This window comes from Podarcis melisellensis, assembly GCF_964234715.1.
Source record: "Podarcis melisellensis genome assembly, chromosome: W".
Classification (NCBI taxonomy): domain Eukaryota; kingdom Metazoa; phylum Chordata; class Lepidosauria; order Squamata; family Lacertidae; genus Podarcis; species Podarcis melisellensis.
In genome coordinates, this window is record NC_138535.1 from 16,527,752 (window position 1) to 16,671,930 (window position 144,179).

General features: G+C 44.6%; 1 long non-coding RNA gene and 1 pseudogene across 2 annotated transcripts; both read left to right on the forward strand.

Annotated features, from left to right (window-relative positions):
• Window positions 1-16,295: 16,295 nt before the first annotated feature.
• On the forward strand, window positions 16,296-86,562 carry LOC309361222 (NALCN channel auxiliary factor 2 pseudogene; annotated as a pseudogene). The gene is made up of 3 exons (XR_014173428.1): window positions 16,296-16,994; window positions 83,254-83,425; window positions 85,955-86,562. The product of XR_014173428.1 is annotated as an NALCN channel auxiliary factor 2 pseudogene (transcript).
• Window positions 86,563-87,514: 952 nt separating this feature from the next.
• On the forward strand, window positions 87,515-109,394 carry LOC309361184. The gene is made up of 4 exons (XR_014164376.1): window positions 87,515-87,899; window positions 103,393-105,504; window positions 105,543-106,055; window positions 109,143-109,394. It is a non-coding gene; the product is annotated as an uncharacterized lncRNA (long non-coding RNA).
• Window positions 109,395-144,179: the final 34,785 nt, after the last annotated feature.

A 144,179-nucleotide genomic window follows, 5' to 3' on the forward strand; every position in this document is an offset into this window, starting at 1 on the left:
TCCTTCACTGGCCGGACTCCTGTGACAGCTTCCATGTCAAGAAGTTACTGGCTGGGTGGCGGCGTGTCATTCCCCCACATCAGGATGGCAGGAAGTCTATCACTATAGACATACTTTATCTAATTTGGAAAAAATTACCAGAGATCTGCTGGTCAAATTTCGAAACACAGCAGCATTCTCCCTAGCCTTTTTCAGTGCCATGCGCATTGGGGAGTGTTTGGCTGGGCCCCTGCAATCAGGGTTGGCAGACAACGACATCAGGTTCTCTGGGCATACGTTGAATGTTAAGATTCGGTCCTCAAAAACTGACCAGTTGCGGAAAGGTGTCACGCTCGCACTGCCCCCAACGGAACAGGCGGGCCCCTGCCCATATCGCGACACACGCCGCTTCTTCAGGGTCCGGCCCCAGTGCAAGGGCCCCTTCTTCATTCACTCAAACACACGCCTGTTGACGTGGTCACAATTCACAGGGGTTTTACGCAAAGCCTTATCTCTTTGCGGTGTTAGTCCCCAGGAATATTCTGGGCACTCATTCCATATCGGGGCTGCTACTTCAGCGGTGATACAGGGTTGGAACCCTGCACACATAAAGACACTGGGGTGCTGGTGCTCAACAGCCTACAAAAGTTACATTCGTCCTTATCACTTGCAATTTAATTGTCTTACAGGTTTGCCCACCATGAAGGTCTGGGTGATAGGCCACAACATTGTCCATTGGGTAGCGGATTATGCACGGTCTCAAAATTGTGGCCATAACCTTAACATCCACCCCAAGGTACGCTTTTATTGGATGGCCCAGCGGGGCATGCGTTGGCGGAGCTTGATGCCCATGCTGTGTAGTGCCACAGCGACCCATGATCCTCCAAGGGTCTTGATTATACATGCAGGGGAGAACGATCTAGTGGAGCAAAAAGGCATTGCCCTTGCCCTTGCTGCAAGGGAAGATTTAAAAAGCCTGCATGCCTTGTAATAATAATTAATAATTAATAATTAATAATTAATAATTAATAATTAATAATTAATAATTAATAATTAATAATTAATAATTAATAATTAATAATTAATAATTAATAATTAATAATTAATAATTAATAATTAATAATTAATAATTAAGTGGTCTCGGCGGCCGCCCCCAGTCACCAGTCTAGCTGCCGCATTCTGGATTAGTTGTAGTTTCCGAGTCACCTTCAAAGGTAGCCCCACGTAGAGCGCATTGCAGTAGTCCAAGCGGGAGATAACTAGAGCATGCACCACTCTGGCGAGACAGTCCGTGGGCAGGTAGGGTTTCAGCCTGCGTACATGGTGGAGTTGGTAGACAGCTGCCCTGGATACAGAATTGACCTGCGCCTCCATGGACAGCTGTGAGTCCAAAATGACTCCCAAGCTGCGCACCTGGTCCTTCAGGGGCACAGTTACCCTATTCAGGGCCAGGGAGTCCTCCACACCAGCCCGGCCCCTGTCCCCCAAAAACAGTACTTCTGTCTTGTCAGGATTCAACTTCAATCCATTAGCCGCCATCCATCCTCCAACCGCCTCCAGGCATGCACACAGGACCTTCACCACCTTCACTGGTTCTGATTTGAAAGAGCGGTAGAGCTGGGTATCATCTGCATATTGATGGACACCCAGTCCAAACCCACTGATGATCTCTCCCAGCGGCTTCATATAGATAAGCATGGGGGAGAGTACGGAACCCTGAGGCACCCCACAAGTGAGGGCCCAAGGATCTGAACACTCATCCCCCACCACCACTTTTTCAACACGGCCCAGGAGGTGTGGGAATGTTCTGGGGTGCAGGAGAGGATATATTGACTAATTATATCCTTATCCAACTTGTGCTAACAAGTTCCCAAAATATCAGCAGAGTTTATAAACATTCCCTTTTAGTTTGCAACGGTAACGTGTGCACAGGTTCGCTAGAACCTCTATAATAATTACTCTGGTAATTTCCCCTTTGATCCCTCTTAAAATACAAGACACTACACAGTCTTTATAAAAGTATAAAAGAGTTTACTCACGTTCTGTTCACAATATGATCCCAGAAGGCACACAGACTTAAAAAGGTAAAATACATTTAGAATCTATCTTGTAGCAAGATAGTCCTTATCTCCTCTCTTGGCTGGGAGCCAAGAGAGCATCCTTAGATGTTCCTCATGGAAGGAAGATGGCAGCGAGAGGCAAGAGAGAGAGGCAAGAGGCAAGAGAGCAAGAGGCAAGAGAGCGAGATGGCTGCCTGCCCTGTGCTTTTATCATTACCTGCACAGGTGAGGCCACACCCACCTCTGGTCACATGCGGAGGAAGTCCGTCCCCAGGAAGTTTACCTGCTTGCTGGACAGACATCCCTCCCCATGTTCTAACATGTACACTCTAGGAATGTTGTCATTGACTGCTCCTGTGTTTTACATCCCACATACCCCTTCTCAGGCAATACAACATACACAAAATATAAACAACTTTATTCAACCACCCAGAGTCCCAGCTTGACACGTAGATTCTGGAAACTCTCTCTTGGTAGGGGTTTCGTCAGGATGTCAGCAGTCATCTCTTGGGTGCTGCAGTAGGATAGCTCCACAAGTCCATCCTGGATCATCTGGCGTATGTAGTGGTATTTAACCCCAATGTGTTTTGTTCTGGCCAGGAACTTCTCACTCTGTGTCAGCTTCAGGCAACTTTGATTGTCCTCCAGCAAGCTGACAGGCCCTTTTCTCACCAACCCAAAGTCCTTTATGAGTTGATCAAGCCAGGCGATCTCTCTGCAGGCTTCTGTTGCTGCAACGTATTCTGATTCTGTGGAAGATAATGCTACACAGCTCTGTTTATAACTGCCCCATGCAACAGGTCCATCACCAAACATGAAAACATGACCACTTGTTGATTTATAATCAGCATTATCCCCAGCCCAATCCGCATCAGTATACCCAACCAACTTAGGGTCTCTGACGGCTGGTAACCTTAATTTACAATTCATGGTACCCTTCAAATATCGCACCACCCTCTTTACACCTGCCCAATCATGCTCAGTGGGAGAATTCACTTTTCTGCTAAGAATCCCCACAGCATTAGCTAAGTCAGGTCTACATGTGGTAACTAAATACAAAAGTTTACCAATCGCCGACCTGTAGTCATTGTTGTCTGGCAACTGCTTCGAATCCTGCTGATTCTTCAGGAAGTCAGTAGCCATCGGTGTAGCAACTGGATGTGCGTCTTGCATCTGCATGTGCTCAATTAGCTCGTGGATCTTCTGTCTTTGGCTGAGAAGAAATGAACCGTCCTCTTCTCTTTCCACCTGGATCCCGAGGTAGTACTGGACATCTCCTAGCTCCTTGACCTCCACCTCTTTGCTAAGGTGTTTTACTATCTGTGTATAGTCTTTCTCACTTGCTGTGGCAATAATCAGGTCATCAACAAATGCTAGAATATATGAGAATTGTCCATTATTTGACTTACTGTACAAGCACTTGTCAGCGTCGCCTTGCTTGTACCCAAGTTGCGTCAGCATTTTATGCAACTTCTGGTTCCAGGCTCTAGCAGCCTGTTTAAGTCCATAAAGTCCTTTCTGGAGTTTGCACACTAAATGCGCCTCATGTGGTTTCACAAAACCTTTGGGCTGTTTCATATAAATTTCTTCTGAAATCTGCCCATGTAGAAAAGCGGTAGCAATGTCTATGTGTTTCACTCTCATTTTCTTGGAGGCTGCAATGCTTAAAAGCATTCTTACACTGCTGTACCTCACGGTTGGTGCAAAAACTTCATCATAGTCTTCACCAAAACGCTGTGAAAATCCCTGTGCTACAAGTCTAGCTTTGTAGCGCTGCACTTCTCCTTCTGACCCCTTCTTAACCTTGAAAACCCATTTACTGCCAATGGCCTTCTTACCGGGAGGCAGCTCAGTGAGTGTCCAGGTCTTGTTCTGATGCAGTGCATCCATCTCCTCCTGCGCGGCCTTCCTCCAGAGACTGGCTTCTGCAGCTGGCATCTCCTGTATCTCTTCCCAAGTGGAAGGTTCCTGTGGAAACGCCGACCCTGCAAAGTAGGACAACCGTAATGGTGGGACACCTTTGTTGGTTCTGGACGAGCGTCTGACCTCTGGTTCTGCAACCGCATCAGCTTCCTCATCCTCCTCCAACGCAGGCATGTCCCCATCTGAGTCCTCATCTTCGTCTCTGGTGCCGCCAGGGTTCTGGTCCTCTGCGTCTTCTAGTGTGTTGCCTGTAGGGGGCGCTGTAACACTCGAAGGCAGATTATTACTTTGTGGGGTCTCAAAAGGGAAATATACAAACTCTTGAGTCCTTTCTGACTCATCTGAAGAATCCACAACAGTGTTCTTAGTGTCTACTTTTCCATATTCATCAAAATAAACCGCATGGTATGCATTTGTCTTACCAGTTTGTAAGTCCATAATTCTGTATCCTTTGCCTCCAGAGGCATATCCCACAAGGATACCTGCTTTTGCCCTGGAGTCAAGCTTGTGTCTGTGTTCTTTGGGCACGTGGAAGTAACACGGACTTCCAAACACACGTATGTGCGAAAGATTGGGAGCTTTCCCATGCCAAAGTTCAAATGGTGTGCGCTCTGCACCTTTAGTTGGCAGTCTATTCTGCAAATAGACCGACGTGTACACTCCTTCGGCCCACAGCTTCTGTGGCAAACATGCATCCTTTAGCATGCACCTTGTCATGTCCATAATGGACCTAAACTTTCTCTCAGCTATGGCATTCTGCTGTGGTGTGTAAGGAATTGTGGTTACGTGTGCAATCCCTTCCTTGGCCAGGAGAGCCTGCGTTTCATTTGAGCAGTACTCACCTCCATTGTCACTCATTAGCACAGCTGGAGCTCTTTGGAATTTATTCTTGACCATGGCAATGTATTCCTGGAGCTTGTCCACTGTCTCACTCTTCTCTTTGAGGAAATATACAACACAAAATCTTGAAAAGTCATCCAGAAATATTAAAATATATCTATTCTTTCCCAGTGAGGGAACATTCATGGGTCCACATATGTCAGTGTGCACTATGTCAAGCACTTTGTTGCTTCTTTGTTCTGCACAGCGTGGAAATGAAGGTTTTACAGCCTTCTCAGTAATACAGCTTATGCACTTTGCTGGAGCTTTGTTGCTCTGCTTTACCTGCAAACCTCTTACAAGATCTCTTTTCTGTAGATCCAGAATGACGTTGGTGTCTCTATGTCCAAGCCTTCTGTGCCATAGGTCCAGATCTGCTTCATCCTTCTGGCTGGAATGTGCCACTTTTGCAGACTGATCCTCTGAAAGATCAAGCTCATATACACCATTGATTAGCTTTGCTTGAGCAAACACTTTGCCATTTCTAGTCACTTTACATTCTCCATTTCCAAATGTGATCTGGAAACCTTTCTTGTCCAAAGTGGACACGCTAATTAAATTGCAGCTCAGCTCTGGAACATACAAAACTCTAGAGATTGTGTTCTCAATGCATTCATTGTTTATATTGCATTTCAGACTCATGGAACCTGCACCTTTTGCTTTAACAATGTTGCCATCTGCAATCTCAATTTCAGATCCTTCTTCATCATTTATCTCATTAAAATAGTCCTTTTTATATGAAAAATGTGAACTGGCACCTGAATCTAAAATCCATTTATTACGTCTATTCTCACGATTCTGGACTGTTAAATTCCTTTCTTGCAGTAGCCATGTGCATTCACATTTCCCCTTCTTTTCTCCTTTTGGCTGAAAGGGGTGGGGTTTCTTTGCTTTAGGAGCCCTGCAATTCTTTGCAATGTGTCCTTCTTTGTTACAATTGAAACAAATCACTTTCTTAGGCATCTCTTTCGACTTTGTAAATTGCCTAGATGCATAACTACTGTCTTTGCTTCTAGCATTTCTCACTGGAGATTCAGCTCTATCTCTGCATTCTTCTTTTAAATAACCAATCAAGTCTTTAAAAGTCAGACCTTGTCTATGATCCATCAAACTTACAAATGCGCTAAAGCGTGGTCCAAGTGATGATAACAAAAATGCTATCTTTGTATCTTCATCAAAAGCTTTGGGAGTCAAATCAATTCTTTGAATAATCTCAGTAAACTTGTTGATGTGCTCTGTGAATTCCTCTTTTGAATTCATCCTCAATCTGGTTAATTTACACACCAAGTTTCTGAAGCAGTTTATGCTAGATTCTCCATACACGCGCTCAATATCTCTTAAGATTTGAGATGCATCATCTGTACTATTTATTAATGATAGCTGCTCATCGCGAAGTCCACTCAAAATTATGTGTCTAGCTTCGCTGTTCATGCGTTTCCAAGCACTTATCTTGGCTAAATCCTCCTCAGACGATCCTGTAGGCTGAGGCTTTAAAGCTTCCAAAATGTGCTTATAATCTAAACATGCTATCAAGCGCTGCTTCCAGTGTATGAAATTGTGTTCATTCAGCACAGGCATTCCTAGCTTTGCATCACTATCAAAAGCTGCTCTAGCCATCTTAAAATCCAAAAATTTGAAACTTCTTCAAAATTTCAAAATTTCTCAAAATTTTAAAATCAAAATCTCAAAAATCTCAAAATAATTCTTCACTGCCTTGGGTCACTGTGAACTCTGAGGGAAGGGGGGGGTTGCTTAATCCCCACTGCACAATGGAACAAAGGGACCATGTGCTTACCAGGAAGTTAACTCAGAAAAATACTACTCAACTCAAAATCACAATCCAAAGCAATCCTTCAAAAATACGCAGAAATATGCAATACTGGGCCCCATAACCCTTTGTGGGAATGTTCTGGGGTGCAGGAGAGGATATATTGACTAATTATATCCTTATCCAACTTGTGCTAACAAGTTCCCAAAATATCAGCAGAGTTTATAAACATTCCCTTTTAGTTTGCAACGGTAACGTGTGCACAGGTTCGCTAGAACCTCTATAATAATTACTCTGGTAATTTCCCCTTTGATCCCTCTTAAAATACAAGACACTACACAGTCTTTATAAAAGTATAAAAGAGTTTACTCACGTTCTGTTCACAATATGATCCCAGAAGGCACACAGACTTAAAAAGGTAAAATACATTTAGAATCTATCTTGTAGCAAGATAGTCCTTATCTCCTCTCTTGGCTGGGAGCCAAGAGAGCATCCTTAGATGTTCCTCATGGAAGGAAGATGGCAGCGAGAGGCAAGAGAGAGAGGCAAGAGGCAAGAGAGCAAGAGGCAAGAGAGCGAGATGGCTGCCTGCCCTGTGCTTTTATCATTACCTGCACAGGTGAGGCCACACCCACCTCTGGTCACATGCGGAGGAAGTCCGTCCCCAGGAAGTTTACCTGCTTGCTGGACAGACATCCCTCCCCATGTTCTAACATGTACACTCTAGGAATGTTGTCATTGACTGCTCCTGTGTTTTACATCCCACAGGAGGAAGGAGCGAAACCACTGTATAACAGTGCTCCCAGCTCCCAGCCCCTCTAGACGGTCCAGAAGGATGTTATGGTCGATTGTATCAAAGGCCGCTGAGAGATCCAGCAGAACTAGGAAACAACTCTCACCTTTGTCCCTAGCTCGCCGGAGATCATCAACCAGTGCGACCAAGGCAGTTTCAGTCCCATGATGAGGCCTGAACCCCGATTGGAAGGGATCCAAATGGTCCACATCCTCCAGGCGTGCCTGGAGTTGTTCAGCAACCACGCGCTCAATCACCTTGCCCAAGAATGGAAGATTTGAGAATGGGCGATAGTTGGCCATACTGGCCGGGTCTAAAGATGGTTTTTTAAGAAGCAGTTTAATGACCGCCTCTTTCAGCGGATCTGGGAATGTTCCGTCACAGAGGGAAGCATTCACCACCCCGCAGAGCCCATTGCCCAGCCCTTCCCGGCTTGCTTTTATTAGCCAGGATGGGCAAGGATCAAGGAGACAGGTGGTTGGTTTCACGCGTCCAAGCAGCCTGTCCACATCCTCGGGGGGTAACGGATTGAAACTGATTCCATGCAACTTGACCAGACAGGGCTCTAGCACTCTCCCGCCCCAGCCCAGCTCCCACGGTGGTGTCTAGCTCCTTCCGAATATGAGTGATTTTATCTGCAAAAAACTTTGCAAAATCGTTGCAGGAGATCTTGGGGTCTTTACAAGGCCCCGGTGGTAACGGTGGTTCCGTTAAATTGCGGACCACCTGAAAGAGTCTCCTGATACTATTTTCTGCAGATGCAATAGAGGCGGTGAAGAAAGTCTTCTTCGCCGTCGCTATCGCCACTTGGTAGGCTCGACGTTGAGCTCTAACCTGTGTCCGGTCAGATTCGGAGTGAGTTTTCTGCCACCGATGCTCTAGCCGTCTCAGAGATTGTTTCATCGCCCTCAGCTCCGAAGAAAACCACGGGGCTGTCCGGGCTCCATGCAATCAGAGAGGGCGCTTTGGAGCCAGACAGTCAATAGCCCTGGTTAACTCTGCATTCCAGCGGGCCACCAGGGAATCAGCTGAAAGACCACCAACATGGGATAAAACATCCCCTACCACTCTCTGGAAACCATTTGGATCCATTAAGTGGCGGGGGCGGACCATCCAAATTGGTCCCACCTCCCTGCAGAGGGGAAGGGTCGCGGAGAAGTCCAGTTGCTCAAGAAGTCCAGGAAGTGATCTGATCATGGCACTTCTTTTGTTTCACTTTTACTTAGTGTCAGATCACCCACGTCACTAGAGGTGAATACCAGGTCTAAGGCTTGTCCATGACTATGAGTTGGGCCCAACTTATTCAGGGACAGCCCCATGGAGGCCATGCTTTCCACGAAGTCCCAAGCATCCCCTTGTAAGGTCTTGTCGGCATGGATGTTAAAATCCCCTAGGACAACCAAACTAGGTGTCTCCAGGAGAATATCCGCCACGACCTGAAGCAGCTCGGACAGGGAATCCTTGGTGCAGCGGGGAGGTTGGTACACCAAAAGGAATCCTGTACTGCCCCTATTGCCAACTTCCAGAACATGCACTCAGAAAACTGGGTCTTCCCAGTAGGAGGCCTGATGCAAGCTAATGATTTCCTAAAAATCACTGCAACCCCCCCTCCCCGCCCACATGACCTGGGTTGCTGTGCGTAAGAGAAACCTGGTGGGCAAGCAGCGGCAAGGACAGGCCCATCTGCTTCCTCCAACCAGGTCTCTGTCACACATGCCAGGTCAAATCCTCCATCCACAATCAGGTCGTGGATGGCAGTGGTTTTATTCATAATTGACCTGGCATTACATAGCAACACCTTCAGGTCATGTGGGTTTCCCCTGTTGATTCCAGTATCCATCCGGTCAAGGACAGACCCGGAGGCAGGGATAGTCCTCAAACGATGACTAAACCTGCCTCCTCGGTAATGACATGGTCTGGTCTTAGCGTAACTCCACCTCCTGCTCATGATCACCGAGATCGGATGTCCCAGTGCTTCCCCCCCTGTGGAACTTGTCCCAGCCATCTTGTTGGCTAGGGCCCCACTCCCAGGCAGCCCTGATCCCGCCCCTTAAAAACAAAACACAAACTATACAGAACCAATAAAACAACAAAAAACAAAAACAGAACAATTATACTAAAATTAATCCCCAATCAAATATCCATCCCACCCACCCACCCACACCCAACAAAGGAAAAAAGGAAAAAAATACAAATTTAAATTGCCGACTGCTTGAGGACATTTTAAAACACATTAACCACTTGGAACAGGGAAGAAATCGCAGAACACTTCCCACACTTCCCCAAAAGTTTGTTCCAAATAAGGGCCTGGGCCACGCCCCCGGGGCCAGTTGGAAAAGGCCCTGGAAGGGAGCAGGCCCTGCAGTCCTCCCCACAGCCGATGGTCCGAGGCCTCACCGCAGCAGGAGTCCCTTTATAGCTGGGAGAGAGGGCCTGGGCCACACCCCCTGGGCCAGTTGGAAAAGGCCCTGGAAGGGAGCAGGCCCTGCAGTCCTCCCCACAGCCGATGGTCTGTACCCATCAATGACCATCGGCTGGTCCAATCTCCTACCCCGTCTTCACTGGAGGGGGGCTTCCAATCCCTCTCTCCTCAATTATGCGGTGAGTAAAATTAACAGGGCCATGCACAACACCATGCGCCAAATTGGTGGGTTCTCTATCCCACATCCCACCATCACATCAGATAGAGTTGACCTATTCCGGGGGGACGGGGTGCACCTGTCCCCACTGGGCAATGACTTCTGGCTCCACAACTTGCGACGAGCCCTTGGGGACTGGATAGATTGCGGGGTTTGATTGGTCCTTGGTTGTGGGACTTGGCGGCGAGGCCCCTTAGGGCCTCGAGTGGTGGTTCTAGGCCTTGGCAAGGTAGCCTTTAGCTACCCATCAAGTTGGGGGGATGCATTCATGCTCCCTCCCCATGCGGCGGCGCTTGCAGGGCCCGTTAAAGGGCAAAACTGGGAGTCCCTGGCCCTAGAGCGGCGGTATGTAGGTCAAACTCCCTGGACGAGGTCAGTGGCAGGGCATGCTGTGTAAGTTTGCGCTTTGCAGTCCCCTCTCACTGGGCCTCAACTGCCTGCATATTCTCAGCCAGGCGGGCTGAGAGGGTTACCTGCCAAGGCCTGTGCCAAGTTTCCCACTTCTGAAGTTCAATAAAGTTGTGGCCAATTTGAACCCATACTCTGGTCTCTTGTGTTATCATTTGGGGAAAGGGGTAGGCACCACAGACAGGGTTTAGCGTGTGTGCCCACAATACTCTGCTAAGCTTTGCATCAGGCGAAAGCACTTCAAAAGTTCACAGGTGTCAGGGGTTCAGGAGCAGAGGCACAGGGGAAGGAGGAAGTGGAGAGCGAAGGGGAACAATCCGAAGGCAGTGTAGGTGAGGATGACAGTGGGACAAGAGATTCCATGAGTCTGTCCAGTGATTCGGAAGATTCCCAGAAGGGGGCACCTATAGCCAGAGCAAGGGGGGCCCCGGGGGGGGGACGCACCAGAAGCAAGGGACCAGCGGTGACTCCCAAAGCAGCAGCTGGAGATCGGGACCAGCTTCCCCACCGGAGCGTAGCGGGGGGGAGGGTCCCACGTGTCAGGGCCGGCTTCCCCTTCAGGGGAAAGAGAAGATGAGTCAGGACTGACCACGCCCCTATCGCTGAGTGAGGGAACAGAGGGGAAGTCAGAGCCAGCTAGCCCCCCCGAAGGGGGAAGCAGTGAAAGGAGCAGCGGAACGGTCAGGAGGAAGGTTACCGGCTGGGCGCGCGCGCCAAGTTCAAATGCACAGGCGCGCGGGACAGCCGGGAGCGCAGACTGGGAGCCAGGTCCTAAAGCACGCCGGAGGGAGGGGGAAGAATCCGCGGACTCAGCATCAGAAGAGTCCAGAAAGGGCAGCACCCCAGCGGGCAGAAGGACCCAGAGGAGAAAGGAGCAAAGGAGGAGGTGGAGCAAGGCTAGGGTCTTGAACTGGTGTCTGGGGGGAGGAGATTCAGACGGAGCTTCAGCGGTCTAGCGTTGAGACGTAGAGCTGCGCGCCGCGGCTTTGGAATCGAAACTGAACCTTAATAAAGACTTTTGTATATAACAAGAACTGGCGTTGGTCCTCTGTGAGCTGGGACCTTGGGCAGCTCTGACAACAGGCTTCAAAGTTTTAACACACTGTTGATTCATGTTAAGCTTGGGGGTCTAAAAAGACCCCTAGATGGTTCTCACATGTACTACTTGCAAGCCAGGTGTCCCTCATGTTATACTAGTGCAATTGGTTATTCCTGCCTGTCAGGGAACTGACATCAGAGCGAGAGGCGGAGGCAGGGCTCCAGAGCGATGCCGGAGAGGGGACCAGCAGGGGGGAAGGAATTCAGTGCAACACCAGTAGAGAAGGGAGGGAGATGGAGGAATTGGAGACTGGTCTCCAAGACCCTGCATCAGAGACTAGTGGAGAGAGCGCTGGCACACCCCTGCCTTCCCCTTACTTGCACAGACGAGTTCCGCACAGGGAAAGTAGGAGGAGACTTGGCGTCAAACAGCTCTTACGCTGGAAAAGGTTCAAGAAACGCCCACTGACAGATTCTGCAAGCGACTGACCGGCCACGGAGTGTGGGCTGGCAGCCAAGGCATGGTGAACCAGGCAGTCGAACACAACTAGCAGGCAACTTACGCACAAGTAACCCCTTACAACCATCACACTGCCTAAGCGCAGAACTTTACGTTTGTCCCTATAGATTTTTTTGGGTTAATTTTGGCCCAGTTCTTCAATATGTTAAGGTCATATTGAATTCTGATTCTTTCTTCTGCAGCATTAGCTACCCCTCCGAGTTTTTGGTGTCATCTGCAAATAGGATGAGCATCCCCTCAATACCTTCAGCCAAGTTGTTTATAAAGATGAATGAATGAATCTTTATTTGTGTCAGCCATTGGCCATAGCAATAAAACAACAATACAATATACAAAGAATACCAATAAAAAGTCAATTATATAAAATACATTTTAGGGTTTTGAATCAATAGCCAAATAGTGGATCTTATTCTGATTGCCCCAGCTAAAAACCTTGCAACCTTTGCTGTCACCTGCTCATCTTGATTTGCCAAGAGAAAGGACAGTGTGGCCGTGGCTGGGCGACCCAGAATGGACAATAAAAGAGGGGCAATAACCTTATTCTTCAAGTCTTTATAAAGAATGCAAGCCAGAAGGGCATGCGCCACCGATTCGGTATTGCCATCTCCACAGGGACATAAGCTTTTTTCATGTGGAATCTGTTGGAATCGTCCCTCGAGTACAACCAAGGGCAATACATTCAATCTTGCAAGAGTAAAAGCGCATCTATATTTTAGAATCGCTAGGTTATGCAGATAGGGTGCCAGAGAGTCGAAATGGGAAGGTGGATCCCCTCAATACCTTCATCCAAGTTGTTTATAAAGATGTTGAACAACAATGGACCCAGGACAGAAACCTGCGGCACCCTACTTGTCACTGGTCACCGTAAGGATTGCATCAAACAATCCTTCCTGTGGAGAGCACTCTGCAGACTAGGGCTGTGAGATAAATTGCCATACCGTTGAAATGACATTGTGGTAAGTCTTTCAACTAGGCCAGGCACGTCCAACTCCCAAGAGACTGCGATCTACTCCCAGTATAAACAAACTGTCAGTGATCTTGCCACTTTTTGGGTGGAGAACCGAGCTGTTGAGCTTTTTTTTAAGGGGAAATGCCAGAAAAAAATCACTCACCAATAAAACCGCCACTAACAAACACACGAAGAGCAAAATCTGATGTCAAATGGCCACCCACTTGACCACCTGTCGATCTCGGTCCACCAGTTGGACATGTCTGAACTAGAAAATATACTGGTGAACAAAAGGAGGAGACTGACAGCTTGGGGGGGGCAGTTCAGCTAAACTGATACTTTGCAGATACTATCATCTCTCCTGCTTTGTTTGCTCTCTCACTCCTCCCTCCCTCACATCCTGATAATGATTATAACCCCTCACACAAACCAGCAAACTCTTTCAGCTTAACTGATATGTTTCTTGCTACTTTCCTTGGCAAGAAGGCAGGCACCCTTTGTTGTCCCTCCCCTTGCTGAAAAATAAGGACATAAATCCTAGGCTGTAACCAATAATCCCTTGCAAGCACACAAACCAACACAGGCCTAACTTCCTGTTCTCTCTCCAAAAACTCAGAGCTCAGCTAATTATGCAGAACCTGCTAATAATCCAGGAGCAACCCCCCATGGCTAGGCAATCAAAGATCCAGCACAAAGCAAACAAAGAACTAAACAAAGAACTGGAAAACACTTCTATCTTTTTTTCCTTGCACCCACCCCCACTGGTGAAAAAAAAGGGAGGATGTATTTTTATTTTCTGGTGGTGTTCACATTGTTGGTTCCCACTAAATAGCTTTCCTCCATATTAAAAAGGAAGGTTTTTTTATTTATTTAAATGAGACTATTTCTTTGCTTGCTTTCCCTCCCTCCCTCCCTTTGATAAAAAGGGAGAGTCTGCTGGGATGGTGTGGTTTTTTTTTGGGGGGGGGAGGAGGGCTTCTGTGTCAGGGGGAAATAGAGGGGAGAAGATTTAACTGGCTGCCTTCTGCTGAAATGGGAGGTTGGGTACTAAGTGAGAATGATGAGGAGGGTGTTTATCGGTAAGTAGTGCAAGCAAATGTGTGTCTACTCACAAGCAAGCCACACTGAATTCAATGGGGCTTACTTCCAGGAAAGTCGAAGTACATTTAGTTGAACTCAGTGGGGCTTATGCATGCACAGATTCCACTTAGACCTCTGAGTGGGGAAGCAGATGCAACTTGACTAGTAAATCACTTGATCTATTCTTAAATTAGTTGATAATATATTAAATATATTATATGGAAATTTATTTAATATTTTAATTAAATCTACTACTTCCTTACATTTTAAAGCCCTCCACCACCACGGGAAGGCGCAGCAAAGACTGCCGTCACCCCTGGGAAGCACAGTGCACCCTCCACCACTGTGACAAGGCCCTCCCCCACCGTGGGAATGCCTGGCAAGACCCTCCATTGCCAGGGATAGGCAAGGTGAGGCCCTCCACCACTACAGGAAGGCATGGTGGGACCTTCTGTCACCACGGGGAGGCATGGTGGGGCCTTCTTCCTCCACAGAGATTCCCGGTGATGCCCTCCACTGTCGCAGATTGGTGCACAAGGCCCTCTGCCACCGCAGGGATGCTCCGTGAGGCCCTCTTCTGCCATGGAGATGCCTGGCAAGACACTCTGCTGCTGCAAGGAAGTGTGATGGGGCACTCAGCTGCCACGGATATATATTGTGATATATCAAGATATTGTGATGTTTAGCTGGTGATATATTGTGATCTTGAAAAGCAGATATTGCCCAGCCCTACTGCAGACAGGGAGCCACCACTGAAAAGGTCCCATTCTCCTGCTTGTAAAAGTAAAATAATTATAATAATTTTAATTATCCCTGAGCAGAGTGCCCAGTTCAAACAAACAGGAGCGCCTGAGCACCTCTGCTGCTTTAGTCTTTAAGAGAGGGGAGACACAGGATGTGATGGGAACCCAGAGAATTATCTAGTACAATCTCCTGCAATGCGGGAACCACAGCAAAATAATCCCTGAGTTCACAGCGAAAGTGCATCACCTTCTGAAGGAGACTGCTCCACTGTCAATTGGCTCTTACCCATACAAAATTCTTCTGAAAGTTTAGTTTGAATCACCTTTCTTGCCATTTAAATAAATTGAAACACAGACTCATAGAATTGTTAGCTTTCCATACTGCGCTCTGTAGATTTTCTTCATGAACGGATTTTCTCTTTTTTCTGTGCATGCAGAAGAAGCACCAATACTAAGTTCATAGTTATGTCTTATGTGTCTTTGAATCGTAGAATTGTAGAGTTGAAAGGGAGCATGAAGCCCAACCCCCTGCAATGCAAAAAATCACAGCTAAAGAACCTCTAACAGGTGGCTGTCCAACGTCTGTTAAAAACCTCCAAGGAAGGAGAGTTCACCACCTTCCGAGGGAGAACGTTCCACTCGAAAGACGGCGACCGTAGAGAGGCGTCCAGGCAAGGCAGCAGTAGCAGCGCGACACCTCCTTGGCCGAGGGCTGTCCGGAGCTGTCCTTTCAGCACCACTGCGGGTACCTCCGTAAGCAGAGCTCATGCACCAGTCGCCGCCCCGGCTCAATTCCGCAAGGTATTCTCAGAAGAAGGTGAGCAACGGGGACAGTGGCAGACCTTGTGACCTCAAATTTTAGCGGCGCAAATTCGGCAGCTATCCCCACCTCCAATTCTACATAATATATGTACAATTGACCGGTGCACCAAACCGGTCGCGTTCCCCTAAATCCGCCTCTGGCGGAGTGTGGGGAGAGTGAGCGAACGAGCAATGAGCAAGCTGCGCCCCATCCTGCGCCAGGCTCCCGCGCCGCTGCGCGGCCGGCCGGGAAAGAAGCCAGCGAAGGCGGAGTGGTCGATTGGGAAGGAGTTGGCCGGCCAGTCCCCGCATAGGCTTAGCGGAGATGGGGAGGTGGTGGAGGAGGAGAGCCGAGCGGTGACAGACGAAGATGAAGAAGAGGACTGCTGCCAGGTGGCTGGCTAGGGGATGCCGACGCCCCGGTGCCGGCCATGGTGAAGGGTTTCCCGGCGCTGGCAACACAGCATCATGCACTGCTCGGTGGGAGCCCATAGCAGCAGCAGCCCAGCGGCAGCAGCAGCAGCAGCAGGGAGAGGCTGGGGGCACCATCGGGGCGGGGATCGGCGGTGGACAGGGGGCGCCGCTGCCGCCCGTCTCCTTGTGTCCGAAGATGCTTCTGCCGCCGCCGCCCGTCGTCGCCGAGCCACCATGCTGCTGCGGAGGAGGAGGAGGCCGGTGACATTGCCGGGAGGGGGCGCGAAGAGGAGTCAGGAGGAGGAGGAGCCCCTCCCTCGCCCCCCCTTCCAAAAATATGACCGGCGGCACCGCCTTCCAGAGCCGTCGCCCCCGTGCCTCCTCCAGCCCGCCCGACAAGCCTTGCGCCGACTCTGAGCGGGCCCAGAAATGGCGCCTGTTGCTGGCCTTGTTCCTTTTCTTCACCGTCCTTCTTTCTGACAGCCTCTGGCTCTGCGCCGTCGCCGCTGGGGCCCAGCTCGGAGCCCAATATAGGAGCGTCTCCTGGCCAGAAGTCGCGGTAATGGGCAGCGACGATGGTCAGGCCCGGACGGCTCGGCCCTGTCTGGACTTGAGTTCGGCCTGCAGCCCACGGCACCTCCTGCAAGGACCGCCCGGGGTCGCCTTCCCGGCAGCGCGTGTGGAGGCCTCACCGTCGCAGCTGGCCTTTCTGGAGAGGCACTTCCGGGTCCTGCGGCTCCAGTTCTGCGAGGCCTACACCGTCTGGGACCTGCTTCTGGGCATGGACGACCCGGAGAGCCTGGACTGCAGTCTCCGGAGCCTGCTGGCTGACGTGGCGGCGGGCGGCGCGCGGCGCGGGGAGGCCTGCAGCGGCTGCCTCGAGGCCTACCAGAGGCTGGACCAACACGCTCAGGAAAAATACTATGAGTTCGAAGAGCTGCTGGAGAAGTACCTGCAGGCTAAGGACTACTCTGTGTGCTCCTGCCTAAGGGACTGTAAGGTATGGTTATTATCACTATCACTATTACTACTATTAATTGCCATTATATCCCACCTTTCTTCCAAGGAGCTCAATGTGGTGTACATACTTCTCATTTAATTCTTACAACAGTCCTCTTAGGTAGGCTAGGCTGAGAGGGTGTAATGACTGACCATCCAAGGTTACAAGCAGTGAGCTTCATGGCCAAGTGGGGATTCAAATCCAGGTCTCCTTAGTCTGCCACTCTTAACCATTACACTACACAAGTGACTTGTTTTCCCTCGTGTTTGCTTGCTCACACCTGCACACCTTGCTCATTTAGAGTACCACGTGGTACTCATTTGGAGTAAACTGCTCTGTAACATAGCTGAAATCTAGGTACAGAATCATAGAACTGTAAAGTTGCAAGTGTCACCTAGTCCAGTCCTCTGCAATGCAGGTGGAAGCACAGCAGGAAAATTGGTTTTATAAAAGGAGGGAAAGCAGAGGACAGCCTCATATCTCCCCACCCTGAACAGGCAATGAATTGTTGGGCAGGGTGGGTGGGGAGTTGCCATGGAGCCTATGATGGAGAAAGGCTACTAGCCACAATGGCTATGCTCTGCCTCCACAGTTGGATGAAGTGATGCTTCTGCATACTAGTTGCTGGAAACTAGCTCTCAAAGTTCACTTGTCCTCTGGAGCACATTGTTACACTGTGGAACTTACTCCCACAGGAGGCAATGATGGCCACCAACTTGGATGGCTTTAAAAGCAGATTAGACAAATTCATGGAAGAGAGGGCTATGGACCATTGGCCTGATTCTGCAACCTTTTGGATGAGGTGTGTGACTCATAATCAGAAGAGCCCTGCTGGATCACTCTTTTAAATTTCCTATTATAGGTTTCAAAATTCTGTTACTTACAAAAAATGATGCCTGTTGCGCTCATATCATGTAGCTTGGTGGGAATTTGTCTACTTCATGAGGTCTAGGAACCTGCTAAATTTCAAACCAACCTGATAAAAACTGAGATAAGTACAGCAAGTTGGAAAGTGCTCCCCTTTGTCTTTGATGGAAGATTCAAACAGTGTTAGAAACTCAGATATTTATTTATTTATTTCCATTTTTTTAAAAATCATTTTATAACACAAATAAACAAAACAAACAGGAAAACAAACAATACAAACAATACAGATTCTTGTCTTATCCTTATTTTTTCTAAACATCATAATTTCTAACCATTTTTTTATCACACTTGCTTTAACCATAAAAATCTTCACATTTTATCACTTGCAAATAATACTATTTTAAAATACACTATCTTCTACTTCTAACCCTACAGCTTAAATCCACTTCCAAAGCTATTCTAAGATTTAAATAATAACATGTTTTTTCAAATATTCCTTAAACTTCTTCCAATCTGCTTCCACTGTCTCCTCTCTCTGGTCTCGGAGTCTCCCAGTCAGTTTGGCAAGTTCCATATAGTCCATCATCTTCATCTGCCATTCTTCTATAGTTGGTAAGTCTTGTTTCTTCCAATTCTTCGCTAGCAATATTCTCGCAGCTGTTGTGGCATACAGAAAAAAAGTAACATCCTTTTTTGGGATTTCACCCCCCACTATACCAAGTAAAAAGTCTTCTGGTTTTTTAATAAATGTGTTTTTCAACATTTTCTTCAGTTCATTATAAATCCTTTCCCAGAAGTCTTTTACCTTGGGGCACGTCCACCACATGTGGTAAAAGGTTCCTCCTTTTTCTTTACATTTCCAGCATTTATTATGATGAGTATGATACATTTTTGCTAACTTCACTGGTGTGTTTTTTTTATAATAATATTTTATTAGGTTTTCACAATAAAAGAAATTCCAAGCCAGCGAACAGAAAAAAGAAAAAACACAAGAAAAATATATGAACATAAAAGCACAAAAGTACAAAATTACAAAATACAAAAATACAAACATTAAACATAAAAAGGAAAAATAAAAAAGCACATAAAAAAAGAACAAAAATCCCTCTTTTTTGATTTCTCATCTTTAGTTAACTTATTTTCCTGATTTCCTCACGCCTCCCTTTTTTGTATCCCTTTTAATAATTGGTTCAGCAAATTCATATCCTATTAATTTATCTATTATCAATCCAATCTTACATTTTACCTTGTTGCTAGAACCCCTTCAATTCATTTCAATGTCATCAACTTTCAGATATTTTACAATGTTTCTGTAAATAAGTTTTAAACTTACTCCAGTCTTCTTCCACTGACTCTTCTCCCTGGTCACTGGTGTTAAATACCATCTATACATCATTTTCATCAAATTTTCTCTTAATACATTACAAGCTGTAAATTTGATTCTGTTTTCCCACAATTTCTCCCAATCCACCATCATGATATTGTGCCCCACATCCCTGGCCCATTCAATCATTACAGATTTCACTTGTTCATCTTTCGTATGCCATCCCAGCAATAAATTGTACATCTTAGATAGGTTTTTTGTTTTTATATCTAATAATTCCATTTCCAGTTTGGATTTCTCTGCTTGAAAACCAATTTACTTATCCATTTTAAAGACTTCACTTATCTGGATGTACTGGAACCAATCATCTAATTTATCTTTTCAATCTTTCATAGGATTTTAATCTAAATTGGTCCCCTACTTCCATCAGAATATCATTATACTTCAACCACATATCTTTCATATTCAACCTTTTATGGGTCTTAGCTTTCAATTGTGATATCCACCCTGGGTGTTTTCCTTTTTAGCAAATCCCTATATTTTATCCAAACATTGTACAAAGATTTTCTAATTATATGATTTTTAAATCCTTTGTGAGCTTTTATCTTCTCATACCATAAATATGCATGCCAACCAAATACATTATCAAAACCTGCCAAGTCCAAAATGTCTGTATCTTCCAGTAAAAACCATTATTTCAGTCAGCAAAAGGCTGCAGCTTCAAAGTAAATCCTTAAATCTGGCAGGGAGAAACCCCCTCTCTCTTTCACATCTGTTAATAATTTAAACTTGATTCTGGGTTTCCCCCCTGCCAGATAAATTTAGATAATACCTGTCAGAGCCACCCGTTGGTCCCAGCTCACAAGAGACCCAAGTCCAATCCAGTTTATTTACAAAAGTCTTTATTGAAGATCATTGCTCCTCTTACATTCCATCTCCGTGGCTCCACGTCTGTAACGTTAGACCGCTGAAGTCCCCTCTGAATCCGTACCGCCCCTACACCAGTTTAAGAGGCTTGTGCTGGACCACCTCTTCCTCTCCTTCCTTTTCCGCAGGGTCTTTCTGCCCCCCTGGGTTCCCCCCCGCCGGGACTCGCCCGAGGCTGAATCCTCTGACGCCTCTGCCCCCCTCCTTCGCGCTTTGGGGCCGGGCTCCTCCCCAGGGCTCTCCTCACTTCCGCGCGCCTCCACATTTGAACTTGGCACGCGTACGTTGCTCCTGACCTTTCTCTCGACCGCTACACTGCTCCCGGTGCTACTCTCCGCCCCTTCTGGCAGAGCGTCCTGCTCCGATCTCCTCCCCCTGTCTCCTTCTTGCTCTGCTCCCTCTGACACACTGGTAACTCCACCCCCTTCACTCCGTTCCGGCTGAGAAGCCGGCTCCGGTGTCCAACTCCCACTGGGGGTTCTCCCTTCGCTCCCCTGCTCCTGACTGCTTCCCCCTTGGCCTCCCCTTGGTCTGACCAGGGGGGCCCCCTTTTGGGAGTCCTCTGACTCACTGGACAGACTCATGGACGACCTTTGGTCATCGTCATCCTCCTCGTCATCTCTCTGGGATTCTTCCCCCTCGCTCTCTGTCTCCTCCATCTGCTCTTCTCTCCCTGAAACCCTGACAATACCTTTTGACATTCCTTAAAAAAATTCAACTTCTAAATGATAGGAAGTACTTAGAACAAAAATAACAACTTAGGCAATACATTCATCTTTATTGCAGAAATTCGGCCCAACAAAGATAATTTCAACCTTGTCCATATATCCAAATCTCTTTTGATATCTTTCCATAACTTTTCGTAGTTGTCTTTGTACAAATTCAGTTTTTTTGCAGTCATACTTACACCCAGATATTTCACCTTTTTCACAAACTTCAGCCCTGTGGTTTCCTCTAAATTAAGTTTTTCATGTATTGTCAATTTTTTTTCTAAAACTTTGGTTTTATTCTTATTCAATTTGAAACCTGCAACTTGTCCGAACTCTTGAATCATCTTCAGCGCTTTAATTGCACTGATCTCGGGGTCCTGTAAAGTCAATACCAAATCATCAGCAAAGGCTTTTAACTTACATTGTTTAGTTCCAACTACTATACCTTTAACTTCCTCATCTTTCCTTATCATATTCAGCAGCACCTCTAGGGCAGAAATAAAAAGCAGTGGGGAGAGTGGGCACCCTTGCCTGGTTCCCTTCTCAGAAACTCAGATATTTAAGCTACTCGCCAAATGACTCCTTAATCCTGAGTTACTGGTACAACAACGGAATGTCTAGTCTCTGTTTTTATTTTATTTTTTGCAAGATTTGTTGTTGTTTAGTCGTGTCGGACTCTTCGTGACCCCATGGACCAGAGCACGCCAGGCACGCCTGTCTTCCACTGCCTCCCGCAGTTTGGTCAAACTCATGTTTGTAGCTTCAAGAACACTGTCCAACCATCTCGTCCTCTGTCGTCCCCTTCTCCTTGTGCCCTCCATCTTTCCCAACATCAGGGTCTTTTCCAGGGAGTCTTCTCTTCTCATGAGGTGGCCAAAGTATTGGAGCCTCAGCCTCACGATCTGTCCTTCCAGTGAGCACTCAGGGCTGATTTCCTTCAGAATGGATAGGTTTGATCTTCTTGCAGTCCATGGGACTCTCCTCCAGCACCATAATTCAAAAGCATCAATTCTTCAGCAATCAGCCTTCTTTATGGTCCAGCTCTCACTTCCATACATCACTACTGGGAAAACCATAGCTTTAACTATACGGACCTTTGTTGGCAACGTGATGTCTCCGCTTTTTAAGATTCTGTCTAGGTTTGTCATTGCTTTTCTCCCAAGAAGCAGGCGTCTTTTAATTTGTGACTGCTGTCACCATCTGCAGTGATCACGGAGCCCAAGAAAGTAAAATCTCTCACTGCCTCCATTTCTTCCCCTTCTATTTGCCAGGAGGTGATGGGCCCAGTGGCCATGATCTTTGTTTTTTTTGATGTTGAGCTTCAGACCATATTTTGTGCTCTCCTCTTTCATCCTCATTAAAAGGTTCTTTAATTCCTCCTCACTTTCTGCCATCAAGGTTGTGTCATCTGCATATCTGAGGTTGTTGATATTTCTTCCAGCGATCTTAATTCTGGCTTGGGATTCAGCCAGCCCAGCCTTTCGCGTGATGAATTCTGCATATAAGTTAAATAAGCAGGGAGACAATATACAGCCTTGTTGTACTCCTTTCCCAATTTTGAACCAATCTGTTGTTCCATATCCAGTTCTAACTGTAGCTTCTTGTCCCAAATAGAGATTTCTCAGGAGACAGATGAGGTGATCAGGCATTCCCATTTCTTTAAGAACTTGCCATAATTTGCTGTGGTAAACAGAGTCAAAGGCTTTTGCATAGTCAATGAAGCAGAAGTAGATGTCTTTCTGGAACTCTCTAGCTTTCTCCATAATCCAGCGCATGTTTGCAATTTGGTCTCTGGTTCCTCTGCCCCTTCGAAATCCAGCTTGCACTTCTGGGAGTTCTCAGTCCACATACTGCTTAAGGCTTCCTTGTAGAATTTTAAGCATAACCTTGCTAGCATGTGAAATGGGTGCAATTGTGCAGTAGTTGGAGCATTCTTTGGCACTGCCCTTCTTTGGGATTGGGATGTAGACTGATCTTCTCCAATCCTCTGGCCACTGCTGAGTTTTCCAAATTTGCTGGCATATTGAGTGTAGCACCTTAACAGCATCATCTTTTAAAATTTTAAATAGTTCAGCTGGAATATCATCACTTCCACTGGCCTTGTTATTAGCAGTGCTTTCTAAGGCCCATTTGACTTCACTCTCCAGGATGTCTGGCTCAAGGTCAGAAACCACACTACCTGGGGTGTATGAGACATCTGTATGTTTCTGGTATAATTCCTCTGTGTATTCTTGCCACCTCTTCTTGATGTCTTCTGCTTCTGTTAGGTCCTTTCCACTTTTGTTCTTTATTATGGTAATCTTTGTACGAAATGTTCCTTTCTTATCTCCAATTTTCTTGAACAGATCTCTGGTTTTCCCAATTCTATTGTTTTCCTCTATTTCTTTGCATTGCTCGTTTAAGAAGGCCCTCTTGTCTCTCCTTGCTATTTTTTGGAAATCTGCATTCAGTTTCCTGTATCTTTCACTATCTCCCTCGCATTTTGCTTGCCTTCTCTCCCCCGCTATTTGTATGGCCTCGTTGGACAGCCACTTTGCTTTCTTGCATTTCCTTTTCATTGGGATGGTTTTTGTTGCTGCCTTCTGTATAATGTTACGAGCCTCCATCCATAGTTCTTCAGGCACTCTGTCCACCAAATCTAAATCCTTAAACCTGTTCCTCACTTCCACTGTGTATTCATAAGCGATTTGATTTAGATTGTATCTTACCGGCCCAGTAGTTTTTCCTACTTCCTTCAGTTTAAGCTTGAATTTTGCTATAAGAAGCTGATGATCTGAGCCACAGTCAGCTCCGGGTCTTCTTTTTGATGACTGTATAGAGCTTCTCCATCTTTGGCTGCAGAGAATATAATCAATCTGGTGATGTCCATGTGTAGAGTCATCTTTCGTGTTGTTGGAAAAGCGTGTTTGTGATGACCAGCTTGTTCTCTTGGCAGAACTCTATTAGCCTTTGCCCTGCTTCATTTTGAACACCAAGGCCAAACTTGCCAGTTGTTCCTTTTATCTCTTGATTCCCTACTTTAGCATTCCAATCCCCTATAATGAGAAGAACATCCTTCTTTGGTGTCATTTCTAGAAGGTGTTGTAAGTCTTCACAGAATTGGTCAATTTCAGTTTCTTCAGCACCAGTAGTTGGTGCATAAATGTGGATTACTGTGATGTTAAAAGGTCTGCCTTGGATTCGTATCAAGATCATTCTATCATTTTTGAGATTGCATCCCAGTACACCTTTCACCACTCTTTTGTTGACTATGAGGGCCACTCCATTTCTTTTACGGGATTCTTGCCCACAGTAGTAGATATGATGGTCATCTGAACTGAATTCGCCCATTCCCATCTGTCAGGGGTTCAGGAGCAGAGGCACAGGAAAGGGAGGAAACGGAGAGCGAGGGGGAGGAATCCGAAGGAAATGTAAGCGATGACAGTGGTCCGAGGTCTCTGAGTCCTTCCAGCGAATCGGAAGACTCACAGAAAGGGGCTCCCAGGGTCAGAGCAAGGGGGACACCCCAGGAAGAAGGGGCCAGAGGGGACTCAGAGAGCAGCAGCTGGAAATCGGGACCAGCTTCCCCACCAAAGAGCAGTAGGGGGGAGGAGTCCCAGGTATCGGGATCAGGCTGCTCACCGCCAGCGGGAGGAGATGAGTCAGGATTGGCCACGCCTCCATCGGAGAGCAAGGAAACGGTCGAGAGGAAAGTTGGAAGCTGGGCGCGCGCGCCAAGTTCAAATGTACAGGTGAGCGGCACAGTGGGTAGCCCGGATAGGGAGCCAGGTCCTAAAGCCCGCCGAAAGGAGGGACATGAGTCAGGGGGGTCAGCGTCAGAAGAGTCCAGGAAGGAGGAGACACCGGGGGGGCAGAAGGACCCGGAGGAGAAAGGAGCAACGGAAAAGGTGGAGTAAGGCTAGGGTCTTAAACTGGTGTACAGGGGGTGGAGACTCAGACAGGGCTTCGCCGATCTAGTGTCTAGACGTAGGGCTGCACGCTGCGGCTTGTAAATGGAAACTGAACCTCAATAAAGACTTTTGTACATTACTACCGGCTAGCGTTGGTCCTCTGTGAGCTGGGACCTGGAGGCAGCTCTGACACCATCCATTTTAGTTCACTTCACTGATGCCCAGGATGTCAATATTTAATCTTGACATCTCATTTTTGACCACATCCAACTTACCAAGGTTCATGGTTCTTACATTCCAGGTTCCTATGCAAAAATTTTTTTTACAGCATTGGACTTTCCATTCACTTCCAGGCATACCCGCAACTGAGCGACCTTTCGGCTTTGGCCCAGCCGCTTCATCAGCTCTGAATCTACTTGTACTTGTCCTCCGCTCTTCCTCAGTAGCATGTTGGACACCTTCCGACCTGAGGGGCTCATCTTCCAACGTCATAAGTTTTATATGCCTGTTGTCTTTGTCCGTGGAGTTTTCTTGGGAGGGATACTGGAATGGCTTGCCGGTTCATGCTCCAGGTGGATCACGTTTGGTCAAAACTCTCCACTATGACCTGTCCATCTTGGGTGGCCCTGCACAGCATAACTCATAGCTTCTCTGAGTTATTCAAGCCCCTTCGCCACGGCAAGGCAGTGATCCATGAAGGGGTTTGCAAGATTACAAAGCCAAAAGAAGTGTATATTGTCACAATTTACAATTCAGTCACACATTTTACCAATCACAGTAACCTTTTTAAAAAAATGAACTAATACACAATTCACATCAGTGACACATTTTTAATATCACATTTTAAATAGCAATTGTTAATTGGACACCAAAAACATAAATGGGGCTCAGCCTTAGCAATAACGGCCATCATAAGCATTGTTATAGACTAGGGGGACCCCCTAAACCTTAGAAATTAATAAATGCTAGAATTTTGATTATTTGGGATGTGAAGGGAGAAATATAAGCTGCAGAGGAATTCCTGGGCTAGCTTATGCAAAAAGACCTGGCTAAGCTAGGGCCATGAATGAACAATAAAGGGTCATTGAGGGACATTAGCAGTGTAAAAGAACTATCCTTCCTCCTTGCCCTGAGGTGTGAACAGAGACTGGGTTTGGAAGGTTGCCGGGTAACTGGGTGTGAGGTGACAGGAAAACAGAGGTTTGCCTTTCTCTTTCTTTTTTTTAATGGCTGTTTTGCTGAATTAGGAAGCCTCTCATTACCGCTTTACTCGCGTCCCACACAGTATCCAAACTAGTTTCTTTATGTAAGTTCCAGTCAAAATATTCCTTTACTGTCTCTCTCGCTTTCTCTACTATTTTTGGGTTCTCAAACAATGTATCATTCATCCTGCATCTAAAAGAGGATTGATCTTTACCTTTTAATTCCAAATAGATTGGAATCTATTTGGAAAACAGAGGTTTGAGCAAGGGTTGCTGGAAGGAGGAAGGTCTGGGATCCATCATTGGACAGGCTGACTACAGAGCTGGCTTGGAGAGATGCTTTTGACTCTAGGGCTGCACTGCTGTGGGGAACAAGCCCTTCTTGAAATGACCATGCTGTAAAATCTCTCTACTCTTCCGAACATATGATCATCATCATTTCTTCATACTGCCACATCATTTCTTATTTAGAGTCCAGTTGACATCCTTCACTTGCTGTTAAACCATTCTTCCAGCTGGCCTCTTTTTCCATCTTACAAACAGCACCTCTGTTACATCTTATAAATAAGTAAACCATTTCACGTTTGTAGTCCTTCATATACATTGTTGTTCTGGTCCTGGTGTGCTGGGAGAGTTCATTACTATCTTCCATTGTTCAGTTTTTTGAAGTGTTTATTTGGATGGTACAAGGTCACATTCCATTCCTCCCGCTGTTTACCAACTAGCGTACGAGCTGCGGCCATAAACAACTCACAGAATGCATATCCAATCTCCACCATTAAAATTCTGCGTTGGAGTTCTTCCTCAGCACACAGTTAAAAACAATATATTTTCTCAAATTCAGCCTTTTTGCCAGATCTGTTCGGCAGCAGTTAATTCTTTTTTCATTGCACCAACAGCACTCCTAGTCCAGTCCAGGAATAATTTTAAATAAAGTCCATTCAGCCTCGGTCAAGGAGGGAGGGCATAGTAAAACTTTGTTAAATTCCTTGTTGAGCATAAATCAAAACCCTCCTCCCTCTTCTGAAGTAACAAACAGAATAACATAGCAGCGGCCACACACGTCTCTTACATTTTGCAGGGGGTGACAAGAAGAATGGAGATAATTTGAAAACCATATGAAAGCACAAAGCACCATGTCCTCCCCCTTCCTTTCCCGGCTGTTGTAAGGATTTTCTCTTTTTTTATATAATATTTTTAATTGGTTTTTACATATATTTCCATACATATCATAGTATACGAAAGTAAATAAAACATTTGGCTCCCCAAGCCTGTGACTCCCCCCCTTCCTGATTGATAGCTTTCAAACCTATTCTCTGGATACTGCATTTTCCTATATTTCTTATTACTATTAAATCATAATCTTGTGTAAATACTAAATTAACTATAATGAATAGTAACTGATAGTTTTAACCTTACAAAACATCTTGTAACCCTACTAGCGATGTTCATTGTTTACAATTGTCTTTCAAGTATAACAAAAAATTGTTCCAGTCTTTCAGAAAAGTCTGATCCTGCTGGTTCTGGATTTTTCCCGTCAGTTTTCCCAATTCGGCATAGTCCAATAATTTCATCTGCCACTCTTCTTTCGTTGGTAAATCTTCTTGTGATGGCCTGGGAATCTGATTCAGAGGCTGAACCTGAGGAATCCCAGTCTGCACAGGAGTCCCCGCTCCCAGGGCCGGCTGAACTGGAGCAGGGCCTTGGATCTGAAGCGCCTGCACCTGTGCCGGATCCTCAGGAGCAGGCACCAGGTGATTCCACTCTAGCTCCAGAGGTGATTAAGGACACAGTGCCTACAGGTGCGCCTCTCCCGGCCCTGCCAGAGGAAGGTGAGTCTCCCCCTGAGTCCAGTAACTCCCCAGCCTCTCCTGAACTGCAGAGGCTTAGGGCAGAGAGGCGGAGGGAACTGGTTTTTCCCAGGAGGAGTGCTCGCCTTAAGGCCAAGAGAGGCGGGTCTCCTGGGGGCCGGGACCGCCCCTGGCCTCAGAGAAGATAAAGGCCAGTCAGCCCAGTCCCAGGTTGTGGGAGCAACGTCGTTGAGTACTTGCTCCTGCCCGGACCCAGACCTGACCCTCCAGTGTTCCTGTCCCCGCCCGGCTTCCTGCTTCGGACATCGGCCCGCTCCTTGTGAACTGTTTCCAGGCTAGTGACCCAGGACCGGACTTTGACTACGCCAACGGTAACCTTCCCCCTGGGACCAGCACACTTCTTGTTTTCATCTTTGGACTAGTAACATTCGCGCTGCAGTTGTTGGATATAGAAACAAAGTTTTATCCTGTTTATGTATTTCTCTACCTACTATACCTAGCAGGAAGGCTTCTGTTTTTTTTTGTAAACGTATATTTCAACATTTTAAAAAGTTCATTATATATCATTTCCCTGAAGACCTTCACTTCCTTACAAACTCACCGCATACTGTATGGTAAGTGGTACCTTCTTTTTCTTTACATTTCCAAAATCTATTTGTTCAATACATTTTTGCTAATTTCACTGGTGTTAAATACCATCTATAAATCATTTTCATTATACAGTGATACCTCAGGTTAAGTACTTAATTCATTCCGGAGGTCCGTACTTAACCTGAAATTGTTCTTAACCTGAAGCACCACTTTTGCTAATGGGGCCTCCTGCTGCCGCTGCGCCGGCGGAGTACGATTTCTGTTCTCATCCTGAAACAAAGTTCTTAACCTGAAGCACTATTTCTGGGTTAGCGGAGTCTGTTACCTGAAGCGTATGTAACCTGAGGTACCACTGTATTTTCTTTAAGCGAACTGCATGTGGTAAAGTTTATTCCATCTTTCCACATTCTTACCCAATCTTCTAACTGTATATTATAACCAATTTCCTTTGCCCAATGTATCATTATAGATTTTACTTCAATTTTCGTATGCCATTCCAAAAGTAACTTATACATTTTTGACAATATTTTAACCTTGTTGCTTAATAGATTTATTTCAAACCTGGATCTTATAAATTCAAATCCATTTTTCTTTTTATCTTATTTAAATACTTCATTTATTTGACGGTAATGTAACCAATCATTTACCAACTCTTTTATTTCCTTTCTTTTTTTCACAATAATTTTTATTAGTTTTCAATTACAATAATCCAATGGTAGCCTCATTAACAATGTCAAATTATAATAAAATTACTAATCCCAATCATTCAAATGCCAAATTATATAATTTAGGCGGCCTCCTGTATGCTAGAATTGATGCTTTGATGCGTTACTTTGTTTCTGCGTTTCAAAATTTTATTCATCTCAAGTACATTCCAGTCAAAATAGTTATCCCTTATACAACTGCAGTATTAATGACAACCATTTATCTCGACACATTAAATGATTTATAAACACAAAGGTGAAGCATTCCTTATTCTTCCTGTGTGTGACAATTATTCTGTCTGTTGTGTTCCTTCCTGTCCTTGTAAAATGTTATGTCTGTCTATTCCCAGCCGTTGCTGCTCTCCATCATGACTTGGGTGGAGCTAATATCCCATTATTGTTTCAGATGTTCTTGATTGCTCCGTCCCATTCATTGTTTTACAACTTCAACAGCAATTGCAAAAATCACACTGTTCCAATAGATATCCTGTTTTCACCATTGTTTTTTCTCAGCTTGGGAAGGAGAGTGATTAAACACACTTCAAATAAGCTCAGTAATAAACCTTCCTTGGCAAGCATGCAGATTCCTTTCATCCCTCCGTTCAGCCGATATATTTCCAATTAAGTTAAATTCCAAGTCATTTTAGCATTATTCAATTCAGTCCACTAATGATAGAGAATAGAGAAGAGTCAGCTCTAAGTTTCCCTCTTGCAAAATAGAGCTTTCCTCCCTCTTTCCTCCCCCCACAATTTTTACACACACAGTTCCATTTGGTGTTATTTTCCATAGCTACTATCCAGCTTCACCTATACATATATACATAATTTAAACTAACATTTCAAGGAGAGTTACCAAATTATAACTCTAGAGAAATATATATATATATCAAAAAGCTGTAGGCTCCCCCCCCATATTTAACACCGAATGAAGTCTTTCAAGTTGAAACCTTAACAGCCTTTCAGTTGATTAAGTTCCACAGTTTATGATCTCATCTCTTCTAGCGCATGCCTGTAAATTAGTCCAAATTAAACTCTAATTAACAGGAGAACCTCTGCTTCTTAATGGTGGTGTAGGAGGGTTATCAGCAGGCAAAGTGCTTTTGCATTCAGTGCCTCCCAGCCTCCCGCATTCCATGCCAGAGTGAGAGCCAGGTACCTACAGTAGATGAACTGCTTCAGCCTATCCCCCCCCCCCCCTCCTTGGGGGAAACTTGTAAGGATAATTACCCTGAATCATCCTTGTTTATCCTTCACTAACGATCTCCTGCTGTCATGGGAGCTGCATCCATTAAGGCAGACTAGAACTGGAAGCCTGTTGTAAGGATTCTCAAGCTTCAAAGAAAACATTCAGATACCCTCAAAGAGACAAGCCCAGTCCTTTCGGCAGCTGATTGATTGCAGCCCATTTATTGCAGTCTATTAGCATATGTCGGTCCAGGAGCACCTCTTGATTAATGCCAATTGTCCAAATTATGGAGGAACTAACCACAAATCATGCTGGAGACAGAGACTAGTCCATGGCAAGGACACGCTCCCAGGTCGCACCCACTCTGTCTTTCAAGTTGGCAGACACGGACTTGAGTGGCACAGCGGAATGCAGTGAGCTCCTCAGAACCCACTGGGGAACATTGCCAGGATTTTTGCCTCATAAATCCTAGCTTTCCCCTGCCTGAACCTTGGGCAGTGAGGAACAACCATCATTGACTCGTGACGTAGCCAGAAACCCACCTGGCATAAATTATTGAGGGGGCACAACATAATGTACATGACCTCACGCTGCATCAGGCAGCTCAGTTTGGAGCGAGGGGAAGGGAGACGCAGGCAGGTCTCCACCACAAAATGGCTGTCCGTGGTGGTGGCGGCAACTCCACCTGCTGCAAACCACACACTTCACACAAAGCACACATGCAAAGCCAGTTCGTTGCCCCATGTACTGCGGCACTGGAGCCCCTTTCTGCTTCTCGGTGGGCAGGGCAGGCAGCAGACGCTTTTATTCTGGAGGCTTGTTCTCCCTCCAGCTCTTCACAAATACAATTGTAGCTGCAGCTGCAGCTGCAGCTGCAGCTCCTCCTCTCCTTTCCTCTCTCCTTTTCTCCCCCCCCCCCCCCCCCGTTTGTCCTGTCCTGTTTGTGGCTGGAGCAATCAAGCAGCTGCCACTTCCTGCCCTTGGGTCATATCTTTACAGTCAGAGAAAAGGAGCAAATTGGTTAGTTTACTCTCTCCCCCTTTAAGGAAAGGTCCCCCCTTTAAAAATTTCACCTCACTTTACCCTAACCCTATATTGGTCCTTAGTATCTGCATTTCTGTAAAAAAAGCCAAACCTGGCTAGGCGAGGTAAAAAAAAAAGGAGAAATGCTGGTGAAGTTTACTGTTTTAGGATTAATTCAGTGGCAGTAAAATAGCAAGACTGAGGTGACCATTCTAATACCATTTCCCTAGGAATGGGCCTTCCAGCCTTTGCCTTCTCAAAACCAGACAGGCTCCCAAAGCCATCCCTCCTTCGGAAAGCAGTGCCAGGGCTCCCTTAGCATCCAGGAGCTGTAGCACCGGCTTGCTTCCTCAAAACCAGACAGGCTTTGGGAAGGTGGCAAAGGTGTTTGCACAGAAGGGGCCCAGAGCAAGGCTTGGATGGCTTAAGGTGGTTCTGGGGATTGTGCAACAACCCATATGTATCTCTTTCCTTATCTAGGCATGCTAACTCATGAAAGAGCGAGAGAGTGAGTTACCCCATTGCATCATATGTTAGACTTGGGGTAGCGCAGGAGGTGGTTATCTTTCTTTGTACAGATCAGCACTTTATTTAAGTATTAACTGTAGATTACAATTTTTTTAAAGCTAATGAGTTTGGCAGAACTGCCATACTATTTACATTTATTTTTTATTTATTTAGTTGTACTGTATTTATATTGTAAATAACCCCTATTTGCATAAAATAGAAAATATACATTTAAATTATCATTAAGAAGCCAGAAGGTAAAATCAAATAGAACTAAAAGTATCAAAATATTAATAATCAGCTGTTAAAACATACATATTTAAGAAACACATATTAAATACATTGAGGCCTGCATAGCAGGGGGTTGGACTAGATGACCCTTAGGGTCTCTTCCAACCAAAATGCAAAACTGCACATGCTCCATGTATTTGAAGAGAGAGGAGAGCTTTATGGCAGAGTTCTGCCTTGCATGCAGAAGGTCCCAGGTAGGTTTGATTCATGGCACCATATTGGTCTCCTTTTTGTGCCATTTTAAAGTTTGTGACAAACACTGGAGCATTGCAACTTCCTATGCTCCTGTGTTCACATCCATTAAACATCTATACTGGAACCACCATCTCATTCATAAAATTGATGTTCTATATCTTGCTTGAACTCCAAAGAGCTCAGGGTGGCCTCTGTAGTTTCCCCCTGTCCTGTTATCCTCCCAACAACCCTGTGAAGTAGGTTCGTCTGAGAGTGAGTGAGTGGCCCAAGATCTCTTTGGAAGCTCTATGGTTGAGTGAGGATTTGGTTTCTGGTTTCCCTGATTGCTGCAGAACTGCAGTTCTTTGTGCATTTCAGGGGGCTGAACTAGATGACCGCTAGAGCCCCTTCCAACTGTACAGTTCTATGATTCTACATTTTCTGGGTCTCTAAAAGACTGGCCATTGATGGGGATGTTACAATGTGGAAAGAGGGGTGTTCTTTTTTAAAAGCAAAAATCTTGAAATTCCACTCCAAATCTATAATTCATTATACAAATTCTTACAAGTTCAGTCCACCTATACCAAACCAAAAACATTGTGTTCTCTTGTTATTGAATGGAAGCTATTTATCTGCCCTCTTTTCCTCCTCTGTTCTTTGCTCAGTCACTCCATTTTGAATTTTCCTTTCAAAACAACCATGCCTGTTTTGAGAAAACTTCACAGATTTAGGAACTGGAGCGCAATCATTTGATCTCTTTGCTGTTCCTCCATACTCCAAGCACTTCTCATTTGCACAGCCCTGGTTTCTCTCCCTGACTATTAATATTCTTGATTAATAACAGTGAAATGCTCAAATTTTAGTTTTTGTGACTGCTGCCAATACTGACTTCGCAGTGATAATGAAAACAGCTACATTATAATGGAATGTCTGTCCTTTTCCCATTCTCTTCATTATATACCGTGGCTCGCTTTAAAGCAGCAAAGTGGACAGGAGCCACCCACTTTGTTGTTTTAAATAGTTTAGTACAACATTTGAGTCAGAATCCCCCCCCCCCCCCGTTTTCCTGCTCTAATAACTTGATGCGTCTTTTGGTCAGGTGCATCCTATGAAGCGAAAAATACGGTAAATCATTGCTATTCCCATTGAGGAGGAGAACCTTTAAGCAGATGTTGGATGGCTAGCTGCCATGGATGCTTTAGTTGAGATTCCTGCATTGCAGAGGGTTGGAGTAGATGACCCTTGGGGGTCCTCTCCAATGCTATGATTCTATGTATACAACCTTGAGATTCCTGGAAGATAAAAGTGATATATAAATGTAATAAATAAAAAAATAATGGCCCCAACTTGGTGGAACGCTCTGTCACAAGAGACTAGGGCCCTGCGGGACTTGATATCTTTCCGCAGGGCCTGCAAGACAGAGCTGTTCCGCCTGGCCTTTGGTTTGGACTCAGTCTGACCCTTATGTTTCCCTCCCCTTATGGTCTTGATCTATCGGCTACTTTTAAAATGAGGCTGCATTTAAAATTGCATTTTAACCTGTATTTTAAATTGGTCCCCCCCCCCCAATTATGTTTTTACTGTGATTTTATTGGTGTTAGCCGCCCTGAGCCCGGCTCTGGCCGGGGAGGGCAGAGTATAAATAATTTATTATTATTATTATTGATTATTATTATTATTATTACAGAGGGACTAAAGTGCTTGGGGAAGGGAAATTTCATCTTTTGAACCACAAATCATTTGGAAGGATACAGTCAGACAGCCTACCTGGGTGGGGTGGGTCAGAGCCTGAAGGAGGGGAGCTGCTGAGGACCATATGGGCATGTTTACAACAGCCACATGTGACAGAGCCTGCCAGCCAGTGTGCATAGCACCCTCAGCCTCAGCCCTTCCTCATGTACTTGAACACTCTCAACACAAGCCTTCAAGCTAGTGATTTTACACTGAAGATAAGACTCAGGCAGTGATTTAAAAATTATGCTTCTGGCAAGCTGAGTAGAAGGTGGTAGCCTCACTAACATCTCAACACTGGAGACATTTCTGGAGGCCATTGACAAAGCTTTGATACCAGAAGTAAAACATTACATCACTGAGCACCTGTGTGATTTAACGACTAGCTTCAGAGATTACATCCCTGCAACAAATCCTGAAAACTCATGTATAAGGAATCCTTTTGAATGTGGTGATGTACAACTAACTATCTGCGGAAGAGCAAGATGCGCTTGTTGACGTGACTTGTGATGGTTCATTGAAATCATTTTTCAAAGAATGTAGACTGTACCAATTCTGGTTGAAGGTTTTTGCTGATTATAAGTTAGGTGAAAAAGCTTTGAAACATGTACTTCCTTTGTTTTCCACATATATTTGTGAACAAATGTTTTCAACATCTTGTTATATCAACATCTTGCCCAGAGTGGTTGGGAAAACCCAGCCAGACAGGTGGGGTGTGTATGTATATATACATGTTGCTGCTGCTGCTGCTGTTGTTAGTAGTATTACTAATGAGGTTTAGTAGCTGCTAGACATGTCATAATTTGCTCACTTGTAGTATACATTAATTTAATTAAATTTGTGTCCACTGCAACTAAATCTTTATTTTTGCATGTTAATATCACAAAATTTATGGTCTGCTTTTTTTAGTACATATACGTAAAATCCTTTGCTTATTAGTGTTGGCTATTTGCAGTTTAGTAGTGCTGCAGATAGCTTACTGGGGAGACCATGCATTAAGAAGGGACTCAAAAGTAACTTAAACAAGGTTTTAATAACAAAAACAAAAACTCCTTATACACTAAATACATCAACAACAAACCAGACCCAACCACCAACCCATCCCCCAGGGTAATGAGAGAGCTAGGTGCTGCTCCTTATATACTATACCCAATTGCTGACACAACTTGATTAACACAACTCAGCAGCACCTGCTATGTTTCACAGCTGTAAGACTGGGTCTGGTTATTTGCCCTGGCCCTGGCCCTTAAAGACATACACAACTTGTGAAGCAATAATGAACCTTCACATTTTAAAGTGACCATTCAACATTTAGGGGCTACCCCACATTTTCTTCAAAAAAATGTTTTGTACAGCTAACTGCCATAGAATTATCAAAATTTTTGAAAGTAGGGGGTGGCTTGGCTTTTGAAAAATAGTGGTTGTCCTCCTAGCAAGTAGTTGTCTTGGCTAGTAGCAACCACTAGGCAAGGGGAAAGACTTTGCTTATTAGGGATGCAGCACATAGTGGATCTCAGTGGATGGAAGACTGACAACCTATTGAGTGAAGTGTTAAGGAAAATTCTGTGTGCGAGGATGCTCTGCAGCCCAGCTCATCAGGGTGCAAGCCCCCGTGGGTCTATGTGGTCAGCAAAGAAGGAAGTACCAGCCAAGAAATGGAGCAAATCAGCAGTCAGTAGACCTCAATCTTTATTGTTGCGCAGGTTCCCCCCCACACAGGGTAAGAACCTTCCTTCCCTTCCCATAATACCTTTCCAGAAGCATCATCGATACATCATTGATAAATCACCAACATGTCACAGGGAGGGAGGGGATATTGTTGTGGGATGTGAAACACAAGAGCAGTCAAGTACAACATCCTAGAGTGGACATAAAAGGGGGTGTCTGGACCAGCCAGCCAGAACTCCCTGTTTCTCCTAGGCTGGGACAGACTTCCTCTGCATGTGACTAGAGGTGGGCATGACCTCACCTGCCCAGGTAACAAAAGAGTAGGACTGGTCAGCCATCTCTCTCTCTGACCACATTTGTCGAAGAAGCAACATCTGCTTACCCTAAGATGCTCTCTTGGCTTGTAGCCAAGAGAGGACAAAGACGCTGTCTCCTTATGGGATAGATTCCAGGTGTATATTACTTTTGTAACTTAAGTCTGTTAGGGTGTGAAACCTAAGACGCTGGCAAGTTAGCAATGTCATGTGACTTTAAGTAGTCAAGCTCGTTAAGTTGCTCAGTATATAAAGAGTGTTTGTTTTCTCTGCCTGCGGGGCGTGAAGCAAAAATGTCTGAAAGCTCCGGAGGTGTTTCTGTTATCTTTCTGCAATAAACCTGTCTTCGGAAAGACAGGCTTCCCTGTGTCGCTATTTCTTTGCTGCTGAGACTCTGAAGCTTGTACTGCAACAAGAATCTCTGCACTGGACTTAATTAATGCTCTGCAATGAGAACTGTTGCTGGTTGCACAGCGGAAGCGTTTACTGGACCAGTATACAGACTCTCTTAGGTTATGGATCCTTCTACGTTTCTACAGCTGTATTGTGTGCAGAGAAAGTGAAAGCAGCTTTCGGATGAGAGAAGACCGGCTTGGTCGTAAATCCAGCTCTTAAAGGAACTGAGAGGCTGCAGAAAGTTGAGAAAGCTGCGTAAGTGAAGATTTACAGCTTCATTAGCTGCAAAAGGCTAGCTTGACCTCCCGTTGTGGTTTTGTTTTGTTAATAAAAACAGAGGACGGTGGTAGGTTGCTAGTGAAGAGACGGCGGGAAAAAAGTTTAAAAGGCTTCAGAGGAGGCTGGAGGCATCTGAAAAGTGAGTAAAACAAATCCCAAGGGGAAAGAGAAGCAAGAGCACACAGAGGGAGTAGCAGCAGACCCCAAGAATGGCAGTGGAAAATTTCCAGGTTCCCTTTACAAAGTTGAATTCTGCTAATTACGTGCAGTGGTCTAAGAGGGCTCAAGTCTGGTTGGAAGCCAAAGAAGTGTGGGCTGACTATGTCCAGAGGCGAAAGCCGTTTGTGGCTGTTGCAGCAGATGCCACAGCAGAGCAACAGGCTGCTGCACATGCTCAGAACAGGGAACATGATAAAATGGACACTAAAACTAGATGCATGTTGATGGTATCGATAGACGATTCCCAATTACCTCATGTGGAAAATTTAAGGTCTGCATTTGAAATTTGGGAAGCTCTTAGGCGAATTCACCATAGAGCCACGCCCGGAGAGAAGGTGAACATTATACGTGCTTTGTATGAGTTGAAACTGAAGCCAGGGGATAGTGTGGTTGAACACACGTCACAGATGACTGAGTATTTCAACCGACTGTCATCTCTAGGTGTGAATTTTCGTGAAAATATTAAAGTTTATACTCTGCTTAGCAGCCTGCATGCAGGGTTTGAAAATTTAGTACTAACTTTACAAGTTTTGCCAGAGGACCAGCTGAATATGAATTATGTGACTGGTAGATTGTGTGAGCAAGAATATCAACATCATCGAAAACGTATTGATAATTCAAATACCCCAAGGGTTGGATGTTCAGATAATTCCCAGCGTGGGGGAACTAGCAGGCAGAGCTGTAAGGAAGCCTCACAAGTGTCTGCTATGGCCAGCAAGTCATGTTTTCGATGTGGCAGCAGGTTTCATTTGATAGCAAAGTGTCCAGAAAAGCAACAGGAATTTCAACAGTCCAAGGCCAGTTTCCGGAGCTACAGGGGAAGACGATGTGAGAACTACAAGAATCAACGATCCAGAGGGGGAGCAGGTGCTGATAAGGGACTATCTGCAATGGCAGCGCAACAGAGTCCTAAAAGGAGCCAACAAACCTTGAAGTGGATAATTGACAGTGGAGCAAGTCACAGTTTAGTTCCAGCAACATCTAGTGGCAGCTTGATGAATTGCAAGACATTGCCAGTTGCAAAAACTGTGACTATAGCAGACAATAGTAAACGAGAAATGAACCTTAAAGGCACAATTTATGTTAATTGTTTGCAAACTAACCTTCCTGTTTTTGTTCTTCCAGGAATGAAGAATGGACTTTTGAGTGTGTCATGCCTGGTAAAAAGTGGTTTTAAGGTTGAGTTTGAAAATGATGTGTGCACCATTTTGAAACAGGGGAAGAAGCTAGTTAAAATTCCCTGTGAGGATGGGCTTTTTGTTTTGAAGAGCAGTTAGCAGCAGGTAGATGTTCAACAGGTGAAGCGCAAGCTAAGTGTGTAAATAAGGCTCCTCATACAGGTTGTGCACATCTACTACACAGAAGGTTAGCTCATATATGCTTTAAGTATGTAAGCAAGATGCCAGATTTAGCTGAGGAGTGTAACATTAAACCCTGTCCAAATTTTCTGGATTGTTGTGCTTGTAAACATGCTAAGGTTAAGACATGTAACTATCCTAGATCTGATAGAGTAAGCAAGAAACCCTTTGAACTTGTGCACACAGACGTGTGTGGCCCTATGCCAGTCAAATCGCTTGGAGGTGCGAGATTTATGCAAATTTTGGTGGATGATTTTTCAAGGGCTAGTTGGGTTTTCTTTCTGAAAGAAAAATCACAACCAGCTTCCATCCTGATGGATTGGATTGAAGAAGTTGAATGTAAATTTGACACCAGGGTGCGTAAAATACAATCAGATCATGGTGGGGAATATGTGAACCACACGCTGGAAACGTGGTTAAAAAGGAAAGGTATAGTTCATAGACTTGCCAATCCCTATTCACCACAGGAGAATGCAGTTGCCGAAAGAAAATTTCGAACATTACAGGAAGCAATTGCTGCTTTGCTGTTTGATTCTGGACTTCCACAGTGTTTTTGGGCTGAGGCTGCACTGTATGCGAATTATACTTTTAACAGAGTGTACAATAGCACAGTAGGCAACACTCCTTTGTTGTTGTTTAGTCGTTCAGTCGTGTCCGACTCTTCGTGACCCCATGGACCAGAGAACGCCAGGCACCTCTGTCCTCTACTGCCTCCCGCAGTTTGGTCAAACTCATGCTGGTAGCCTCGAAAACACTATCCAACCATCTCGTCCTCTGTCGCCCCCTTCTCCTTGTGCCCTCCATCTTTCCCAACATCAGGGTCTTCTCCAGGGAGTCTTCTCTTCTCATGAGGTGGCCAAAGTACTGGAGCCTCAGCTTCACAATCTGTCCTTCCAGTGAGCACTCAGGGTTGATTTCCTTCAGTATGGAGAGGTTTGATCTTCTTGCAGTCCATGGGACTCTCAAGAGTCTCCTCCAGCACCATAATTCAAAAGCATCAATTCTTCGGCGATCAGCCTTCTTTATGGTCCAGCTCTCACTTCCATACATTACTACTGGGAAAACCATAGCTTTAACTATACGAACCTTTGTTGGCAAGGTGATGTCTCTACTTCTCAAGATGCTGTCTAGGCCTGTCATTGCCCTTCTCCCAAGAAGCAGGCGTCTTTTAATTTCGTGGCTGCTGTCACCATCTGCAGTGATCATGGAGCCCAAGAAAGTAAAATCTCTCACTACCTCCATTTCTTCCCCTTCTATTTGCCAGGAGGTGATGGGACCAGTGGCCATGCTCTTCGTTTTTTTGATGTTGAGTTTCAGACCATATTTTGCGCTCTCCTCTTTCACCCTCATTAAAAGGTTCTTTAATTCCTCCTCATTTTCTGCCATCAAGGTTGTGTCATCTGCATATCTGAGGTTGTTGATATTTCTTCCGGCGATCTTAATTCCGGCTGGGGATTCATCCAACCCAGCCTTTCGCATGATGAATTCTGCATATAAGTTAAATAAGCAGGGAGACAAAATACAGCCTTGTCGTACTCCTTTCCCAATTTTGAACCAATCAGTTGTTCCATATCCAGTTCTAACTGTAGCTTCTTGTCCCACATAGAGATTTCTCAGGAGACAGATGAGGTGATCTGGCACTCCCATTTCTTTAAGAACTTGCCATAGTTTGCCGTGGTTGACACAGTCAAAGGCTTTTGCATAGTCAATGAAGCAGAAGTAGATGTCTTTCTGGAACTCTCTAGCTTTCTCCATAATCCAGCGCATGTTTGCAATTTGGTCTCTGGTTCCTCTGCCTCTTCTAAATCCAGCTTGCACTTCTGGGAGTTCTCGGTCCACATACTGCTTGAGCCTTCCTTGTAGAATTTTAAGCATAACCTTGCTAGCGTGTGAACACTCCTTACTTTATGCTATTTGGGAAAAAAACAGAAATTGATCATCTAAGAGTTTTTGGATGTCGTGCTTATGTGCTGGTGCCTAGGGCACAACGTAGGAAAGGCGATCCTAGATCTAAAGAAATGTTTTTCTGTGGTTATCAAGCAAACACAAAAGGTTGGAGATTTGTGAATGTAGAAGGCAATCAAACGAAAATCACAATCAGCAGAAGTGCGGAATTTTGTGAACAGGATGGTTGGAATAAAATTCATGGAAATCCTGACATACTATTTGATGTGGTGAACAGTAACAATGAAACTCAGGCCCCAGGGCAGGTATTAGTTCCAGAACAGGCTGAGGAATTTGAGTCTGAGGACGAGGGTCAGAAATCGTTTAGTTCACCCAAGTCTGTAAAGTCAGAATCTTCTAGCTCTAAAAGTTCACCTGTACAGCAAGAGAGACGTGTAAAGTCAGAATCAGAAAGTTCTTCAACTACTAGTGACAAACAGGTGACGACTAGTGATTCTGGGTCAGAGGGGGAAACTGAAGGAACATCACAGGAACTGTTAAGGCATTCCAAGCGTACCAACAAAGGTAAACCTCCTGAAAGGTACCAAGCTATTAGTGTTTGGGCTGGTTTGGCAAATTGCGAACCTGAAGGTTTTGAGGAGGTTGAGCAATTACCCCAGGAGGAGGCCAGTAGGTGGCGTGAGGCCATGCAAAAAGAGTTGAATTCTATGAAAGAACTGGGTGTGTTTTCCATCACCAAACTGCCAGAAGGTACCAAGGCAGTAAGTTGTAGGTGGGTGTACAGGATAAAGACAACAGCGATGGGGAAACCAGAGTACAAAGCAAGGCTTGTAGCTCGAAGTTTTACACAAAGAAAGGGGTTACATTATTCCGAAGTCTATGCACCCACTTCAAGGAGTGAAACCCTACAGGCACTATTAGCAGTTGCTGCTCAGAAAGGGTTCAAAGTGAATCAATTTGATGTCTCTACAGCTTATCTTCATTCAGACTTGGCTGAAGAGCTCTATATGGAGCTACCGCCAGGATTGAAAGTTGGTAAATCAAATCAGGTATGGAAACTACATAAATCTATTTATGGACTCAAGCAATCTGCTCATAATTGGAATGAGTGTTTGAATGACGTTTTGGTAGGCATTGGTTTTAGCAGGAGCAAGGCTGACAATTGCTTATATTTCAGAGGTTCAGGAGATGCTCAAGAATCTTTGCTTGTTTATGTAGATGACCTGATTTATACCTCAAAGACACAAGAACAAGTAAAAAAACTAGCCAAAGAGTTAAATAAACACTTCAAAGTTAAGAATCTTGGTGATGTGAAGGTCTATCTTGGTGTTCAGATAGATAGGACCAAAAATGGCAGTTTTCTACTGAATCAAAAAGGCAAGATATTGCAAATGTTGAAAAAGTTTGGCATGACGGAGTGTGCAGGTGTTAGAACACCAATGGAAATGGGTTTTGTAAAAGACAATGAGTTCAAGGATAGTGCTGAATTCAAGCGTGCTGAAATCTTTCAGTCAGCACTGGGAAGCTTACTTCATCTTTCGCAATGGAGTAGACCAGACATTGCTTACGCTGTTAACTTACTCAGCAGAGAAGCTTCAAAACCTAGTGTAAATGCATGGAAAGGAATTCAAAGAGTGTTAAGATATTTACAATACACCAAAGATTTTTGCCTTGAATTATCTTCTGAAGGACAAGCACAGATTACTTGTGGGATGTGATTGTTGTGGGATGTGAAACACAAGAGCAGTCAAGTACAACATCCTAGAGTGGACATAAAAGGGGGTGTCTGGACCAGCCAGCCAGAACTTCCTGTTTCTCCTAGGCTGGGACAGACTTCCTCTGCATGTGACTAGAGGTGGGCATGACCTCACCTGCCCAGGTAACAAAAGAGCAGGACTGGTCAGCCATCTCTCTCTCTCTCTCTCTGACCACATTTGTCGAAGAAGCAACATCTGCTTACCCTAAGATGCTCTCTTGGCTTGTAGCCAAGAGAGGACAAAGAAGCTGTCTCCTTATGGGATAGATTCCAGGTGTATATTACTTTTGTAACTTAAGTCTGCCTTCTGGGATCCATTTGTGAACAGAATGTATGAGTAAACTCTTTTTATACTTTTATAGAAGATTGTGTCGTGTCTATCTTTTTATGAGGGACTAAAGGGGAAATTACCAACAAAATTTATTTTAGAGGCTTTAGCGAGCGTGAGCAAATGCATCCGCTGTGCAAGCTTTTAAAAAAGGGAATGTTACTCTGCTAAATTGTAGAACTTGTTAACACAAGTTGGAAAGGATATAATCAAACAATATATCCTCTCCTGCATCCCTAAACATTCCCACAATTGTGAGGTTGCATGAGTTCCTCAACTTGCCTGTTATCAGATTCAGTTCCAGACACCTCTTAAGTACCCATCACCCATAGAACAATAAAGCTATCTATACATATCCTTGCCCTTCGGGGCTTCTCGAGAATGGGCCTTGTGAACATCTGGTTGTCCATTGTTACTCTCTTTCCACCTCCCTGGGGAGGGTGTTGTATATGTGCCTCGGGGATTATGGTGGGAGGGGGCATCCAGGTTGTGTTCGTGACCTCACGCTTGGAGGATTATAGAGGAAAGTGATGTCCAAGTCCGCCATTCTCGTAGGAGTAAAATGCTGTTGGAATGGGGAGAATCGGTTATGGCATTGATTTTATATAGTTTTCCAAAGGTTAGCACTCTTCCAGTCAGCGCTGTCAAGTCCAAAAGGATACATTTTTGACACTTCTTGTTACAATGTAACACTTTAAGGCAATTGAAACTAGGATGGATACATTTGATAGACTTGCCCCATTATCTGCACAGCAGGAGGGTGTTCAGTCAACCCTGCAAAGACTGAGCGGAGGGTTTTGCAGCAATTCCCTGCTGGTTACCTACTTTGCACAATTGAGGTCACTGTTTGATAATACCCGATTGGCTAGCTGTCAAATTTTAAAGCTCCCTATTGATTGATATTTAGGTAATTCACAAATACAGAGTTCATTCATAAAACAGTAATATTGTCTCTTCATTTATACACATGGAGTTTGTATTTCAACGGTTGATTCTTGTAAACATACAATTTTATTGCTATGGTGTAGTGTAGTGCTTATGCGACTGTGAGCGAAGGTAGTTAGGCTTATCCCTGGTTTTGAGGAGGAAGGGGAAAACTGTTTCCGTGTAGTGGCCCCCACCTTCATTTCCGTAACAGAAGAAAGCCTTTATTTTTCGCTCTATAGGACGTATTTTTCGCTCTATAGGACGCACCCGGCCATAGGACGCACCTCGTTTTAGAGGGAGAGAACAAGAAAAAAAAATTCCCCCCTCTCTGCTCAGCGCCCCTTCAGCGAAGCAGCAGGAGAAACAGAGCCCCTTCCATTTCTCCTCCCGCTTCGCTGAAGGGGCGCTGCGCAGCTCTCCCTCTCTGCTGAAGCCAGGAGAGTCTTGCTCTCCCAGCTTCAGCAAAAGGAAACCAAAGCGTCCAGAGCACAGCAGGACCTCCCGCTGCGCTCCGGAGGCTTCAGGTGGCTATCCCTTGTATAAATTGTATAGATGGTATAAATGGTTTGCTGTGTTGTGATGTTAACATAGGGAATGATGGAAAGGTTGGAGAGACATGTGATGCTATGTCTGATAACCATTTTTTCATGCAGGGTGTATGCATGGATCTTCCAGATTGCTGATGTCTGACATGAAGATGATCAGGTGTACCAAAGATGTTTAGGACAAAGCAAAAGGGGAAGGCAATATGGGTATCTTACAGAAGCACCCTATTGGTGATGATGAATCTGAAACAGATTCAGTATCAGATGAAGGTTCTGATAGGGACAGTGCCAAGGAACCAACGGATGGGTCTGACATGTGGATGGAAACGTCACAAGACAGGAAGCATAGATTCTTCCTGGGGTATGGAAAAGGCTTGTACAGATGCCTGATACCAAGGTGAGTTCCACTGACACAGCTGGTACAGATTTGGCTGTAGCTAGTAGCTCGACGCAGGTCTTGGAACCCGAAGTCTTGAAAGGGGTACAAGGTTTGTCCTCAAAGGACGGGAAACCATGTCCAGAGGCTGTAAGGGTAGACACTGTTTCCTCAGAGAGGAACAGAGCTACAGCTCTAGTCCCATGGAAGGAGGGTAACCAAATGTTCTAGATGTTAAGGCCCAAGGCTAGTCCAGTTGCAGGTAGTTCCAAGGGTGGAACGGGTGATACAGGGGTATACTATGTGTATGACATCTGTATGTTTGTTGCAGTTACACTGATGACTACAACACGGTACACAAATCGGGGGAGGATGTTAGGATTCATTCCCTGTCTTGCAGTCATGGGATTGTTTTTATCACATGACAGTGTATGTTTTCATTCCACATTGTGGGAAGTGATGGAGACAGGATGTTTTTATTACTGTGTTTCCGTGATGTAGGATTTTTGTCCTTTTGTTCTTTCTCTTTGCTGTCTGATGCTGAAGAGGCAGGAGCTGAGTCAAGTGTGTATATGTAAATAAACGTAGTATAGCCAAAAGCTGCACTGCTGAGTCTGTCACACTAACTGCTAACACTTTTGAATCTCCCAAACAGCAGACCAGGAGGGAGAGAACATGCCAGTCGGGCATGTGTCTCTGTCGGACCCCTACTCATGTGTAGGACCTCCTGACAGCGGTCACCTTTTGGCTCCCCTAGCCACAGGTGAGACGATAGTGCAGTTCTCCTTGATCCACTTCAGAACAGCTGGCTCGGCATACAGGTTATAATAATAATAATTTATTATTTATATCCCGCCCATATGGCTGGGTTTCCCCAGCCACTCTGGGCAGCTCCCAATCGAATATTAAAAACACAATACAGCATTGAACATTAAAAACTTCCCTATACAGGGTTGCCTTCAGATGTCTTTTAAAAGTAGGATAGTTGCTTATTTCCTAGACATCTGATGGGAAGGCATTCCACAGGGCAGGTGCCACTACCGAGAAGGCCCTCTGTCTGGTTCCCTGTAGCTTTGCTTCTCGCAGTGAGGAAACCGCCAGAAGGCCCTTGGCGTTGGATCTCAGTGTTCGGGCTGAACAGTGGGGGTAGAGACGCTCCTTCAGGTATACTGGGCCAAGGCCATTTAGGACTTTAAAGGTCAGCACCAACACTTTGAATTGTGCTTGGTTGGAAATGTACTGGGAGCCAATGCAGGTCTCTCAGGACCTGTGTTAAATGGTCCCGGTGGCCACTCCCAGTCACCAGTCTAGCTGCTGCATTCTGGATTAATTGCAGTTTCCAAGTCACCTTCAAAGGTGACCATGTAGAGCACATTGCAGTAGTCCAAATGGGAGATAACTAGAGGATGCACCACTCTGGCGATACAGTCAGCAGGCAGGTAGGGTCTCAGCCTGCATACCAGATGGAGCTGGTAGACAGCTGCCCTGGACACAGAATTGACCTGCACCTCCATGGACAGCTGTGAGTCCAAAATCACTCCCATCCTGCACACCTGGTCCTTCAGGGGCACAGTTACCCCATTCAGGACCAGGGAGTCCTCCACAAGAGCCCACCCTCCTGTCCCCCAAGAACAGTACTTCTGTCTTGAGGATTCAACCTCAATCCCTTAGCCGCCATCCATCCTTCAACCACCTCCAGACACTCACACAGGACCTTCACTGCCCTTACTGGTTCTGATTTAAGAACAAGGTAGATCTGAGTACCATCCACATATTGATGAACACCCAGCCCAAACCCTCTGATGATATCTCCCAGTGGCTTCATGTAGAAGCATGGGGAGAGGACGGAACCTTGAGGTACCCCACAAGTGAGAGCCCAGGGGTCTAAATCCTCATCCCCGAACACCACTTTCTGGACACGGCCCAGGAGAAAGGAGTGGAAGCACTGTATAACAGTGCCCCCAGCTCCCAGCCCCTCTAGGCGGTCCAGAAGGATCTTATGGTCAGTGGTATCAAAGGCCGCTGAGAGATCCAGCAGAACTAGGAAACAGGTCTCACCTTTGTCCGTAGCCCGCCGGAGATCATCGACCAGAGGGACACATTCACCACCCCGCAGAGCCCATCGCCCAGCCCTTTCCGGCTTGCTTTTATTAGCCAGGATAATGTCAAGGAGACAGGTGGTTGGTTTCACTCGTCCAAGCAGCCTGTCCACATTCTTGGAGGTAACAGGACTCCCGCACTCTCCCGCCCCAGCTCTGCTCCCATGGTGGAGTCTCCCTCCTTCTGAATCTGAGCGACTTTATCTGCAAAAACCTTTGCAAAAGCATTGCAGGAGAACTTGGGGTCCCTACCATGCCCCGGTGACGAAGGTGGTTCCAGTAGATTGCAAACCACCTGAAAGAGTCTCCTGCTGCTGTTTTCTGCAGATTCAATAGAGGCGGTGAAGAAGGTCCTCTTCGCCATTGCCACTTGGTAGGCTCGACGTTGAGCCCCTACCCATGTCCAGTCCGATTCAGAATGAGTTTTCCGGCACCGGTGCTCTAGCCATCTCAACATTGCCAACAGCTCCAGGGAAAACCACGGGGCTGTCCGGGCTCCATGCAATCAGAGAGGGCACTTCGGAGCCAGACAGTCAATAGCCCTGGTTAACCCCACATTCCAACGTGACACCAGAGAATCAGCTGAAAGGCCACCAACACGGGATAAAACATCCCCTACCGCTCTCTGGAAACCATCCGAATTGGTCCCACCTCCCTGCAGAGGGGAAGGGTCGCAGAGAAGTCCAGTTGCACCAGGAAGTGATCTGACCATGGCACTTCTTTTGTTTCACTTTTACTTAGTGTCAGATCACCAGCATCCATAGAGGTGAACACCAGGTCTAAGGCATGTCCGCGATTTTGAGTTGGGCCAAACTTATTCAGGGACAGCCCCATGGAGGCCATGCTTTCCACAAAGTCCCAAGCAGCCCCTTGTAAGGTCGTGTCGGCATGGATGTTAAAACCCCCCAGGACAACCAAACTAGGTGTCTCCAGGAGCATATCCGCCACAACCTGAAGCAGCTCGGGCAGGGAATCCTTGGTGCAGCGGGGAGGTCGGTTGTCAGGAATCCAGCCTCCAGCTCGACCACACAGGGAGCGTAGTTCAGTAGAAAGGATGATTTATTGACCAAGTACACAGATAACGCAGGACGGCATTAACACAGCTGCCGCCCTCATGAATTATGATGACTCTTCTGCCGAGTCCCTCCCCTTCCCCCAATTTAAATGGAACTTCTGACCCTTACGTTTCTGCTTCCGCATCCTATCACACACACTCCCCCAGCGGTGACTCTGTGGGCTCATTGGATCACCTCCAATTTCTTCCTGAGAAGACAGGCTGTCAATCTTCTCTTACTCACCTTTCTCTTCCTGCCTACTTCCCTCTCTGAAAGGTGGCTAGGCTGGCTCATTCATGACATTGGTACACCAAAAGGAATCCTGTGCTGCCCTTATTGCCCAACTTCCAGAACATTCACTCAGAAAACTGGGTCTTCCCAATGGGACACCTGGTGCAAACTAATGACTTCCTAGAAATCACTGCAACCCTCCTCCCCGCCCACATGACCTGGGTTGCTGTATGTAAGAGAAACCTGGTGGACAAGCAGCAGCAAGGACAGGCCCATCTGCTTCATCCAACCAGGTCTCTGTCACACATGCCAGGTCAAATCTTCCATCCACAATCAGGTCGTGGATGGCCGTGGTTTTATTCATCATTGACCTGGCATTGCACAGCAACACTTTCAGGTCATGTGGGTTTCCCTTGCTGATTCCAGTATCCATCTGGTCAGGACCAGACCTGGAGGCAGGGATAGTCCTCAAACAACGACTAAGCCTGCCTCCTCGGTAATGACATGGTCTGATCTTAGCGTAGCTCCTCCTCCTGCCCGTGATCACTGAGATTGGGTGTCCTGGTGTTTCTGCCCCTGTGGAACCTGCCCCAGCCATTCTGTTGGCTGAGACCCACTCCCAGGCAGCCCTGATCCCGCCCCTTAAAAAGCAAAATACAAACTATACAATAACCTAACAAAGCAAGTAAAAGTAAAAACAAAGCAAGAAACAATTATGCTAAAATTAAACTAATCCCCACCCCAACTAAACATTTGTCCCACCCCAAACAGAAAGAAAATAATAAAATAAAATAAATAATAAAAAGCCGCCATTTGAGGCGCAACAAATTAACGCTTTTAAAACACTTAAAAACATTTTCGCCACTTGCTGCAGAGAGCTGCTCAGCGTACGTGTGGGCCCTGCCCCCTAGGCCTGATGGAATTGGCTTGCAGGAGGGAGACGTCTTCCTAAACACTCAAAGCAGTCGAAGCAGCAGCAGTTGTTGACGGGGATGTCAAAGAAGCCCTGGGCCAGGAATAATAATAATAATCATAATAATAATTTATTTATTATGGGGGTTTCCCCAGCCACTTTGGGCAGTTCCCTATTATTATTATTATTATTATTATTATTATTAGGCATCTGATAAAAGCAGTTGAAAAACGTCAAAAAAAGCAGACCAACAGACAGCCTCATAATAACATAGTCAACGTAATAATACCATATTGACCCAAATACAAGCCTCACTTTTTCCCCAAATTCCGATCGTGAAAATTTAAAGTGCAGCTTATTTTCAGGCCAATACGGTAGTATATCTGAAGAAGTGTGCATGCACACGAAGGCTCATACCAATAACAAACTTAGTTGGTCTCTAAGGTGCTACTGGAAGGAATCTTTTTTATAGTATTATTATTAGGCATCTGATGAAAGCAGTTGAAAGCATCATAAAAAGCACACCACTATAAAGCCTGCACTATAAAGATTGCCACCCCACGTGAAATTTGGGGATTTGCGTCCACAAGAAGCGATTTCAAACAGTCTTCCTTAGATGTGATGGTGGACGGGATCAAGAGGAGGAGCTTAGTTCTTATTGGCTCATAAATAGGGCAGTAGAAAAAGAAATGTATGAAGTCCTCTACTTCATTCATTGTGCATGGACATAGACGCTGAGTAATAGGGGTCTTAGAATAAATCCCCTGCAAGAAGGCCGTGGGTATAGAATGGAAACGGGCCATGGTAAACGCTCTTCTCAAATTGGGCTCCGTCAGGTCTATCAAGTAGTTGGCAAGTGATCTTACCACTTTCACTTTAGGGAGCCACATGGAGAGGCGAGCTGTGGTGGACTGTGCCCGGTCCATGGCCTCGTCTCTTGTAAGAATCCAGGCCCGGATTTTATGTTGGTCCCAAGATGACAGCGTGTCAAGATCTGGGAGGGAGTAGCGTGCAGTAATAATCTCCATAGCCTTGGACCATTTGTTGCTATGAGAACAAGTTAAAAAGGCTTGCCTGGCTAGTAGGGAATCTGGGGCTTTGATTAATTTACAATAAAATCTAATAATTCTAATGTGGGCTCTCGCTACAATGGAGGGGAGGCCCAGTTCTGTTCTTAACTGTGCAGCAACCGAGCCCTTGGGGAGACCCAGTAACTTTCGTGCAAAAGAGTTTTGTAGAATCTCGAGCCGTTGTAGTGTTTTTAAATTCCACCCCCAGATTTCAACCCCATACAGTAACATCGGGAGGACTTTGCTGATAAATGCTTTTCTGATTGGTGGAACCAACTGGCCGCCTTTTGCATAGAAGAAGGCTTTGATGGTTCTACGGGCAGCCAGGATGGTCATATTTAGGTGAGCTGACCAGCTAAGCCCATGCTGAAAAGTGATACCCAGATACTTGAATGCTGAACAATATTCAATAGAGTGGCCCTCAAAATTCCAAAATTGCTTCCGAGTTTTCGTGCCGAAAGTAAGAATTTTGGTTTTGGCGAAATTGATTTTGAGGGAGTTGGTATCACAATATGTCATGAGCCCTCTGAGCATGTTGTTTAAGCCCTGCTTGGTTAAAGACAGTATCACCATGTCGTCCGCATAGAGTAATATGGGGATCTTGAGCTGTTGTAAAGAGGGGGCAGATTGGTTTAGGGCCTTCATGGTTGTAATGATGTCATTGATGTAAAAATTAAATAAAAAAGGGACCAGGAGGCATCTCTGTTTGACCCCTTTATTCAGAGGGAAAGAATCAGAAAGAGCTCCCAGAGGGCCAAATTTTACTCTGGCTGATATGTCATTGTGAATTTCCATAAGAAGGTGGAGGAGTCTCTTGTCTATGTTGGTGTAACTAAGCTTCTGCCATAGCCTATCTCTAGGGATGGAGTCAAAAGCGGAGGTCAGGTCCACAAAGGCCGCATGTAGTTTGCAGTTGAACCTGTTTAGGTATTTATCAATCAGGGTAAATAGAACAAGACATTGGCCAGATGTACTATGACGTTTACAGAAGCCAGCCTGTTCCGGGTGGAATAACTTTGTTTCTTCTGCCCACTCGATTAATTTCTCTAGCAAAAATCTAGAGTAAACCTTGTATGATATATCCAGCAGGCTGATGGGTCAATAGTTACGCGGATCTTGTGGGTCCCCCTTTTTATGTATTGGGATGACTATGCTCTGTTTCTAGTTAGGTGGAGTCTTAAGAGTAGCATTAATAGTGGTAAAGAGAGATGCTAAAATAGGGGCCCACCACGTCTGGTTCGATAAAAATACCTCAGGTGGTATCATATCCTCCCCCGGGGATTTATCTCCTGAAAGCATGCTGATTAGTTGTAAACATCTCTCTGGGGAAACTGGTTCCCAGGTGGGCAAGGCAGATGCTGGAAGAAGAGAGACTACATTTACTTTGGGATCTGGGGCGGAGTACATCTGAGCAAAATGAGAGTGCCAAGTGGCTGCTGTGATGTTATTAACGATGAATGAGTGGGGTCTTAAACCTGCATTAATTAAATTCCAGAATTTCTTGTCGTCACGGGTTTTAATGGCCACTGACAGCGCCGTCCAGCATTCTTTCGCAAAGAGCAATTTCTTATGTTGAAGCAGCTTCTTGTAGAATGAACGAAATTGGGCTAACTCCCTGATTTTGCTCTGGGTGCTGTCTGATTTCATATCAGACTGGAGAAATCTAAGCCAACTTCTGCACTGTTTGCATTCTTGGTCGAACCAAGTTTGATTCTTCCAGGTTAGAATCGCACGGGGAGGTTTCGTGAGTGAAGGAAGCAAGTAGGCTAGAATTTGCTGGAAAGTTGAGAAATGATTCACATTCATTGTTAACAGCTGAGCTTTCAAGGCTAGGATCTCAGGCGAATTTAGGAGGACTTTTATGTCTTGCTCCAGGTAGGTATCCCACTTCTTACGTCCGGGGGCTAAGATCAGAGGGTCCTGGAGGTGGAGTGAGCTGGGAAGCCCCAGCTGTGTGTGGAGGAAGGAGATGGCGATTGGAAGGTGGTCACTTTCGGTTCTGTTGAACACATTGAAACAATATGCCTTATCATTAAGTGCCGAGGAGGACCAGATGTAGTCTATAACGCTTGCCCCTCTCGATCCTAGAAACGTATAGAATCCCCCGGACCAGTCTTTGGGTGTGCCATGCAAGCTGTGCAGCCCGCAGTTTATGGTAAACTCCATTAGTATGATGCCAGCCCTATTGATGGTCTTATCATATTAATTCCACGTAGGAAACCACTCCTCTTCTATGAATAATTGCGACTTATGGGTGAAAGAGCTTAAATCTGCTCCGATTCTGGCATTAAAGTCCCCCATTATAAGGATCTCTGACTTTGGAAATTCAGCCACAGATTTATTGAGGATAAATCTTAAATCCTCCCAAAGCTGATTTGAATGAGAAGGGGAGGAGGTAGATGGATTATACAAGTTTACACATATGAAGTCCCCAACCGGGCTGTTAGTGATGTGTAAAGTTTGAATGGAATTACTCTCTAACCAAAAGAGAGGAGAGATATTAAGTTGAAGCTCCTGCAAAACAAATGTTACCAGGCCACCACTAGGGCGCCCATACAAATGTGTTTTGGTCGCAGGAATCACGAAGGCATCATAGCCCAGTAGGGATGGGAGGGGGGTGACGATTCTAGGCACCAGGTCTCTTGTATACCCATAATCTGGAATTTCGCTAAAAACTCTTTCATATCCCCGCCATCCTGTTTGGACGTCCATCCCGCCACATTCCAGGATAGGACATTAAAGCAGTTTGAAGAGGGACTATGTGCTAGTCAGTTACTCTGGTTGCTGGTGGGAGAGGCATTGCCAAGGGTCTGAGACAGCGCCAGGCGTGATATTGCCGAAGGTATCGAAGGGGTGGTAATTTGATTGATGTGGCCAGCAGGGTCCTCAATAAGACCTGAGCTGTCTCTTTGTGCAGTGGGTTCCTTAACGTTTATGTATTGGCTTGAAGAGGTTGCGGGTAAATAAGGTTCTACCAAAAGAGGTTGACTGGCAGAGGACGAGGATGTACAGTCATCTGACTGGGCCGCACTGATTGAAGACTCCAGGTCAGGCATAGAAGAATAGGACAATGACAGATTTCCAAGATGAGGGGTGTTTGGCGCATTGCTCTTTAAGACGGAGGGCGAGGTAGTTGATTGCAGATCTATTAGGAAAGGTGAAGGGGGACTGCATTGCGATGGTGTATGAGGAGCTTCCGCCAGGCAGACTGCCATATCATCCGTTATTGGAGTCCCAGTATTTGGGAGGGATTTCTGGGGTGTTAGCCCCTTCATGACTGCGTTACTTTGATTTAGTAGGTTACTATGACCAGATTTTGAAGAAATTTTTTCTTGAAGTACATGTGTAAGTTGCTGCTTGAGTATATCGATGGTTTACAAGCTATAAGGAACACCATTTCAGATAAAACCACAGCGGACTTTGCCACCAAACTCTGCCAATTTGTCCTTACCCACAACAACTTCAAATTCGGTGATGACCTGTTCCTTCAGATCAGCGGCACAGCAATGGGCACCCGCATGGCCCCACAATATGCCAACATCTTCATGGCAGATTTAGAACAACGTTTCCTAAACTTCTACCCACTCAAACCTCTCTTGTACCTGCAACACATTGATGATATTTTTATCATCTGGACACATGGTCAACAGACCCTGGACACCTTCCACCAGAAATTCAATGATTTTCACCCCACAATCAACCTAACAATGAATCAATCTATGCAAGAAATACATTTTTTGGACACTACTATAAAAATACAGGATGGGCGCATAGACACCACCTTATACCGTAAACCAACTGACCGACAAACATATCTACATGCCTCTAGCTACCATCCCAAACATACCAAACAGTCCATTGTATATAGCCAGGCACTACGTTACAGCCGCATCTGTTCCAATTCTACAGACAGAGACTCTCACCTAAGGGATCTACAGCAAACCTTTTTAGAACTAAAATACCCAGCAGATGAAGTTAGACAACAGATCAACAGAGCCAGACTGATACCCAGAGAGAACTTGCTGCAAGACAGACCCAAAAAAGAAAATAACAGAACACCTCTAGTCATCACATACAGCTCCCAAGTTAAAACAGTACAACGCATCATCAGAGATCTACAACCTCTCCTGGACAATGACAGTTCTCTTTCTCAAGCTCTAGCTCTGGGAGGAAGACCTTTCATTGCCTACAGACAGCCACCCAATCTTAAACAACTCCTAACCCACAATAATACTACAACCAGACCTTACACGGACACTGGCACCAGAGCCTGCAATAAACCCAGATGCCAACTTTGCTGCCACATACACCCGGACAACACCGTTACTGGCCCCAACAACATCACACATACCATCTCAGGACTATTTAATTGCTCATCGTCTAACATTGTGTATGCCATCAAATGCCAACAGTGTCCTTCAGCTCTCTATATTGGACAAACAGGCCAGACCTTACGCCAAAGAATAAACGGACATAAATCGGACATCAGGAATCACAAAACAGAGAAACCAGTAGGAGAACACTTCAATCTCCCAGGACATTCTATACAAGATCTCAAAGTAGCTGTTTTACTACAAAGGAATTTCAGAAATAGACTGGAAAGAGAAGCTGCTGAATTGCAACTTATCACCAAACTTAAAACCATGGAGAGACCTGGTCTGAACAAAGACATTGGATTCTTATCTCATTATACATGACAAAGCCATTTCACCTTCTCACCCCTTGCTTTTTCCTGTAAGACCCATTGCAGTCGTTAAGAGTCGTCAACAGGCTCATCACAGCTATCTGCCAATCACCCATTCCCACCACCCTTCTGAGTAATACCCCTCCCCACCTTCTCACTATATAGAAGGGTCAGGAAACTTCTGTTTCAGTGTATCTGAAGAAGTGTGCATGCACACGAAAGCTCATACCAAGAACTAACTTAGTTGGTCTTTAAGGTGCTACTGGAAGGAATTTTTTTTGTTTTGACTATGGCAGACCAACACGGCTACCTATCTGTAAAAGGAAAGGGAGTTCATGATGGCTGGGAGTTTGTTAAGAGGGAGATAGTAAAAGCACAACTTCAGGCAATACCAATGAGACGGAAACATGGAAGGTGCCTAAAGAAGCCAGGGTGGCTATCTAAAGAACTTTTAACTGAGTTAAGATTAAAAAAGGATGTGTACAAAAAATGGAGAAGGGGGGAAACCACCAAAGAGGAATTCAAACAAATAGCCAGCACATGCAGACACAGTCAGAAAAGCTAAAGCACAGAATGAACTCAGGCTTGCTAGAGAGGTTAAAAGCAACAAAAAAGGCTTTTATGGGTATGTTTGTAGCAAAAGGAAGAACAAAGAAACAGTGGGGTCACTCAGAGGAGAAGATGGTCAAATGCAAACAGGGGACACAGAAAGGGCTGAACTCCTCAATGCCTTCTTTGCCTCAGTCTTCTCCGATAAAGAAAACAATGCCCGACCTGAAGAATTTGGAGCAAATGATTCAGCAGAGGAAACACAGCCCAGAATAACTAAGTACAAGAATACTTGGCTAGTCTAGATGTATTCAAGTCTCCAGGGCCAGATGAACTGCATCCAAGAGTATTAAAAGAACTGGCAGATGTGATCTCAGAACCACTGGCAGTCATCTTTGAGAATTCCTGGAGAACAGGCGAAGTCCCGGCAGACTGGAGGAGGGCAAATGTTGCCCCTATTTTCAAAAAGGGGAAAAGAGAGGACCCAAATAATTACCGCCCAGTCAGTCTGACATCAACACCAGGGAAGATTCTGGAGCAGATCATTAAGCAAACAGTCTGTGAGCACCTAGAAAGGAATGCTGTGATCACCAATAGTCAGCATGGATTTCTGAAAAATAAGTCATGTCAGACTAACCTGATCTCGTTTTTTGACAGAATTACAAGCCTGGTAGATGAAGGGAACGCAGTGGATGTAGCCTACCTTGATTTCAGCAAGGCATTTGACAAGGTGCCCCATGATATTCTTGTAAAGAAGCTGGTAAAATGCGGTCTTGACTATGCTACCACTCAGTGGATTTGTAATTGGCTGACTGACCGAACCCAAAGGGTGCTCATCAATGGTTCCTCTTCATCCTGGAGAAGAGTGACTAGTGGGGTGCCACAGGGTTCTGTCTTGGGCCCAACGACTTGGATGATGGACTCAAGGGCATCCTGATCAAATTTGCAGATGACACCAAACTGGGAGGGGTGGCTAACACCCCAGAGGACAGGATCACACTTCAAAATGACCTTGACAGATTAGAGAACTGGGCCAAAACAAACAAGATGAATTTTAACAGGGAGAAATGTAAAGTATTGCACTTGGGCAAAAAAAATGAGAGGCACAAATACAAGATGGGTGACACCTGGCTTGAGAGCAGTACATGTGAAAAGGATCTAGGAGTCTTGGTTGACCACAAACTTGACATGAGCCAACAGTGTGACGTGGCAGCTAAAACAGCCAATGCAATTCTGGGCTGCATCAATAGGAGTATAGCATCTAGATCAAGGGAAGTAATAGTGCCACTGTATCATGCTCTGGTCATTTTTTTTAATAATAATAATATTTATTAAAGATTTTCTTAATACAATAGAAAAAACATACAAAGTAACATATAATTTTTCAATATCCACATTTCCTTCACTTCATTGGACTTCCTCACAGCTCTCGTTCCTGCGTTCCAAATTTCCAAGCTTTACCCAGCAATTTATTACCTTGTTTCAATTCTTATATTATAATTTTCCAATATTGTATCCCTAATTTTAGATAATTTAGACCCCGACCTTAAAAGCTTAATTTTAACATAATATTTATCCAAAATTTATCTTTTCGTGTACTTACATTTATCTTCATATTCCTTTTAACTACCTTATTGGTGCCATATTGTTGCTAATCTTACATCTTTCTTAACATTCATACAATTTACAGTATTTTTGTAAATAGTCCTTAAATTTCTTCCAATCCTCCTCCACAACCTCTTCTCCCAGGTCTCGGATTCTGCCAGTCATTTCCGCCAGTTCCATATAGTCTATCAGTTGCATCTGCCATTCTTCCAGTGTGGGCAAATCTTGGGTTTTCCAGTGTTTGGCGACAAGTATCCTTGCTGCTGTTGTTGCATACATAAAAAATGTTCGGTCTTTCTTTAACACCCTCTGGCCGACAATGCCTAAAAGAAGGAAATTTTTTTGTTGTTGTTGTGTCCCCCTAGAGGAAGTTTGAAATTGTTACAACAACTGGCCAGGGGAATTTTCCACTTCAAAACAAACTCTGGCCTTGGGCTCCAGTTAAAGTGTTATGGCAGATGGAAAAGAAAAAATAGACTTGCTTCAAGAAAAAACAACAAGGTCTGGTAAATCGTGGCAGCAGCGAAGAGCATCAGCATCTGGCCCTTCTGCACCACCAGGGGCAGCATCTGTTCAACTTAAGTCAAAAGGAATGGTATCTGAAGATGTTTTAGCTCTGGCATTAGGCAAAATCAATGAATCTTTGGAAAAATTAAGTAAACAAGTAGCTGAAGCATCAACTAAAATTGATCAAAACACTACAAGCATTAATAATTTGGGACAGAAGGTGAATACTAATACAGAAACTATTGAGAAATTGCTACAGGAATCTACTTTGACCCGAAAGACAGCTGAAGAAGCAAAGGAAAAAGCAGAAGATACCACCGATATGTAGGCAACTCGAGGACCATAGGTCAATGTTGTCTATGATTGAATTGAAGGAAAAACAAACAAACTTGAGGATCAGGGCCGTACCTGAACTTGAGAAAGACAACCTAAGTGACTTTCTTATGCAGGAATTTGCAGACTTTTGGAACCTAGATTCAGAGAATCAAGACTTTAAGATAGTAAGTGCTTTTAGGCTTGGAAGGGGGGGGAGAACAGGGTGAGAGATTGTTTGATCACCCTCCGAACAAAAGAGGAGAGAGATAAAATCTTGAGTCTGCATTTTCAGAAGACCTTGGAAATACATCAATCAAGAGTGGAGATATTTAAAGACATCCCGAAATACCTTCTGGATCTTAGGTCCAACTACGGAGATCTGGTTGCCCTGCTGAGAAGTAATAGAATTGTCTTCAGGTGGGAATTTCCCCAAGGCCTATCCTTTAGCTTTAAAGGAAGAAAGATAAAAATAAGATCAGTGGACGATAAAGAAAGATTTTTGAAAGATCACGGAGAAGACCTGCAGAAAGAATCTGGAGAAGAGCCAAGAGCACTAAAAACAGGAATACTAGACATAGCAACACTACCTTTTGGATTGGACAACTCAGAGAAAGTGATACCACCGACAGAACAAGAACAAACACTGGGTGCAGTTGGAGGAAAAGCAAAGTAACTACATCATGGCTCTGCAACTATTAAGTTGGAACATTAATGGTTTTAACTCCCCACAGAAAAGGGAAAAAAGTCTTTCATTTATTAAAAAAGGAACAATTGGACTTGATTTGTTTACAGGAAACACATGTGATAAGGCTACACAGAAAAGTATTGATTAATAAAAGATTGGGTCAAGAGTTTATCTCATCTTATCTCATTTGGCTATTGGCTGTCCAGCTGGCATAGGCTTCCCGACCATTACCTCTTTCAGTGCCTCTGGCGGGATGACTTTGTTAATCCGTGGGTAGGAAAAATCCATGCCAAACTTCTGAGCATTGGAATTTCCGCAGCGGACTCCTTAAAGATGAACCTACGCTCAGCCAAAAGCCTTATCGAGCAAAGATTAGCAGACATTGAAAATCAACACAACCTCTCCAGGGGTGGGGGTGTCTGCTCCCCCAGGTATCACGGAATAACCCCACCACTTGGCCTTCCATCATACATGTCATCTCTTTCATCTGTACCACACCAACTTGCATTTATTCGTGCAAGGTTCAATGTTTTTCCATCGAACCTGCTGAGCCACAGATTTTCCAAGGGTTTGGTGTCTCCGCTATGCGAGTGTGACGGGAAAACAGTTGAATCTCTTCCACATATAATGTTCAACTGTCCCCTACATAGCATAGCCAGGACTAAATTCCTGGGTCCTGCTTCACTGCGCTTGGTTGGCAGGCCTGTTGAGTCACATGCCGCACTGCTTTTGTAGGATACAGATCCTTCTGTAACTCTGCAGGTGGCGAGATTCCTGAATGCGGTTATCTCACACACAAAAACCACCAAAAAACAACAACAACACCAAAACTAATCGGACAGTTATGATGAGAGTGCATGACGGATCTCATCTCCAGTTTTCCTTTTTCTGTGAACCGTCCCTTGGATCTTTCCGGGCCCCAAGCTGTATTTGTCACTGCTCAATGACCCACCCTTGCATCGTGGTGTTCACCTTCTGTTGTTAGATATATTGGTTTTTATGCTTCTGTGCTTTTATGTTCGTACATACTTTATGGGCTAATAGCCGTATAAATAAAGAATTGAATATCTCATCGGACAAAGTTAAAAAAAGAGTAGTGATTTATGCAAAAGAGAGCCTATCACCAAAATTTATCTTCAAAGATGATCAAGGAAGATTTGTGGCAATTGAAATTCAAACACAAGGAGAGAAATTTTTGATAGTAGGAGTTTATGCACCAAATGAGGGGAAATCTGAATTCTTTAAAAAGTTGCATGAGACCTTGTTGGACTAGCTGGACTATAATATCATCATGATGGGAGATATGAATGGAGTGGTATCTACAAATATGGACAAGGCACAGAGACAGGTAGTTACCAAGGACGGCAGACTACCAAAAACCTTTTTTGAGATGACTGACAATATGGACTTAGTTGACATTTGGAGAACAAAGAACCCCTTGGGTAGAGAGGGAACTTTCTTCTCTGAAGCCAAAATGACATGGACAAGAATTGACCAAATTTGGATAACTAGAGGACTGGCTCCAAAGACTAGAAAAGTGGAAATTTGTCCTAAAACTTGCTCCGACCATAATGCTGTGAAAATGGAGATGAAACTAACACCAACTGGCTCCTTCAGATGGAGGCTGAATGACACCTTGTTTAGAGACGAAGAGGTTACCAAGAAGGCCCAAAAAACTTTGAGAGGTTATTTTGAGATAAATATGAATACTACCGTTGAAAAAAGAGTAATCTGGGACGCAAGTAAAGAGGTTATGAGGGGGTTTCTTATTCAACAGAATGCAATAAAGAGGAGAACTCAAAATGAGAAAAAAGATAAAATTTTGGAGAAAATAAAAGAAGGTGAGAAGAAACTGAGAGCGAAACCAAAATCACAAGAGATTCTGAGAGAAATAAAGCTACATCAAGTTCAATATATGAAAATGATGAATGAGGAATTTGATTGATTTTCTTAATACAATAAAGAAAAAACAAACAAAATAACATATACTTTAACAATAATCATACTTTCTTCACTTCTTTGGACTTCCTCACATCTCTCGTTCCTGCGTTTCAAATTTTCAAACTTTACCCAGCAATTTATCACCTTATTTCAATTCTATCTTATAATTTTCCAATATTGTATCCCTAATTTTTGATAATTTAACCCAAACCTTAAAAACTTAATTTTAACATAATATTTATCCACAATTTATCTTTTCTCATATTTACATTTATCTTCATCTTCCTTTTAACTAGCTTGTTGGTGCCCTATTGTTGATAATCTTACGTCTCTCTTAACATTCATACAATTTACAATATTTTTGTAAATAGTCCTTAAATTTCTTCCAGTCCTCCTCCACAGCCTCTTCTCCCAGGTCTCGGATTCTGCCAGTCATTTCTGCTAACTCCATGTAGTCTATCAGTTGCATCTGCCATTCTTCCAGCGTGGGCAAATCTTGGGTTTTCCAGTGCTTGGCGACAAGTATCCTTGCTGCTGTTGTTGCATACATAAAAAATGTTTGGTCCTTCTTTAACACCCTCTGGCCGACGATGCCCAAAAGAAAAGCCTCTGGTTTCTTAGGGAAGGTATACTTAAATACCTTTTTCAACTCATTATATATCATTTCCCAGAAAGCCTTAAATCTAGGGCAGGTCCACCAGAGGTGAAAGAACGTTCCTTCAGTTTCTTTACATTTCCAACATTTATTATCAGACAAATGGTATATTTTTGCAAGCTTGACTGGGGTCATGTACCACCTATATATCATTTTCATAATATTTTCTTTCAAGGCATTACATGCCGTGAATTTCAAACCGGTGGTCCATAACCTTTCCCAGTCAGCAAACATGATATTGTACCCAATGTCCTGTGCCCATTTTATCATAGCCGATTTGACCATTTCATCTTGTGTGTTCCATTTTAGCAGCAAATTGTACATTCTTGACAATACCTTAGCCTTAGGTTCTAACAATTCCGTTTCTAGCTTTGATTTTTCCACCTGAAATCCTATCTTTTTATCCAACTTGAAAACTTCTTTAATCTGAGCATAATGTAACCAATCTCGCACTTTATCTTTTAATTTCTCTAAACTCTGCAACCTCCAATTATCTCCATCTTTTTCTATTATTTCCCAATATTTCGGCCAATTGGCCTCCATATTGAGTCTTTTCCAGGCCTTAGCTTCCATTGGTGATAACCACCTTGGGGTCTTATTTTCCAATAAGTCTTTATATTTTATCCAGACATTAAACACTGCTTTCCTGACAATATGGTTCTTGAAAGCCTTATGACTTTTAACCTTGTCGTACCACAAATATGCATGCCATCCAAAAGCATTGTTAAAACCTTCCAGATCCAAAACCTCAGTGTTTTCCAGAAGCAGCCAGTCTTTCAACCAGCAGAAAGCTGCTGATTCATAGTACAACTTTAAGTCTGGCAGGGCAAAGCCCCCTCTTTCTTTAGCATCAGTTAGTATCTTAAACTTAATTCTGGGCTTTTTGCCCTGCCAGACAAATTTGGAGATATCTCTTTGCCACCTCCCAAAACACTCCATTTTGTCCACAATCTGTAAAGTCTGGAACAAAAACGGCATTTTTGGCAAAACATTCATCTTTATAGCGGCAATTCTTCCTGACAAGGAAAGTTTCAATCTTGACCAAACTTCTAAATTCCTTTTAATTTCAGACCAGCATTTTTCATAATTGTCCTTAAATAGACTCATATTCTTCGCTGTTATGTTTACCCCTAGGTATCTTACTTTTTTAACCACGTTTAACTCTGCCTCTTTCTGAAACCTTTCTGATTCTAAAGGTGTCAATTTTTTTCCCAATACCTTGGTTTTCTGCTTGTTAAGTATAAATCCCGCCACCTGACCAAACTCTTGACTCAATTGTAATACCCTTTTCGTACTAGACTCTGGCTCCTGTAAGGTCAAACCTAGGTCATCTGCAGAGACAAAAGACATTTGAATCGGCTAATAAATGAGGGAAATTGTTAGCCTGGCAAATGAAAAATAGACAAAAACTTAATACCATTACAAATTTGGAAGTGGAAGGAAAGAATATACAGAATCCAGTGGAGATTAGAAAATGTTTCCAGAGATACTTTAAACAATTATATACACAAGGGCCACAGAAAGAGATTGATATAGATCAATTTTTAAAAACAAATGGACTACAAAAAAATCTCTCAAGAAAATAAGTTAATGTTGAACTAGAAAATAACGGAACAGGAGGTAGAAGGTGCTATCCAGAATATGCAACTGGGTAAATCTCCATGGCCGGACGGTTTAACTTCAAGATATTATAGATCTTTGAAAGAGTGGATAATTCAACCACTAAAGGAAGTTTGTAATGGAATTTTGGAGGGGGGAAAAGCACCAGAGTCGTGGAAGAAAGCTTACATTGCACTTATATCGAAAATTGAGTCTGAGAAGACACAACTTAAGAAGTACTGCCCCATATCTCTGCTTAATGTGGATTACAAAATCTTTGCAGATATTTTGGCTAAAAGATTAAAAAAAAGTACTAGTGGAAGAGATACATAAAGACCAAGCAAGCTTTCTCCCGGGCAGACACTTGTCTGACAACACGAGGAATATAATTAATATTTTAGAAAAATTACCGTACAAGTGAACATTAATACTAAAGCAGTTTTGATATTTGTGGATGCAGAGAAAGCCTTTGACAACATTTCTTGGAGTTTTATGAAGAAGAATCTACAGGGGATGGGGGTAGGTCAAGGCTTTCAAAATGGTATAGGTGCAATTTATTCAGAACAAAAGGCTAAACTAATTGTTAACAATGTGGTGATGGAGGAATTTAAGATAGAGAAATGGACACAACAAGGTTGCCCAATTTCCCCATTGCTCTTTATCTCGGTCCTGGAGGTTCTCCTAAATATGATCAGAAGGGACCAACTGGTCAAAGGTGTACAAGTCGGAGCCAAACAGTACAAATTGAAAGCATTTGCAGACGATCTAGTACTGACATTACAGGAGCCAGAATCTAGTACTAAAAGAGTATTGGAATTGATTCAAGAATTTGGTCAGGTTGCAGGATTTAAGTTGAATAAGTTAAAAACTAAAGTTCTAGAGAAAAATCTAACACCGATTGAGAAAGAGAGGTTTCAGACGGAGACAGGTTTAATATTGGTTAAGAAAGTAAAATACCTGGGGGTTAATATGACCGCTAAGAACTTGAATTTATTTAAAGATAACTATGAAAAATGTTGGTCAGAAGTGAAAAAGGATTTAGAAATATGGTCAAATTTGAAGCTTTCCTTGCTAGGCCGTATTGCTGCTATAAAAATGAACGTATTGCCAAGAATGTTGTTTTTGTTTCAATCATTGCAAATTTTGGACAAAATGGACTGTTTCAAGAAGTGGCAGAGAGATATTTCTAGATTTGTCTGGCAGGGCAAGAAACCCAGAATAAAATTTAAAATACTAACTGATGCAAAAGAAAGAGGTGGATTTTGTGAGGAGAATCAGAACTTACAGGGTTAAACAGTTCTGTGTGACGTCTCACATTCTGAGGCGTGGTTATGTTCACATACGGAAATCTTCCTTTGTGTGAGTTTCCCTTTCGTTTTTGGCTGAGAGACGAAAAGGATGTCTGCTCTCTCGCCGGGCTGATTTATGATGTTTTTCTTCTCATTAAAGACTGTTGGTGATTAGCAACTTCCGGGTTAGCGCCATCGTCTAATGGCGGATTCCCTCCGAGCTCCGGAGGGAATCGGCTCAGTGGGGGTTGGGTCCTGCCGTGGCGGCGACACGGGGACCCTTAGAAACCACAGGTGTGGAAGCCTGTGGACTTGGTGACTCGGCGGGCACCATTTGCGCCCCCCCCGACCAGTGAAGGAGCCTTTTTAAAGGCTATGGAACTGGGGACGGGGAGCGGCGTGGTGCTGAGAGTCGACTGCTTCCCCTACTGAGTGCAGCCGCATGTCATGGTCGGAGAGCGCTGACTTCTTCCTTTGAACATTTGGATCAAAAGTAAAAGCCTGTGAGTAATATGGAATTTGGATTTACAAAAGAAAGATTTTTTTTCGTTTGAATTCGGCACGATCGGGGAAAACGCAAAGAGGAAGTCCGTCTCCCCACCTTGTAAATAATTGGAAGCAAGGACTAAATAACCAAGGTCGAAAGATCTCTTTCTTATTGGATAAAGTTATTAATTGCACGGATTGATACTATAAGTAATTGTGCTGGAGGATAAGAGCTAACTTTGTGAGCTAAAGGACCACCCCCCCCCCCCGGGACCCGGGAGTGATCCACGAGAGGAGCCTGCTGAGGAGACATAGAAGATTTTGACAGCTGTCAAATTAGCTGTCAAAGTCAGAAAAAATAGAGAACTTTGTTTCTGATGTTCTTGCTGGTTACATTAGATACAATATAGTTACAAATCGCTGAAAATAAAGAAGAATTGAAACAAATTAACTTGACTTTTGGGTTGGAAGTGAAAGAAATACTGAATAACCAGAATCCCTCTAGTGGGGGTTCAGGGAAATTACAAAAATGGAAATAGGTCGAAAAATACTAGCTGACCTGGATGAGGTTTTTTTTCTCGTGAGAAAGTTGCGTAAGTTGCAAGAGCAAGGTCATGTTTTGTCTACAAGTGCCATAACTTTGAAGCCAACAATAAAGGAATCTACTGAGTTGGAAAAGGACTCGATGTACAAAACCCAGGCAGCTGAACAAGAAAAGAAACTTGAGAAAATTGAGGAAGTGGAGAAAGAGATATATGTTGAACAGGAGGAGCAGGAAGGAGGGGCTGCAATGCTGCAGAAGGCAAAGGAGAGCCGGAGGCCTGTCAAGATGGACATAAAAGAAAATAAGGACTGGATGATAAAAACTGGGTTTGAATTGGAAAATGAGGAATGGAAAGATCTCCTTTTGTGGAGATCTGAAGATCTATGGACTATAAATCTGATCAAGGTGGAAGTTGGAGCCTTTGGGCTATTTGGACTTAAAAGGATTGAGAAACAAGACTTGAGCTCCACCTTTAAATATGGAGGTCTGGCTGGAAGGAACATGGACATTATAGGGATAGTGCCCCTCCGAGACTTGGTGTTTAATATAAAGGACTTTCAAAGAAACCGGCAGAGAGGGACTGAGAGAGATTTAAGGGCCTCAGACGTGAGGTTGCCAGGCTGATAATAGATGGACTAATGGACAACGGTTTGGGGATCGAAACCGGGGAAGGGAGAGTGGGGTTTGGAAATCCAAAGGGTGTACAAAAATATTTTGATTTCTTCTATCTTTCTTTCTTTTTGTGTTGTTATTAGTATTAAAATGGGGAATCCGTGGAAGGGAAACTGGGTCGATCTTAGAAAAAGTCTTTAAGTATAATGATTGATGTATATAAGCTAAAAGTTGATATATAAATTGAATTAAATATAACAACAAACTAAGGTTAAAAATTTAGGGATAAGAACTTGTTGAACAAATTTTTGGACATGGAATACAAGAAGGGGAGGCGAGGGGAAGTTGTGGAAAAAAGGTATTGAAAATATGGATTGCAAATGTTGAATTTTTCTTTTTCTCTTTTTTTTTGTTTTACTTTTTTGTTTTTATGTACTATTTGAAATTCTAATAAATATCATTTAAAAAAAAAGACTGTTGGAGATTAGCAAGAAGCTGCGTCCAGTCTGATTTATTATCCACACACAAAGGCAACAGTTTCTCCCGCTGCAAACTCTGCTAAACGACTTTGCAAAGAGAGCTGAGGGGAGCTCAAGTTTTTCTATCGGCACAGACGTCCGATCGGCGCAGCAGAAGCGTGCCGGACGCCATCTTATCTTCACAGGTTATGGAAGCTAGCCAAGCTTTGGAAGCTGTTGCCACGTCGTGTCTGTGTGTGTGGGAGAAGCCAGTTAGAGCTCCTGCCTAACGTTTGAGGCAGCGAAGCTCGCTGGGGAGGATCTCATCTTCAGGACCGGGTGCCAAGAGGAGCTGCTGTTACGTGAGTAGGCTCAGCCCCGGGGGAGAAGATGGCAGATGGCCAGGAGTCATACTCCGTCCCTTTCGAAAAATTAAATGGAAAAAATTGGGAGGAGTGGTCCAGGAAGCTGAAGGCCTGGCTGGTAGCCAAGGGTCTGTGGGAGGCAGTCCAAGGGCTCCCACAGCAAGCTGCAGCCGGAGCTGCAGCAGCAGATGTTGCAGCTGCCCAAGCCTCACAGAGGAGAAACCAGAAAGCCCTGGGAGCTATAGCGCTCAGTTTGGAGGGCTCACAGCTACCGTTGGTGGAGGGTCTTGACAGTGCCCAAGCTGTTTGGCAGGAGCTGGAGAGGGTTTGCCGAGAAACCACAGCGGAAGCCCAAAGCCACGTCCCCAGATGCAGTACAGCCTCAAGGAGAGCTGCTGGCAAGGTTGGGGGGGCAGAGAAGACCAAAGGCAAGTTTGCAAAGTTTTCCACTGGTCGCTTGTGTGACGAACAGGAACGCCGTCTCAGAGAGGGCCGAGCTGGCGCAGAGAGCCCTGCCGGTTGCAGGGGGGGGCAGGCCAGCAGAAGGCACAGTTCAGGCTTTTTCCACTCCTCGTTGTTTTGTCTGCGCGTCTGTTGACCATTTACGTCGATCTTGTCCGCGGAGAGCCAGAGAGGCCGGGCAGGATGTCTCCAAGGTCGCTTCCCATGGCAGCCAGCCAGGTTTCCATGGCAGCCAGTCTAGGAGAGTAGGCCAGCGTGGGAATGTGAAGGGAGGATGTGACAGAGGAAGTGAGAAGGACGGTTCTTATCACCTAGCTGCCTCCATGGCAATGCTGAGGGACAACTCCAGTGAGGGCAGCATGCTGCGTTGGGTCATCGACTCAGGAGCCAGCCATCACCTGATGTGGAACTGCAGGGCTGTTTCAATTGGGAAAACAGTCACTCTTCCTGATGGCTCACAGAGACAATTAACCACTGTTGGCAATGTGTTTGTTTCTTTTTTACAGGCAGAGCTGGAGGTCTACGTTGTGCCAGAAATGCATTGTTGTCTTTTATCTGTATCTGCTCTTGTAAAGGAGGGTTATAAGGTTTGCTTTGCAAATGATGTCTGTTCTATTTCCAGGGGTGGGAAACAACTGGTCAAAGTTGCATGTCAGAACAACCTCTTTGTTCTGGAGACACCTCTGGAGGGTAAGGGGGATGCTGAGACAGCACAGGCGAAGTGTGCTAACGTTCCCACACATGATTCGTGTGCTCACTTGTGGCACAGGAGAATGTCGCATAGCTGTTGGAAATATATCCAGAAGTTGCCCGAATGCACTGAAGGTTGCAAAATGAAAGCATGTGATAAATTCCTGGATTGTAGGGCATGCAAAAGAGCAAAGGTAAAAAGGTGCAGTTATCCCAGATCGGAAAGGGTAACCACAAGGCCTTTTGAGGTTGTGCATACAGACCTTTGTGGTCCCATGCCAGTGCCGAGTCTGGGCGAGGCCAGGTTTGTGCTTACGCTGACAGATGATTTTTCTAGGACCGGCTGGGTTTTCTCGCTGAAACGGAAAAGCGAGGCGGCACAACTGATCAAAGACTGGGTTGCGGAGGTGGAACTAGTTTTCCACCAAGGTGCAGAGTTTTCAGAGTGACCGAGGCGGAGAGTTCACCGGGTCTGCTCTGCAGAATTTCTTCCGCCAGAAGGGAATACGTCACAGGTTGACGGTTGCTTCTTCTCCTCAGGAGAATGGTGTAGCAGAGCGCAGGAACAGAACGCTAGCTGAGGCAGCTGACGCTCTACTGTTTGACTCTGGTTTGCCTCAGAGCTTTTGGGCCGAAGCTTGGAAGGTGGCCAACTTCACTTTGAACAGGTCCTATAGCTCTGTTGTAGGAGACACACCTTATTTTCTACTGCACCGGAAGAAGCCTAAGGTGCATTTCTTCCGTGTGTTTGGTTGCGAAGCTTGGGTGCTTGTGCCAAAGGCTCAACGCAAGAAAGGTGACCCGAGGTCCCGGAAAATGATCTTTTGTGGGTACGAGCCTGCGACGAAAGGGTGGAGGTTTGCCTATCCAGAAGGTGATCAGTCCAGGATTCTAGTCAGCAGAAGTGCTGAATTCTGTGAACAGAGTGGTTGGTCAAGGATCCATCCGAATCCTGACGTTCTCTCAGAGTGTCTGTTTGACTCTGATGAGGAGGGAGAGTTAGAAGCTGAACCTGTTGATGAGGACCAGGTCTCTGACCAGGGTCAAGAACAGGGAGGGGCATCTCCACAGGTTGTTAAAAGAGAGCCCAAGAGTGAGCCTTCGTCTCCCGTTAGAAAAGTGCAAAAGGCCCGAAGACGCAGTAAGTCAGAGGGGGAGTCTTTTGAGGACAAGGACACACTTGCTGGCCCCAGTGGGTCAGAGGGAGCACCTGAGACAGTGCTCAGACGTTCCGCACGCACCACAAAGGGGGTACCACCTGAGAGATTTGAGGTCACCAGTGTGTGGGTTGGTTTAGCGCAGTGCGAACCTGAGAGTTTTGAGGAGGTTCAACAGTTGCCTGAAGCAGATGCCAGGAAGTGGCAAGATGCAATGGGAAAGGAGTTGAACTCAATGAGGTCTGTAGATGTGTGCTCGACCACGAAGCTGCCAGAGGGCAAGCAGGCTGGTGCACAGACAGATAGACAGGTGCAAGGTTTTGCCAAAGAGCTTGGTAAGAAGTTTAAGCTCAAAAACCTTGGTCCCGTTCAGGTTAATCTAGGCGGTAGGATAGACAGGTCTGAGAACGGGAGTTTCTTGCTCAGTCAGAAAGGCAAGATTGAGCAGGTGCTTGAGAAGTTCCGAATGTCTGACTGTGCAGGGGTCAGAACGCCCATGGAGACCAACTTCGTGAAGGACAGTCAGCTTGGGGAGCGTTCTGAGTTCCAAAACCCTGGGGTGTTTCAGTCAGCGCTAGGGAGTCTGTTGTATCTCTCTCAGTGGAGCAGACCAGACATAGCGTTTGCTGTGAATCTGCTCAGCAGGGAGGCTACAAAGCCCAGTGTGAATGCCTGGCAAGGCATCAAGAGAGTGTTGAGGTATTTGCAGGATACCAAAGAGTTTTGCCTCACGTTGTCAGCTGAAGGTGACGCACGGCTTACGTGCTGGAGTGACAGCGATTCGGCATCTCTTGGAGACAGGAAGTCTGTGTCTGGGCTGGTGGTAAAGTTCGGGGAATCCCTGGTTGGGTGGAAGTCCCGGAAGCAAAGTCTTATTGCACTTTCTTCCACTGAGGCTGAGTTCAGTGCGTTGTCAGATTTGTGCAGAGAGTTGGAGTTCTACCGGTGATTGATCCAAGAGATATGTGGGGATTGTTACTTGCCCATAACTGTTTGGGGTGAGTTGTACTCACAGTTCCTCTCAGGATGCGAGACGAGAGGGGGTGTGAGGAGAATCAGAACTTACAGGGTTAAACAGTTCTGTGTGACGTCTCACATTCTGAGGCGTGGTTATGTTCACATACGGGAATCTTCCTTTGTGTGAGTTTCCCTTTCGTTTTTGGCTGAGAGACGAAAAGGATGTCTGCTCTCTCGCCGGGCTGATTTATGATCTTATATTTCTTATATTTATTTACGGCTATTAGCCCATAAAATATGTACAAACATAAAAGCACAGAAGCATAAAAACCAATACATCGAACGACAGAAGAGGAACACCACGATGCAAGAGTGGGACATTGAGCAGTGACAAATAACAGCTTGGGGCCCGGAAAGATCCGAGGGACGGTTCACAGAGAAAGGAGAACTGGAGACGAGATTTATGATGTTTTTCTTCTCATTAAAAGACTGTTGGAGATTAGCAAGAAGCTGCGTCCAGTCTGATTTATTATCCACACACAAAGGCAACAGTTTCTCCCGCTGCAAACTCTGCTAAACGACTTTGCAAAGAGAGCTGAGGGGAGCTCAAGTTTTTCTATCGGTACAGACGTCTGATCGGCGCAGCAGAAGCGTGTCGGACGCCATCTTATCTTCACAGATTTGCCCTGCCAGACCTTAAACTTTATTATGAATCAGCAGCATTTTGCTGGCTGAAAGAATGGCTGCTTCTTGAGAACACAGACATTTTGGATTTAGAAGGTTTCAATAATGTATTTGGGTGGCATGCATATTTGTGGTATGACAAGGTCAAAGCACATAAAGCATTTAAAAACCATATTGTCAGGAAAGCATTGTTCAATGTCTGGATAAGATATAAAGACTTACTTGAAAATAAAACCCCAAGGTGGCTATCACCGATGGAAACGAAGGCTCAGAAAAAGCTCAATATGGAGGCCAAATGGCCGAAATATTGGGAGATTTTGGAACAAGAAGGAGATAAATTGAAATTGCAGAGCTTTGAGAAACTAAAAGATAAAGTGAGAGATTGGCTTCATTATTATCAAATAAGGGAGGCTTATAATCTAGACAAGAAAATTGGCTTCCAGGTGGAAAAATCAAAATTGGAAACAGAACTGTTAGATCCCAAAACTAAGCTATTATCAAGAATGTATAACTTGCTGTTGAAATGGAATACTCAGGATGAAACGGTTAAATCTGCTATGATAAAATGGGCACAAGATGTTGGACATAACATTATGTTGGCTGACTGGGAACAGTTATGGACCACAGGTATGAAATTTATGGCATGTAATGCCTTAAGAGAGAATATTATGAAAATGACCTCTTCTGGACCTCTTCTGAAAGCCGGCGGGGGGCAAAAGTCTTTGTCCCCCCTGCCTGCCTTCCCGGGAGAGCGGAGAAACGGGAGAGCGGAGAAAAAAAGGACCTCTTCTGAAGGCGGGCGGGGGGCAAAAGTCTTTGCTCCCCCCCGCCTGCCTTCAAAAGACGTCCGGGAGCATTTTAAAATCGCCCCGGGACAGCGGAGGAATTCTCCGCTGTCCCGGGGTGATTTAAAAGCCCCCGGGAAGGCAGGCAGGGGGGACAAAGACTTTTGCCCCCCGCCCGCCTTCAGAAGAGGTCCTGGAGAATTCCTCCGCTGTCCCGGGGCGATTTTAAAATGCTCCCGGACGGCTTTTGAAGGCAGGCGGGGGGGAGCAAAGACCCAGCAAAGCAGTCCTGGACCTCTTCTGAAGGCGGGCGGGGGGCAAAAGTCTTTGCTCCCCCCCGCCTGCCTTCAAAAGCCATCCGGGATAGCAGGAAGCGCTTCCCTGCTATCCCGGACTGCTTTAAAAATGCTGGCGGTGGGGAGCAAAGCCGTTCGGCCCCCGCCGGCCTTCCTGGACCTCTTCTGAAGGCCGGAGGGGGGGGGAGGCTTTGCTCCGCACCGCTAGCATTTAAAAGAGGTCCCCGGAGATTTCCCTATGGGCTTTCTTCTTGCGAAGCAAGCCCATAGGGAAATTCGTTTTGCGAAGCGCCTCCAAAACGGAAAACCCTTTCGTCTAGCGGGTTTTTCGTCTTGCGAGGCGTTCGTCTTGCGGGGTACCACTGTAACATCTTTGGCAACACGCTCATCTTTACCGTGGATATTCTTCCCCAAAATGATAATTTCATTCTGCCCCACACCTCCAGATCCTTTTTTATTCCCTTCCAAACCGGAATATAATTATTTTGATACAAATCAATATTCTTGGATGATAACCAAATTCCCAAGTATTTTACCTTTTTCACCACCTCTATCTCCGTTTGCTGCTGCATTATTTCAAACTTAGTTTGTTCCATATTTTTCACAATCATTTTGGTCTTTCTCTTATTCAGTCTAAATCCAGCTACCTTTCCAAATTGTTCCATCTCCTCCAATACGTCTTTTACACTTTCTATTGGTTCTTCCATAGACATTACCAAATCATCGGCAAAAGCTTTAACTTTATACTCATTTTGACCAACTGTCACCCCTTTTATTTGTTTGTTTTGTCTAATTGCATTTAAAAAGACTTCCAGAACCGTTATAAATAACAATGGCGAAAGTGGGCAACCTTGTCTTGTTCCTTTAGATATTTTTATATCTTCAGTAATAACATTGTTAACTATCAGTTTAGCTCTCTGTTCTGTGTAGATTGCCTTTATACCATTGAAAAACTCTTTCCCCACCTCCATATATTCTAAATTTTTCAACATAAACTCCCATATAATATTGTCAAAGGCCTTTTCAGCGTCCACAAACATTAAAATTGCTTGTTTATCATTCCTAGCAGTCAGATATTCTAAGACATTAATTATATTTCTTATATTATCTTTCATTTGTCTGCCTGGTAGGAAACCTGCTTGATCCTTATGTATAAGTCTTGTTAGTATCCTTTTCAATCTCTTCTCTAAAATTCCCGCAAATATCTTGTAGTCCGTATTAATAGTGAAATAGGCCTATAGTTTTTAATTTGAGTTAAATCCGAATCCTGGTTGGGTATCAGTGTAATATATGCTTCTTTCCACGTATCTGGAATGTCTCTTTCTTTTAAAATGTTATTCATGACTTCCATCAAAGGGATCATCAACACGTCTTTCATTTCTTTATAATAACTTGATGTAAATCCATCAGGTCCCGGAGCTTTCCCTCTCTTCAACTCTTTTATCACCTCTTTTATTTCCTCTCTTTCTATTGGGGCGTTCAGCTGGTCTTTTTGGTCTGTCGGGGTCTTCTGCACCATTTTGTCTCTTAAATATCTTTCTATTTTCTTCATATTATTCCTTTCTTTATTTCTATATAGTTGCCTATAAAAGTCCAAGAATTCTTTCCTAATTTCTTTCAGATTAGCTGCCTCTTCACCATTTATCCTAATTTTATTGATTGTGCTCTGCTCCTTTCTCTTTTTAAGTTGCCACGCAAGCCATTTTCCTGATTTGTTTGCAAACTCAAAAGTTTTTCTGCCTTAACCTTTTAATATTCCATTCGACTTCTTTATTTATTATCATTGCAAATTGAGTTTGGAGAATCTTGATTTCCTGCTTGATCTTCAAATTGTTTGGCTTCTTAATCAGTTTTTGCTCATTGTCCATAATCTGCCTTAGAATTTCTTTTTTCCTTTTTTCCTTGTTTTTATTCTTCAATGAGTTCTGCTGGATAAAAAATCCTCTCATAACTGCTTTGCTTGCTGTCAGGGAACTGCCATCGGAGAGTCAGGTGGTGGAAGGGCTCAAGGAGGCTAGGAGACCCTCAGATGCTGAGGAAGGAACCAGCAGGGGGAGAGGGAGAGTTCCTGCAGAAACTCAGGCGGAGGAATGGCTCCAAGATGCTTCCAGTGAGAACAGCGGGGAGGGCTCAGGACCTCCACTGGGGACGCCTACTCCGCGCAGGAAACTGTCACGCAGAGAATCCAGATGGAGAGTTTCCGTTAAGGAACTCTTATGTTGGCGTAAATTCCGGAAGCGCCCACTGACGGATTCTGCCAGCGATTGAGGTAGCCATGCACCCATGGCTCCGCGGACTGGGAGAGTTTAGAAACTGATTTGCAGAGCCTGGAGGGCTTAAACGCTTACGCACGAGTAGCCCCCCTAATCCCATAACACTTGCGTCCCAAACTATATTCATCTTAGTACCTTTGTTGATGTTATCCATAAAGTATTCGGATATTTTCTTTTGTGCTTTTTCAACAACCTTCTGATCATCCAACAAGTAGTCATTCATTCTCCATCTAAAAGTTCTTTCTTCAAAACCTTTTAACTCCATTTTTATTGGATTGTGATCTGAGATTACTTTGGCTTGTATTTCGATTTGTTGGATTCTTGGAGTCAATTCGTTCGATACCCATATTTGAGCTATTCTTGACATTGACTGATTTGGTTCTGAATAGTACGTAAATTGTTTCTCCAATGGGTGTCTAAGTCTCCAAATATCAATCAGATTACAATTCTTTGTCATCGTGAAAAATGTCTTAGGCAGTTTCCCTTCTTTATTCTTTACGTCCCTTAGTCTGTCCATTTCCAATGATACCACGCCATTCATGTCTCCCATTATTATAATTTTCTGATCCATATGTTCAAATAGTTTTTCCTCCAATACTTTATAAAAATCAGTCTTATTTCCATTTGGTGCATAGATCCCGGCAATTATTAATTTTTCGCCTTGCCATTTGATTTGAACTGCTATGATTCTTCCTTCCTCATCTTTAAATATTTGGTGAAATTCAATTTTGTTTTTGATATATAAGACAACTCCCCTTTTTTTCTCTTTATCCGAAGATATAAATTCATTCCCAAGTCTTTTGTTGATCAGAATTTTCCTGTGTTTTTTTGCCACATGAGTTTCTTGCAAACATATAATGTCCAGATTTTTCTTTTTTAAAAAATGTTCAATTTTATTCCGTTTCCTCTTATCATTCATTCCATTAATATTCCAATTCCATAATTTTAACGCCATGATACCTTCCAATTAAATAAATTTAGTTTATTTCCTTATAATCTGTCTACCTCTTCTTCCTCTTCCTCTACTTCTTCTTCCGATTTCTTTCCATTCTGTTCATCTTCCTCTCCTGATTCAGACTCCTCCTTGGATCCTGCTCCTCCCTCTGCTCCCTTGGTCTCTTCTTCTCCCACCTGTAATTCCTTGTATCTTCTCGTAAATTTCCCTATTTCCTCTGGGCTTGTCAATCTTCTTTTCTTGCCTTTATAGAAGAACGAGACTCCCTCCGGAAATTCCCATCTGAAGTCAATCTTATTTTTCTTGAGGATCTGCACCAATGGTTTATATGGGTCTCTTCGTTTCAACAGCCTTATTGGTATATCTTTAAAGATGATTATGTAATTCCCGTCTATATATAACCTTTTCTCTCTATTTCTCTGTAAAATCAAATTTCTCATCTCTCTGTCCTTGAAAGTAATCAAACAGTCTCCAGGAAATTTCTTTGCCTTACTTGTCCTTACTTTCATTCTGAATGCATTCTGTACTGTTTTGGCTCTTCTTCCTCTGGCATCTCCAACCACTGCGCAATTTCCGTTGTCAGTCTCTCTCCTATATTCTCATTCTGTGCTTCCGGCACTGATCTCAGCCTCAAGTTCACTTCCCTCTGTCTCAGTTCATTCATAGCAATCGAGTCTTTTATTTCTTCCTGTGTTTTGTTTATTTCCACCATCTCACTCTTCATCCTTTCTTCCTCCCGTTTCATCTCTCTCATTTCTGATTTTGTCCTCTTCAACCCCTCATCCACTCTTTTAGATACCTCTTTTATCTGCCCTTTCAGTTCATTAACTGTCTCATCATTTTTTCTGTCCATTTTTCCAATTTTATTATCCACCTGTTCTAATTTTGTCTCCAGATTTTTCTCACTTTGTTTTATCTCTGCAAACATTTTCAATATTTCCATTCTAAATTCCGTTTCTTGCTTTGAAGTTCTCCTATCTGTTGACGTCCCCCCCCCCTGCCCCTTTTTTCGGCAGGTGTGACATTTCTTTCCCAAAATATCCCAATATATCCAATCAAAACAATAACAAAAAAATTTCTCCTATTAATTATTTGGTTCAGAGTTAACAAATATTACTTAAACAATTTCACAATATAACATCCTAATGTTATAGGGCAATGTGGAGGGATTAATAAAAGTAATGATTTTTGTAAAAGGAAATACTTCCACAGCTGAACGTTGTAGAATAACCAATGTTCTGTGCCAAAGTTTAATTAGCTCCTAGACTTCTTGCCCCCACTCGGGCTAATCCTCAAATAAGACAAGAAAAAGGAGAACCAAAAATAGTTTGCATAGAGAACTTGAATTGTAATCCAAATTGTAATCCAGATAATTGAGTTGTAATCCAAATTGTAATCCAGATTGTAATCCAAATTGTAATCCAAGAAACTCAAATTATAATCCGACTGTACTTTCCAACCATGGTTATTTCCTGAAAGAGGCAGAAAAAATAATTAAAAAAAAATAAAAATAAAAAATACCAAAATGGCAAGAGTATTTAAACTGTATAAATTCTATTTAATAATCCAAGAGGTTTTATAGAGGAATATAACTGTCAGAGAGGATGAGGTGTTATGATTTATAATTCCGAACAGGACATTCCATAGGAAATAAGGCGAAAGAAACAATTCAGGGAGAAGGAGGCCCAGCAGGAAGCAGATATTCCTCCAGTCCAAAATTATACCATTAACAAAGGAAAATTCTGAAAAACAAGTTGTAATGTCTCATTCCATCCACTAGGAAACTCCAATCCACTTTAATAACTTTTTAAATAAGGAATTGCCAAATAACCAAAGTTAATTTAAAATTAGCTTTTCCAATATAAAAAACCAAAAAAAGAAAAAAAAGAATATGACCAAAATCCACACAAAAAAAAGATGTGGGGAAATAGATTAGTTCTTCTTTCTCTGCCACTATACCCTTTTTGTTGAGTTAAAATGGAGTCGGAAGCTCTTCTTCTGGCGTAACAGTTTAATCTTGAAAGTACAAGTGGGAAGACAGTTCAGTCCTTGTATATCCTCAGTTACATCTAAGACCTCTATTTTGTCTCAATAGTTACCTTCTGTTCCCCCTTGACGTTTCACCTCTTCTCAAAAGTAGTTACTTTTAAACTTTTAACTTAGTTTCAAACAGTCTCTAATAGTTAGGGAGAAACGGAAACAATAGCCGCTAGCGGCACTCACTTTCGTTTTCTGGCTCTGCTTACGGTGCTGCGTCTGTGCTGATTTCAGATGACAGCTGAACTCGAAATCTTCTCCTTTTTTAATTCGGAACTTCCCTTAATACTTTTCAATCCAATTTTAGAGGTTTCAAGTCCGAATTTCTTAGTTTCAAGAGCGGAGCGCTGTTCCTTTCAAGCTCAGGGCTTCGCTATTCAGCCGTAGCAATGGCTTCCCGATAGCCTGCTATCCCGTTCCGCCGCACTCTTCACCTCTTTTTCAGAGGCTACCTGACGGCCGGATGGGCAGCTTTTAGGCACTGCCGGGAACCTGAACCTCTGGATACCCACCAGAGGCTTAACAGGGGGGGGTTTCGCCCTAAAACCCCCCTTTTGCGGCCGAAATAGCCAGGGTTTCTCTCCCAGAGAGATCCCTCGCTTGTATCGGGCTCGTGCTCCACCGGAAGTCCCCCTTACTGTCCATTCCATCTAGTCCATCAACCTGGTAATCTTATGTCCGAGGCTCTTAAGTCTTTTCCATGTCCCTTCTGCAGATCTTCTTGTTTGTACTTGCACTTTACCTTGTCTTTTGTTGATCTCTTTCTTAATTTCTTTCCTTTCTCATTGAGGAGTAGGTCTCGGGGATGTTCCAACTCGAAAATATCTCCGTCTCTCCTCAGCAGATCGGCCCATTCCCCACAGTCCCATTCCCCACAGTCAACAGTGTAATCCAGAAGATATTTAAAGGCATGTTTCAAAGCCCCTCCAAACTTAAGGGCCCCCACAACTCCAGACCCCCCCTGGCCCACTCCAAATTCAGCCTTCAACAACAACGGCTTATGCTCCTGTAGGGCCTCGGGCCTCTCCATTTCTGTTACTTGAAGTTCAACAGCAGCCGCCTCCATTATCATCTGCGTTTGCACTTGCTCTGTCAAAACAGGTTCCTGGGTTGGCTCCTGGATGGTTTCTGTATAAATATTCGCTGTTTGTCCAAAGTTTTTGACTGCAACAGTAATCAAATCCAACTTCTCATGCATCTGCTCCAACAAAGCGCTTGTCTTGCAAAAAGCAAGCACCAAAACTTCTTCCAAACACATTTTTATTAAAGGTCACAGTCTGGTCCCACAATCCTAATCTCCACAGCTGTAAAGTCCCCAGATCAACTCCAGCAACAATTTAACAAGCTCCCTCTAGAGGAGACAAATTCTATTTGTAGCCATCTTTTGAAAACAGGTCCAACAAAAGAAAATTACTTTCATTTTTCGGATTTTTTGTTTCTTTTAAATGCAAAAGGCAACATTGGAATCAATTTGTTTCTCTTCTTTAACTATCTGTCAAAAGATGTTCCATTCACAGTCAGTGAACTTCACCAAAAATCTCTGTCTCTGACACCCCGTTCCCAGGTTTGAGACGGTGGAAATTTATCTTTCTTTACTCTCTCTCCTGCAGGCTTGAACAGTCAAAATTCCCCCTCTTTACTCCTGCTTCCAAGAGGGGTTTAGATGGTTAAAACAGGAGGAATTTTAAACCTTTATGTACAACTTTCCAGACTTTAGCTTGCACAATTTTTGCTTCAGACTATTTACAAAAGCGGAAGGCGGACTTCCTGTTTAGGACCTTCCCGCTTGAGTGCCAAATTAAAATGTTTCGTAGCCCAATTTTCCGTTCTACTCACAGGTACTTGTTTAGAGTCCAATTGTCCACAGGAAAAAGTCAGCGCTCTCCGGCAACGGCTGTGCGGCTTCACTCCGTAAAAATAGCGGTCGATTCAAAACACCGCGCCGCTCACCCCGCGTCGCTTCGGATCCCCGAAAAAGGGGTTTCCTTGCGTGTAGGGGGGCGCTCCTGGTGTCAGCCGAATCCCACGTTCCCAGACTTCCTCCGCCTGGGATTTTTAAAGGGTCTCCGCCTTTGCCGCGGCGGCAAGACCCGATTTTCGCGGAGCGGGTTCCTCTGGATCAGAGGAATTCCGCCATTGCCGATGGCGCAGACCCAGAAGTCCTGGAATGGAGTTTTTCCAAGCGTCAGAAGCTGCTGAGTGCCCAAAGTTAAATCGGCAAAATTATGAGACTTGGGCAAGTTGCTGTGAGAGCTTGCTGCGACAGTTTGGAGTGTGGCATACTGTGCGTGAAGCCCCTCCAGTTCCTCTGACAGATAGATGGAGGGCCCAACATTCAAGGGCCATAGACCTAATAGTCTTATCTGTCTCTCTGGAGGATATTGCCACGCTGGCTGGCAACACGACTGCACGTCAGATGTGGAATGCTTTGAAAGTTGCCCATCTGCCAGTCATCCCAGCCCAGAGTTTGACTGCATCAGAGGTCCTGGCTGTTTCCCAGAATGAGAGTGTTTGCAGGGATGCTGAGGGCACCGGTTGCAAGCTGCAGGGGGAGCTGATGGTGATGTCATCGCAGGCAGCATTCCAGCCTCCAGGGGGAGCCAAGGAGTCGGCAGCTGAGAGCTCTGTTTCTCATGGGAGCCAAGGTCATCCTCACAGATACCGGAAGGCCAGAGGTAAACAGAGACAGATGCCTGCAGATGGCCCGAAGCGGGGGGGGGGGGTGGAAAGCCCAAGCCAGTGAAAAACAAGGCTTTGTTTGCTGGCACAGCTTCACCAAAGGCTAAAGGCAAGTTTGATGGCCAGGAGCAGGGGGGCAAGAAGCAGGAGCCCAAGCCAGTGGGAAACAAGGTTCTGTTAGCTGGCACTGCTGCTCCAAAGGCCAAAGCCAGTTTTATTGTTGACTCTGGAGCTACTCGCCATTTATCAAAGGATCGAAACCTATTTATCTCCTTCACACCTCAAGATGGAGAGATCCAACAGGCTGATGGAAAGACGTCACAGGAGTCGGGAATGTGAGACTGGCAAGTCTGCACACAACCATCAGAGATGTACTTTATGTTCCAGGTGCTGCAGACAATTTGCTCAGTGTCCCACAGCTGACTGGGCGTGGCTTTGAGATTTCCTTCAAGAGGAGCGTCTGTGTCATCAGGAAAGGCAAAGAGGACATTTTGCATGCAAAGTTTATAGATGGTTTATTCTGTATAACTTATGATGACAATGCTATTATGTCTAATGTTGATTCTTGTTGTGTTGCACAAACTAACAAAGTTCTTCATGCAGGGTGCATTCATGAAGCACATCGAAGATTTTGTCACATGTCTTGGCAGGCGCTGGCCAAGATGCCTGAGTTGGTTGAGTGTTTGAACATCAAACCCTGTAAGTTTCACATGAAATGTGTATCTTGTGCAGAGAACAAGGTGAAGGTTGCTCCAAAAGGCAAGGAGTCTAGCAGGCAGGCTTCCAAACCCTACCAGCTAGTCCATGCAGACCTGGTTGGTCCACTTGCGCCCTCTTTGGATGGAGCAAGGTACTTCATGGTTTTAATTGATTCTTTTTCCAGGTACATTCATGTGTTTATGCTCGAGCAGAAATCGCAAGCGTTTCCTAGGTTCAAGGCATTCTGTGCTTGGTTGGAGAATGTTCACGGTAAACGTATCGGCCGTCTCTTTACTGATCGGGGCGGGGAATTCACTTCTTAGCAGTTTGAAGCTTTCCTGACTGAGAAGGGAATCCAGCATGACTTGTCAACGCCTAGATCGCCATGGATGAATGAACCAAACTTTGCTTCAAGGCCTAAAAACCTTGTTGCATGATGCCAATCTCCCTGAGAAGTTTTGGGGGGAGGCTCTGTCAACATTTGTTTATACCTTTAATCGCAGACTGTCATCACCTATTGGTTGTACTCCCTATGAGAAGATGTTTGGTAAGAAACCTAACGTCAAGCACATGAGAATCTTTGGTTCTGACATGTGGGTACACACCCCACAGAGCAACAAGCTTGGGAAGCGTGGGGCACATGGTTTGTTCATGGGGTACGAAAAAGGTGCATACAGGGTATGGATGACTGACTCTAAGTCCATTAAGTTCACAAAGAGTGTTGAGTACAATCCTAAGTGGGGGGGGGGATGTGGGAATTTTCCAGAGTTACCCAGAGGAGGATGAAGGTGATGTGAAAAAGGCAGATGGTGTTGAGGCAAAAGAGGAAGCTGAGGATGATGATCAGAGTTCAGATTCCAGTTGAGTGGGCGGCGCTGCTGCTGGTGTCAGCGACAGTGATGACACAGCAGACTACAAGAGCGCAAAGACCTCAGTCAGACCATCTGATGCGTCTGACAATGAACTGGAAGAACCACTGTTCACCATTGGTCACTTTTCTCCTAAGAAGGAGGAGATGAGTCCAGAAGACTTGCGTCTAGTACGCAGATCTGAAAGGGCGACGAAAGGCAGACCTCCAAAGAGATTTGCTGATGAGTTTGCTAAGATGGCAACTGCTGTTCTTAGTAGCTCAGAGAAGGTGTGGGAACCTTCAAGCTTCAAAGAGGTTCAGGAGTTAACCTCTAAAGATGCTGAGCCTTGGCTTAATGCCATGAAGGCTGAAGTTGATTCCTTGAACAGGAACAAAACTTGGGAGCTGGTACCGGTATTCCCAGGAATGAGACTGGTTGGCAGCAAATGGGTCTTCAAGGCCAAGACAGACCAGAATTGCAAGGTTGTCAGACACAAAGCCAGATTGGTTGCCAGAGGGTTTTCACAGGTACCAGGACAGAATTACCACGAGACCTACTCTCCCACCATCAAGTATGAGAGCATTCGGCTGATGCTCAAGATTGCTGCAGAGGAGAAACTGCATGTTTCCCATCATGACATTAATACAGCTTTTTTGTACGGGGTTTTGGGGGAGGAGCTATTTATGCTTCCACCTGACGGGGTGCAGATACAGAAGGGAATGGTCTGTAAACTGCGGAAATCCTTATATGATCTCAAGCAGAGTGCCAGGTGTTGGAACACAAAACTCACTGAGACATTGCTTTCTCTAGGTTTTCACCAGCGCAAAGCTGATGCATGTGTGTTTGTCAAGGAGGAGGGGCAAAACAAACTGTATTGTTTATGTTTTGTTGTTGATCTTCTGATGTTTTGGAAGAATCAGGCTTTTTACCAAAGCACCCTAGCTCAACTGACGGAGCACTATGACATGAAGGATCTTGGTGAGGTATCCAACTATCTTTCTCTGCAGGTGGAGAGGGACCAAGCAGGTAATTTTCTGGTACACCAAACACAGAAAATTGCTGACGTATTAACCAGGTTGAATTTGGTTGATGCAAACCCAGCAGACACACCGATGGTGACAGGTTACCAGGTAGATAGTACTACTGAAGCGTTTTCTGACACTACGCTGTACAGATGCATTCTAGGCAAGCTGAATTTCATTGCTAGATGCTCAAGACCTGACATAGCTGTAATCACTAACCTGCTTAGCGGACATGCTAACAATCCTACTGTTCAGGATTGGAAAGCTCTGAAGCGCATAGCCCGCTATTTGAAAGGGACTATGCACTACAGGCTGAGGTTCACCAGTCAGAAGGCTGGAGGTCTTGAAATCTTTGCAGATGCTAGTTTTGGAAGTGACACCACGGATGGTACAAGCACTTCTGGAGTATGCTACATGTACAACCACTGTCTGTTTGACTGGCTGTGCAAGAAGCAGACGACAGTAAACCTAAGTTCCTGTGAAGCAGAACTCAATGCTCTGTCATTTTCACTCATGGATTGTGAATGGTTGATGCAACTGTTTAAGGACATCGGGGTTTCTGTGAAATGTCCTATACAAGTGTATCAAGACAATAGATCCTGTTTGGCTTTACTGAACTCAGAGAGTTGCAAGCAAAGAACCAAGTACTTGCAGATTAAGCTACATCGTGCAAGAGAGTGTATTCAGAAAGGACTCATTCAGGTGTCCTATATGGCAGGAAGTGAAATCCCTGCTGACCTGTTGTCTAAGGTTGTTAACGGAGAACAACTTAAGGTTTACGTACAGAAGTCGCAATTGGGTTGAACCACAGGTACTACAGGTTACACGGAAAGGGGGAGGATGTTAGGATATTTCCGTTCCACCTTAAAAGGGAGCAGGCTTTGTGAGTCACAGAGTCTGCGTATTTCCTGTTCACAGGAAGTTTATGTTTTCTATTGCTTTCGTTTTTCTCTCTCTGTGCCTGAACACGCAAGCAGACAGTCATGTTCTTTCCTTTGTTCTGACCAACGCTGAATAAACTTCTAAATAATGCTCTCCTGCGTGCATCTTTCGCTGTACGAATTCTGCTGATAGAGTGTGCATCAGCTCTGGAATTTTACAAGCTATTTTCTGGAGCTCGTGTCGCTAATTGCTGATACTGTATCTACGGGAGATCGATGGATCGTCCGGAGGCGACGTGGGGGCCATGATGGCTGATATCTCCCTGGCAGTATTCCAACACTTACAACAAAAAACAACAGTGGGAATACAGTCTCAGGAATGCTGAAAAAACAAAATTATAGCTGCATCCCCCAATTTAGTCTTTGCAAAGCTGTAGGGAACTAAGGAGGGGAGCCCAGGTGGTTCAACAGGCAAGGAAAAGCAGCCCCAGAGTTGACCACTGGTTCCCAGGCACCCTAGTGCCAGAGAGACCCTGAGGAAAACAGGGAAGGGCCCCTGTTAGTGTGGATGGCCAGGGAGAGCTAAGTGAGGAAACAAGTGCAAAAAAGAAATAGCAGGGGCGGTGGAGGAGGGTGTCTGCAATGTGGCAGAGGAAAGGGGGCATTGGTTCAATAGGCAGATGCAACAGGACTGGTGCTTCCAGGGCGCCATTGAAAAAGACAAAAAGCTTGATGTTGCATAATGGCTCTTCAGGGGGGAGTCATGTGGGTTAGTGGCGGGTTCATGGCTGCTGTGGCTTCTACTGCCTGCTGGTAGAAGGGAGGGAGGAGAAGGAAGTGAAGGGAAAGGAGAGGGAGCAGGCAGCGGCACACTTATTGTTGAGAAACAGGCACCACTCACACCACCTGCCTGCCAGCTTGCTTACTCTTCTGAGCTGCTCGCTGGGCAAGCAGGAGAGAGGAGGGGAGGCCAGGGCTGCCCGCGGCTCTCCTGACAATCCTTCAAGACTCTCCAAGGAGCCACTGCTCACCAGTTGAAAATCACTGTTGTACAGCATTTCTCTCTATTCCTACCTTGACAGCATGCAAGTCTGTTCCCTGTTGAGTTCACATGGATCCCTGTTACCTGACACCCTCTCCTTCCTCCTCCCTTCTTGCAGGCTGTCTACAAGGCTTGGCTGTGCTCTGAGTACTTCAATGTGACCCAACTGCAGTGCCAGCACCGGATCCCATGCAAGCAATACTGCCTGGAGGTACAAACAAAGTGTCCCTTCGTCTTGCCTGACAACGACGAACTGATCTATGGAGGACTGCCTGGCTTCATCTGCACAGGTAAGGCTTAGAATTGTAGAGTTGGAAGAGACACCCAAGGGTCATCTAGTCCAACCCACTGCAATGCAGGAATCTCAACTAAAGCATCCATCCAAAGTCTGTTTAAAAACCTCCAATGATGGAGAGTCTACCACCTTCTGAGGTGGTATGTACCCCAAAAGCAGAGGCGTAGGAAGGTCAGGTGGTACGTGGTGCGCAAAATTTCTTGTCACCCCCCCCCCATTTTTATTTTTTTTTTGCCTGCAAAAATGGTTTTACATTATTTCATAATTTCTTACAAAGGAATGTGGATTCTGGGCCTCAGATAATAAGTAGGCAACTATGGGAAGATACTTAAATCTACAGGATGGATTGTGTTTTGGCTTGTGTTATTTAATTTATATTTATTGTTTATTTATTTAATAAAATCTATTTTAAAAAACCTGCAAAGTGGTTTACCAAAACAAAAAACGATAAAACACCACAGCAGTAAAATCAAGAAAAATTGGCTGCATGCAGGGGGTGAGGCAAAGGTAAGGCAAGGCCTAATCTACTGGGCCTAGTCTCATTTTCTTCACATAGGCTGACTTTCCATGACCCGGGAAGCCCAGCGGAGGGTAGGGCAGTAGGGTGGTTCATAAAAACCTTTTTTAAAAAAAATCTGCTTCAAAGGTCTTATTTTACTAAACTAGGGATTATATAGCTATATCTGAAATTTCATGCATATCAGTTAATATATTGACCCTGCTCCACTGAATTGAAATTTCAGGCTTCACGACATAGGAAAACGTCAAGTAAACAGCTCTTTTCATGGAGGAGGGTCAAGATATTAACTGATATGCATGAAATTTTATAAATTAGCTATATAATCCCCCCCCACGCCCCTGCCCAAGAGACAACCCAAAATGTTTTATTAACATAATTAACAACCCAAAAGTGCTATAGCAGGGTATTAAATTGTCTCATATCCAGAGGAATCAAACAATAAATACTGTAAATTGTAAGAGGAAGAAATGGTGAGACACAGCAATATAAGTCAAGACATCCGGGAAAGGTCATAGAACAAATACTTCAGCAGTTGGTCTGTGAGCACTTAGGAAAGGAAGCTCTGATTTCTAAGACCCGGCTGTTTGACAGTGGAACAGTCTCCCTCGAGAGGTTGTGGACTCTCCTTCCTTGGAGGTTTTTAAGCAGAGGTTGGATGGCCATCTGTCATGAATGCTTTAGCTGAGTTTCCTGCATTGCAGGGGGTTGGACTAGATGACCCTTGGATCCCTTCCAACTCTATGATTCTATGATACAGCCAAATGCAGATTTTTAAAGGTTTCCATTGCTGGGCTCTTGAAATCCTAGCAGTGTAAGGAGTCAGACTAGATGACCCTTGGAGTCCCTTAGAATTTTACAGTTCTCTGTTTCTATTATTCTAGCTGCAGCTAACAACAGTGTCAAAAGCTCTGGAGTGACAGGTTTTCGTGTTGTTCATCCACATATTCAATAATTATAGTTGTGGGGAAGCCTGAACAGGTGATTTACTTATTTTAGGTATTCCTTGATATACTTGGGATCAGAATTAATGAAATGCGAGGACATTTCCACCAAAGATGGAGGAATGTCCCTTGAAACCCACAGTCCCACCAGCAGTCATGTGCTGACTGATGTAATATGGGACATCTTCATAGGTGTGTTATGCCATCTATGCAGATCTTTGAGGGAATGTTCTCTCACATATGATGGAATCAATTTATATGGCTTATATGACCACAGTGATTTCCTTTCAGATTTCTCTATTTGGACATTTATCTCCTTCTCCCAATAACATTTAAGGGCCACAAATAGACCAGTGGCAAACTCCAAAAACTGTGTAAATAATGGAGACCAGTTATTTGCCTCGGTGTCCATGATTCAGTTCAGTAGGTTTAACTAGGCCTGCCTAGTTGAAGGTCCTCTGCCCCATAACAGCATGCCCTTAGAAGGGGTGGGGAAGCTATTTGTGTGTATCCAGCACCTCCTAGTGTTCTGGTACATGCCAACCCTTTTCTGGTCTGTCTCTTGATTTTCAGAATATGAGGAAACCACGTCAGCCAACCCTGGGTTCTGCTGCTGCTGCTGCTGGTAGCTAGTGCCAGGTTGGTCCAAAATAAGTCATCTGTTCTCTGTGATTTGATCACAGAGGTGGACTCTCGTTCCTTGGAGGTTTTTCAACTGAAGTTGAATGACCACCTTTCAGGGATTTCTTAGCTGTGATTTGTGTATTGTAGGGGGTTTGACTAAATGATCCAGAGGACCTTCCAACTCTACAATTTTGATTAAGAGTTCAAGTTCATCTTGTTGATTTCCCATGTTCTGTGCATTAGTATAGAACCAACAGAAGCCACCAATCATTCCCTCTGGTTGCTTCCTTCTTCCTTTTCCCTGCCCATTAGCGGATTCCTCTAATTCTACCCTGGTTTCATGTACATCAGTGAACTCTCCTGAAGGTAGCACTTAGCAGATCTGACACCACTTCTCCCCCCCCCCCCACCTCCTCCTTTCTTGTTGTCCTTTTGCCAGGGTTGCTGGAGAGCAATCTGCCTGAACAGGAAGCCAAGTGCTGCGACATGCTGTGGGACTCATGCAACCACCACCCAGACGACAGCTGCAATACATCAGCCAAATCCATCGAGTCAGAGTCATTCCATGACCAACTCCGTGACATCCCCCATCACCACCACCACGTTCACCAGCAGCGGCAGCAGCACTACAACCTCTACTACCACCACACCCAGTACCAGCACCAGCACCATCCATCCCTGCTGCCTGTGTCTGCGGGCTCCCACCTCAGCAGCGGCAAGATCCGGTTTTGCGTCCTGGTTCTAATGATCCTCCACACCATGGTGTCCTTCTCAAGCGTGCCCAGCAGCACGGGGCTGAGCCTGGGGGCCCTCCCTGCCATGGACGAGACCCTCACAAGGGACGGGGGACCCTCATTTGCAATGCAGGGAAAAAGCAACTGCCAGCTCTTTTTCACCAGTGGGGGGAAAGGGGCTGGGTGCATAAATGCTCTTCCTCCAGTGGCAGGAGGTGACACAGGATTGGGGGTGATGCACACAGACCCACCCCCATGCAGACCCCCCTCCCACCCCCCAGAGCACCTCATCACAGGGACTGCCCTGCTATGAGAGAGTCTCTGAAGCATGTGAGGCTGTGGGAACAGCTTCTGGGGAAGGAATATTTCAACAGCATGCTTCAGGCTGGGTCTCTGAAGAAAAAGTTTAAATCAGCATCAGGCTTCAGTTAAAAATGGTTCAGTCACCAGCAGGCCTCAGGCTCTAAGGCTCTGGTGAAGGCTTCAGTTGGCAGCAGGCCTCAGTCCGGGCCTCTTGAGAAAATGGTTCGGTTAGCAGCAGGCCTCAGCCTGATGGCCTTTGGCCTCAAAACAGCTCAGAGGCAGAGGGAAAGCCCACAGGAGCAGCTCTAAGAGAAGTGTCTTCTGAGGAAAGGCAAACACAAACACCCCAGCTCCATTGAGGGCTGCTTCTTCTCCCCCCCCCCCATGTGCCTTGTTTATAGGGCCACAGGGGTCTCTTCTCCATACCAGAAATGGCTTGATAGAAATCTGTTACGGATTCCCCGCCCCCCTATCATCTTCTCAGCCCAGCCCAAAACTATAATCATGAGGGTGTGATGACCTCCTTCCGCCGCCCACCCACCCAAGTTCAAGGCTCCTCCATCAGTCACTAACTCCTGAGCAGCCTTTGTGTGCTCTTGGTTGAACATCTGTCATTGGTTGGTCCTTCAGCATTGCAGAGTGTTGGGCTACATGACCCTTTGGGTCCTTTCCAACTCTACAATTTATGATTTTGCAAGTTGTATTCTCTTGCTCCTTGAAGGGCTTAAGCTGAGAACACACCTGCATCATCCTTGTCCTCTGGGACATGCCACAAACAGCAGGTCCACTCCTGCTCCTCCCTATTCCCTGCCCCACCCCGAGGTCCTGTCCCTGGTTAACACTCCAATATTTTGAATTGCTTTGGCCATAATTGGGAATTTCCTCATAATTCAGCTTCAAAAGAAGAGTTTCATTGGCAGAGCTGCAGCTGGGGGGGCGGACCATTAGTGTCTGGTCTTGTTCAGTCCAGAAAGAGACGTACTTACCTTTCTGAACCTGGAGTTTCTCCTTGTTATTTGAATTTCCCCATTTTTAAAATATATATTTATTAGCACTGGTCCCCTAAACCAGAGGTTTTCAACCTCTCTGAGTTCACGACTCCCTTGACCAACTGCATACTTTCTGTGGCACCCCTGTGGGGCCCAGGAGCCCATCTATGTCACCCCTTGCCTGCAGAACTGGCAGCCTCTCACCCTTTTTGAAACACCCTCCCCTGGGGGATGTTCCCTCAGCCTCCTCTCCTCCCCCGTCTCCTTGGGAGTCCTCCAGGCTGCTGCTGCCACTGCCCTGGTCTCTGAGCTGCCCCCTCTGCCCCAAAGAGAGATTCCTACTCACACTGCTGTAATGGTTATAGGGGTTGCTCGTGCGTAAGTTGCCGCCACTCCTGGCTAGGTGGCCTGGTTAAACCTTTTCTGTCTGGACAGCCCTTCACTTCATGGCTGTTTCAGTCGCTAGCAGAATCAGTCAGTGGGCGTTTCTTGAACCTCTTCCAGCAAAGAAGTTCTTTGACGCCAAGTCTCCGCCTACTCTCCCTGCGCGGAAGTCTTCTGCACAGGGTGGGTGTGGGCAGCGGAGGACCCGTGCTCTTCCCGCTGGTCTCCGGCGAGGAGTCCTGGAGCCCCTCGCTGATTCCCCCATTTGCCCCCCTTTATCCCTGGTGTTACGCTGATTTCCTTCCCCAGCCGATGAGCTGCCTCTCTTCCTGCTGGGCCCTTCTCCAGCATCGCTTGGGAGCCTTGCCTCCACCTCTGGCTCCGATGGCAGTTCCCTGACATCCACCTCCCCCCCAGGACCCCCTCCACCCCTGGCCCGACCTTTTGATCCAACTTAGTCCCTTTCCTCGGCCGACGATGTGGGGAATCCCCGGAAGGAGCTGTCACCATCCTCTGAGGATTCAAAACCCGCTTCCCACCCGCTCCGATCTCTTCCCGCGGGGTGGGCCTCTCAGTCTGATTCTTCACCCTCTGACGCCTCTCCTCCCTCCTCTTCGGAGGCAGGAAAACCCATAAAATCCTCTTCATCGTCTGTGGTTCCAAATTGCTCCTCCCAGAATCTCGCTAGTGGTTTTGGTTTATCTGGGAACAGGCTGTGGAACTCCTCCACAAGATACCTGTCATTGATTGCCTCCGTGGGAACCCACGTGTTTTCTGACCTGGCTTCTCTCTCCCAAGCTACCAAGTACTCCACCTGGCGCCCTCACCACCTGGAATCGAGTATTTCCGTGGCTTGGTTGTGGTGTTCCCTCTCCTCTACCTGCGGGTGTGTGATGACTTCTCCCTCCCGCCCCGGGAATTCCCGCCCCTCCCTGTACGGTGAGAGTAGGGACCTATGGAACACCGGGTGTATCTTCATGCTGTCAGGCAACTTGAGTTTGAATGCCACGGGGTTCACCTGCTGTGTTACCTCAAAAGGTCCCAGCCGCCTTGGCTGCAACTTCTTGCACCCTCCCTTAAAGGGTAACCCTTGGGTTGACAACCACACCCGGTCTCCCACCCGTATGGTCTCCCCTTCCCGACGGTGCTTGTTTGCCTGCCTCTTGTAAATTTCCTTGGCCCGTTCCAAGTTCATCTTAAGTTGCTGGTGCAAGGCCTCCATTTCTTCCACAAACTGCTCTGCCGCAGGTACGCTCCACCCTTCCTCCCCACTCCCCGGGAAGGCCCTGGGGTGACACTCATAATTGGCCATGAACGGGCTCATTCCCGTGGACACATGTTCAGCGTTATTGTACGCAAATTCAGCCAGCGCTAGTTTCTCTACCCAATCGTTCTGTCTCCTGCTGACGTAGCAGCGTAGGTATTGCTGGAGTATACTGTTCGCTCTTTCTGCTTGCCCGTTGGTTTCTGGGTGTCTCACCGTCGAGAAGCCCTCCTCGACCTGCAGCAAGCTCATGAGCTTCCTCCAGAACCGGGAAGTAAATTGTTTCCCGCGATCTGAGATGACCCTTGAGGGAGCCCCATACAGCCTGAAAATGTGATCCACAAACAACCTGGCTGTTTCCTCTGCCATCACCGCATGTGAGCAAGCTATGAAATGGCACATTTTTGTCAGTAGATCGACTACTACCATGTCTGCTGTCTTCCCCCTTGACTTGGGCAAATCTGTCATAAAATCGATGGACACCACCTCCCAGGGTCTTCCCGGCGTGGGTAAGGGTTCCAGTAACCCTACGGGGGCAGCCCTCTCCCCCTTTGCCCTCTGGCAGCGGTCGCACCCCCGTACATCTTCCCTTACCCTTGGCCACCAGAACTGCCTGGTGACAAGCAACATGGTTTTGTGTTGACCAAAGTGCCCGCTGTTGGGTTGTCGTGGAGTTGTTTGAGTACCCTTCCCCTCAAGGTCTCCCCTGGTACGTACAGCGCCCCCTTATAGTACAGTAGCCCTTCCTTTTCCTCAAACCCTCCATGGTTTCCCCTTCCGTCCCGGAGTTCCCTGATTTTAGTTTGAGCGAATTTGTCGTTTCTAGTAAGCCCGGCCAGTTCTCGTTTCCCAACCAACACTCCCCCACACACCCATCGGTTCTCAGGGAACACATGTCTGACTTCCGGCGGTCCCTCTCCTTCCATGTACTCCGGCTTCTGGGAGAGAGCATCTGCTCTTACGTTTTCCTCTCCCGGCACGTACCGGATCTTGAAGGAAAACTTGGAGAACTCCTGTGCCCATCGAATCTGTCTCTGGTTGAGTACTCGCGCAGTCCTCCAGTATTCCAAGTTCTTGTGATCCGTACACACCTGGATCTTGTGCTGCGCCCCTATTAGCAGATATCTCCATCGTTGAAATGCTGCATAAATTGCAAGCAGTTCGCGGTCATACACCGTGTAGTTTTGCTCCGACTTGCTCAGCTTCCTCGAGAAAAAGGCGCACGGCCACCAGCTCTGCTGGGCCCCTGGCTGCAACACTACCGTTCCGATGGCTCGGTCTGACGCGTCGGTCTCCAGCCTCATGGGCTTCTGCAGATCCACGTGCAGGAGCTGCTCTTCCGAAGCGAACGCCTTCTTCAGTCTTTCAAAGGATTGCTGGGCCCTTTCTGTCCAGACGAACTTCTTTTTGCTACTGAGACAATCTGTGATGGGCGCTGTCAAGTGGGTGAAGTTCTTGATGAACTTCCTGTAGAAGTTGCTGAACCCTAGGAACCTCTGCAGGGACGCAGGTGGCGCTGTGGGTTAAAGCCTCAGCGCCTAGGACTTGCCGATCGAAAGGTCGGCGGTTCGAATCCCTGCGGCGGGGTGCGCTCCCGCTGCTCGGTCCCAGCGCCTGCCAACCTAGCAGTTCGAAAGCACCTCCGGGTGCAAGTAGATAAATAGGGACCGCTTACCAGCGGGAAGGTAAACGGCGTTTCCGTGTGCGGCTCTGGCTCGCCAGAGCAGCGATGTCACGCTGGCCACGTGACCCGGAAGTGTCTCCGGACAGCGCTGGCCCCTGGCCTCTTAAGTGAGATGGGCGCACAACCCCAGAGTCTGTCAAGACTGGCCCGTACGGGCAGGGGTACCTTTACCTTTACCTTTAGGAACCTCTGCACGACCTTCCGGGTTTTGGGGGCCTTCCATTCCAGCACTGCCTGCACATTGCTGGGGTCCATAGCTAGGCCCTTCTCTGACAACTTGTACCCCAGAAACTCAACCTCTCTTGCGTGAAATTGGCATTTTTCCAGCTTGACCCACAACTGGTGCTTCTGCAGTCTCTTTAGCACTTCCCTGACGTCTCTGACATGTTGCTTCTCATTGTCAGAATAGATTAAGACGTCATCCAAAAAGGCTACGCAGTTCTTGTACAGCAAGGACCCCAACATGTGGTGCATGGATGCTTGAAAGCAGGTGGAGCCCGACTGTAATCCAAATGGCATAACTAAGTACTCAAAGTGCCCCAGGGGGGTGAACATGGTGGTTTTCCATTCATCCCCCTCCCTCATCCTAATCAAATTGTACACCCCCGGAGGTCCAGCTTAGTAAAGATTTTCCCCTGCCTCACCCATGTTAAAATGTCGTCAATCCTGGGCATTGGGAAGGTCATGGGTTCTGATACAAGGTTCAAGGCCCTGAAATCTACGACTAATCTAGGCTGATTAGTATCCTTTTTGTCCACAAAGAACACCGGACTGCCCCCCCACCGCCTTTAATTCTCTTATGAAACCTCTTTTCAGGTTCTTGTCAATAAATTCCCACAACTCCTGCATTTCCCGGTCAGACATGGCATACAGCTTACCCACCGGCAGCTGAGCCCCTGGGAGTAAGTTGATTTGGCAGTCAAAGGGCCTATGGGGGGGTAGTCTATCCGCCTCCTTCTCGCTGAAGACCTCCTGCAGGTCAGCATATTGTGGTGGCACCTCCCCTTTTGGCTCCACAGCCATCCCAGCCACCCTGGCCACGGTCATTCTTGGGTCCCCCCCCCCCGACAGTGTTCCAAGCAGTAAGCTGACCCAAAGGTGACCGACCGCTGATGCCATGCCACTACTGGATCATGTAGTGCCAGCCAGCTCATCCCTAATATTATTGGGGGTCCTGCCAGTGTGGCTACGTGATAGGCAATGGTCTCCTTGTGCCTGGAAACCCTCATTCTCATTGGTGGGGTCTGGTGCGTCACTTCCCCTCCCAGAAGTTCCCTGCCATCGATGGTGGTCACTTGCAAGGGGAAATCTAGGGGCAGCAGGTGGAGTTGGTGCTCTAGAGCAAAGTCCTTGCTGAAGAAATTGCAGGAGCTGCCTGAATCCAGCAGCCCCTCCACCTTGACTGGGTGCCCATTCGGGAGTTCTAGCACCACTTCTATGGCTATAGCTGCCTTGGGAGTGTCTGGCTGGGGCACTTCTATTGGTTGCTGGCTTGGCTGCTGTCCCCGCTGATTGGCAGCCAAGTGTTGGCGTTTCCCTGTGCCTGCCCCTTTCCCCCCTCCTCCACACAGCCAGCAGCTCCCACCATCCCTTGCCATGCCTTTCTTTGAGGGCAGAGCAGACCTCTTGGAACTTTGAAGTGCCAGGCATAGCTCTAATGGCTTTAGCCCAAACGTAGCAGAGTTTTCCTGCACAGCGAAGAAGCTAGTTGAGGTGGAATGACTAGTCAGCTAGACTCAGAATAACTATTTACAGGATTTATTAAAAGGAAAAATAAAACCAGCAGAGTTTCTGCATACAAAGCAAAGCAAAATAAATCCTTTCTTTCTCTCTCTCTACACAGCACTCCTAACACACCCACTCTAACAAACTGTGCTAGCATTCCTAGATAACAGGGTTGAGTGCTGGTCGTTAACCAATCAGAGTAAGTAGTTTCTAGGTCAAGCAGACCTTGGCTTTCTGCCAAGAGCAAATTGACACGGCCTTGAGTTAATTGTGTGAAGCCAGAATCTGTAAGTTTCCATGAGAATCAATTAACAGAAACTGAACACCCCCTCACAGATTCTGCTGGACAATTAACATCAAATAACACCTATGTAGGAGATTATTTTTCCAGCAAACCTAAACCCTTGCACATTTGCTTGTTCTTTATCTTTGCCAATGGTTTAGTTAATACATCTGCTACATTTTCTTCACTTGATACATAAGTACATGTGATTATATTGTCTTGTACACAGCAACGTACATTTTGGTATTTTACAGAGATATGTTTGGAACGTGATTTGAAACCCTCTGTTTTACTTAAGGTTATACAAGCCTGATTATCAATGTAAACTCGTACTGGTTCACCACAATTTACATTAAAATCTGCTAACAAATGCTTGAAATAAATCACCTCGTTGCACAATTCACTCAATGTGGCATACTCGGATTCCGTTGATGACACACTTACAACGTCTTGCTTGCGTGACCGCCAGCTGATTAAAGCTCCACTGACCATTATGACTAGTCCTGTGACAGATTTTCTATCTGGCAAATTTTCCCAGTCACTATCACAGTAGCAACTCAACGTTTCATCCTCTGAAGAATTTAATTGTAACATATAGCCAATTGTCTGTTTGAGGTATCTCAGAACTTGTTTTACCCCTTTCCAGGCATTTAGTGTGGGTTTTGAGACCAATCTACTTAATATGCCTACTGCGTAGCTAATATCAGGTCTGGACCACTGTGCTAGATACAATAAACTTCCAATTACAGAATGATATACATCAGGATGTTCAAATTCAGGACTCTCATCTGTATGAAGTGTTTTTATGAATAATAATAATAATAATAATAATAATAATAATAATAATAATAATAATAATTTATTATTTATACCCCGCCCATCTGGCTGAGTTTCCCCAGCCACTGGATCCATAGGCACCACTGCCCCTTTGCAATCCTGCATCCTGTATGTAGTCAGTAGTTGTTTAACTTTGTTCTGCTGACTAATTAGGCAGCTGCCATCTTGGGCCCAGCACACTTCCAACCCTAGATATGTCCTAACCGGGCCTAAGTCTTTCATTTTGAACTTACTGGACAATTGCTTGGCAAACCTTTTAGTTTGTTTATCTGTTTTGCAAGCATACAATACATCATCTACATAAATCAGACAAAACTCTTGATCACTGCCTGTACCACGTACATAAACACAATTGTCAGCTGTACTCTGCTTGAAACTAAATGACACTAAGGCCTCATGGAAACATTTGTTCCAAGATCTTGCAGCCTGTTTGAGACCATATAGAGCTTTGTTTAATTTCAACACTCTATTGGAACCTGTCTCATAACCAGGCGGTTCGGCTAGATACAGGTCTTCTGATATTGATGCATGTAAATATGCAGTCTGGATATCAAAATGGTTTAACAGGAGTTTTCTCTTTGCTCCAAGCGTTAGAATCAGCCTTACACTGTCCCCCTTAGCAGTAGGGGAAAAAGTCTCGTCATAATCTTTTCCAGGCCTCTGAGAGTATCCTTGAGCCACTAAACGAGCTTTGTATTTGTACTCTCCTGTTACCAGTGGTTTAAGTTTGTACACCCACCTGCAGCCTACAATCTTTGCCCCCTCAGGCGCTGCTACTGGTGTAAAGACCTTGTGCTCATTCAGAGAGGACATCTCTTCCTCCATTGCCTGTTTCCAGAGCTCTGCCTCCTCTTTTGGTAACTTTAACACCTCCTGAAAACTCTTGGGCTCTGCAATTACACTAAACACATTTGCAGTATCTGGAGAAAAACGCACCGGAGGCACTCCTTTGTTTTGTCTTTTAGATCTTCTGGGAGAAAATTTTTCTTCTGACCCACTTTCCTCCTCAGAACTACGACCTCTCTTTTGCTGCTTAGCAACTGGTCTCTGGCTAATTCCACTTTCTTGAGAGCTCTTATCTGAACTTTCCTCCCCCTCAGACTCTGATTCTCTATGTTTACCTTCAGAGTCATGAAGCTCCTGGGAAGGTTCAAACCAAACCTCAGTATTGGCATGTAGTCTCTCCCAGCCACTATGTTCACAAAAACTGGCATTCCTGGAGATCACAATGCCATTTGTCCCTTCAGCAAAGCGGAAACCTTTTCCCAGCTCCTGATAACCCACAAACACTAACTGTTTGGTCTTAGGATCTCCCTTCCTTCTCATTTGTTTTGGAATTAATACCCAGGCTTTTGATCCAAACACATGCAAATGGTCAATTTTGGGTTTTTTCTGAAACAATTTAAAGTACGGAGTTGTACCTATTGTTTGATGAAAGAGCCTATTTTGGAGATAACACGCGGTGAGCATGCTCTCCCCCCAATAAGACATGGGCAAATCAGCATCATCAAGCATGGCAAACATCATATTTTGTAAAGATCTGTTTTTTCGCTCTGCAACGCCATTCTCCTCTGGGGAAAAAGCGTTCGTTTTTCTATGCCCAATGCCACGCTTTTGTAACCAATCTCTAAAAGCATTTGACATAAATTCGCCACCTCTGTCCGTCTGAATCCTTCTGAGTTTAATGGACAGAAATCTTTCCACAGATGCCACCCAGCCTTTAAACTTAGTGAATACGTCACCCTTATTCTTCATGGGAAAAACCCAAGAGTAACGTGTGGCGTCATCCACAATTGTTAATGAAAAACGCGATCCACCCCTGCTTACAGCAAATGGACCAATTACGTCCATGTGAACCAGCTGTAGCGGTGACTCACTAACTCTATCACTTCTGGGGTAAGAGACTCTGTGGGTTTTAACCTTTTTACAAACATTACAATCAAGGTACTTGTTACAACTCTTTAAATTACCCCCATCAGCCAATTCAGACATTTTTAGTACACTTTTCCAGCAAGCATGCCCCATTTTCCTATGCAATAAGTGCACACAGTTGTCATGTATAGCTTTGTTATTCACTGCAGGCTGAGATTTACTGACTACTGCTGCAACTTGAGATCCTGCTTTAAGCCAAAACAAGCCTCCCTCTGACTTAGCAGTGCCTAAAATCTCACCAGCCTTCTTAATAATGCAACTGTCTCCTTCAAAATACACTTTAAACCCAGCTTTTAGCAAACAATCTACAGACATCAGATTGCTCCTTAATGAAGGCACACAAAGTACATTTTGCAGGCATTCACGAAGACAAGGAACAAAAACTGCACCCCCTGAAATCACTTCGGAAGTACTTCTGTCTGCTAGAGCCACCTGGCTGCGCTGTGCTGAGTTCTTGGAAACAAACAATTCATCTGAATTTACGATGTGCCGAGAAGCTCCCGAATCGACCACCCAGACAGCTTGTTTCTCATCAGCAATCTTGACCTCGGGGGTCACCAGCTGAGCCGACTGTTTCCGTTTGAAGAATTTCTTTTTTCGCTGCTGCTGCTGCTGATCTCGTCTCTGCTCCTGCACTGGCCACTGAGACTTGACCAACTCCGGACATTGTCGTTTTAGATGCGCTGAAGACCCACATCGGAAACAACGCCTAACAGCAAACGCTGACTCCTCACCGGTACGCTGCTTTTGCTTCACCTCTGGCACGGCATGAGAACTCCTTCCAAACCGCCTGCCTGTAGAAGCCTCTGCAGCAAACGACCTTTCTTGCCTCTTCTGCCATTCTTCAATCAAACGCCCAGTAACGTAACTGACTGATAAATCACGCTCCTTTATGCCTTCTAGAGACAAAACTAAGTTATCCCAGCTTTCTGGGAGAGAACTCAAAATAATAGCCACCTTCTCCTGCTGGTCTAACGCACAGTCTCTTTCCTGTAGCTCAGTAAACTTTAACTGTAAACTGTGTAGGTGTTCCTGCATTGTAACCCCAGGCTTTAACATTGCCTTGTACAATGCCTTGCGAATGAACAGCTTGGAAACCGCTGTCTCACGCACATGGAGTTCTTTAAGTGCTTGCCACACACCTCTAGCTGTCTTGATTCCCCTCACATACGGCAACTGGGAATCTTCCAGCCCCAAGACAATTGTGGCCCTTGCTCTTTGGTCTTTATCGAGGTCTTCATCATCAGGCTTCGCAGGAAACTTACTCACCACTTGCCAGAGACGATCCCTCTGCAGCACTGCCTGCATGCGTTCCAACCACAGCAAGTAATTGGAGTCATTCAGACGCTCAAAAGCCATCTGAACTGGTTGTGAGGCCATCTTGAGAGCGATGTCCCTGGAACCCGGAACCAGCTACTCACGACCACCGAGAGAGAAAACAGGAACCACAGCAACCCAGCACTAGCACGCTGCAGCTGTTGTCCTTGTGTCCACTGCGTCACCAGTTCACAGCAGTCAGGAACCAGCCAGTGTCCATCTGCTGCACCAACAGGAACAACAACTTCTGGAACTACTGGAACCAACACCTTTGATGCTGACACCACCACAACTCAGGCTGGCAGCACAATACCCATAACCTCTTGGAACTTTGAAGTGCCAGGCATAGCTCTAATGGCTTTAGCCCAAACGTAGCAGAGTTTTCCTGCACAGCGAAGAAGCTAGTTGAGGTGGAATGACTAGTCAGCTAGACTCAGAATAACTATTTACAGGATTTATTAAAAGGAAAAATAAAACCAGCAGAGTTTCTGCATGCAAAGCAAAATAAATCCTTTCTTTCCCTCTCTCTACACAGCACTCCTAACTCCTAACACACCCACTACACAAACTGTGCTAGCATTCCTAGATAACAGAGTTGAGTGCTGGTCGTTAACCAATCAGAGTAAGTAGTTTCTAGGTCAAGCAGACCTTGGCTTTCTGCCAAGAGCAAATTGACACGGCCTTGAGTTAATTGTGTGAAGCCAGAATCTGTAAGTTTCCATGAGAATCAATTAACAGAAACTGAACAAATGAATTAAATGTCCTGGCAAAATGTCCTGGCCGTTGGCAGAGGAAACACTTCTTGGTGGTTTTCCAATCCTTTCCCTCCCTCTTGCGACCTTCACTGGAGTTTGAAACCTCTCGCGCGCGCGCCATCTATTTCCATTGGCTCAGCCGTCTGGGAAGGCTGCCTCGGTATTTCAGGAATGCGGTAGTCATGGCAACGTTCCCCTCTCCCTTCGCGCTTCTCCTGAGCCCGCGCTTCCTGGCGTACTCCTATCGCAAGCACAGCCTTGGTCAGCCCATCGACTGCGGGCGGGGCGCGCGGGAAAGCTCATCCTTCACCGGTGGGGACAACCCCTCCTCAAACAACATTTGAATGGTTACAGATAGGTAGCCGTGTTGGTCTGCCATGGTGAAAACAAAAAAAATTCCTTCCAGTAGCACCTTAGAGACCAACTAAGTTAGTTCTTGGTATGAGCTTTCGTGTGCATGCACACTTCTTCTGAAGAAGTGTGCATGCACACGAAAGCTCATACCAAGAACTAACTTAGTTGGTCTCTAAGGTGCTACTGGAAGGAATTTTTTTTGTTTTGAACATTTGAATGGGTTCAGAGTCCAGATCCCACCCGAGCTGGTGGATCAACATCGCAAAGCGCGACCAGTAGTCTCTAACTGATTGGCTCCCCTGCTTGCACCCCATCAATTCCCGTCGAGTCACATTTTGCTCCACTTCACTGGAATACATTGCATCCATCGCCTGATAGAATTTCCTAAGGTCCTTCAAGGCAGCATTTTGCGTCGCCATTAGGGGCCTGATCCATTCCCAGGCCCCATCCTGTAGATGCCCGACAATTTAGGCCACCCTTACCCCATCATCAGCAAAGTCATTATGCTGCAGTTCCAAAGCGTACTCTTATTTCCGTTCGGAACGCGTTATAGTCCTGGGGCTTCCCCCCAAACTTGTGTACCAGTCCCGGTACCTTCCTTGCGACGGGGGTGGGTCTGACCTGTGCATCCTGAGCCCGTCTTTCATCCAGCCGCGCCGTCAGGAGAGCCACATGCTGTTCCAAATCTCGGTTCCTCTCCACCAGATTTTGCACTCCAGCTGCTTGCTCCGTTCCTCCGGCTTCTCCGGTTTGGCTCATTATGCCGCCTGCCTGTCGCTGCGCACAAGCAACGTCAGTGACTGACGGATTGCTGTAATGGTTATAGGGGTTGCTCGTGTGTAAGTTGCCGCCGCTCCTGGCTAGGTTACCTGGTTAAACCCTTTCTGTCTGGACAGCCCTTCACTTCGTGGCTGTTTCAGTCACTGGCAGAATCCGTCAGTGGGCGTTTCTTGAACCTCTTCCAGCAAAGAAGTTCTTTTTTTTTCAAAATTCTTTTTATTGATTCATTCCATGATAAAAATAGAGACTAAGACACAGTTAAACAAAAAAGAATACTACACAAACAAACAGCAATAGAAAAAAAGGAAGAAAAGAAAAAGAAAAAGATACACAAAATTATAATTTTCACGTCAACAGTGTTACATAACCTTCCCTTTCGAGACTTCCTTTAGCTTGTCCGTAAATCATTCGAAGTAATGATTAAGGTTACACATTTCTTGGCTTATATTGTCATTATACCTTTCTCTATCTCCTATTTTCTTTACACAATAACTCATAGTCTTTCACAGTGCGTCTCTGAATCCCTTTAGCGTTGTTTGTCCCTCACTAATAGATTCCAGATAATCTACATACTTTCCCCAATCCTTGATGAACTTTTGGTCTCTTATATACCTGACTTTTCCTGTGAGTTTATCCAATTCCGCGTAGTCTAACAACTTTGATCTCCACTCCTCCACCGTTGGTATTTCCTGCTGTTTCCACATCTGGGCTAACACTACCCTTGCTGCTGTAACTGCATAATATACTAATCTACAATCTTCCTTTTTTATCTCGTGCCCTAATATCCCTAATAGGAAAATTTCTGATTTCTTTGTGAACGTATATTTTAGGATCTTCTTTAATTCAATGTATATTTTTTCCCAAAACTGTTTCACTTTTCTACACTCCCACCACATGTGGTAAAAGGAGCCCTCTTTATCTTTACATTTCCAGCACTTGTTGTCCACCTTATACATTTTCGATAGTTTCATAGGTGTTAAATACCACCTGTAGAACATCTTCATGACATTTTCCTTTATCGTTATGCATGCCGTAAAATTTAACCCATCCTTCCAAAGTTTTTCCCAATCCTCAAATAGTATACTATGACCTACATCCTTTGCCCAGCGGATCATCACCGATTTGACTTCCTCATCCCCTAAGTTCCAGTCTAGCAGCATCCTATACATTTTAGATATAATTTTCTCTTCGTTATTTATAATCTCCATCTGAAATTTGGAATCTTTATCTGCATAACCTCTTTCTTTAATATCTTTTCTAAACATCTGATTCACCTGAAAGTGATGTAGCCAATCATAAACATGCTCCTTAACTTGCTCGTATGGTTTTACCTTCCATTTCCCATCTTCTTTAATTAATAACTGACTGTATGTTGCCCAATTGCTTCTCATATTAATAGTCTTTACACTCATTACTTCAAGAGGTGATAGCCAATGTGGTGTTTTCAATTCCAACAGATTTTTATATTTTTCCCATATTTCAATTAGTGGCCCTCTAAAAATATGATTTTCAAATCCCTTGTGTACTTTTCTTTTGTTCTGCCATAAGTAGGCGTGCCAGCCGAATCTATTATCGAAGCCCTCCAAGTCGAGTAGCTCCCTATTCACCAACTTTACCCAATCTTTTATCCAACAGAGGCAAACTGCCTCGTAATATAATTTCAAATCTGGCAGGGCAAAACCCCCCCTTTCCTTTATATCTGTTAATAATTTGAACTGAATTCTAGGTTTTTTGCCCTGCCAGATATATCTTGAAAGTACTCTTTGCCACTCTTTAAAGATTCGGCTCCCCTTGATTATAGGGATAGTCTGGAATAGAAACATCAGCCTTGGTAGAACGTTCATCTTAATTGTATTGATCCTTCCCCAGAATGACAGTTTCAACCCTTCCCATATTTCCAAATCCTTTCTTATTTCCCTCCACGTCGGCTCGTAGTTATTTTTGAATAAGTCTATATTTTTAGGTGTTAGCCAAATGCCGAGATATTTCACTTTTTTGACCACCTCTATCTGCGATTGATGTTGAATTGTTTCTATTGTCTTTGGGTCCACATTTTTACCTATCATTTTCGTTTTCGTCTTATTTAATTTAAACCCTGCAACCTCTCCAAACTGATCTATTTCCTTTAATATTTCTTCTGTTGCAGTTGTTGGTTCTTCTGTCATTATTACTACGTCATCCGCAAAGGCTCTAATCTTATACACATTCTGTCCGATTAACACTCCTTTTATTTTTCCATTTTGTCTTATAGAATTCAAAAGGACTTCTAATACTGTTATAAACAATAGCGGAGAGAGTGGACAACCCTGTCTTGTTCCTTTCTGTATCTTTATCTCTTCTGTCACAGTGTTATTTATGATCAATTTAGCTTTCTGCTCTGTGTATATTGCTTTTACCCCATTAAAAAAGTCGTTACCCACATCCATATGTTCTAAATTTTTCAGCATGAAGTCCCATATCACATTGTCGAATGCCTTCTCGGCATCCACAAACATCATTATAACTTGTTTATCAATCCTAACAGATAGGTATTCTAGCATGTTGATTATGTTTCTTGTGTTGTCTCTCATCTGCCGACTTGGCAGAAATCCCGCCTGGTCCTTATGAATAATTTCTGATAACAACCTCTTCAACCTTCTTGCAAGGATTCCTGCAAATATTTTATAATCTGTATTTAGCAGTGAGATTGGTCTATAATTTTTAACTTGGGTTGGGTCTGCATCCTGTTTGGGGATGAACGTGATGTATGCCTCCTTCCAAGTCTCTGGGATTTCTCCTTTCCTTAAAATATTGTTCATAGTCTCTTTCAGAGGTCCCACCAAAATCGATTTCATCTCTTTGTAATAGCCTGCGGTGAATCCATCAGGGCCTGGAGCTTTCCCCCTCTTTAAATTTTTAATTACTTCCTTTATCTCCTCATTTCCATTTGGAGTATTCAGTCGTTGTTTTTCCTCTGTTGAGATTTTCTGCACCCTTTTATCCTTCAGAAATCTCTCTATCCTCCTTAAACTAATTCTCTCTTTATTATTATACAAACTTCTATAGTAGTTGAGGAACTCCCTCCTAATTCCTTTTGGGTCAGTTCTTTCTTCCCTCCCCACTATTATTTTACTTATTGTGCTCTGTTCCTTCCTTTTTTTTAATTTGCCAAGCAAGCCATTTGCCTGATTTATTCGAGAATTATTTTTTTTGTCTTAGTTTTTTGATGTTCCACTCCACCTCTCTATTTATTATTGTGGCAAATTGGGCTTGTAGAATCTTTATTCTTTCTTTTGCTTTCTGACAGTTAGGTTTCTGAGATAATTTTTGTTTGTTTACCATTATCTGCTTTAGAATTTCTTCTTTACCTTTCTCGCTATTCTTGTTTTTAATTACATTCTGTTGAATAAAATATCCTCTTATTACTGCCTTGCTTGCGTCCCATACTACATTAGCTTTTGTTCCTTTATCACAGTTGTCCGCAAAGTAATGCATCAATTTTTTCTGTGCATTTTCGACAATTTTCTGATCGTCCAGGAGATAATCTTTCAATCTCCATCTGAAAGTTCTTGTCTCTAAGCTTTCCAATTCCAACTCTATCGGACTATGGTCCGAGATTACTTTCGGTCTTATTTCTATTAATTTAGCTCTTGGACATAATTCACTTGAAATCCATATCTGATCTATACGTGACATCGACTGGTTTGGTTCGGAGTGAAAGGTGAATTGTTTATCTAGTGGATGTCTGAGGCGCCAAATATCTATCAAATTGCAGTTTTCCACCATTGAGAAGAAGGATTTTGGTAGTTTTCCTTCTTTACTTGCTCCTTCCCTAAGTCTATCCACTTCTAGCGAAACCACCCCATTCATATCACCCATTAAAATAATTTTCTGGTCCACATATTCAAATATTTTCTCTTCTAATTTTTTAAAGAATTCAGTCTTATTGCCATTTGGGGCGTATACCCCGACTACCACCAGATTTTCTCCTTGCCAATTAATACGGACCCCTATCATCCTCCCCTCCTCGTCTTTAAATATTGTTTTGGCTTCAATCTTATTTTTAATATACAATACCACCCCTCTTTTCTTTTCCCTATCTGAAGATTCAAATTCGTTTCCCAATCTCTTATTAATTAATACTTTTTTATGCCTTCAAGCTACATGCGTTTCTTGAAGACAGATAATGTCCAAGTTTTTCTTTTTCAGATATTGCTCGATTTTATTCCTCTTTTTTCCCGTTCATCCCATTAATATTCCAACAAAGAAGTTCTTTGACGCCAAGTCTCCGCCTACTCTCCCTGCGCGGAAGTCTTCTGCACAGGGTGGGTGTGGGCAGCAGAGGACCCGTGCTCTCCCCGCTGGTCTCAGGCGAGGAGTCCTGGAGCCCCCTCGCCGATTCCCCCATCTGCCCCCCCTTTATCCCTGTTGTTACGCTGATTTCCTTCCCCAGCCGATGAGCTGCCTCTCTTCCTGCTGGGCCCTTCTCCAGCATCGCTTGGGAGCCTTGCCACCGCCTCTGGCTCCGATGGCAGTTCCCTGACAACTGCCTCACAGGGGCCTGGGAAGAGGATGCCCCCAGTCTTAGTGGCCTAGTGGAGACTGGCAAAAGTGAATGTGAGACAAGCACCTTACCTTGGGAGGCAGCAGTGACAGCAGTGGGCACTGCCAGGCCTGCATGGTGAAAAGGCTCCCCTTCAGCACTGGACACTAAGCTCCCAGGCAGATCTTGCACACATCAAGCACAAGGAAGGCCAGTGCAGCACCTGCCTGCCTGGCCTCCCACTTGTCTGTTCATTCCCAACAACAAGTGCTGGCAAACTGGCTGGCTGGGCTTCCTCACCTGCTTGCTTGCTTACTCTGAGGCCACCTCAGCTCCTGGTACCCAGCACCCCCTGGCCAGCCCCAGAGGCACCATTTGCCTGCGGAGCTTGTAGCCAGAGCTGTTGCAACAAATAGCTGTGAAAGACTTTGGGAGGCAGAGATGCGAGAGGGCATCAGAGAAGGGAAGGAAGGAAAGAGAGATGGAGGCCAGTGTTGCCCACAGCCCCCCTGACCATCATTCAAGGCACCCCATAGTGCCATGGCACACTGGTTGAAAACCACTGCCCTAAACAGTTTCCTTTCCTTGCCCATGTCAGTTTATAAGATTGCATAGCCGTCCTATTTTTCTCCCTAGCCCACTGGGGATATTCCAAAGGCCCTCTTTTATGTATATCACCTGAGTGTTGCTGGGAGACACAGATGAATCTTAGAAATCATAGAACTGTAGAGTTGGAAGTGACTCCCAAGGTCTGACCCCCTGCAATGCAGGAATCACAGCTAAATAATCATTGGCAGACAACTGTTTGGTCTCTGTTTAAAAACCTGCAATAAATGAGAGTCCAACACCTTCCAAGGGAGTCCATTCCACTGCTGAACAGCTCTTACTATGCGAAACCTTTTCCTAATATCTCCTTTCTTGCAATTTGAATCCATTGAGTCGGGTCCTCTCCTCTGGAGCAGCAGAAGACAAGCTTGCTCAAACTTCCATAGGACACCCCTTCAGATATTTGAAGATGGCTACGATATCACCTCTCAGCCTCCTCTTCTCCATTCTAAACATCCCAAACTCCCTCAACTGTTCCTCATAAGGCTTGGTTTCCAGACCCCTCATCATCTTGGTCTCTCTCCTCGGCACACGTTCCAGCTTGTCAATAGCCTTAAATTATGACACCCAGAACTGGACACAGTACTCTAGGTGTTGTCTCACCAAGACAGAATAGTGCAGGACTATTACTTCCCTTGATCTGAACACTAGACATCTGTTGATGCAGCCTAGGATTGCATTAGGCTTTTTTGCTGCTGCATCACACTGTTGCCTCACGTTAACTTTGCAGTCTACTAAGACACCTGGATCCTTTCCACATGTACACAGTTCATGTTTCTTTTAAGGAACTCGTCTGACTCACAGATAATCCCTCAGCCCCAGGAGGAGGAAGGTGATCATTGTGGTCTTGTAGAGACACGATGAGCCTCTCTGTCCATCCAGCCCAGAATTGACCATGCTGATGGGCAGAAACTTTCCAGGGACCCAAGAGAAAGAAAGCTTTCCCCAGCCCTGATTATTATTTGTTTGTTGGTTTATTTATCTATACCTCACCTTTTTCTCAGGTTGGGACTCAAGGTGTCTTACACAGATCAAAATCACACAGATAAAATTAAACTAAAAACATATCAAAGATAATTGTTAAAAAGTAGTTCAACTTGAATAAAATTAAAACAATATGTTAAACACCACAAATCTATTAAAATACAGATAAAAACAGCACAGTAGTATTGAAAGCCCTTTCCTTTTAAAAAACCAAAAAAACCAGTCCGTCCCCAAATGCCTGTTGGAATATATCAGTCTTTACCTGCTGACAGAAGGACAGTAAAGAGGGGAGCCAATCTGGTTTCTTTGGGAAGGGAGTTCTAATGTTGTCTGGGAGCAGCCACCACCCTGTCCCATGTCCCCACCAAGCAAGACTTTGAGGATGCTGGAGTAGAGGGAACAGCCTCCCCAGAAGATCTCAGATAGGGTTGTCATATGTCCGGAATTTCCTGGACATATCCGGAATACCACAGTCAGAAGCACTTTCCAGGCAGAAATCGGCCATCCCCAGTGGTTCACCTCTCGCAGGGCATCCTGTCAACAGCCCGGCCCTTCATGCTTAGCAGCCGAGAAGGCCCAAGAGGCAGAGGTTTGGTTCCAGGCTGAATGGTGGCAGCCTTAAGTAGACAGGAGGGATTTCAGACTAGGGTTGCCATACATCCCAAAAAACAGCTCCACAACTTACGTGTCCAGATTTTCACCTTCTGAAATATGGCAACCTAATCTCAGAGCCTGGGCAGGCTCATATGGGAGGATAGAGTCCTTCAGATAGCTTGGTCCTATGTCTGATCTGAGATGCTGAGGTTAGACCCCTGGGGCTCTCTGGATGCAAAAGTAGGTTTTTCATTACCGCTCCCCTAAAGGGGCATCAGTAAGCAATAGAAGGAAGAGTGTGGACTTTAAGAACTGCTGGTGCCTACAGGAGTCCCACAACACTTTAGGCCAGTTTGCCACAGGCTTCCCCAAAAGAAGATCCAAGAACTGAAGTTCTGTGAAATGAGAGGGAATCCTCTGTGGTAGCTCCCAGAGTTTGAGCTCCTCCTGGGGAGGATATCAAGCACCTCCACCCACATGTGCCTGCCTCATAGTCTCATGAAGATGGCAGGGATATTCAATTCAAAATCCTTTATTAGGCATAGCACACCACACATACAAATCATAATACATTATAATATAAAATAATAATACAACGAAACATCATCAGCTACCATTAACAACCACTAAGTCTCCTTATCATGGCCCATTCTTTCTTCATGGACAGCTCTTAGAAATTCGGCCGCTAGTAAAGTAATTTGATCGTCGCTGTCCGCCAGCATGTCCTGAACAGTTGGTTGGATGAAAGTCTGTTTATTGAATTTTAGGGCCTCATACAATTGTATTCTGGCATAACTGCCAAAATCACAGGAGAAGAATATATGTTCTAGAGTATCTAGTTCCTTTTTACTGCATTTACAGAGACGCTCTGATTCTGGGATAGCTAAATATCTTCCTCTCACTACCGCCGAGGGAAACATGTTAAATCTGGCCAACATAAACAGCCTACATAATTCATGTTTCTTCAGAGTTGTCATGTATCCCTTTTGAAAATCTCTACACAAAGGGAGATTTAAGTGGATAGGAGAGCAGGTGCTATGCTTTGCAACTTCAAGCATGGCGAGAAGACTTTTTTCTGTGAAGGTCTTCCTAATAATTTCCCATGTATCTTTGGGATCAGAGATTTCAAAATCAATTAGATTGAGCCCTATAGAATCTAGTTTTCTCTTACATATCAAAGAAAGATTGTAAATTGCATTATCGCTTAAAAGATCGTAAAGTAGAGAATTGGGGGATAAGGCTCTATAATGGAGGAAGATCCAATATTTCAAGGTTCTCAGCCATGCTCTTACTGATAAAGGCAGTATTCCCAGCTCACAACATATTGTTTCATATTTTACTGAGTTTGCAAGTCCTAATAATGACCTCAAAAGGGAAGCGTGAAATTTATCCAACCTCTTGAGGCTGCCTGAAATCCACACTGGTGTGCCATATAAAAGTTGGGCACAAAGTTTCATATCAATCACTTGCAATACAGCAGGGATGAATCTGTTTCCTACTGGAGAAAAAAAATAGGATTTTATATGGTGAGCAGTCACTTTGGCCTTAGCTATAGCAGCACATATATGTGTATTCCAATTCATATTATTTTTAAATGTAATTCCCAGATAATTGAAGTGCTTAACTTCCTGTATTAGATGTCCATTAATTATACAGCCTTTTGGGTTCCTTCTCATTCTGAATTGCATAATCTTTGTCTTATCATAATTAATTTTGAGATTATTAAGAGAGCAGTAGTTTGAAAAACTCTTGAATAATTTTTTTAAACCCAAAACAGAGAGTGAAATAATTACAGCATCATCTGCATAAAGTAGTAAAGAGAGTGGGCAATTGTTTAAATAAGGAGTATGAGTGGTTGCGTTTTGAAGGAATATTGGTAGGTCAGATAAAAAAAGATTGAATAGGGTGGGGGCCAAGATACAGCCTTGCCTAACTCCTCGATTGTTCAGAATAGGACCTGCCAGTCTACCATCTTTTGATACTTTAACATATATTTGGTTATTAGAATGTAAACTTTGAATCAGTGTAAGTAAATATGGGTCAATACCAAGGTGTTCTAGTTTAGTCCATAGTTTGTTGTGGTCGACCGAATCAAAGGCACTTTTTAAATCCACAAATGCCACAAAGAGTTTCCGCTTATTTCTCATGACATATTTATCCACAAGATGACTTAACACTAGACACTGGTCAAGAGTTGACGAGCCTGCCTTAAAACCAGCCTGCTCTTTGCCAGGTAGGCCTTTTGTCAGCATCCATTCTTCCAATTTAATAAGCAGAGATTTGGCATAGATTTTGCTTATGCATGGTAACAAACTTATAGGTCTGTAATTCTCTTGGCAATTCCTATCACCTTTTTTGAAGATCGGAACCACTATCGAGTTGTTCCACGACTTAGGTACACGGGCCGAGTGATAGATAGAATTAAAAAGGGGTACAAGTTTAATGGCCCACCATTCTATATCTACTCTCAACAGATCTATTGGGATGCCATCCATACCAGGTGATTTCCCTTGCTTAAACGAAAGGATTATCCTTTTCATCTCCTCAACAGTAATTTGAAATTGTGTGGTTTTTGCCAGAGAAACTTTAAAATTTTCCTTTTAATAAACTTTGTGATCATAAAAAACAGCAGTAAAATGTGAAATCCAAGCCTCATCACTTATATTAGGGAACTCTGTAGTATCTATTATTGAGAGAAGTGACCAAAAAGTTTTAGTATCTTTAATTTCTAATGCAGTGACAATTTTAGACCATTTAGCTAGTGCAAACTCAGATTTTTTTTCCAGGAGCATGTTTTTAAAAACATTTTTCATTTCAAAATAAGTCTTCCAGAGTCCTTGAGAGTTGGTAATATAGGCTTCTTTTAGACAAGTTCTAAGTTCTTTCTTATAGTTAATACAATCTTTATCAAACCAATTAAACTTATTTAAAGGTTTATTGCTGGACTGAGGGTCTAAAAAAGAAGAAAATAGTTCCAGGATAGTGTTGTAGTAACAATCATTATCCTCCAAGGGCATCAAATTTTGGTTAGCCACAGGTTCCAGAGGAACTGGGTTATTTTCAAATACTGCTAATAGATCCTCCCTATTTTTATCACTTATATAAATTCTTTTGGCATAAATAGTCTTACCAATACTAATAGGAGGTCTAATATCATTATTTCTAGGAATCCTGTACATCTCTAAAACTATTGGGAAATGGTCGCTCTCTGAGCGAGGTACAACTGTAAAAGAGGCTATTTCATTTAACATTTCAACGGAAACTAGAGAATAGTCGATTACGCTCCTGCCCCTTTTGGAGCTAAAAGTAAAATTTCCCGGAATATCTGGCCAAATTGAGCCATTCAAAAATGAAAGATTCAATTCTAAGGCCAATTGTAAAAGTTTTCCTCCCGCTTTATTAATAGTGGTGTCCTTAGAGTTCCTCCCTATTTTCAATGGAAGTGGGTCATCTTCAGCTAGATTTGAGCCATAGCGTTTATAGAGAGCTGTATTGTCTGATCCAATTCGAGCATTAGTGTCTCCCATTACAATCAGGGGAATATCTGGAGATTTACTACGTATTAAATACAACTCTTCAGAGACTATATTGATGGCAGGGATATCATATCCCAAGGCTCAGGCACAGTGCAAAAAAAAGATTTCTCCCCATAAATATTTTGGAGATATTTTTTGTCTTTTACACCAAGCTGTGAGGTTAGGGGTGCAATTGGCCATCTTTTGGCTGCTTTAACTATGATTCCTGCATTGCATTTGTGGAATGCTCTCCCCAGGGAGGTTCTCCTGGTGCCTTCATTACATATCTTTAGGTGCCAAGTGAAAACATTCCTTCCAGGCCTGTTTTTATACTGTAAACTGCCCTGTGATTTTCCGATGGAGGACAGTATATATTTTTTTAAAAAAAATTCCACAGGTTTAGACTAGATGGCCCTTGGAGTCCCTTTCAACTCTATAATTCTATGAAACCCAACTTTCTATTAAACCTGCTTATTCAATACCAAAACACCTTTAAACCCCCATCTGTTTTGGCCTCCAGAAGTTGTGCCTGTTCATTTGATGGTTGGAAACACAAAGCCAGAATGATTTTGCCTTCCAAGAAGGATGAGGCCATGCCCCCAAGTCCAGGCTGGCTTTATGCAGTACCCTTCTGTCAGGGCTGGCAGCCCTGACACCTTCAATCCAAAAACACCGCACTACCACCCCAACAGCGCTGGCAGTACTCTAATTTAGTCTTTAAAATATTGAATGGATTCATGTTAAATGTTGTTTTACAATGCTGATTTTATTTTTTTTAATTTTTTAATGATTAATTTGAACACACTTTGAGGACCTTTGTGGTAGACAGGTGCCCCCAGCATATTGAACTGCCTGCCTCTTTTTGTGGCTCCACCAAGTGAGATCCAGTGAGGTCAGGGAGCTTGTGGAGGTGGGCAGGGCTTTTTCCAGCTGGAACTCAATGGAATTGAGTTCCGGCACCTCTTGGATGGGCACCATTGTCATTAGAAGAAAACAAGGGAGGCGTTCATGGTGAGTTCTGGCATTTCTTTTTCTAGAAAAATAGCACTGGCAGTGGGGATGCTGTGATTTGGAGACCCAGGCCTGGTTGCTGAACCCTTCCCAAGTGCTTGTGGACACCAAGACCAGGCCTGCTGTGAAAAAAGTCAATAATAATAATAGCTATTATTATTATTATTATTATTATTATTATTATTATTATTATTATTATTATTATTATTATTACTACTACTACTACTACTATTACTACTACAATACATGGTGTTGAGGTTTAAAAGCTAAAAGTCTTGTTGCTGAAGTCAACTTTTAAAAACCTTTCTGCTCCCACTGCCTCATTTCTGTTTCAGTTCCTTCTCTCTCTGAGCTTCTTCACACTTTTGCTCACCCCATGTTTTGATTATATCGTGTGCCAGTTTTGATCGTACCATGTGCCAATTGGATTTTCACAAAGTACAGGCACAGAACAATGAGAAAAGTTCTTGGACCCAAGGGAATTTATCAGGATGCAATACAATCAACATACTGGTTGAGGAAAAGTGTGGATGAGCCCTTAAGCAAAATTGCACTCCAGGTTTTCTGCACGGATGATAAGATCCAGTATGGCGTGTTGGATCGGATTTCCACAAGGTGCAGCCATGGAAGAACAAGAAAAGTCAGACCCAAGAAGAATCAATCGATACACGATACAGTCAAAATATGGGTTGAAGGAGATTGCAGATGAGCTCACTGTCATAATAAAGTGGCTTGTGTCTTCGGAAGCAGGCGTTGGTTTTCTTATGCCACTTGACACACTGTGCTTCACCTTTAGAACTTTTTTGCACTAGTTCTTATTACATTTATTTTCCAAAAATGGTTTGGGAGTTGGCAGGGTGGGGTGGGATGGGGAGGTGAGGAAAGGAGAGATTGGGAAGGGGGGGGGGTCCATACAACAAAACGATGCTATAATTCAGTTGTATTGAAACTATTATATTACTCTGTGTTTTCAATAGTCTCTGTACCTGTAATGCTTTCAGTTCCATTGTATTTGGATCAGGGATTTTCTCTGGTCCTTGTTTAACACAGTACATAAATAAAATGTTAAGAATTGATTATAACTTTTCCTTCCAGTGCAATATTTCAGCTTCACAGATTCCATTTCCGCTACCATAGATCCATCAGAGGACAAAGGCAATTAATTTCCAATTTCCTATAAGGCTGATCTTCAACTGGTGGGTTGGGACACAATAGTGAATGACCCTTGAGGTCCCTTCCAACCCTACAATTCTGTGATTCTAAAGACAACCTAGGCAGGGAAACCATCCAAGCCACTCTTCAACCCAGCAGGCTGAGCCAGGTGTACCGCACTGCATTTCTCCAAAAGCTGGGCACTTGGCAATCAGTTGCTCTACTGGAGCAGAGGTGGGGCTGAGTTTGCACAGTAAGGCCCCAGCATGCCTCATGGTGGTGTCTTGGCTGACTTTGTATGCAGACATGCGCCCACCCTCACCTGATCTTTATCATTTCTGTCATCTGATGTTCTGTAGCTGATGTTTAGTTGGTCTGTTCTACTCGACTAATTAGAGTTATCGAGTTGCTGATACTATAAGCAGAACAATAGGCTGGGAAAGAATAACATCAATTGCCATCAATAGAGGCTAGTATGAGGCTTGGGATTGCTACCGTGGAGGGGCGAGGGAGGTATGGCGGTGGGGGCAGATGTCATTGGCGAAGGGGATCGAGATACGGATATGCTTGTACCCCTTCCAATCTGCGCCCCATCCCGAGGGACGAGGGTAGGGTGAGCAAGGATTACTCACCTCTGTCACTGGTGCTGTACAATGCCAGGTCTGTAGGCAACAAAACCACCACCCTGCAAGATTTCTTTACCTCGCAGGGGGTCGACCTGGCTTGTGTGACGGAGACCTGGGTGCGCGAAGGGGAAACGGTTACCTTACGAGAGATGGCGTCTCTGGGTTTCTCCATCCTCCACCAGTCACGGACTGTGGGCCGGGGGGAGGGGTGGCATTATTAATCCGGGAAGATTGTTCTTTCAGGGCTCTACCATTGCCATCGATCCCCAGCATTGAATATGTTGGCCTAGTGTGGGGCTCCGAGGAGAGCTTGGCTGTCTGGCTGGTGTACCAGCCACCTAGCGCACCAGCAGCCACCCTGTCAGGCCTACTGGAGGCGGTGTGGACCTTGGAGTTCCCTAATCTATTGGTATTGGGGGACTTCAACATCCATGCTGATGCCACTCCCTCCTCACAGGCTCTGGACCTGGTGTCTTCCATGGCAACACTAGGGCTCTCCCAGTTTGTTTTGGGCCCCACACATCAAGCAGGCCACACGATGGATTTGATCCTTGGCGTAGGTATAGATGTGGTCATGTCTCCTTCGATGAAGGTGCCATGATCTGATCACTACGCTCTGAAAGCCAGGATTGACTCCCCCCCCCCCCCACTTAGGTGGCGAGCCAATTTGGGCTCGCCCGCAGAGGCTGATGGACCCTGATAGATTCCGTCAAGCCTTGCAGGACCTTGCTCCCCCTGGCGACTCATTGACTGAGCTTGTTGAGGGCTGGAATATCCAGCTCCTGGCAGCCATCGATGAGACCACACCTAAGCGCTCTCTGCGACCCCGCAGAAACCGGGCTCCCTGGTTTACCGAGGAGCTCCGGAAAATGAAGCGGGACCTCAGACGGCTAGAGCGAGTATGGCGGAGTGCCTGTGACGGAGCCTCAAGAACATCTTATAGGGTTTTTATAAAAACCTACGAGATGGCAGTGAAGGCCTCTAAGAAGCCTCACTTCTCGGCCTCCATTGCATCCGCTAGCTCTTGCCTGGCGCAATTATTTAGTATACTTAGGTCTTTAATGTCCCCTGAGGGACAGCCAAATTTAAATAACAATTTGACACACAGCTGTGAGGCATTTGCGAGCTTTTTTGCGGAGAAGGTCCTGTTGCTCCGCCATGACCTCCCTGCCAATTTGGATACAATAACGGAACTGGAGGCCCCTCGACTGTCCTCAGGTCCAGTATTGGACCACTTTGACCGGGTATCCCCAGCCGATGTGGACAGACTCCTCCGAGCTGGAAAGCCCACCACCTGTCCTCTTTACCCGTGCCTGTCTTGGCTGATTAGAGCGTGTCCAGACGAGGTGCGGGCCCCCCTAGGGGATATCATCACTTTGTCCCTTGGCACCGGGACATTCCCAGGGGAACTGAAGGAGGCAGTGGTGCGCCCGCTCTTAAAGAAAACATCATTAGATCCTTTAGATCTATCCAATTACCGCCCGGTTTCGAATCTTCCGTTCCTGGGTAAGGTGATTGAGAAAGCGGTTGCTGAACAGCTTGGTGGGTTTCTGGATGAAACATCGGCTCTGGATCCATTCCAGTCCGGCTTCCGCGCTGGTCATGGGACCGAGACGGCTCTGGTCGCCCTAACAGATTATCTCCGCAGGCAGCTGGATCGAGGCGGGTCGGGGCTGCTGATTCTTCTAGACCTATCAGCGGCCTTCGACATGGTCGATCACGAACTCCTGGACCACCGCCTTGCCGACGTGGGGATCCAGGGCACAGTCCTTCAATGGCTGCGCTCGTTTCTCTCTGGCCGGGGACAGAAAACGCTTGGGGCGGGGAATTGTCATCACGTCACTCCTTGGTGTGTGGAGTGCCTCAGGGTGCAATACTCTCCCTGATGCTTTTCAACATCTTTATGCGCCCCTTCGCCCAGCTTGTCCGGAGTTTTGGGCTGGGTTGCCATCAGTATGCTGATGACACCCAACTCTATCTGTTGATGGATGGCCATCCTGACTCGGCCCCAGACACACTGATCAGATGTTTGGAAGCTGTGGCTGGATGGTTACGTGGGAGCCGGTTGTAGTTAAATCCTTCAAAGACAGAGGTCCTTTGGCTGGATTGGGACGATATGGGATTGAGGGGGCAACTCCCATCTCTTGTGGGGGTGCAATTAGTGCCAGCACCATCCGTTAAGAGTTTGGGTGTAATCTTCAACACCTCCCTTTCCATGGAGGCGCAGATTGCAGCTATAACAAAGGCGGCATTTTTTCATCTCTGCCAAGCTAAGCAGTTGGCTCCTTACCTCTCTTGCCCTGACCTAGCCACTGTGATCCATGTGACAGTCCCCTCCAGGATTTGACATCTTTCTGCAGGGCCTGCAAGACAGAGCTGTTCCTCCAGGCCTTTGGTCGGGGTTCAGTCCGATTCTTTTCTTTCTGTATAAGAACAAGCATTAAAGAGGCCTTCTAGCCCGCTCACAGGTCCTTTATAAGACCAGTGGTAACATTTGGCTCTGGAGAATATTAACCACTCTCAATTTTACCCGTGGACTGCCATCTGTCCATATTTTAATTTGATCTGAACTAATTCTAAGATGTATTTTAACTAATTGATTGCCTGTTTTTTGTTCTTATGTTCTTTGTATACTGTCTTAGTTTCATGATGTTAGCCACCCTGAGCCCGGCTCCAGCCGGGGAGGGCAGGGTACAAATAAAAAATTTAAATTTTTATTTTACAAATAAAAATAAAGTGCAAGCTAAGATGAATCAAATTCTAGAGAAAGTGCAAAGTAATGATGAAAAGATAAAGCAACATAATCTGAAAATTGAGCAATGGGAGCTGAGAATGATTGCTATCCAAGACCGGGAGTGCAGGGTTACCATCCGCTTGCATGGCTTTGTGGAAGCATCAGATGAGAACCCCAAAACTCTTCGTGAGAATATTATGAGGTTGCTGAAAGAGATAGTTCCTGAAGCTCAATGGGAAGAAGTGGACATAGAGCGGATTCACAGTCACTTATAAAAGTACCTTGAGATATAGTCATGAGATTTGCAAGTTATTATAAGAAAGTCATTTTTATGAAAGCAACAAGACAGATCTCTGACCAGCTGATGTAAAAATCAGTACCAATTCAAGTATTCAATGACTTATGCCTGGAAATTATAAGGTGGAGAAGGAGCGTGAAGTCCTGCACTGCAATATTGAAAAATGCTGGAATTACTTATAGCTGGGGCTACCCAGTAACTCTGAATTTTCAGTGGGCAAGAAAATGGTACAAAATAACATCTTTGTAGCAGGAGATGGACCTACTGCAGGAAATGAAGCTGGAACCACAAAGAGACGAGAAGCAAGAAGAGGAACCGGGGGTGGCAGGAGACAAAAAAATGAATAACAAAGACTGAAAGCAAAGGGTGAACTAAATTATATCAGAGTGAAGACATAACAAATATAATGGGAGAAGTTCTGCTGTGGCTCCATGATCGGAGGAGCCTCTCTCTCTCCCCCCCCCCCCACCTCATTGAGAGCATTTTTAAATTGTAGATTTCATGTGCCTAATGAATGGAATATCATTCCTTAATACCTATAGGTATTTTAAGGTCTTTTTTGCCATTTGAATTCCGTCCTTTTCCTAGAGAACACCATAATCTTCGTTTTATCATAATTAATTTGTAATGTTTCCTTTTTGCAATAACTCTCCAAAGCTCTCAACAAATGCCTCAAGCCCACGCTTGTCAAAGACAAAAGTACTACATCGTCTGCATATAAGAAAATTTGCAGGGGTTTATTTGACAAACTCCCCTTGGAGATAACAAGATGCATGTTAAAGGATGCATCCCTGCCACAGAAGCTGTGGGGAGATGCAGCAAACACAGCAGCGTATCTCCAGAATAGACTGCCAACCAAGGGAGCTAAACGCACACCTTTTGAACTTTGGCATGGGAGAGTTCCCAACCTGTCACACATAGTGTGTATGGAAGTCTGTGTTACTACCACATCCCCAAAGAACATAGACACAAGCTTGAATTCAGTATTGTTATGTTCTTATCATTTTAACATCATCTTTGTAAATTCTGTATTCGTGTTGTTAATTTTAAGTGTTTACTCAAATCCTGCTAGTGAGTTCATTTCTTTACATTGTTTCTGTAGATGCAACATAAATGGCTCCCAGTCTTTACACCCAGAGTTTGACACTTGTGAGACAGTGTGGTGTAGTGGTTAGGGTGTTAGACTAGGGGCTCAGCTATACAGCTGCAAATAAAACATTTTAAATGTGTTGTAGAGTGCAATATACAAATGTGACACTAGATGACGATGATGAGCTATGGCAAATTCAATATATTTTTCAAAATGTCTTTTTTAAAACAAAAAAAAAAGCATTTTCACAGCATTTCTTATATGTGTGTAGATTCCACCTAGGACCTGAGAGACTAGGGTTCATATCGCTACTCAGCTATGAGCACCCACCCACCAGTGATTGTCCTTTCCTCCTAAGGCAGGTATAGGCAAACACCAGCCCTCCAGATGTTTGGGACTACAATTCCCATCATGCCTAGCTAACAGGACCAGTGGTCAGGGATGATGGGAATTGTAGTACCAAACATCTGGAGGGCCAGAGTTTGCCTATGCCTGTCCTAAGGTTTTGTGAGCAATTTACTGTGTTCTCCATGTGTTGTGCAGTGGTGTTGCACACACAAGCATACACACACAGTGTTAGAGTACTGTTGATGCAAATCAGAAAGCCTTTTCTGCTTTGCAAAGCCCTGAGAGCAACAACAGGCACTCTTAGGCAGAGATTATGTATTTGCGGTCTTCTCAGTCATAACCATAGCTGTCAACCTTCCCTTTTTTGTGGGAAATTCCCCTATTTCAGTGCCATTTCCAGCTGCTATCCCGGATTGTTAGATATCCCGTAGACTGTCCCTGGAACAGGTGAGGCTGCTGATCCCTTATTTTCAAATCCGAAAGTTAACAGCTATGCTGCTGATCCCTTATTTTCAAATCTGAAAGTTAACAGCTATGCTGCTGATCCCTTATTTTCAAATCTGAAAGTTGACAGCTATGGTCATAACACTAGAACTCAGGGACATTCAATGAAGCTGAATGTTGGAAGATTCAGGACAGACAAAAAAATGTACCTTTTCACTGTAGCTTTCCATTAAGAACAAGAGTGCACTGTCCACCAAGCACTAATATTTATCCTCCATGCTTGTGGAGGCCTAAGATCATTCCTCCATTCTTTCAGACAGAGGAAGTCTTCCTTTTTGAGTCTAAAAGTCTAGCTCCTTACTGTGGCTTTACAATGTTTACATTAAGCAATATAAGAGAAAATTTTACTTGCAGTGGGCTGCATGAGAGACTGTAGACATATGAAATATGCAAAAAATAAAATAAAAAATGCAATAGTTTGCAGAATTCACAGAGAACCAAATAATGTACTTCTCTGTCAGTTCTGCAAACTATTGCATATTCCCCCCCTCCCACTATATCAGGGTATCTTTGCCAATTTGAATACAACATCTCATGAATATTGCTAAATAGTTTTATGATAGTGGTGAGCCCTCTGACAGTGATTGGTGAACTGCTGTGATACTATAGAGTGTTCATATATGTTTCAGTTGAAGCTCTCAACAATAGGTTTCCAAAGTTTTCAGCTTCAGGGAGGGAAGTGAATCAGCAATTTGGTGGAGGAGAGGGGGCCCTCACCCAGTCCCACAGCCAGATCCAAGGTATGATTATTTTCCACCTAGTCATTTTCACACTTTGGCAACCTATTTGCAAAAAATAACAATTCCAATATACAGATATACTGCCTTCAGTTGTACATGAGGGTCGGTTTCAAAAAATTCCACTGGAAAAACAGTTATGTCCCTGTGGAGATGGCAGTATTGAGTCAGTGGCTCATGTGCTTCTGGCTTGCGCTCTTTATAAAGATTTGAGGAGTGAGGTCATTACCCCTCTATCACTGTCCATGCTGGGTCACTCAACCATTGATACTGTGTCCTTTCTTTTAGTAGAACAAGATGATCAGGTGACAGCAAAAACTGCAAAGTTTTTAGTGGGGGCAATTAGAATAAGATCTGTTATTTGATTATTGATGTAAACCCCCAAAATGTATTTTCTATAGTTAGTTTTTTACCTCTCTCTTCAGTACATTCTATTTTATTTTATTGCTATGGCTAGTGGGTGATGCAAATAAAGATTCTATCATCTATCTATATCTATCTATCTATCTATCTATCTATCTATCTATCTATCTATCATCTATCTATCTCACAGCCAGAAGGGTTTGTGTGGGCTAAATACAAAATGCTTAGCAGGAAAAGATAGCAGGATTTTAAGGAAAATAAGGAGTGCAGAAGTCTGACACAAGGTTGTTGCAGGAAGAGAGAAGGGCAAGCCATGAGCTGAAAAACAGTTTAGCAGGTGCAAATAAAGGGATATAGAGGAGCAGAGACAGCAGAGACCCAAAAATACAGTTAAAATGACACCTAGGGCAATTGAAGTTACACAACAACTCTTTCCACCACATTGGTTCACAACTGATTTTATCCAGAAACTTGAACATTAAGAGAGAGCCTGTATGGTAGAAGTAGTTAATGTGTCACACTAGAATTGGGGAGTCTTTGGTTCAAATTCTCACTTAGTCATAAAGCTTGCTGGGTGACCCTCAACCAAACACTATCTCTCCTCAGTGGTTTCAAATTTCAACAGCACTTTCTGTGACGCCAAAATTCAGCATACTCCCCCACTCTGGCTCTCGTCTTCCATTCTAAGTCATTGTCGCTGCACCCCCTGCAGCGCCCAGTGTGGGTGACTCAGTTGCAATCCACTGAATCTGCCTCTGCTCCCAGACTTACATATAAGGTTCTTGTGTGAGGATAAAAAGCAGGAGAGCATCTTAGAAGAACAATGGGATAAAATGACAGCCAGACAGTCGATATTGCTTGAGATGGCTTTCCCAAAACATTTTAATTGAAAGGACTGCTCAGCTTTGGCCACTAGAAACCTGTCAGCATTTACATCAGACATGGGGAATTGTTGGCCCTCCAGATGTTGAGGAGCTACAAAGATGGCCAATGGCCAGGGATGATGGGAGAGGTAGATCAGCAACATCTGTAGGGGACAGAGTTTCCCCACAAATGATTTACATATACGGAGCAGGCTTATGGGTGTGATTGCAATCATTTTTCATGAAATGAATGATTTAGTGGGTGGGGAAATGAATTTTAGGAGCAGTGTGTATTAAGAGAAAAGACCCTTTTCAACCAAGCTGAGCAAGATCATGTGTGTTAGACCTATTTTATTTCACACTTGGAAAGAAATGAGACAATAGTAGTTTAACACTTTCTAAAGTAAAATCATTATAGTATAGTATGTTTTTCAGACTAGAAGATGCAGCCTTAACTCAGCCTTAACAATATGTAAAACTCACCATTAAAAGGTTTCTGCATGGGAGAAGCAACTAAAGGTCTTTGAAAAAGAAATGCATCTGATGCCCTGATTAAAATGAACTGTATTTTTATATGAGCAGTACTCTTTTCACTAGGAATTCAGGACCTGTCTTCTTTAGGGTGTGTATGGGTGCAGAGAGGGGAGAAAACAGGAACTTGGTTCCTGACGGGGCAATTCAACATCATGCTAAGACAAAATGTCAAGGCATTTTGGCTTGCCAGGGGGAATGACACACCCGTTACTACCCCACATCCTGTTCCAGGGGTTCTCCCACTTACCTCACAAGCCAATTTTGGGGGTGTGCTGGGGGAGGAGAAAGAGAAAAGCACCATTGCACAAGCATTGCTCAGGGCTTCCGCTGACAGGGCACATTAGCTGAATCCCACCCTCAGTCTTCACGTTCAGGAACCGAGCCAATTTTAGCACCTGCTCGTTAATTGTTTCAGATCAATGAGTGCAACATTTGTCTCAGGTCAAAGACAAGCAGAAATGGTCAATATAGACAACTCAGTCCCATCTCTGCAGAAAGATGTTAAGTTGGCCTGCATTGGAAGTTCCCCCATGGCCCAGACGGTGGGATTGTGGGCCCAATTCTCTGGAAATCCATCCCAGCTGAGTTCTGAAATGTACTCTCCCTGTTGAACTTCTAGCACTGCTAAAGATTTTTTAAAAAAACGATTATTCCTTTATTTCAGCAGGCATTTTGAGTAAGTTTTCTGATTTCACAGTTTTAGTTTCAGTTTATTCTAACTTTCTAGCCGTACTCCTTTGAGACTACTGCACGAAGTGGTCTATACATTGCTGAAATAAAGTAAGAAAGATCTGTGGCTCTATTAACAGTTCTGAGGCAATAAATGAAAGAAGGATAATACAGCAATTTGCACTGCAAGCAAATTTTCTTTATACACTGGGATCTCAGGATGGAACAACAGTAACCTGTTCCTAACTGCATCCTGTATTATGAACGGAATCTCATCAGTGCTGCCTTTGGTACGAAACATGCACTACAAGTACTGAACATGCATTAGAAGAGATAACAGGGAGAACAGCAAAGAAAGAAAGAAAGAAAGAAAGAAAGAAAGAAAGAAAGAAAGAAAGAAAGAAAGAAAGAAAGAAAGAAAGAAAAGAAAAGAAAAGATGCTAATTTTCGCACTAACCTGATTGACAGGCTGTTTCCCCTTGTTTGGAATTTATTTTATGAAGGCACAGCTGTTCTTTATCTTACTAGCAATTTTCAGGTCATTGTTGAATGTGGGCCAAAACCTGAGTTGCTTGGTAATTTTTGTTGTTGTTGTTAAATTTCTAAGTCACAGTTTAATGTGCATTTATTTCCAACACAATCAATATGGATGCCATACCAAGTTGGACTCCTTTAGATTTATTTCCTTAGCCTTCCATTGACTCATGCAGATGTGATTTACAGTCCTCAATAAGTTCCTTTCTTTAGTTGGTTCTGAGTGTGCCTCTTTCACTCTCTCTTTTACCAACTGAGAGCAGGGTAAAAACAAAGCAAACAAGCCTGACACTCTGAAAGCAAACTGATGTAACACAGGCTGTAATCCTAAACAAAATTAAGAACACAGGAAGCTGCCCTATACTGAGTCAAACCATTGACAATTTTGTAGTCACTTAATGGTTATGAATTTCCAGAATTTCAGACAGGTGACATCCCCAGTCCTACCTAGAGGTGCCAAGGATTTAACCTGGGATCTTCTGGATAAAAAGCTGGTGCTCTGCCACTGAGCTCCAGCCATTTCCCATGGTTCTTTCTGGTCCAGATGATCTTTCATGGTCACAGAAGACAATGGGACTTTCCGTCAGTTAAACATGCATAGGATGGTGCTAGCATGTGCTAACAATTCAATCCTAACCAATCCCATGACTATTCCGAAGTCCTAATGAATTTGATGAGGCTAGCTCTTAGTAGGTGGGGTTATGACTGTAGATGAAGATGCTAAAAGAGATGGGGAGATGTGTGTGTAGAGACTTCTGACTTCTGGATGGCTGAAATGCAACCCACTGTACAAGGTTGTCTCCACTTCTGCCTGGCAGAAGCTCTCCAGGGTTTCAGACAGAGATCTTTTCCAGCCCTGCCTGGAATGAAAACCATGTTGTCTGCCATGGAGCTGTGGCATTTCCTGAATATATTTCAAGCAAAGCTATCCAGAAGAGCAACTAAAGGCTCACCAAAGCAGGATGGATTTTGCAAGGTGCATAATGTATAGTAATGAAAGGACCTGATGAACAGTCCATGTTTTGACATCCAACTGGAAAAAAACCTCTCTCTGATAATCACCTGCTTGTCTTCAGAAGACAAAGATGAACAGAAAAGGCCCTCTGATAAACATCTGAGTTGACAGGCAGTTGTATAGATATCTCAGCCTGAGGCCATGTAGGGCTTTAAAAAGGTCAAGTCAGCACTATGAACAGAGCTCAGAAACAAACCAGGAGCCAACGAAGACCTTTTAATGCTGGAGTCATGTTCACAGCATTCAGCCGCTTTTTGATGCCTTTGTCCATGTATATGACTGTGCCTCTCTCTAACAAAAAGGATTGCTTCCCCTTGTCTCTCTTAGCTGACCCAACACAGTAAAGCCCAGGAACATGAGCATCCAGGAACATCTATTGGAAGGGATCTTCTGGGAAATTGTTATCCAGCAGTCTGCATACCTCTGAGATTACCTCTGCTGCCTTACAGCTATACTTATTTGTGAGAAAGGGCTTCAAGAGTAAACCCCAAGGAAAAGTCTGTACCCAGTGCCTTGAGGGGCATCTTTGGGAGAAGAAAAGGCTAAGGAGTAAACCCTACACAAATCCAGAGTGGAGTCCTTAAGACGGTTCGGTGGCATCCTATTCGCCTCCTTCCAGCAACTGCTGCAACCAAGCTGGTCCCAGATGTATTGCTCTGCTTTCCTTTTTTTTTTTTTAATAAATATTTATTAAAGTTTTTACAGAAAAGAAAAAAACATCCAATAACAATAAACAGTATTACTTTGTTTAACAAAATTTCATATCCTCTTTGAGCTTCCTCACGCCTCCCACTCCCATTTGCATCATTCATAAATTTTGTCCAGCAAATTATCATCTTATTTCCAAATTTTAAAACCGCTTATTTAATTACAATAAAATTGTTCTCCTGCAAATTTGTTTTTCTTAATCTCTCTTGTCATTGGTTCCTAATCTATTTTAGTGATGGCCAATTATTTATAACTAAGCATCTTTTTTAACATTCCAATAATTCATAATATTTTTGTAAATAAATCTTAAATTTCTTCCAATCTTCTTCCATCCTTTCTTCTCCCAGGTCTCGGATTCTGCCAGTCATCTCCGCCAGTTGCATATAGTCCATCAGTTGCATCTGCCATTCTTCCAGTGTGGGTAGATCTTGAGTTTTCCAGTTCTTAGCGAGTAGTATCCTTGCTGCTGTTGTTGCATACATGAAAAATGTTCTGTCTTTCTTTAACACCTTCTGGTCGACGATGCCCAGAAGAAAGGCCTCTGGTTTCTTGGTGAAGGTATACTTAAATACCTTTTTCAACTCATTATATATCATTTCCCAGAATGCCTTCACCTTAGGGCAAGTCCACCAGAGGTGATAGAATGTTCCTTCATTTTCCTTACATTTCCAGCATTTGTTATCTGACGAATGGTATATTTTAGCAAGTTTAACTGGGGTCATGTACCATCTGTATATCATTTTCATTACATTTTCTTTCAAAGCATTACATGCAGTAAAGTTCAGCCCAGTGGTCCACAACCTTTCCCAATCCTCAAACATAATATTATGCCCAATATCCTGTGCCCATTTTATCATAGCCGACTTAACCATTTCGTCTTGTGTATTCCATTTCAACAGCAAGTTATACATTCTTGAAAGTACCTTGGTCTTAGGTTCTAACAGTTCTGTTTCCAACTTCGATTTCTCCACCTGGAATCCTAACTTTTTGTCACTTTTAAAAGTTTCCTTAATCTGAGCGTAATGTAACCAGTCTCGCACTTTGTCCTTCATTTTCTCCATACTCTGCAATTTCCAATTATCTCCGTCTTTTTCTAACAGTTCCCAATATTTTGGCCAGTAGGCTTCCATATTGGTTCCTTTTCGGGCCTTAGCTTCCAAAGGTGAAAGCCACCTTGGTGTTTTATTTTCCAGTAAGTCTTTATATTTAGTCCAGACATTAAACACTGCTTTTCTGACAATATGGTTCTTAAAGGCCTTATTAATCTTAACTTTATCATACCACAAATATGCATGCCAACCAAAGGCATTGTTGTAACCTTCGAGATCTAGCACATCAGTGTCCTCAAGAAGTAGCCAATCCTTTAGCCAGCAGAAAGCTGCGGCTTCATAATACAACCTTAAGTCTGGCAGGGCAAAGCCCCCTCTTTCCTTTGCATCTGTTAATATCTTAAACTTGATTCTGGGCTTTTTGCCCTGCCAGACAAATTTGGAAATATCTCTCTGCCACCTCCGGAAACACTCTGTTTTGTCCACAATTTGCAATGTTTGAAACAAAAACAACATCTTTGGCAGCACATTCATCTTAATTGCAGCAATTCGGCCTAACAAAGAAAGCTTCAGCTTTGCCCAACTTTCCAAGTCTCTCTTAATTTCCGACCAACATTTTTCATAATTGTCTTTAAATAGACTCAGATTTTTGGCTGTTATATTAACCCCTAGGTATTTTACCCTTTTCACTAGCGATAATTCTGTTTCTCTCTGAAACCGTTCTGACTCTGTATCTGTCATGTTCTTCCCTAGCACCTTCGTTTTTTGTTTATTTAACTTAAATCCTGCCACCTGACCAAAATCATGTATCAGTTGTAATACTCTTTTCGTACTAGATTCTGGCTCCTGCAATGTCAATACTAGGTCATCTGCAAAAGCTTTTAGTTTATATTGTTTCGCTCCGACCTGGATCCCCTGCACCAGCCGATCCCCTCTAATCAAATTCAGGAGCACCTCCAGAACTGAGATGAATAACAGAGGGGAAATCGGGCAGCCTTGTCGTGTTCCTTTTTCAATTTTAAATTCTTCTGTTACCACATTGTTAACTATCAATTTAGCTTTTTGTTCTGAATATATTGCATCAATCCCATTTTCAAAACCCCGCCCCACTCCCATTTCTTTTAGATTTCCCTTCATAAATTTCCAAGAGATGTTGTCAAAGGCCTTCTCCGCGTCTATAAATATCAGTACTGCTTTAGTGTTTATATCTGTTTGCAAAAGTTCCAAAATATCAATAATGTTCCTTGTGTTTGCAAACATGTGTCTACCTGGGAGAAAGCCGGCCTGGTCTTTATGGATTACTTCATTTAAAACTCTTTTAAGTCTGCCTGCTAAAACATCAGCAAATATTTTGTAATCCACATTTAGAAGGGAGTGCTCTGCTTTCCTTTGAGCCACATCAGTGAGTCTGAAAGTATTATCATCTGGGTAGCCCAGGACCTCCATACACACTTCTCAGACCTGCGCCCCAGAAAGGTCACTTTGGTGCTGCTAGTGTAGCAAGGACAGTGTGGGTGGCAGCAGTTATGAGTTACTGGTTTCTGCAGCCACAGCCGGTGCTGTGATTCTCCAGCGGTTTGACTTCACCTTTGGAGATGCACTCCCTTGTCTCTTGAGAGATGCCAACGACGACTGCCTGCATGGATCCTTGTGACCCTCCCAGCCAGCCACTGAAATATCACAATGAACTTCACATCTACAGAGTTCTGCCTCTGTTCCAAATTGACCCAACTCTTAGGCAAGCTTCCAAGTACAGACAAAGTGCAAAGCAAAAACATGCCAACACAATAAGGAAGGCAAGAACAACCTCCCAAGATAAAACTGTGGAGTAAAAGGCATTTTATCGCAAGGTGCACAGTAAAGTTGGCATTGTGTACTAGAAATGCCTTTAGCAAAACACATCATCACATTTTTACCAACTCCTGTTCAAAGCTGTAGATTGGCCTAAAACAACAACACACACAGAGAGAATATTAATGCTCTGTTATTAAGCATTTCTAATGGTCTTAACTATGGTTCAATTGCCTTGCTGTGAGTGGGTCACCATCAAAGTATCACCATCCAAAGGGTGGCACCAAAGGAGTTTGTCCTTTAGGGTTGGCACTTTGGAGGGCATGGAAGGTATGGCTGATGCTCCATTTTTGTTTCCGTTCTACTAACTAGCAGTGGTTAAGGTATGTTAGCTAACAGGTTAAAACACTGTTCCTTTTTTCCAGGTGTGCTGGGGCATATGGTTAATTCTGCAGTACCTGTTCTTATTGGTATGTTGATTCTTAAATTTTGTGACACTTTATCAAACGATTGTTTGAATATTATGAATTATAACCTGTTTTGGGAACCTTATTATCCAGGGGAAAATACTTTAAATATCTAAATATTCAGCAACACTCACCTTCTGATTACTATTTCCTCCCCATATATCTTCTTTGGTAAAGGTGATACGAAAGCAATTTATTCAACATAACTCTTCTGTACTTTGTCTATAGCCATCTATGAACAAAGATGTTTACGAACTAAAACAGAATAATAGCTCACTAGGGTTAAATCATTAGATCAAAGAGACACGAATAGTTTCCCAAGAATTTCATCCAAATACTTTTAAATATCAACTGCAAGGACAATCTTATTACATTTCTATGCCCAAAATTTGTCTATCTATCTATATGTATAAATCCCTGTCTGCTATTCATATTTCAACTGTATTTGCATATGGAAAATAAGGTTTGTTTAATCTTTTGCCAAATACTTAATCTTTGAAAAATCTTTGCTGAGTCTATTTGAATATTGAGAGCACCTGTCTACCATGGTAAAGCTGATGAGCCCCAAGCAAAATATCTACATGTTAAAAAATGTGTGCACGAACTCCACTATGCTAGTGGAAGTTGAGATAAACAGCTGGCATGAAAAAATATACCAGCAGAACTGCCCAGATATGCTAGCAGAATACTCTGCCAGTTCAGCTGTTTTGCCAGCCAAGATGTATCTTGTCAGAATTATATTGCACAAACACCCTTTTCCTCTACCCCTGCAGTGAGGAAAAGCATCTCCCATACAGGTGATATGCTCAATCCTTTCTGCAGATAAGTCCCACTTTACCCCCATAGAGCCACTTCCGAACTAGAGAGGAGGTGGGGTTGCGGGCTTCACGCCCTCTCCACGTGCATGGGGGCTGGACCTCAGCCTCCATGTGATTGAGGGAATTCCCCGGCCGCGTCATCCCCTGGCCAGCCAATCGGCTGGCCTAGGGGGAGTGGCCTGGGGCTATTTAGCCCCAGCATGGCCGGGGATCTCCCTCTTTGGCTGCTTCAGCTTCGCTGGTTTAGGATCATCGTCAACCCCTTCTGTTTGTTCCTTCCTCTCTCGCTATGCCGTGCTGCTACCCTGAGCTGGAATCACTTGTGGGACCTCGGTCTTGGGTTAGATCTGAAATCACTAGGTTGCTTTTTGCCTGCGGAGACGCTGGGTCTTTCAGCGGCAAGGGGCTGGGGAGCGCACGTCTGTAGCCTTTGTTGTGGCATTTGGAGGAGTTTAGCTGGATCTTGGAGCGTGAAGAAGAACAGCGGGCACGTTTGTGGGGAGAAATCACTCTTTCCAGCCTCAGCTTGGAAATCTTGGCCGTGGTGGGCGAAAACCGTCGGGTGCAGAAGGAAGCAGATCGCAATGAGGGGCGGAGAGCCAATGAGTCCTCACCTTCGTGGATCCCCCTAGGTGGCTGGTAATGTAACCAGGTTCGTGGGTGTTGGGTACTCAGGGGCCGCAACAAGTTTCGGAGAGCACCTTATAAAGTTCGCTATTCAGTGGGTAGGGGAGTTTTGCCTTCCCTTTCCTTAAACCCACTGCACACACGCCTTCCCTCCCCCCTTCTTTTATGTGCCTGTAATCGGTATCTTAGGCAGGGCGGTCGACAAAGCCGGTTACCGCGGCTTGTCGCTCGTGTGCTCCTTTCTGGCATCAGGCAAACCAGGCTATGTTTATTAGTCAGATAGTGTGTACACCCCCCCCCCCAAGCTCCTGTAGTTGTAAACAACTTGCCGTGGTTACGGCAGCTGTCGCCATCTTGGGGGTGCACCACGTGGCAAAGCTCCTGCAGCCATTTTAAGTGAGGCATGCTGATAGGGTTCTTTTCAAGCTTAAGCAGTGGATGATTAACAGTGCAAATTATTTGACAGTTAATCAAAGCGCGATCATTCGATTGAACTGACAACTTTGGTTGAGTCAATATTATTCACAGCAAGTCAATACATTAAATTTAAATTAAAGCAGGATCATAACGAGCTCAGGGGCTGGAATTCATAGTGCTTAAGGGCTGGAGTTTGAAGGCCACTGTGGCTAAAATTTAAAGGGCTTGGTTGGAATTTAAATTGTTTCTGGCGAATTAAAAAGTGTTTGGCAGCTGGAATTAAAGTGCTGAGTGGCCGGAATTTAAAGTGCCTCTTGGCTTGAATTCAAAGTGCGGGGTAGCTTCTGTGGAGTTTGGAACTAACAGGGTTAAAACTCCGTGGTGTCCTGTATCTGGGAGGAGCTTGACGCAGGAAAATGCGTCACAGTGTGTGTCTGAATTCAGATCTGGTTTCGCTTCTGGCTGATACACAGCACCAGCAGCAGAAGCTGCGAGAGAGAGAGTGCTTTTGGAAAGCACAGAGAATGGCGGAGGTTTCTGATGGTTTTACTGCTCTGTAAATAAAGCTACTAGAAATAAGAACGAACTGTCTCTGGACGTGATTTATCCCTATTCTCACACCGACGTAGGACCGTTGCTGCTACTCTGCTATCCTGCCAGGTCAGCATTCCCAGCAAAGTTTGCGCAGGGAAGAGTGACTGGACGGCAATTTAAATTTACCCGAAGGTAAATTAATTTTCACTGGAAGAGGTTATGGGGGTTCCGCGTCTCCTGACAAGTGTGAGAAGGGAGGAAGGCTGCCAGCTTTGAGTTGCTGTGATCTCCTGCCAGGAAGGGCAGCGAGGAATGCTGGTGATCGGAGCCATGAGCCAAGAGAGAGGGCTGCTTCGGAGGACCAGTTTGCTGGCAGAGTGAGTACGCTTTAAGCCCCGGTGGGTGGAAGATGGCTGCTCAGGCACAGCAGGGCCATGAGAGTTTCAATATCCCCTTCGAAAGACTGAATGGGGCCAATTGGGAAGATTGGAATAAGCGCATGTATTATTGGCTGGAAGGAAAGCAGCTGTGGGAATGCACGCAGGCCGATCCAGTCGTGGCCGGGCCCAATGCAGCAGCCGCAGATGTGGAGAGGGCCACAGCAGCGGCAAAGAAAGACAAGAAGGCCATGTCCCATGTAGTGATGGCGATCGAAGCGTCGCAGCTCCCTCATATTGATGGCTTACGTACCTGTCGTCAGATTTGGTCCGCTCTGACTAGGATACATCAGAGGACCACAGCTGGGGCAAAGATCCATGTGATATGTTCTCTGTTTGAGAAGAGGCTGTCCCCAGGGGAACCGATAAGGGACCACATTGCTCAGATGCTGACTATCTTCAGTAAGCTGCGTCAGCTCAATGTGCCCTTCCCAGACGAACTTAAGGCTTATACGCTTTTAAGCTCTTTGGACAGGAGTTATGAGAACTTGGTTCTAACAATGGAAACGATGCCGCCGCAAGATCTTACGATTGATTAAATTAGCGGACGCTTGATTGACGAAGAATCAAAGCGGCAGAGAGCTGTGAAAGAGGGCACAGGCGGCACCCCAAGAAGGGGCGGGGGGCAGCAGCCAGGAGTAGTGAGGACTGTGTGAGAGCCTTTGTTTCCAAGAGATGCTATAGGTGTGGTAGCAACACACATCTGGTCCACAATTGTCCGCTAGAGGCGCAGGATGGCGGCAAGAAGGCCAGCCGGCGTGGAATGTCAACAAAGCAGTTTCCCAAGGCTGGTTCTCAGCAGCGACGTGGGAAAGCGGCAGGCCAGGAGAAAAACAAAGACAAGGCGTCTTATCACCTCACGGCTGCGATGGCGTCTCTGGGAAAAGGCAAAAGCCTTGGTCGGGGGGAGGCTGTGTCCATGGCAACCGGTGGGGGTGCGAGCAGCGCCATGGCAGCTTTGGAAAACAGCCAGAGAGACACTTTATCTCTTATTATCGACTCTGGAGCTTCTCACAGTCTAGTGACATCTAGAGAGTTCCTGAGGAACTGCAAGACAGTTAAAACTGAACACTATGTCAAATTAGCAGATGGGTCTCAAAGACCATTGACTGAATCTGGGTTTCTTTATTGTTCTTTTATAGATCATTGGGTGCAGGTTTATGTGGTTCCAGAGCTTGCCCACTCTCTTTTAAGTGTACCAGCACTAAATGATGATGGGTTCGATGTTCTGTTCTCTAACAATTTGTGCTCTTTTTACAGGGATGGGGAGAAGATCTACAGTGTTGAGAGAAAAGACAGGCTCTTTCTGGTGCAGATGCCTGTTGAGAATGGGGCTGGTGGAAAAATGGGACTGGTGGAAAATGGGACTGGTGGAAAAATGGGGCTGGTGGAAAATGGGGCTAGTGGAGAGTCCATTGAAGATGCCCATGTGCAGTGTGCAAACGTCCCACCACACAATGATTGTATTCACTTGTGGCACTGAAAATTTGGGCACGCTGGGTGGTCGCTTGTGCGAAAAGCTGCCGAAAACACCATTGGTTGTAGGTTCAAGGCTTGTGGCAAATACCTAGATTGTCAAGCCTGTAAGCAGTCGAAGGTCACAACATGCTCATACCCCAGGTCAGAGAGGAGAACCAGCAAACCCTTTGAACTTGTGCATGCAGATTTGTCAGGTACCATGCCAACACCTTCTTTAGCTGGGTCAAAATGGATTCTGGTTCTGATTGACGATTTTTCAAAATTTTCTTGGGTTTTTGCGCTTAAATGTAAGTCAGAAGCAGCTGCGCTGATCAGGGATTGGATCACAGTGATAGAGCTGCAGTTCTCTACCAGGGTGATTTCCTTTCAATCTGATCGGGGGGGGGGAGTTCACAGGTTCTGTGCTGCAATCGTTTTTCAGGCAGAAGGGTATCAGTCATCGACTGTCGACCCCCCACTCTCCGCAACAGAATGGGGTTGCAGAGAGTAAGTTTCGCACACTACAGGAATCTGCAAACGCTATGCTGGCAGACTCGGGTTTGCCACAGCGCTTTTGGGCTGAGAGTTATAAGACAGCATGTTTTTTGCAAAACAGGGTGTACAATTCCAGTGTAGGCAACACACCGTATTTTTTGTTGCATCAGAAAAAGCCTAAAGTACACTACTTTCACGTCTTTGGTTCTCAGGCTTGGGTTCTCATTCCAAAGGCCATGCGCAGAAAGGGTGAGCCAAGGTCCAGGAAGATGATCTTTGTAGGCTATGAGCCAGGTTCAAAGGCGTGGCGTTTTGCATACCCTACTGGCAACCAGTCTAGGTTGCCTATTAGCGGCAGTGCTGAGTTTTGCGAACAGAGTGGGTGGAAACGTCTTCACGGGAACCCGGATGTTCTGTTAGACTCAGGTGAGGAAGAAGAGGAGGACGAGGCTGAACCTGTTGCTGAGATGCACGGTCCACAGCCACAGAGTCCAGAGCAGGGATCTCCAAGAGGGAGGCTCTGTATCTCTCCAAAAGGGAGTCCCAGGACCCCTCCACAGGTTTCTGTCAAATCTGAGCTAAGGAGTGAACCATCCTCGCCAGCAGAACCAGCTGTACGCCCGAAACGGCACAGCAGGTCAGAGGGGGATGTTTCAGACACAGAGGATAGTAGGGCTGATCCAGGTGAATCAGGCGCAGTTCCAGAATTCATGCTGAGGAGATCAGCAAGATCAACCAAGGGAAAGCCACCTGAAAGGTATGAAGCCACTAGTGTCTGGGTTGGTGTGGCTAGATGTGAACCTGAATCCTTTGAGGATGTTCAAAAGTTGCCTCAGGAAGAAGCCAGCAAATGGCGTGAGGCGATGCAGAAGGAGATGAACTCAATGGAGTCTCTTGGTGTGTTCTCACTCACTCAGCTGCCGGCTAACCAAAGAGCTGTTAGTTGCAGGTGGGTTTACCGTTTGAAACCCACAGAAGCAGGAGAACCACAGTATAAAGCAAGATTAGTGGCCCGAGGATTCACACAGAAAAAGGGTGTACACTTCACGGAAGTGTATTCGCCAACCTCAAGAGCGGAGACTCTGAGAACGCTTTTGGCAATAGCAGCACAGAGAGGTTGGAAGGTGAACCATTTTGATGTAGATGTCGCCTACCTGAACTCAGATCTCAAGGAGGAGTTGTACATGCTTCCTCCTCCAGGGTTTGAAGTCAGTGAGCCAGGTGTCGTGTGGCAGTTGCACAAATCCATCTATGGATTACGCCAATCTGCCAGGAATTGGAATATGTGCCTACATGAAGCCTTAGAAGAGCTAGGTTTTAAGAGATCTCTTGCAGACAGTTGTCTTTACATTAAAGATTCAGGCTTGAAACAGCAAGTGGTGCAGGTGTTTGTTGACGACCTCTTGGTCATCGCACAGACAGGTAAACAGGTGGAGAAGTTTGCTAAAGAACTTGGAAAGCGGTTCAAGCTAAAGCAGCTTGGAGATGTCAAGTCCTATTTAGGTGTAGAGATCACAAGAGCAAGTGATGGAAGCTTTTTGCTTTGCCAGAAAGGTAAGATTGAACAGTTGCTTGAGAAGTTCAGAATGTCTGATTGTGCAGGTGCCAGATCACCCATGGAGGCTGGATACGTGAAGGAGTGTCAGCAAGTAGAACGCGTGGTGTTCAAAAATACTGAACTCTTTCAGTCAGCTCTGGGTAGTCTGTTGTATCTGTCACAGTGGAGCAGACCAGACATTGCATTTGCTGTCAATCTGCTCAGTAGAGAGGCTTCAAGTCCTAGTGTGCAGGCCTGGAATGGTATAAAGCGGGTGCTACGTTACCTGCAAGATACCAAAGATTTTTGTCTTAGGTTGCCAGCCCAAGGAGAAGTCAAACTGACTTGCTTTGTGGATGCAGATTGGGGTAACTCTGAGGACCGCAAATCAGTGTCGGGCCTAGTGGTGAAGTTTGGGGACTCAGTGATTGGGTGGAGGTCCCGGAATCAAAGTCTCATAGCGCTTTCATCTACTGAAGCTGAGTTCAGTGCGCTATCAGATGCTTGCAGAGAGCTGGAGTTCTATGTGTGTTTGGTCGAGGAAATCTGTGGAGAGAATTGTCTGCCCGTTGTGGTGCATGAAGACAATCAACCGTGCCTTAAATTAGCTGAGACGGGGCAATTCAAGGCGAGGACCAAACATTTGGACATACGTTTCCGGAATGTATGTCAGAGCGTTCATGAGGGGCTAGTTGCTCTGAAATACTGTCCCTCAACAAAGAACCTCGCTGATGGTTTCACAAAACCATTGACCTTCCAGAAGCACGTGGAGTTCTGTGAGGGTCTGTGTATGGGGAAAGCAATGTTGGCTATTGTCCCCAGATGCAGGACAAGAGGGGGTGTGGAGTTTGGAACTAACAGGGTTAAAACCCCATGGTGTCCTGTATCTGGGAGGAGCTTGACGCAGGAAAATGCGTCACAGTGTGTGTCTGAGTTCAGATCTGGTTTCGCTTCTGGCTGACACACAGCACCAGCAGCAGAAGCTGCGAGAGAGAGAGTGCTTTTGGAAAGCACAGAGAATGGCGGAGGTTTCTGATGGTTTTACTGCTCTGTAAATAAAGCTACTAGAGATAAGAACGAACTGTCTCTGGATGTGATTTATCCCTATTCTCACACCGACGTAGGACCGTTGCTGCTACTCTGCTATCCTGCCAGGTCAGCATTCCCAGCAAAGTTCGCGCAGGGAAGAGTGACTGGACGGCAATTTAAATTTACCCGAAGGTAAATTTATTTTCACCCGAAGAGCTTCAATGTAAAGTGTTATAGCTTGAATTTAAAGTGTAAAAAGGGCAGGAAGTAACAGGCTCAGCAACTGGAGGCAAAAGTAAAATTAAAGTATAAGAACTGCGAACAGGCAATTAATTGGTGAACTCATATTTTGGGCATAGTCGTGAATCTATTATAAGGTAATAAATTGATCTGTTATTGGTATCCTTAAGGCATTGTTTCAAGGCGCTATGGCAATACTGAACTAAAATTTCTGTTATCTATTAGGCATTGTTTAAGGGCAGTGTAGACAATACTGAGCTAGGTTGGACAGATCTACAGGGCTTTGCTCAAGGGCAGCGAGGGCAATACTGAACTAGGTATCACGCCCAGATATATCATGGTTTTCTTTTCTTTTTTAAAAAAAAAACTTCCCTATACTTTATTATTATTATTTTTATTAAGTTTTGCATAAATATATTTCACAGACATACAACAGACAAAAGTAAATGAAATAAACATAAAAAGAAAAGAAAAAAAGAAAAGAAAAAGAACATAAAATACGTACAACATGAACAACACAACTTACATTAATTTTACAACAACATTGATCGACTTCCCTTTATCTCAATTTCGGATAATGTTATCTTAATTATCTTTCTGCTGTATCTATTCCAAAATAAAATTTATAACATAGTAAGCGTTATCTCATGCCTACTGTGAAATTATTTTTTTTTTAGATACTTCTATATTTCTGATTAACATTTTAATTTTCCCTTTGTCTCTATTTCCATATATATTCTAAATTTATCCCATTCATTACTAAATTTTGTACGTTTTTGATTTCTTATTTTCTGAGTCAATTTTGCCAATTCTAAATAATCCATTAATTTAAATTGCCACTCCTTTAATGTTGGGGTTTTTGCTGTTTTCCAGTACTGTGCTATGAGGGTTCTAGCGGCCGCTGTTGCGTATTGAAGAAGGGTTCTATCTTCTTCTTTAATATCTTTGCCAATTATCCCCAGCAGGAAGGTTTCAGGTTTTTTAAGAAATGTATATTTGAGATTTTTTTAAAATTCATTATAGATAGATTCCCAATTTTTTTTGAGAATCTCGCACGTCCACCACATGTGAATAAATTCGCCCTCTTTACTCTTACATTTCCAACACAGTTTGTCGCCTGTTCTATAAATTTTATATAATTTTATCGGCGTTATGTACCATCTGTACATCATCTTGTACATATTTTCCTTAAGTGTTGTGCATGCCGAAAAGTTCATATCTTTACACCATAAAGCCTTCCATTTATCAAACTCTATATTATACCCTAGATCTACCGCCCACCTCACCATCACCTCCTTTACTTCCTCATCCTTGGTGTCCCACTCAAGCAACTGGTTATACATTTTTGATAATAATTTTGTTGTACTTTCTATTATTTCAATCTGGAATCTAGATTTTTTCTCATTTATTCCAATCTTTTTGTCTTCCGTCCACATTGAATTTATTTGATGATATTGAATCCAACCAGTCAACTTATTTTTTATTTCTTCGTATGGTCTGATCCTCCACCCGGATTCTGTTTTAGTTAGTAAGTCCTCATACGTCCATCGTTCCCCCTCAATGTTTAATTTTTTAATTGTTAAAATATCAATTGGTGATAGCCACCAGGGTGTCTTCTGCTCCAGCAATTTTTTATTCCTTTCCCAGACTTCCAGTAGTGGCCCTCTGAAAATATGGTTAGAAAAACCTTTATGAACCCTTCCCTTATCTCGCCATAGATAAGCGTGCCAACCGAATCTTAAATTAAACCCCTCTAGATCTAACATCTCTCTATTTTTAATGACGATCCAGTCTTTTACCCAACAAAGACATGCGGCCTCATAGTATAACCTCAGATTTGGGACCGCAAGACCCCCCCCTATCTCTTTGGTCTGTAAGTAGTTTAAATTTAATTCTGGGTCTTTTTCCCTGCCAAATAAATTTGGAAAGTAGTCTCTGCCATTCTTTAAATATTGCAATTCCCCTAATTATTGGAATGTTCTGGAATAAGAAGAGTAATTTGGGTAATAAACTCATTTTAATTGCCGCCATTCTGCCCATCCACGAGAGATGTAATCTGTTCCATGTGTCCAAGTCCTTCATTATCTCTTTCCATGTTTTCTTATAATTATTTTCCATCAAATTTATATTTTTCATAGTCATCCAAATTCCAAGGTATTTTACTTTTTTGGTTATTTTAATTCCAGTTTGTCTTTCAAGCTCATTTATGATGTCTTCTTTCATATTTTTAGTCATTATTTTGGTTTTTTCTTTGTTCAATTTAAATCCCGATAGTTTTCCAAATTCTTCTAGTAATTTTATAACTTTGCCGATGCTCTCCTTTGGTTCTTCCAATGACAACATAAGGTCATCTGCATATGTTTTCAATTTATGTTCATTCGCGCCGATTTTTATACCACGGATCTGGGGTTCTCAGATATATCATGGTTTTCAAGCAGGGGGCTGTGTGTGGTATGGCTTTCAGGGGAAGTCAACAGGCACCCTCTCACAACGGAGGTGGGTCTGGCACGCCTGCAATGCCATGCAAGCCTTTGCTCAGTTTTTCTCTGCTTTCGAAACATTCTATCAACAGTGTAGGCCAATGGTCACTGGGTCCCCTGCAGCATTAGCGGGTTCTCAGGATTGCATCCCAGACACCCTCCCCAGCAACCAGGAGCGCCCCGGCACTTCAGCTTCTTACTCTGGTGCTGCACAGCCCGGAAGCAGCACATCTAACTGCCCCCACACACGTTCACAGTCTTCGCATGCCCAAAAGTCCAAATCTGGTTCCGTGGGTGGCAAGGCTTCTTCTGGTAGGCCTAACAGTTCTAATTCACAGCAGGTCGTAGATGTTCCTAGTATATTCCAGGAGCCACTACTTCAGCCGACACCCACAGAAGGTGGATCAGGAACCTCTTCAGAGGAGGAGGTGCAGGTACAACAAGGAACGCCCACAGCCGTCGACCAGATCCCGGCCACCAGTGATGGACGGGGGGGAAAGAGAAAGGCGAAGAAGAAGCACACATTAAAGAAGAATAAGAAAAGTAAGCCTTCCAACACCGAGGATGAATCAGGTACTTCATCAGATTTGGATAGCGACACCCCTTTGGATGGGTACTGGGGCTTTGGGAAGAAAAGTTCCAGGCTTCCATTATGGGTACATAAGAGGAGGGCCAATTCCCATCGTAAGACTTTTAATGGGTCTCTGGAATGGAAAGGGTGTTTGTTAGTTGAAGACGTGAAAACGTTCACTAATGTATCCACTGATTTCATCTTGGGAAATCACCTTTCCCAAAGAAAAAGAGCAAAGATTCTTAATGGGGATTATGGGGATATTTTCACCCTGCTGCCACCGGCAAAGATCTCATGGAAGGGAGAAAAGAAGCGTTCCTATGGAATCGGAGGTATAGGACACCGCGGGTTGAGCGCACTTTTGAAAATTGGCTGGATGCGTTCCAGGTCTTCATGGGAGTGGTTTGCGCTGTTTACTCCAAATGTGCCATGCACTTAATAGCTTATATGTCTCATGTGAGAAGGGCATTTGTGCTGGCCGGGGAGTCTGCCACATTAATGTATGATGAAGATTTTCGTAGAAATGCTTCCTTGCTGCCCACCACCCGCTGGGACCTGAGGGACCAGAATTATTGGATGGAGCATGTGGGTCCCTACGTGGAAAAGAAGCCGCAGGACCCCTATAAGTTTGGAAAGGTCGAGTCAAAAAGTTGGAGGCAGTGCTGGGAATACAACAGGGGGGCTTGTATAAGGCCAAACTGTAAGTACTTACACGAATGTGAGAAGTGCCTAGGCAACCACCCGACCTCATCACGCTTCAAAGGTAAACAGCCCTTTCAGGGTGGCAGGGGGCACTTCCACCAGCGAACACGGGGTGCCCCCGGACCCTCCCAGGGTGCTGCCGGAAACCACTATTAATATGACCCTCAGCATGGCCATCTCACCTGTTAAGTTGCAGCCTCTAAAAACCCTTCTTGACTTATACCCAAACAGACAAGCCGCAAAGTACCTTTGAGAAGGGTTTCCCCTCTGTTTTAGGATCCCGGTTTCTTTCCCACCTAACTCAGGGGACTCCCCTAACCAAAAATCGGTTAAGGAAAGGCCAGATATTGCTAAAAAGAAAATACAGAAAGAAATCATGGCCGGAAGGGTGGCGGGCCCATTCAAAGAACCCCTATTGTGGATCTACATATTTCACCATTAGGTATCGTCCCTAAGAAGGCCCCTGGCGAGTATCATGTGATACACAACCTTTCCTACCCGAGAGGGAGTTCTGTCAATGACGCGATACCTCAGGAGCTTTCTTCCATGAAATATGCCTCCTTCGACCAAGCGGTGAAGCTTATTCGTAGATTTGGCAAGGGAGCACTTCTGGCAAAGTGCGACATTGAGTCGGCCTTCCGCCTCTTACCTGTGCATCCGGAGGACTTCCGTTGGCTGGGTTTCAGATTTGAAGGAGCATATTTCATAGACAAAGCCATGCCTATGGGTTGCTCAGTAGCATGCGTGGCCTTTGAGTCATTTAGCACCTTTTGTTACTGGGCCCTTCATTTTAAAACCGGTTCTGAGGGGGTAGTCCATTACCTCAATGACTTTATTCTGGTGGCAAGTAATAGGCCCGATTGCGCAGCTCTATTAAAAGCATTCCCCTTCATGGATCACTGCCTTGCCGTGGCGAAGGGGCTTGAATAACTCAGAGAAGCTATAAGCTATGCCGTGCAGGGTCACCCAAGATGGACAGGTCATAGTGGAGAGTCTTGTTAGAACCCAATACTAAGAACTTATCAAGAATGTACGACTTGCTGTTGAAATGGAATACATTGGATGAGACAGTTAAATCAGCCATGATTAAGTGGGCACAAGACATTGGTCATGACATTATGTTTGCGGATTGGGAACAGTTATGGACCACCGGTATAAAATTTACGGCATGTAACGCCTTAAGAGAAAATATTATGAAAATGATTTACAGGTGGTACATGACCCCAACCAAGCTCGCAAAAATCTATCATTTGCCCAATAATAAATGCTGGAAATGTAATGAAACTGAAGGAACCTTTTACCACCTTTGGTGGACCTGCCCGAAGATTAAAGCCTTCTGGGAAATGATTTATAATGAAATTAAGAAGGTACTTAAATGTACTTTTCATAAGAAATCAGAGGCATTTCTCCTGGGCATGGTCGGCCAATTGGTGTTAAAGAAGGATAGGACTTTTTTTATGTATGCTACTACAGCAGCAAGGATCCTCTTAGCAAAGTATTGGAAGATACAAGAACTACCCACACTGGAAGAATGGCAGACAAAGGTGATTGACTACATGGGACTAGCGGAGATGACCGGCAGAATCCGTGACCAAGAAAAAGAGACGGTGGAAGAAGATTGGAAGAAATTTAAAGTATATCTTAAAAATTGTTGTAAAATTGAAGAATGCTAAAATGTCAGGGGAAAGGAAAATATAGAATTACAGCTGTAACTGATTAAGTGTTAGAAGAAGTTTAAAAAGAAAATAAGTAATTAATTAATTGGTCTGAAGAGTTGCTGAAAAAAAATTTAAAACAAGGATGCAGAAAAGGGGAGGTAAGGGGAAGTCCGAGAAGTAAGGTTATGAAAAAAGGGTTTTTGAAATTATACATGTTTATATGTTTTCGTTTGTTTATGTGAGTGTGTTGTTTGGTCTTTTATTTGTGTTGGAAAACCAATAAAAAATTATTATATATATAAAAAAATAGAATTAGAATCGGAATGGAAAAAAAAAACATAGTGGAGAGTCTTGACCAAACGTGATCCACCTGGAGCAGGAACCGGCAAGCCACTCCAGTATCCCTGCCAAGAAAACTCCATGGACAAAGGCAACAGGCATATAAAAGTTATGACGCTGGAAGATGAGCCCCTCAGGTCGGAAGGCGTCCAACATGCTACTGGGGAAGAGCGGAGGGCAAGTACAAGTAGATCCAGAGCTGATGAAGCGGCTGGGCCAAAGCCGAAAGGTTGCTCAGTTGCGGATATGCCTGGAAGCGAAAGGAAAGTCCAATGCAGTAAAGAAAAATATTGCATAGGAACCTGGAATGTAAGAACCATGAACCTGGGTAAGTTGGATGTGGTCAAAAATGAGATGGCAAGAATAAATATTGACATCCTGGGCATCAGTGAACTAAAATGGACGGGAATGGGCGAATTCAGTTTGGATGACCATATCTACTACTGTGGGCAAGAATCCCGTAAAAGAAATGGAGTGGCCCTCATAGTCAACAAAAGAGTGGCGAAAGCTGTACTGGGATGCAATCTCAAAAATGATAGAATGATCTTGATACGAATCCAAGGCAGACCTTTTAACATCACAGTAATCCAAGTTTATGCACCAACCACTGGTGCTGAAGAAACTGAAATTGACCAATTCTATGAAGACTTACAACACCTTATAGAAATGACACCAAAGAAGGATGTTCTTCTCATTATAGGGGATTGGAATGCTAAAGTAGGGAGTCAAGAGATAAAAGGAACAACTGGCAAGTTTGGCCTTGGTGTTCAAAATGAAGCAGGGCAAAGGCAAAGTGAAAGATACAGGAAATTGAATGCAGATTTCCAAAAAATAGCAAGGAGAGACAAGAAGGCCTTCTTAAACGAGCAATGCAAAGAAATAGAGGAAAACAATAGAATGGGAAAAACCAGAGATCTGTTCAAGAAAATTGGAGATATGAAAGGAACATTTCGTACAAAGATTACCATAATAAAAGACAAAAGTGGAAAGGACCTAACAGAAGCAGAAGACATCAAGAAGAGGTGGCAAGAATACACAGAGGAATTATACCAGAAAGACATGGATGTCTCATACACCCCAGGTAGTGTGGTTGCTGACCTTGAGCCAGACATCCTGGAGAGTGAAGTCAAATGGGCCTTAGAAAGCACTACTAATAACAAGGCCAGTGGAAGTGATGATATTCCAGCTGAACTATTTAAAATTTTAAACGATGATGCTGTCAAGGTGCTACACTCAATATGCCAGCAAATTTATAAAACTCAGCAGTGGCCAGAGGATTGGAGAAGATCAGTCTACATCCCAATCCCAAAGAAGGGCAGTGCCAAAGAATGCTCCAACTACCGCACAATTGCACTCATTTCACACGCTAGCAAGGTTATGCTTAAAATTCTACAAGGCAGGCTTAAGCAGTATGTGGACCGAGAACTCCCAGAAGTGCAAGCTGGATTTCGAAGGGGCAGAGGAACCAGAGACCAAATTGCAAACATGCACTGGATTATGAAGAAAGCTAAAGGGTTCCAGAAAGACATCTACTTCTGCTTCATTGACTATGCAAAAGCCTTTGACTGTGTCGACCACAGCAAACTATGGCAAGTTCTTAAAGAAATGGGAGTGCCTGATCACCTCATCTGTCTCCTCAGAAATCTCTATGTGGGACAAGAAGCTACAGTTAGAACTGGATATGGAAAACGGATTGGTTCAAAATTGGGAAAGGAGTACGACAAGGCTGTATATTGTCTCCCTGGTTATTTAACTTATATGCAGAATTCATCATGCGAAAGGCTGGGCTGAAGCTCAACATCAAAAAATGAAGATCATGGCCACTGGTCCCATCACTTCCTGGCAAATAGAAGGGGAAGAAATGGAGGCAGTGAGAGATTTTACTTTTTTGGGCTCCATGATCACTGCAGATGGTGACAGCAGTCACGAAATTAAAAGACGCTTGCTCCTTGGTAGAAAGGCGATGGCAAACCTAGACAACATCTTAAAAAGCAGAGACATCACCTTGCCAACAAAGGTTGTATAGTTAAAGCCATGGTTTTCCCAGTAGTGATGTATGGAAGTGAGAGCTGGACCATCAAGAAGGCTGATCGCCGAAGAATTGATGCTTTTGAATTATGGTGCTGGAGGGAGACTCTTGAGAGTCCCATGGACTGCAAGAAGATCAAACGTATCCATTCCTAAGGAAATCAGCCCTGAGTGCTCACTGGAAGGACAGATCGTGAAGTTGAGGCTCCAATACTTTGGCCACCTCATGAGAAGAGAAGACTCCCTGGAAAACAGCCTGATGTTGGGAAAGATGGAGGGCACAAGGAGAAGAGGACGAGATGGTTGGACAGTGTTCTCGAAGCTACAAACATGAGCCTGACCAAACTGCGGGAGTCGGTGGAAGACAGGAGTGCCTGGCGTGCTCTGGTCCATGGGGTCACGAAGAGTCGGACACGACTAAACGACTAAACAGGGCGTGGCATTTAGGGGTACTACAGAAATAAGATCTATCTAGAAAAAAGGGATATTTAGCAAATCACGTAGGTACCCTTTAGTCTTCCTCAGGTTATTCCACCTAAGTCTGGGGGCGTCACGGGAAAAAATGGATAGACATATTTTATTAGGTTGAAAAATCAAGGATTGCCTGTTCCTTTGGGGCAGTGGCAGCCTGCTACTAGAACCCTTAAGGTGAGATTTCTGGTCATGTTGTCTCTTTAAGGCACTTACAAGCTGCACAGAAGATTGATGCAAATTAGATAGCTCAGTTGAGGAAGATGGATGAGTCAGAAGGGCTTGTGAAAGTTTATTCAAAGATAAAGAAATCCCTTCCAATTTCTTGAAAATGAAGCTTAAAGTCCTGATTACTAGTTGTATTTGATCAGGTACTGATTCATGGGCAGTTTGCCCTGATGCGTCCTGTTTTAGTGACGGCGGAGGTGTAATTAAGGTGTCAGGGAGGAGGGCTTCCCTGTGGCTTCCATCCCCCCCGGATCAACTGGCTTCTCCAGCTCCCCCTGATCATACAGAGGCCAAAAGCGGTTGTATATTTCGACAGCAGAAACAATTACTTGCTCTGTTTGGCTGTTATTGTTAGTAGGTGGTGAGGGAGATCCAAGCCTTGACTGCTTTACTCTTGGAGGTGAACAACCATTCTCAGCAGATCTTGGTCGCTTGCCATGACCCATTTGTCACTGTCTCACTGACCACAGAGGTCAAAAGTAGAGATAAACAGAGATAAAAAGAGAACTTATCTTTTGTGGACACAACTCCTCTGCTACTCCTCCTCCACTGCTCAACATAACCCAGTCTTCAAGGCGGCGTTTCTAATCAGCAGCTGGCTTTCTCAGCAGAAGGTTTGAGTATCCTTGTTGACACGTATATTGGCCTCGACTGGCCAACAGTAGAGATAAAACAGTTAAAACTTCTAACAGAGGTAAAATAATTAAAAGTCTAATAAAAACAGCTATAAAAACGGCTATAAAAGGCTGTAAAAGTCTATAAAAGGTTTGTAATCCAGGAGGGTTCACGGAGGAGAAGTTGTTACAGCCGCCATCTTGAGAAGACCCCTACCTCAAACAACAATTAAAAGCATTCACCTCCCTGGCTGAGGAGCTCGGTGTACCTTTGGCCGCGGACAAAACTGAGGGCCCTGTCACAACCATGACTTATCTGGGCATAGAATTGGACATTATCGCACAGACATCCCACTTACCGAAGGAAAAGTTAACTGCACTTAAGGAACAAATCATACAGCTTCTCCCTCTCAAAAAGGTCACTCTGAGTCAGATTCAGTCGCTTCTGGGTCACCTCAACTTTGCCTGCCGAGTAGCATCCCCTGGCTGCCCATTTTGTGGGCGCTTGGCAAAGTTGTCAGCAGGACTACGAGCGCCGCAACACAGAGTGCGCCTTTCTAAGGCGGTCAAGTCGAATCTAGAGGTGTGGTTAAAATTCCTGGACAAGTACAATGGCATTTCATTGTGGCAGGATCATCTGTTGCTTCATGCAGACTTTCAGGTGCAGTCGGACACGGCTGGTTCCTTGGGGTTTGGCGTTTACTTTAAAGGGCAGTGGTGTGCTCAGCCTTGGCCCCTGGCCTGGCGGGGAAAGCCTATCATGCACGATCTCACCTTCGTAGAATTTTCCCCTATCATAGTAGTGGTGCACGTGTGGGCGGAGGAGTTTAGGAACCACCAGGTATGTTTTTGGACAGACAATCAAGCAGTTGTCACCGTCCTGTCACAGCAGTCACCGCGCTCCCCAATTCTGGCTAACCTGCTCTGGTCCTTTGTCCTTTTGTGCCTGGAGAACGAGATGTCATGGAAACGAGATGTCATGAAGGGAGTATTGGCATCGGTGGCCCCATCCACGCTCAGATCATATAAAAAGGCCTGGTTGGACTTTATGGAGTTTAGAAATGAGATAAAGAATGTTAGCTTTGACATAGCCACTCCCGACATAAGGAGGGGGGGGGTTGCGGGGTCAAGCCCCCACCTACATTCTTGTGGGACTCAGGGATTTCCCAGGGTCATTATTATTCATCACCCACAGCGGCCAGCCAATCAGCTGGCAGTAGGGGCGGGCTTACTAGGGGGCACTTAAGGTTGGGGCAGCCCTGGCTTGCCCCTTTCTTCTCAACAGCTGCGGTTTGCTTCGCTGCCTTCCGTCGCTGCGAGTTTGTTTTTTCTTCCATTGTTTGCCGGTTGGCACGTGTTTTCTCCCTTGGAGCTGTATTTCACAGTTGCGTCAGATTTTATCCCTTCCCTTTGCTGGAGCGCGAAAAGCCGCCTTTAGAGTGGTGCCGTAGCGCGTCCAGCCGTCTCCCCCCCCCCCCCGTTTGCTTTTCTCTTGCGTCGTTTCGTGGACTTTGAACGCAGCGCAGGGACCCTGCTCATCCGGCTACCGTTGTTAGCCGCGTCGCCCGTTTGGCTGCATCGACACCCTTCGGGACGGCAAGAAGCGGATGACCACCACGGATCTTGTGCCCCATCCCTGTGCCGGTCGCCCTGCTGTCGTAACGTCTTCGGTTCATCTGCTGGGGCCACGAAGTTGGATTCCAGTCGTGAGCTGCCTCAGCACTCACGAACGTTTTTAGAACCCCTCTTGTGGATCTGTCTGGGAGGAGGGGATAAAATCGCTCGGGTTCTCTGCATGCTAAGCGGATCCCAAGGGGGTAAGGAAGGACGTGCCCTTGTTTTGCTTTACTTTACCATCTTGGAAACCCTTTCGGCACTAGTTTGTTTGCCTGTAGCTTAGCCTTAATTTAGCGTGGAATTATTCTG